Source organism: Anguilla anguilla, chromosome 2 (assembly GCF_013347855.1).
Source record: "Anguilla anguilla isolate fAngAng1 chromosome 2, fAngAng1.pri, whole genome shotgun sequence".
In the NCBI taxonomy this organism is placed as follows: domain Eukaryota; kingdom Metazoa; phylum Chordata; class Actinopteri; order Anguilliformes; family Anguillidae; genus Anguilla; species Anguilla anguilla.
Genome location: NC_049202.1, coordinates 66415389 through 66559567, shown reverse-complemented (window position 1 = coordinate 66559567; position 144179 = coordinate 66415389). Strand labels below are relative to the sequence as shown.

The 144179-nt window shown below is 42.5% G+C and overlaps 7 protein-coding genes across 13 annotated transcripts in view; 3 read left to right on the top strand and 4 right to left on the bottom strand.

Moving 5' to 3' along the window:
* Nucleotides 1-7764, top strand: part of LOC118220968 (beta-galactosidase-like) — a 19882-nt gene extending 12118 nt beyond the window's left edge. Inside the window, exons 7-14 of the mRNA XM_035405475.1 lie at nt 67-205; nt 410-512; nt 752-849; nt 1430-1504; nt 1850-1951; nt 3658-3750; nt 4598-4681; nt 6017-7764. Of these exons, the coding sequence (XP_035261366.1) occupies nt 140-205; nt 410-512; nt 752-849; nt 1430-1504; nt 1850-1951; nt 3658-3750; nt 4598-4681; nt 6017-6094 (699 nt within the window). The 5' untranslated portion in view covers nt 67-139 and the 3' untranslated portion in view covers nt 6095-7764. The remainder of the gene's footprint in view (nt 1-66; nt 206-409; nt 513-751; nt 850-1429; nt 1505-1849; nt 1952-3657; nt 3751-4597; nt 4682-6016) is intronic.
* A 6305-nt stretch (nt 7765-14069) lies between these two features.
* Nucleotides 14070-16252, bottom strand: LOC118220401. Its single transcript, XM_035404261.1, has 8 exons — nt 16234-16252; nt 15817-15906; nt 15540-15698; nt 15303-15421; nt 14973-15189; nt 14730-14842; nt 14353-14493; nt 14070-14108 (listed from the first exon to the last, which is right to left on the bottom strand). Exons 1-8 carry the CDS (start codon nt 16250-16252, stop codon nt 14070-14072), a joined length of 897 nt encoding a protein of 298 aa, XP_035260152.1.
* A 5478-nt stretch (nt 16253-21730) lies between these two features.
* emp1 (epithelial membrane protein 1) lies at nt 21731-29286 on the top strand. The gene is made up of 5 exons (XM_035405863.1): nt 21731-22221; nt 25579-25661; nt 26832-26934; nt 27304-27444; nt 27742-29286. Exons 2-5 carry the CDS (start codon nt 25584-25586, stop codon nt 27900-27902), a joined length of 483 nt encoding a protein of 160 aa, XP_035261754.1. The 5' UTR covers nt 21731-22221; nt 25579-25583; the 3' UTR covers nt 27903-29286.
* A 1456-nt stretch (nt 29287-30742) lies between these two features.
* zgc:101679 (uncharacterized protein LOC450058 homolog) lies at nt 30743-36607 on the bottom strand. The gene is made up of 12 exons (XM_035405862.1): nt 35741-36607; nt 35066-35112; nt 34780-34852; nt 34277-34436; nt 34058-34126; nt 33635-33755; nt 33300-33392; nt 32727-32791; nt 31802-31883; nt 31487-31533; nt 31059-31114; nt 30743-30906 (listed from the first exon to the last, which is right to left on the bottom strand). Exons 1-12 carry the CDS (start codon nt 35803-35805, stop codon nt 30825-30827), a joined length of 960 nt encoding a protein of 319 aa, XP_035261753.1. The 5' UTR covers nt 35806-36607; the 3' UTR covers nt 30743-30824.
* Nucleotides 36608-37465: 858 nt separating this feature from the next.
* LOC118220295 lies at nt 37466-63171 on the bottom strand. Of its 3 annotated transcripts, none has more exons than XR_004763936.1 (11): nt 62549-63171; nt 45338-54064; nt 44879-44972; nt 44692-44741; nt 44393-44489; nt 42159-43943; nt 41142-41411; nt 38994-39115; nt 38601-38726; nt 38043-38147; nt 37611-37816 (listed from the first exon to the last, which is right to left on the bottom strand). XR_004763936.1 is itself a non-coding variant. In XM_035404100.1 (6 exons), the coding sequence occupies exons 1-6, from the start codon at nt 42214-42216 to the stop codon at nt 37760-37762; spliced, it is 732 nt and encodes a 243-aa protein (XP_035259991.1). In that variant the 5' UTR covers nt 42217-43943; the 3' UTR covers nt 37466-37759. The 3 variants fall into 3 exon arrangements, 1 of the variants encoding a protein (XP_035259991.1); XR_004763937.1 differs by having other exon boundaries at nt 38601-38720; XM_035404100.1 differs by lacking the exons at nt 44393-44489; nt 44692-44741; nt 44879-44972; nt 45338-54064; nt 62549-63171 and having other exon boundaries at nt 37466-37816; nt 38601-38720.
* On the top strand, nt 61892-71041 carry si:ch211-243a20.3 (uncharacterized protein LOC100151507 homolog). Of its 3 annotated transcripts, none has more exons than XM_035404103.1 (4): nt 61892-62030; nt 68224-68356; nt 68592-68721; nt 70361-71041. In XM_035404103.1, exons 2-4 carry the CDS (start codon nt 68245-68247, stop codon nt 70677-70679), a joined length of 561 nt encoding a protein of 186 aa, XP_035259994.1. In that variant the 5' UTR covers nt 61892-62030; nt 68224-68244; the 3' UTR covers nt 70680-71041. The 3 variants fall into 3 exon arrangements, with proteins under 3 accessions (XP_035259994.1, XP_035259993.1, XP_035259992.1); XM_035404102.1 differs by lacking the exon at nt 61892-62030 and adding an exon at nt 66774-67052; XM_035404101.1 differs by lacking the exon at nt 61892-62030 and adding an exon at nt 66776-67023.
* Nucleotides 71042-75831: 4790 nt separating this feature from the next.
* On the bottom strand, nt 75832-138933 carry grin2bb (glutamate receptor, ionotropic, N-methyl D-aspartate 2B, genome duplicate b). Of its 3 annotated transcripts, none has more exons than XM_035406358.1 (16): nt 138106-138933; nt 132801-134134; nt 121784-122425; nt 102999-103142; nt 101763-102033; nt 100653-100845; nt 95062-95176; nt 94441-94649; nt 92060-92231; nt 91169-91322; nt 90749-90874; nt 89474-89703; nt 89101-89261; nt 88472-88659; nt 85152-85390; nt 75832-83499 (listed from the first exon to the last, which is right to left on the bottom strand). In XM_035406358.1, the coding sequence occupies exons 2-16, from the start codon at nt 132825-132827 to the stop codon at nt 80941-80943; spliced, it is 5430 nt and encodes a 1809-aa protein (XP_035262249.1). In that variant the 5' UTR covers nt 132828-134134; nt 138106-138933; the 3' UTR covers nt 75832-80940. The 3 variants fall into 3 exon arrangements, with proteins under 3 accessions (XP_035262249.1, XP_035262246.1, XP_035262247.1); XM_035406355.1 differs by having other exon boundaries at nt 80941-83499; nt 138547-138933; XM_035406356.1 differs by lacking the exon at nt 138106-138933 and adding an exon at nt 136483-138024 and having other exon boundaries at nt 80941-83499.
* Between the last annotated feature and the right edge of the window lie 5246 nt (nt 138934-144179).

The following is a 144179-nucleotide window of genomic DNA, read 5'->3' as shown; positions in this document are numbered from 1 at the left end:
CCTCCGTTCTTTGCTCCACTCGCACATTTTCCTTCCTCACTGATAAGACTTTGCTACTGATTTCAGAAAAAACAGAAGCTGCCTGAGGAGGAAGAAAAAAAAGTTAAACTGTTACAGCATCAGTTCCGTGAAGCTCACCATGGCTGTTAGCGAATGTGGTCTACTGTGCAAATATGTCCTCATAATTTTCAACATCCTCTTTGGGGTAATTATTTTATTTTATTTTATTATTATTTTATTATTACTACTGCTGCTACTAATGCCCCTATGATCTGGTATATCTGCTATATAGCCGATTCTTGTTATATATTTATTTAACAATTGAATTGGTTAATTGTAACAACATTGTGTGTGTACTTTGACATAGGCCTGTATTTCATTATTCTCTGTCTCTCTCTCTCTTTGTCAGCTGCTGGGCATAGCAATGTTTGGACTGGGCTTGTGGCTGAGATTCAGCTCCAGCACTGGAGGACTTTTCAATATTGATTTCAACACTAGGCAATTTGTCATCGGTACGTATACGCAGGGTGTGATCTTCCCAGAATTTCAATCTCTCTCTCATGTCAAAACAATTAACACTAAACAGTTAATATCATCACAGTGCAGTAGAGTAGAAATAATTGCTATTATTATTACCATTAAGAGAATCCTGATGGAATCATCTCTTGTTCTCACATTAATCTGATAATGTGCTAAGGGAGGCACACTGCAGAGTCACTCTCATTTTTATAATCCTGCTGTCCTTACTTAGGGGTGACGGTGTTGATTTCGATTGGAGCAGTGATGGTGATCATTTCTGCCGTTGGGGATTATGGCGCCTGCAGTGAGAACAAGACTGCTCTGAGAGTGGTGAGGACAAATATAATTATCTGCAGTTTTCCTGATATCGACGGATAATTGTGCCTGAAAAATGCAATGCCGTGGATGGATCTGGACTTTCAGTAACCTCTGCCCCGATTTGTTTCCAATTAATTGCCTTGCCAGGTTTCTCAGTCTGACTCATTCTGTTTTGACTAAAGCAGGTATCTCATGGATGCTAAAGCATGTTTTTTTTGCTTTCCTGTCAGTAAACAGCCAGGCCTTCAAAACCAAGTCTGTGCACTCTTTAGTCAATCACTTATGCAAATTAAGTACAAATTAAGTAAATGCCCTGGAAACAAAACAAGAATCTACTGTGGCCTCCCAGAACAGGAGTTTGATTACCTTGGACTGAATGAATTTCTCCCTGCCATGTATTCTGGCCAGCCCAGATCCCCATCCCATATTACTGTGCCTAGTTGTCCAGTATTTCTATTTGCATTTTCTTGGAAGTGCTCATATGTGAAATACGGCTGCCTTGTGTGACTTACAGCTGTGTGCCCTCAAGGGATCCTGGCTGATGTTTGGTACTGAAAGCTGAGTTGACTGGGTTCTCCTCTTTCATCCACAGTTTTACTTCACGGTGGGTCTCCTGGCTATTGCGGTGATTCTAGCCGGAATCCTGGCCTATTTCTACAGCGATAAGGTTTGTGAGAGTAGAGGAGCATTTAGGCAGCTTAGATGTTGTTGATTTGCCTTCCTGTGCCCAAACATGACTGTTCTGCTTGTCTAAGCAGAGAGGAAAGGATGTGGAACATCCATCTCATGTTCCTGCGCATGCTTGACGAGGAAGTTGAATGAGCCTTTGCCCTAGTTTGCCATTTCACTCACTTTCTATAATTAGGACTAAAGATTTTTTACATGTACAGCCATGTAATGTTCTGTATTTTGCAGAGACCAGAAATTTGACACTTACATATAGCATACTCGCAAGGTTAGCCTGTAAATATGGCTGTCTGCTGTTGGGTACATGTCGTGCCTTTTTGTGCAGGTTGGAGACGAGATGTCTGCCTTTTACATGACTGTCTACGCAAAGTACGTCATCAAAGAGAACCCCGGCCTGTCCGTCACATTGAAAATCTTCCACAATGCGGTAACTATCCAGCTTACACAACTGCACAACACCCTACATTCTATTACATTAGTAATGGCTCCTATCCAGAGTGACCTGCCATGTAGGAAAACATGAATGCATTAATTTTATTTGTACAAGTGCTAGACCTGGCGAACAGCATTCTCAAAGCAGCAAGTCTAACCCTACTTTCGGTCCGCTCACAGTCTGCAGGTCCTGCACATGTCTAATGCTGTCTAAAAGTTTACAATGCATGGCAACATCTCCACAAACTATGTGTGGTATGCTCAGCATCACCACACTGTTACACACATGGCAGCTTTGTTCAACCGGCTGAACCGGACCGTTGGAGTGGCTTAAGTGCACTAAAACGTTGATGGTCAGCTGTAGGTAGTGGATTTGGTTTATGAACTGTGTGTAGGGTGCCTGATGCAGTTCAGTGCAGTGGCACACGATTATCTTAAGAAAGGAGGAAATCATGTTAATGTCAATCATGTAAATGGCCTGCGTTTGTATAGCGCTTTTATCCAAAGCGCTTTACAATCGATGCCTCTCATTCGCCAGAGCAGTTAGGGGTTAGGTGTTTTGCTCAAGGACACTTCGACACTCCCAGGGCGGGGTTTGAACCGGCAACCCTCCGACTGCCAGACAATCGGTCTTACCTCCTGAGCTATGTCGCTCATGTATTAGGATAGTAAGAATATAATTGTTTCTGTTCGTTCTGTACACATTTTATGTTTCTGCTTTCATGTAAATCTTCCACCGAGACATTAAGTAGGGATTAGGTGATCTAGAAGTAAATGTTGGTTAAAAGCTTCTGTTGTTTGTAGAGATACTAGGTACAGTTACCGCAGCTGGTTTAAATAAAAGATTGTGCCCTTGCCCCAGTATAACCCCGTTCCTTATCTTCTGCTGCTTTCTTTGTGTTTGTGGCTGATGGGCTCATGTCCTGTTCCCTCATCTGTGTTATTTCAAAGCTCTTTCTCTTCTTTTGCTGGGGATCTGTAGGAGGTACAGATAGTATTGCATGTGACTTTCACCACGAATTAGGAACGTGCAAACCTGTTAAAACTGTATTAGATGACTGCTTACACCTAATTTTACCAAGCTGCAGCATGCCCAGAGCAAACTCTTAAAGGCAAATAGAATCATAATTTCATGCAATAGGTGTAAGAGAACAACCCTTGACTTTGTCGAGTACACACACAGTCAAGAGTTAAGTTGTCTTTCAAGAAAACTCAAATTAGAAGTTACATTCTAGTATTGATACCACTGTCTGTGAAGCGTAAAATGGGTTAAAATTAAGAACACCTATTGCACAAGGAGATGAACATGTAAAATATAGACCAACCGATGCACAGGCAAATACAGATTCACAAATTTAGAGTCGCACCATTACCTCAAAACTTTGGTTCCACACGCTTTTTTTCCCCCCAAGTTGTTATGTACTCTAAAATTTCTGGACACTTAATTCTAATTGTAGGCATGCACCATTGCTGCGGCTGCTGCTGTAGCTCCCGCCCACAATGCATCAGGGGTTACACTCATATTTGAATTTTATAAACCCCAGCCCTTTGTACCCCACAATCCCACTGCGTAAGCTGTTTAGACTCTGCCCTGGAGACTGACAGGTCCCCTACTCAAACAGAGGAGGCGCTGTTGTGCGTGGGTTTTTTACCCTGCTGACTGAAGCTGGAACGCCACCGCTGTCTCCCTCTTTTCGACAGCTGCATTGCTGCGGCATTGGAGGATCTTTGGAGCCCTTTGTGCGAGATACGTGTCCCAGTACCGAAGGCTTCCTTCATGCCCTGCTCATACCCGTGAGTCTGGTTTCCTTATCTGCCTTTCTGCTCTTTGTTCTTCTGATGACGCCATTTTGATAACCTTGTTTGAGATCATCATGGTAAGGTAAAAAAAAATAAAGAGCACGTATGTCTGTCCCATGTCACGGGGCTGTGGGTAATGTTCTGACCATTTCTATATTTGATTTGCTTTTAGAGTTACTCTTTGAACACAGACTCAAGAATATTATATTACATTTTTTAATGGATGCTCTGTGCAGGGCATTGAAAGATAACATCAATCAGATTAAATTAATCCATGAAGTGGTAAACAAAAAAGGAATGGTCTATGGCTATTTGAAAGCAGAAATCCATCCATAGCAGATCCCTTGCTGATTTAAAAAAACTGTGTATTTAACTCAGGTCTGTAGCAGCCAGGCTGATTGATTCTGTCTTTGCTGTGTCTTGTGTACCATTGCCTTGTGCTGTTGATAGTCCTAGTGATTAATCAAATCTTAGACAATATACATTAAAGGTGTAGAAGATATCTTCAATGTATGAAAATATGTTCAATGTATCTTCAATCAAAATTTTTTCCACATGTAGTCATGTATATGCGTGAAAAGCCTGTACAGTTTTTAAAAAGTGCAGTTTTTAATCAGTTGTGAAAGAAAAATATTTGAGTGGACACACATCTTGAAGCCACTTACATTATGGGCCTTCTCCTCAAACCTGGAAAACCAAACTGCTTTGGAGCTAATGCGATGACCAAACCATATTATGTGTAGATGATTTTAGTTTTTAAGTAATCAGGATTGGATGAGGTGGGTGTATGGTAAATGTTTTGCTTGGCTATGTAATTCATATAATTCATCATTCCTCCCAGGCATGTCCAATGGTGATCGAACACTTGTTCAAGACCAGAGCTCCAGTGGTTTTAGGGCTGTTTATTGGAACAGGAGTTCTGATGGTAAGGCTAACTTTGGACTTGGCTTCGCTCTGACTCTGTTTAGCAACCTGATCATTTTTTTAGAGTTACAGAAATATGAGAATGTTAAACTAGATGGATCTGAGTGATGATCATTTGTGTGGAGATGTGATGGGCAAAGAGAGAAAAGAAAAGTAAGTGGCAACATGAGCAAGGCGAGTGGCATACCTGGGTCAAATACATATTTGTGTTGGATTCAAATACATTTCTAAATTTTAGATCATGTCTAGTGTATTGGAACCAATGAAACACTCTCAAAAAGTGCAAAACCCGCCTTCTGATCATATTGGCAGGCTCAATTACAACAGGCAAGATTAACAGAGCACAGAATAGTATTTGAATCAAAAACAAATATTTATTTGACCCAGGTCTGGTGAGTGGGTCCATTCTTGGGCTGGGTAATATAATATACAAATAATGGAGAAAGAAGGTTTGAGGGTCAAAAATAAGAATCACACTGTTCAATGTCATAGTATTACATTCCATAGTCTATGGAGTACAATGGAAAAGTATATGACCAAAATAGAAACGGATTATACATCCCAAATGGTAATAATTTCCACCTTTAGATACATAATTGAGGATATGTACTGCCTTCAAATTACATTTTATTTGTATCACACTATTTACAGTGACATTATCACAAAGATAAATTACTGGAAAATAGGAAAACAGGAAAATTAGGAAAGACCAGGTCTGAACCTCCATAAACCCAGCTAGAAATGAAAAAAAAAAAAATTATAAAAAACTCCCCTGTGGGAAGAAAAGAACTCAAACAATGGATATAAAATTGCCAGTCAAATAATGAAAGTGGTTGCTCAGATTATAGCTCAGGGTATTAGACTAGCTGGGGGAAAAATATGAAGTTACAGTACATAATAAGATGTAGGTTACCTCATTTGACAAAGAGTAGTTGTAGCCTGCAAGAGGACTTGTGAGAATACCTCTGCTCAATTCCTTTCTGTTTCTCAGCCCCTGAGCCCCATTCTTTTTCTCATTTTTCTCTCACTTTTTTGTTGTTCTTTCTCTCTTGTACCATTCACTGGGCCACTTCTTGTTTTAGTTTTAAATACCTCCACTTCCTCCATTCCTAAAGGAACCCAAGTACAACTTGGCAAACTAAGAATTATAAGCAAGTGGTATTTGTACATTATAAACATTCACGTAGCTGTATAATTGTCTTAGAAAAATCACCTTTTTGACCTTATACTATCTCAAATGGAGTATGTTTGATATTTGGGGGAATCTTTTATTCTTCAAGGAAGTAAACATTTGGCAAGTCAGATATCTTGTTGACTTAGTCCTTTCTTTCTCCAGTTCATTACCATGGCGTGCTCAAGAGTTCTGATGAAACAGATTAGAACGTACGAAACAGCTCGTATTTACTTCAACTAACCACCGGTCCGTCATGCTCCGGGCAAGAACACCATCTTCAGGATCTTCTTTCGCCTCATTCAGCAAGTTGCCCTCAGGTTTACCAGACACATCTATGCCATGTTCTCCTTTAGATTTTACCAACAAAGTCTAGATGCCTTAATTGTAAGCTTTTTTTAACTGTTACGCTATTTTACATTAGTGAGTAAATTATAACCTGTGGACCAAGAAAACCATAATGTCGCTGCACATGCACAAGCATACTTTCCCTTGAATTTTCAACGCCCTCTCAAATATCCCACAGGATATTGAAATTGCAGTTTTAGTCTTAAATCTCAGTCAGGGTTAATAAGACAAGTTTTAAGACAGTGACACATTTATTAACTGTTGCCAGACCACAGTACATTAAACAGTTTAAATGGCTGGTGTACTTGCGGTTTGGAATCAATGCGTGGATGTGTCACAGTCTGTCCTATTTGAATCATCTACCTGAGGTGCGTTCAAATTCAGCGAACAAGGCGAACGTTTGCAGACTATTTGTAACTTTTTTCCGTTAGCTTTGTGTTCGCTGCGAACATTTGCAAACATAAGCAAACGGTCTGAAAAGGTAGTTTGCGGCGAGCAAAAATGGACGCTGGACTGAGGGAAATGTTTCCAGATGAGTTTTTCAATTGAAGATGCCGTTAAGTGTGATCCGTTTTTTAATAATGTTATTGCTAACGCTAGCCAATGTTATTGTTGTTCGCTAGCTAGCTGTTGTTTTTTTATATATCATCGATGATCACAGAAGCGGCTGTGAGTACAAACGCTCATATCTGTTTGTTTAATGCAAACCGTTTCGAACGTTCTTAAAAAGCCGTTCAAATTGAACTGTTCAAAGAAAATGTTCGCCACGAACATTCGCCTCTGTTCGCTGAATTTGAACGCACCTCTGGTCTGCCACCCAGAACCCAGTGAAATACAAACCAAAGTGGCGTGATCCATTCAGTTGGTCTACTCATGATACACCTCACCAAGAGTTAGCCAGCACGGCACTCAGGAAACTTACGGTGAGAGAGAACCCCCCCAAGTTTGAATTGCTTGTTTCTTGGTGGGGGGTGATGTTGCAGCAGCTTCTTTCTTCTGTATTCTGTATTTTAAATAGGATGTGAGGCAGTAGATGATGTAAACATTTTTCTTTATATGACAACAACTTTTTTTTGTAAACTTTTTTGTATTGCTATGTTTTATTTCTGTTTGGGTACCAATGACTCAGGTTTGGACTTTTAAAATGTGTATTTAGGGTAAGTAAAGCATAAAACTTGCTCATTGTTTTAGTGAAGTTTTCTTTTAATGGTGAGAAGTAAAGTCCATTTCCAAGGCAGAATGGGCTTATTGAGTACACTAATTACTATCTGTACCCTTGATAAAGATAAGCACTACTACAATAGTTAGCTTGCGGTTACCTGCATATGTTAATGCTCTAAAAATAATGGGGAAATATTAGGCTGACATTTATGGTAAACATTCAGATGCTATCTTTATGAACTTGTGAAAACCACAACCGCATGCATTTTGTGTGACGCAGAGATACTGATGAGGAGAGATAAGGAGACCTTTTTGATCAATCTTACCATATTAACTGGTTTGTAAGCCCAGGTCTCACAATATTTGTCAAGGTTTTCATTGGACAATAAGTATTACTCCAACAACAGAAAACAGTTTGGACTGTTGCAACAGGCTAATGGGCTTTGTGCAAATCTTAAACATAGATCTGAACAAAAGAAAGCACCACTAGCTTTTATTTCTGAGGAATTTTATTGTTGTCTTGTTTTGAGCCTGGGGAAGAAAGGAGGAGAAAGTGTGAACACTGAAGTACACCCTCTTGAAATTTAGACAACAGCAGGTTGCAGTCAGTGTTGAGCAATGCTTACCATCTGGATCTCCAGCAACAATGGTCCTCTTCTCACTTCCCAGATGTGGGAACTGGAAGGAAATGCACAAGCTTACAATCCTTTTTATGGACACCACGTAACCTCTAAAATTTGCTTATTGACCCATTACATTACATATATGCTGATTTACTCCACAAGCCAGTGCCAATTGTGTGCTTGATAAATGTGCTTCTATAGCAGACACAGAACCTGTCGTCATCACCCCCTGGAGCCTGAATAAGGATGTGATTGTTTTCCATAGTTGGGGACCTTAGACTTTCTGCCACAGCAAGTTAACTGGATCTCATCTGCATATGCAGACATTGAAGGGCAAAGGTGGGAAACCCACGGCAGGTTGAACTTTTTTTTTTTTGCACTTGCTGCCATTTCTATGGGCCTTACAGTGAATGCAGCCTTCGACGCAGGGGCCTTCGGATTGAGAGCAGACCTCTGTTGAACACATGAAGTAAATCTGTGGGGAGCAGTGGGGGAAAGCGTTAGCGGCTTTCAGACTAAAGTCCCTGAATCCACATTAAGCTGCAATGCACAGGTCTCACCTCCTCGTCCGTGTAGGACAAGTCAGAGGAGAGAAACTGGAATGTTCTTATGGTGAATCTTCTGGTCGGGCTCAGTGGGGATGGGGCTGAGGTGGGCAGGAGCCCAGTGGTGTCCAGCTGGTTTGGGCAACTAAACGGAGGTTAAAAAAAAGAGGTTAAAAAAAACACACGGTATCAACACTCAACCACTAGGGACAACAGTGAGCACTCATCACTGGGGTGAGGTCTCATGGACTCAAAGAAAAGGGTCGCATTCATTTACGAGGGCGGAACAAAGCCCAGCTCACCCATCGTAGTTGAGCACCCACGCCGCCCGTGCTGAGCGGGGGTAGGCCAAGCAGTAGTGCACCAGCAGCACCATGCTGGGATCCGGGGGGTTGAGCAGACGCACCTCCAGGTGCAGCGGCTGCTTCAGGAGACGGCTGAGGGGGAGGTGGTACTGAGGGTAATAGTCCGTGTAATTCTCGTCTGGAGGGTAGACGGCAGAACTCTGTAAGGCACGTTGTTTTCCCGAACCCGTTTTCCGAGAAAGCGACACGAACGAGCACCCCTTCCGGGAATAAATGTACCTTTGGCGATCCTCAGCTGCACACCAAACACCCCCTGGGCCTCAATGGAGGGCCCCAGGGAGGGCGTCTTCACCAGGTAGGCCACGCTCACATGGGCGCGAGGACTGTACCTACACTCGACTGTCAGCCTGACACAGGGAAGCAAAGGACAATACTCACGAATGAAAAAGCTTTGTTCACAGCCATCCAGCAACAACCATGATTTATGGTTTTAGACAGAAGGTAGATGTGTGGCAGATGCACCGCTGCTCAGAGAACTCGCATAATGGTTGATGCGCTTGTGTTCTCCATGGTTCAAGTCTGCTAAATAATGTATGCCAAAGACTGAGGTAACAGCAAATGGTTTAACTGAAAGGTGAGAATTTGCTTTCATATTATACCCAAAAAGGTCAAAGCCAAAGTTCATTTGTCAGGCGAGGGGGCGGGAATGGACCCAAGCGCAGAGTAAAATGCCAAAAGTCAAAAATGGGAAAACCAAAAGAATTTAATAAAAATAAGGGGAACAAAGGGAACAGAACCTCGCAGGGCAGAACTAACAAACAAAGGGAGAAACTCAAAAATGCAGGAAAAACACAATTTCCAAAACACGTAGGGAACAGAGCAGGCAGGGAACAGGCGACTAACAAGCAGGCAGGCAGGTAGCAAACAGGTACAAACCAAAAACATGTACAGAAACAAAGGGATCCAGTGCCTGAGTGAGGGAAGAGGGAGACTTAAATAGGAGCGACGCAGATGAGACACAGGAGGGCACAATGAGCAATCAGGCCACAGAGAGGGAAGGGAACACGAGACAATGGGAAACTAATAATGGGGTAATGGGAAACAATCAAACAATTAACAGGACACAAAGCAGGGGTGCCGCCATCTGGCGGCCAAACCAGGAATGACAAGGGGGGAAGACACAGAACCCTGATATCATTTTCCTTCTTCGGTTTCACGTGAGCCCCAACATGATACCATTGTCATATACCACAGTAACCAATCAATGCTATATGTCAAAAAATGTGCAAGACTTCAAATATCATTTTATACATTTTTATACATTACTAAATTGTATATAAATACAGTTTAGTAATGTATAAAAATATAAAAAATTATAAATAAACCGCCTTCATATATTACAAATTAAATCTAGTTAGAAAATTTTCTTCCTGAAACTGATGAAAACAAATGCAAATTATACAAACTGTGTTAAAAATAGGACAATAAAATTGGGGAGACAAGAGGAGACATTCGATCTGTAGGACTATGTTCTTCAAGCAGCCAGGGCAGTTTCATCAATGGATTTACTGGAGCATCACAAATGTAACTCACTCACTGTGAGGAGTGCAGTCTATAGCACTCAATGGCTTTGTAACAGAATTTGTTCATAAATGCACCTCTGTGGAACATGGAAAGGAAAGGATTGCATTCCTCCAGGTCCTTTGGGTTTCATGTTGTTCCCCCGGTATCAACTTCAGAGCACACAGACATTTAAGGCTCGAGGATACACATAAAAGCCTTCTTTACCTGACTGGAGAGTCTCTGGTGATGGTGCCATAGTTCAGGCTGATGGCGTAGAGGATATTGAGGATCTCCACCATGTAGATTTTAGTGTGGCCGACCTCCTGTTCACACAGCGACAGGTCATCAGTGCCGGCAGCTACAAGTCAGTGCTCGGGGAATGGGGCTCAAGTAAGAGAGACTCACATATTTGTGCACCCCACAACCATCCAGTGGGATCTTGAACAGGGCAAAGCTGGGAGTGACCTTTAGGGGGAAGCAGGTATTGTTGCCAGGCGTGAACAGCGAGGAGGTAGACAGAGGAGGCTTCGTAAGAGAGGCAGGCACAGTGAAGATCATGTGACGGTCAGGTGTGCACTCTGGGGGAGAGGACAGAGGTATAATTCATTAAGCAGCCATGCGATAACCACGTTTTGACACACTTTAATGCTATTTCACCTCTAATCTGATCCATGCACTATGGCTAATATATGTACATGTGTATTCAAATTATTTCTGTCTGTTAGCACTGTCACACATATACTGAAATATAAAGGAATAAGCTCAGGTAACTAGCTGGAACAAAGCCCTACATATGCAATGCCACCCACACCCAGCCTCTGGGAACCCAGAGATGACTGATAACACGTACTGACAACAACCATGCTGGAGTATTCCAGAGGTGCTCACCATCCAGAGGGTAGTAGCAGGCATGTGTGCGAGTACAGTAACAGCAGCCCAGAGACTGACATTCAGCAGGCGAAACCAGGCCGGGCCCACACGGGAGGCGGAAGTCATCACCGATCTCACAACCTTGGAAGTTACAACACATCCATGCGGCTTAGAGAGGAGGCCACAAACCTGGGAAAAGGCTGAACCACTGACTGATGAGGCAAGGGTTTGATAAATGCCTGGAAATGGGCTGACTTGTGCGCTCGCTGTCTGTGGAGGCAGGGATTTGTGCGATTGCTTGGCTTTGGGAGAACTGATAGGTGTAGAACTGAGCCATAGTAGTGTCCCCATTCTCCCTGGATAGTCCATCATGCAACCACTAAAGCCACAGGTCTCTCAAACATGAATACTGAGCTTCTGGGAGCAGTACACCTATATCACTCACACTCCATCCGCCATTTTCTTCTTTTCCCTGTTAAACGTGTGCTACAGAGTTGGGTAATCGTGCCAAATAACTGAACAGATCAACCCACAATACAAGCTGGAGGACAGTTGTGTCAACTATTGCTGCCGTTTCAACAGTTTAGAGCAGAGCACAAACCTTTCTTTTTGGTTGGTGGAGTAATTAGGCATGATAAAGGCACCTCTCCTTCGTTCCCGCTCAGTGTCCGAAATTTTACAAAAATTTTCCGATGGTTACCCTGTTGGGGAAAAAAAGAGTATATCCAACTACTGCTTTGTTATTGCTAAAAGTATTGACCACTCACCTGTCCACTAGCACTCACCTGCACAGACACGTGACAAGAACTGAAGGGGACAACCAGCACGTTTCTACCATTCTCTCCCTTAGTCATGGAATACCCACAAGGCCTGTGGGTACCACTCTGTCCGGTTTCTGTCCCTTCAATGTCAGGGCGGCAGGTGGGGATTGGGGGTAGTCGACATGATCAAAATAAAGAACCAAATCATCCTTGAAACATATCACCCTTGAGCCCATGAAACTTAAGTATACCATTCTACTAAGGCCCTCAGATTTCCAAAAACGGCTTGAATGTTATTCTCTACAGGTTTGCATTGTACCCAGTGCACGTCGTAAACCACATTACACACAGCCCTGGAGCAGAAGCTACTGCAAGTTCCATTTGAACCCACTTACCTTGAACCAGCAGGGCATATTCGGGACCTGGGGTAAGCACCACACTCATAGAATGCTCGGAGCAGATAACCTGAAGTTGAGGAGTCTGGCCTGGTTGTGTGGTGGGTGAGGTGGAGGTTGACGAGTAATAGGGGCATTGCAACTCCAAAATCCGATGCCGCCCCAAGTCAGCATCGATGAATTTAATGGGTAAGGTTATCACTGACGGACTCTGTGGAGGGGAGTTAAGGGGTAAATTCATTGTATATAGCTGGGGTGGGGGTTATGGAGTCATTTTTATCTTCATTTTTAAAGCAAATTAGTACAAGCACTTATGTATTTTATGTCTATGTGTGATGTGTTTTTATCTGCTGCTGTAACACCCACATTTCCCCACCTGGGGATTAATAAAGTCTATCTGATCTTATCTTATCTAATCTGTTACAGATGCTGACTCACCAGGGCGTATGCATGACAGGGGCGAAGAGGGGAGGACACCATCACTCCATTAACACCCATTGCTTCTAAGTAGAAAGAACAGCCAGGAACACGGGTAACTGGCCACCATTCATTATTCGGACCTGAAATGGCACAGGAGGGGGAAATGTTCGAAGCATAAAAATGTATTCAAAAACATTAACTTTTCAAGCTTCTTACTTTCTGATGGGAATAAAGCAGTATTATCTAGTACCTGTCATTTATGTTTGCAATGACATTTACATGTGCATATACGCATGTTGATGACAAGATATATTGCCCAGTGGCTTAAGACAGATCCAATAAACTGAAAGGACAGAAGAGAGAGAGCCAGTGGGGTCTCTGTTCACACAATAATGCATGATTTTAACATATCTCCAAAACGCATACCTTTGACTTCAATGCTACCCGGGACAGCAGAAGACAGGATGACCTTCATTTGTCTTGTGGTGCAGCGTAGGAAGGGCGATGACAGAGTGGGGGAGGTAGGGAAAGTTGCAGTAACATGGGGATGACGGGGAAGAGGGAAAGGAGCAAGTGGGTCATGTGGGTGATGAGGAAGAGGAGAAGAGTGTGGATCACGGGGCTGATGGGGAGGAGGAGAAAAGAGTGGATCATATGGTTGATGAGGAGGGGAGAGTGGATCATATGGTTGAGAAGGAGAGTGTGGATCATATGGTTGATAAGGAGGAGAAAAGAGTGGATCATATGGTTGATGAGGAGGGGAGAGTGGATCATATGGTTGAGAAGGAGAGTGTGGATCATATGGTTGATAAGGAGAAGAGGAGAGTGGATCATATGGTTGATAAGGAGGAGAGAGTGGATCATATGGTTGATGAGGAGGAGAGAGTGGATCATATGGTTGATAAGGAGGAGGAGAGAGTGGATCATATGGTTGATAAGGAGGAGGAGAGAGTGGATCATATGGTTGATAAGGAGGAGGAGAGAGTGGATCATATGGTTGATAAGGAGGAGGAGAGAGTGGATCATATGGTTGATAAGGAGGAGGAGAGAGTGGATCATATGGTTGATGAGGAGGAGAGAGTGAGCCATAAGGCTGATGTTGAAGAGGAAGAGAGGGTGGATCATGAGGCTGAACAGGAGGAGAGACTGGATCATGATAGTGATGAGGAGGAGAGAGAGGGCCATTAGGTTGAAGGAAAGGGAAAGGAGAGATGCACGGCATGGGACCTAAAGGTGTGCAACCTGGAAAAGCCATTTGATGCATGCCTGAGTTAGAATCGAAAAAAGGGACAAAGAGAGGAAGAGAAGAGCCACCAGGAGAGGGGTGTATGTGATTGTTGGACTTCACATAGCTGTACGAATGGTCGACAGGAGGGAGATGAGTGTGCTTGGTGGGAGCAGGCCTTGGGAGTTTAATTGGAAGGAGCGCCTGTGGATAAGTATATGAGCTGTGGTCATAGTTGTAGGAGTCAAATACAGGTGGGTAGAAAGGGGCTTCAAGAGGAGGAACCTGAGGACCAGCAGAAGGGCTGGAATGGCCGTAAATTGGTACAACAGAATGTGAGAATAGAGGAGAGGAGATGAGGGATAGAGGACAAGCAAAGATCTTCCCTGTCTTTCCAGAATAAAGGGAGAGGACATGCATTCCATCCTGTGAAAGAAAAAAGAAAGTATTTTTTTAAACTATAGTTTCACTGCTGCTGTGGGGGGAAAAAAGTTTAAGAAACCATTCTCATATCGAACAGGTTCCCTTCATATACATATATATATACAGGCTACCAGTCCCCCTTTTTCTGAAGTACAAGTATATTACGGTTACATTACATGGAAAAACATTGAGTGTACAGAGAGAGAAATTGCTTTTGTCTGGCAGCCATTAATGCTCACCTTCATTTTCATCCCACACGCACTATATGGAACATGTATGATCGGTTGTCCAGGGTTACCAATTACATGGTAGCCACATTGTGAGGATAAAAAGGGCACCTTCTTGCCCCCCACTGTGGGGGGTGGAAAGATGGGAGAAAAAGCACAAAAATCAGACACTCGGTGAGAGGCATCGGTTTCAGAAAGCACACTCAGTCAAAATGCTTTACACACAGCAGAGCACAGAACAAAAAGGCAACTTACACTCGACCTCAAACCTCTCGGCTGCATTCAGCCCTCCTTCAAGGTTCAGATTCATACCAAAAGGGGCGCAGATGACAGGGGGATGAAAGAGATAAGGAGGGGGGAAAGGCAGAGGAGGAGGAGGAGGAGGAGGAAAGGGAGTCGGGGTTACTGTGACAGGGCAGGATATGTTCACAGGGCTCTCCCACCAGAGCAATGGCATGATGTACTTATCACCCTGAGAAAGAAAGAAATGAATGACACCATTACCTCGCTAGAGAGCTTCAAGTACTGACAGGATGTGTATGAGTGGATGGGGAAACGTATATCATTACATACAGAAGTCAGTACCTTTTTTGCAATAAAGCATCCATCATAGGGCGTCTTTAAGACAAGATTATTTGGCGTCATTTTAAAAGTGTGTCCACAGGAAGAGGGCAACTCAGACAGGTAAAGGGGGGCATCACTCACTGAGGAGAGGGAGGGAGAATGCAGTGTTGTTTTCCCGGGAAGTAGGCTACTGCTTATAAGGACCAAAAGCCACTAAAACAAAAACAAACAAAAAAACACTCTCCAAGTCACACTTACCGCCATCTACCTTCAAATTGTTGTATTCCCTTGTATTTGCCACCAGTGTCATGGACTCAATCCCACATAGTACGAGAGGCTTTGATTCAGCTGCTTGAAGGGTGTATGTGGTGGATAGTCTTCTGCCATCAGCTGAAACTGGCAAATTTCCCATCAGCCCTGCAAAAATTAATATACAGCCTGGAGACTGGTACTTACCACAACTCTTCTCAAGATATCTCCCCACAAGAACAGAAGATTCAACTAATATGTTAACTTGTCCACGTAAATGCTTCACCTGCTTGTTCTGACGTGTCAGACTGGTATCCACTGTCGTTGTTCAGAGATTCCATTTGAGACTTAACGGCACCAGTGTCGTTGTTCCACTCTGAATTTCGTGAGAGATTGAGCAAATTCTCAGCATCCCTATCAAGACTCCGTGTGTCAGATTTGGGATGAGAGTCTCCTCCGCTGACGCTATCATTTTTTCGAGAGTGATGGCTCTCGTTTACGAGGCCGGATGGTTCCGTGCGTTCGTTGATTTGACTGGAATTGCTCGGGGCTTTCAGCATCTCAGAACTGGTCATATTCAGTAAAGATGTCTGCGGAGCAAAGCTGTTTCCTCGCAGTCCATCTACTTTAATGGCACCATAACTTCTGTACTTTGTTCGAAAATTGCGTCCAAGCGCAGGCCATCCGAAGCGAATATGCTTGCCCGAGTCCACTCCTTCCATTGCCGATTTGTTGAAGCTCCCACTTTGCCGATACGTTTTAAAACCATCCGAAACAGTCCGTTTTGTTACTCTTGTAGAACCAGAAGTCCGTAGAATACCGAGAGTACAGGTTACAGTGCATAAAAATAAAACTGCTTTTCTCTTACCTTCACGAGACATCGCACGCTATGGATTTAGTTTTGCCCCTTGAAATCACTGAGGCAAAATTCTAAGTGAACGAACAATCATCTTTTATCTGCATGAATGTTACCCAGATATTATTACGCATCCCACTATATGCAGATTTGTTCGCCTCAGGTCTAACTGAATTGATTAAAGAACTTGCGCACAACTTTTGTTAAGTCGGTTAAATTATTTTTTATCAAAATATAAATTTGAGTCATAATCATTTGTTTCCAAACTGTCTTTTGGCTCAACGGGGTTTGATCTCGGCAACCAGGTGTCCACAATTTCAGCACTCATAGCCTCGGCGTGATTTCACCTGCCAAATTAATCAATGCTACTTGGCACCACCATTGGCAGACGCCCTGCATCACAGGACGCTACGAATTCTTACTAGTTAGCAGGGAAAACGGAAGTCCGTCTCGCAAGACAATAATCTTGAGTTTAGTAGGAATTAATGCACCTAAATAACAACCAGTTTTTCGGTCTGACAAAAAGGTCTTCATTCCTTATTCGCAATTCAAGTGTAAACTGAAGAGAGATTAAAGTATTTGCCTCTATGTATGCATTTATCTGTATATTTAATTTTCTCTCTCGAATTGTGCTGTAAACATGTATCTTTCCTGTTTTTGCACATGTTCATGTTTCAATAAAAAAAATATATAGGTATCATAAGGATATCACTCAAAAAATACTGTCACAACACCTGCATTTTTTAAAATCTATAGAAACCTAAGTATGTATATAATTATGTATGTTTTAATAAGATCTAAATATATGTTGTCAATATAGTAAAATCTAATACTCTTTATGACACACTTTCACACTTTCTGCTGAATAGTATTAACTTTGACCCTTATATGTTGAAACTACAACCTGAGTTCATACCGACACAATGAATTTACAGAAGTCTCCATGCGGAAATGATACGACGCTGAATGTATAAAAAATATACTGAATGTAGTTTAAATATCATACACACTCTTTCCCAGTTCAAAGCAGATTTTCTTTGTTGTAATTTGCCATTTATAATACTGTGAACAGTTAGAAATTGCAAGCAGTGTTTCCTGAATGAATTATGGTCCTTTTTAAAACTGCATTTTAATGGACATGAGGAAAAGATTGAGAGTTTATTTTTATTTATTTTTACTATTTTTCTTGCTTTTTGCGCTATCGCCCAGTTTGCTATACTAATATTTGTTGGCCTGGCACATCACTGCAAATTGTTTTGTGAAACTCAGAGTACGCAGATCGCATGTTTTCACTGTGCTGTCCTCCAGCTGTGCTGTGCATTTTATTGGGGAAGTACGCTAATGCAGACAGACTGCAGGCATCTGTTCAACCTGAAGAAAGGCTCCTGCACCATGAGATGAAAAAAAAAAAAACCTGCCGTGCAAAACCCTCCCTCCCATGGTAAGCTTACACTCTGCGCCACCCTGTGGGGCTGCAGGCCATACACACACGTGCGCACATGCATGCACGCACACACACACGTATATGCGCAAGCATGCACATACGCATGTGTGCGCACACACACGCATACGCGTAAGCACAAAAACACACACGCATGCGCACACACACGCACACATACGCGCAAGCACGCGCACGCACGTGCACACACGCACACACAGACACACACAGCAGCTGCTAGCAGTGACACCATAAGGGGAGTAAGGACAAAATGAACCAGTGCTTTTACAAACCCCTATAGCAACAACAACAGTTATGACAAAAACAACGCTCTCCTCGGCTTTATAGTGGCAAGCAAGAGTATCAGTTAAATAAACTGGATAATTATGAGTCTACATCTGTTCCTGTAAGGGGGTATGGGGAGGGGGGGTTCGTTGGTTGCATGTTGCACCCAAATATGGCATATATTTGGGTGCATTGTGAAGGGTGAGTTCAGTCCATTATTTGAGCTAAAAATATTGCAGGTTTCAGTGGCCGTTGTGCGCCACGAGATGGTGGTGTGAAGGTTGCTTTTTAAATTCTCCATCAACGCAGGACACATCTGGTGTGGGAGTCATGCAAAATTAAAACAGCATGTGCACTGCTGGGCTGAACTGCCAACTGTGAGTGCAGGATCAGGAAGGCTGCACTGAACGACTCGGCACAGATAAGGGGGGGCTGTGGGTGTGCCGACTCAAATTCTCTAGGTTGCCTAGTTACAGGAAGGAGTTGTTTTTCCTTCAGCTGTTTTGAAGAAAAATATGTCTGGATTTCATTGAGAGAGAGAGAGAGAGCGCGAAAGAGAAGGAGAGAGAAAAAGACAGGAGTGGAGAACAAAGAGGGAGGGAGGGGGCATATAAGAGAGCTGGACAAACAGGCTTTAATGCAGATGGGAGTATAAAAACAAGCAAAGGGAGAGATGGAGAGAGAGAGAGAGAGAGATCAGTCGCTGGGAACTGTGACAAAATGTAAACCACTGCCATGATGGAATCCCGAGTCAGTAAGCCAGCAACTACTGATGAAAAAAGTAACAGAAATAATCAGAGTAACTGTGCAATACCTGTATTTGCCTCAATAATGATCATACAGGCTTTAGACTGACAACGGTCGGATTGAGGTGAATATGTATAGCCTTAGTGCCTCAGTGTTCAGTGCCTAAGGGCATTGAAAATAATCATCTGAGCATACTTCTTGTGCAAAACCTGAAAAGCCTGTCACCAATAAAAGCAGAAACCTAATGCTCCCCCCCACCTCCAAATATAAAAAAAAAAAAAAAAAAACTATAACTAATTTAATAAAATAATATTACCAGGCCAATTTTGGCAGATTAGATCAATATAAAAAATGAGCCCACATTCCATTTTTTTAATGAGTCAAAGAGCACAATCTGTGCTGTTCTTTTGAAATCCTGTTTATGGGGGAGAGAAAAAATTGCACAAGGAGTGCTACACAAAGAAGGGATTTCGTGTGAGCAAGTCAATCAGTGAGTTTGGCAATTGATTTTATGGTCCACTCCTAGGAGAGCAGATGCAGACTACTGTACTGTTAACCCCATGCGTGTCACTGTCTGAGTTTGAATTCAGAAGAGTCAGATAGAAAATATTATGAAGGGAGAGAATCACAGCCTTTTCTCTCTGACCTCTGTCCCTCTCCGTCCTATGAACCCAAGTCTGGAAGGTGTAGCTCTGTGGATGTGTCTGCAGTTAGCAGGTGTAGCTCTGTAGATGTGTCTGCAGTCAGCAGGATTGGCTCTGCGGATGTGTCTGCAGTTAGCGGGTGTAGCTCTGTGGATGTGTCTGCAGTCAGCAGGATTGGCTCTGCGGATGTGTCTACAGTTAGCAGGTGTAGCTCTGTGGATGTGTCTGCAGTTAGCAGGTGTGGCTCTGTGGATGTGTCTGCAGTTAGCAGAATTGGCTCTGTGGATGGGTCTGCTGTTGGCAGGTGTAGCTCTGTCGATAAGTCTGCTGTTGGCAGGTGTAGCTCTGTTGATGTGTCTGCTGTTGGCAGGTGTAGCTTTGTCGATGTGTCTGCTGTTGGCAGGTGTAGCTCTGTGGATGTGTCTGCAGTTGGCAGGTGTAGCTCTGTTGATGTGTCTGCTGTTGGCAGGTGTAGCTCTGTCGATGTGTCTGCTGTTGGCAGGTGTAGCTCTGTCGATAAGTCTGCTGTTGGCAGGTGTAGCTCTGTTGATGTGTCTGCTGTTGGCAGGTGTAGCTCTGTCGATATGTCTGCTGTTGGCAGGTGTAGCTCTGTTGATGTGTCTGCTGTTGGCAGGTGTAGCTCTGTCGATATGTCTGCTGTTGGCAGGTGTAGCTCTGTCGATATGTCTGCTGTTGGCAGGTGTAGCTTTGTCGACGTGTCTGCTGTTGGCAGGTGTAGCTGTGTCGATATGTCTGCTGTTGGCAGGTGTAGCTCTGTCGATATGTCTGCTGTTGGCAGGTGTAGCTCTGTCGATGTGTCTGCTGTTGGCAGGTGTAGCTTTGTCGATGTGTCTGCTGTTGGCAGGTGTAGCTCTGTCGATGTGTCTGCTGTTGGCAGGTGTAGCTCTGTCGATATGTCTGCTGTTGGCAGGTGTAGCTCTGTGGATGTGTCTGCTGTTGGCAGGTGTAGCTCTGTCGATATGTCTGCTGTTGGCAGGTGTAGCTTTGTCGATGTGTCTGCTGTTGGCAGGTGTAGCTCTGTGGATGTGCCTGCTGTTAGCAGGTGGAACGACGGTGACGCCTCCTTCCTGGAGCTGCATCTCTCCGCCTTATGCAGCTGTGTCGTTTCAGACTCCAGTACTCAGCAGTGAGAAGGGGAGTCCACTGCAGACGGAGTATTTGGGGTTAGGGACAATGCTGGAGCAATGGGTCATATTGGTTCTGCGGGAGCAAATACAAACGACAGTATGAGCGAGATTCCTTTTAAGCAGGGCACTGTTAATTCCTGCCAAGCCGACGGGTCAGTGTGGAAGGAAGGCAGCATCCTGTGAGTTTGATTGCGTCCACCAGGGACAGGACACAAAGCCAACACCTAGTTATGTTAGCCATTCTTTTGTGCCAGTCTCTTTGGTGAACAAACACATCCGGAACCCGTGACCTCGGTCCGGTGCAGCGATGGAAAATGGCCGAACGTGTCTCCTGGAAAGGGGACGTGCCTGGCAACCCGTGGCCACCTCTGCCACCGCAGCCCGCTCCTTATATCACCCAGCAACCTGCTGGCTCTAGCAGGCAGGCCAAGACCACAATAAGGCCAATGCCGTCAGGCTGCTAGTGGATACCGGGTCCGTGTCTCTGGAGAAGTCTGGCACCGGCCAGCTGCCCTATCTCTGTTGACAGACAGTCGGGCAACACAAAGATACTGTACAATGAAACAAAGTGAACAGTGAATCCCTGTAAATGTACTTTATCTCCCAGGGTGCAATGTGTACTCATTCTTTGCCCTTTTCCTACTAACTGCATTTTTTTTGCACCGACTGTCCTTCCTGACCGAGAGAGAGAGAAAGAGAGAGAGAGAGATTCAGGGGTTTGGTAGGAAGGGAAGGAAAAGGATGTATTAAACTTTGCACTATACAATATGTAATAATATTAATAATAATAATGATAATATAATAACAACATGATGATAATAATAACAACAACAACAACAACAATAATAATAATAATACTAATTATTATTATTATTATTATTATTATTATATACCCCTTAAACAACCAAAAGAAGAAGAATAGCCTACATGAAACTTAAAATGTTATCAGAAACGTGAATGAAATGACAGCGAGTGAAAAAACGGACAAGAAGCTTTCTTTTTTTTTTCCTCAGGAAAAAGAGAGGGACGGGTGTGGGGTTCCACAGCTGAGATAGGGCTGTAGGTGGTGGGAGGGGGCTTATTTGTGTGAGAAAGCGCTGAAATGGGCGGGTGAAGTCTTCGTGGATTTCCAAACTTTGGAAACGAAGAAGAGGGCGTCAAAAAAACAAGCTGTCCAAAAATAGTTTTTCTCTTCGGTAGCAAGTGAACGTTATCCCAAGGAAAAGTAAAAATAACCTTCTGTTCTATTTCGTTTCTCTTTACTTAAATAACTTACGCTATAACCTAACGGTGGCCTATATTGTATAATAGAATAGTCTAAAACCATTGTTGTGCTAACTTCGGACAGGATTTTTTTCCCTCAAGCATAGGTTGATATATCTTTAGGCAGCAATAAGATACACGAAATATTAGCAATTCCACCAACCGAACATTTAAGCGTTTTCAAGGGCATCAATTCTTTTTACCAAGGAAGTAAACATATCAGTGAACTAACTGCACTATATATTTCAGTGACAATATTGTGCGAGAAATTAAAAATTTTCCCCTTGTGGACACGCCTTAAAGAGAACAGGTAAGTAGTGGTTTGCTGCGATTTTTCAGTCGTGTGAACTGTACATTATTACAATTTCTCTTTATGTCAGTAGGCTATATATTCATTTATAGGACAGTGTAATCAAGTATTCTTCTCGTAAACTCCGGTACATTCGCATTGTCGCTTCTAATATTTTTTAAACAGAACTCATGTAACCTACTACATGGCGTTCGACCCTTCTGCATGCAGTTTCGTCAAGCATGTTATGACGAAAGGTTGTGAACACAACTGCCTCGGGCATTTATCAATTTGCCGTGTAAAGTCTCTAAAAGACAAAGCCTGTCGTTGCACATGTTTATACATTTGTATTTTGTAATCATGAGTGTATTTATTTGACTACTATAATAATACACATGCATACACAGTATTGGTACAAACTGTCCTCCCTGACTGACATTATTTAAATGTACTTTAAATGTAAAGTGAGTGACAGTTATCTTCTTAATATTATTGGAAAAACTTGGTTAATTAACGATTTTAAACTTTGAATGTATATCCAAAAACTTTCATGATATTTGGGCATATTACACAAATGGATGGAGAACCATGGTGGCATTGGTGGGGACATCACTACTTTTAAAGAGAGAACCAAGAGATGAAACAACAAATAAGAATCTGCAATATGAATGTAACCTCCTCTTCATTGAATGATGTAACGAAGAGTGGGAAAACGATAAATGCAGCCAGCTATAACGACTAGTGGAGGAAAGTTCAGTGTCGTCCAGGATTGAGCTCTGTGGCTGGCAATGGTCCTAAAAGCTGGATATTGAATTCATGAGATAGTTAGCCTTGCTTGTGGTGTGGGCGGTTTAAGTTTAACACTGCTAATATCAACATATCAATCTTATTGCACAGCAGCACAGAGGTCAGCCTCCTTATAAATGTTCATCCTTTCCTCCCACTCTGGCTCTGTCTTCCGTAGTCCTTAGAACCAAAGTTATGTTTTTGCTGGTACGACAGAGAAAATGGCCTTCATGACTATCTAAAGTCAGGTTGTCTCGTTCCCTTATTGAGCAGCAGCAGCAGCAGTGAGTGGTCAGGATGTTCCTCTGGCCATATTTTGGCTATTTTCCAGAGGTTTTCCTTGTCATTACGTCATGCTACTGCTACATAAACAAGCTTTAACAGCATTGTTCCAGTTGAGTGCCTTTGGCATGCAAAGAAATTTCAGAGGGGCATTGTGGGATGGAATGGAAAAAAAAACAATAGGCATCAATCTCAATTGTTGACCTGCTGACAAATATATGGCAAAATGCAGAGAGGCCTTTCTCTCTGTTTGGCATATGGTGCTTTTAAAGAGAATATAATATATTCCATCGATCATTATGGTCAAATTCATTCACCGTTGTGGTCACAGTTACTGAGTCTGGGTTGAGAAGCTTATTTTTGTTTGGAAAGCCAATATTAAGTGAGGTGAACATAAATGCAATGCAAGTGGCCAGGGGTTATGAAGGTACCTTTTTCGATTATTTGATTTTTCTGTAATGTTTAGATATTTCAGATGGCATTTTCATTCAGAGTATCATTTATTTTTCCGGTCTTGCAAGGGTGAAGCTGTACTCACTCACAGTGTGAGCCCTCTATTCTCCTTCTGTGTCCAGTTTATGTGTGTAAACTTTAATTATAGCCTAAAATATGTCAGAAACAAAAGATGCCTTGGGGTAATCTTCTACTCAAAAATGAATTATATAAAACTGTAAAATATCATGGAGTCACAGAGGAGTCTGAGATGGAAAATATAAAGTATGTTAGCCAATTTGATGATTTAAATAGCAATATCAACCAACCACCTTCCATTTTATCAGTTTAACTAGTTTAAGCTGATCGATTTTAGCTATTTATCAACTGGCTAGTGGCTAGTGCGTGGAAAAGTAAGTGATCGACTAAAACTGTGTTTGTATGTGGTATTTAGAGCACAACTGAGAAGTATTTTTTTAAAAACGTTATCGATGAGTGGTACCAAGTATTCTGTTTTATACCCCCAATTTCTGCTTATCTGCTGTTGCATGTGTAGGTGCGTGTGTGTGCGTGTGTGTGTGTAAGTGTATGTGTGTGTAAGTGTATATGTGTGTGTGTGTGTGTGTGTGTGTGTAGGTGTGTGCAGGTGTGTGCATGTGTGTGTGTGAGTGTGCGTGCGTGTGTGTGTGTAGATGTATGTGTCGGTGTGTGCATGTGTGTGTGTGTGTAGGTGTGTGCATGTGTGTGTGTGAGTGTGCGTGCGTGTGTGTGTGTAGGTATGTGCATGTGTGGATGTGCGTGCGTGCGTGTGTGTGTACGTGTGTGTGCGTGTGTGTGTGTAGGTGTGTGTGTGTATGTGTGTGAGTGTGCGTGCGTGTGTGTGTGCGTGTGTGCGTGTGTGTGTGTGTGCGGGCACGTCAAGGTGTCAGTTTATCCTCACAGGAGGAAATTGGGTGAGGGGCGGATGAGTGGCCAGGTATTTGGCGTAGTTATTTTAAGTGGCGTTTGTGAAACGTCAGAGACGAGTCACAACTCATCCCTGCACCACAGAGGTTATTACCTCTTCCCCTCCTCTGAGAGGCTTTACTGTCCTTCTGGTTCAGTGTAACAGTGGGTCTGGAACCTGCCTGAGAGTACATGGTTTTAACCCTGATTTAACCTTAGCGAGCTGTAAACTTCTCTGTAGAGTTCTGCCGTCACTCTTAGTAAACTCGGTACATATGCAAATTGTGATAAACAACCAGCTTCCAGTGAAAAACAGAACCCCCCCCCCCCCCCCCCACACACACACCCCTCACCACTCACGGATTTTTATTTAAATCAGTCATAAACAAAGCTGCAAATAGCATAATAAAAATATTTGGTATATCTAAGTGTCAAGGTTAGTGCTTTAGCTCGGCTAGGTTTGATTCCATTTATTAAAAAATCTCCATCTTTAATTGCATTCATTTTTATTTTCATATTCTGTCATATATATGTATGTAATATCATATTTTACAACCAAGTGCATTTCATTAGTGAATTGATATACCTTATAGTTGTTTTTATTATTTTTACATCAGATGCCTATTTGTTGTATTTGTTTATAAGCATGTCTATTATTGACAAATGTTTCAGAAATTGGGCCTCCATTTGGGCCTCACCTCCATTACAGTGGCATTGCATTGCTGAACCAGTCTGTGATGCATGGGTTGGGGTCTTATGACTGCCATGGTATTCAGCTTATAGCTTCCCATGAAATCACAGGGTTTTCCTGATCCTGAGTGTTTGTAGGTGTTGTTAGGTGGAATGTGTTGGCCAATAGAGATAGCGTTTAAAATGTCCAATCCAGTCTGAGGATTTAGTAACTGTCAATTCCTGCCTCTCTCTATCTCTCAGACACCATGTTAGTACTCCTGGCTGGAATCTTCATCTTCCACATTATCACCATCATCCTTCTCCTCATCGCCACAATTGACAATGTGAGTATCCGTCCTCTCTCCTCTTCCTTACTTTCTGTCTTTCTCTGCTTGTCTCATAGTTAGTATACCCTATTGTCAGTTGCTTCTTGCTTGTGTTAGTAATATTGACCATATCATTTGCCAGAATCTTCTTAAGAGTGTTCCTATCTGTTATACAGACAATGTAGACTGTGTCTCATGAAGATGCATTTCTGTCTGCTTGACCTTCCGTTTATTGGACATCGGTTTGCTGTCGGCACGTACATGCCACTGACCACTGTATCTGTGGCAGGAGAATGATTAGCTCACTCAGTCTCTCTGACCTTTCGGTACACCATCGCGAATGGTTCTGAAAAGTGTAAAGGCACTCAATTAACAATAGTCCTTTGAGTTTTACTTGCACGTCATCATCATCATTTTATCAGTTCAATAAACCACACCCTGCTGGAACTTACAGTAATTTAACTCTGAGACATACAGGCATCACCTAAGTACTAAGTATTACAAATGCACAAATGGTAACATTTTTATATTTAATTTGCCTTACACTACCTAGCCTATGACTACAATTATATATTGTTTTCCCAGAAATACCTTAGTGTGTATGAATCTAGAAGCCTGGAGCTTGAAAGCTACTTCTCTATTTAGCCTTCTTCAAATTAATGTTCACGGCCCCAACGCAAGAAGCCAGTGATGTCTAAACGATGCTGGAATCTGATCATTCCTGTGTTAAGGGGCTATGCTATGCCAGCTAGCACATGCAGCTATGCTTACCTGTTAATAATCTGACCTGAATTGGCCCAAACTGCTGTGCTTTGGGAGTACTATTTCAATCACTACAAATGACAGATATGTGAATGGAAAAACGATTGGTTACATTGAATCACATGACTCTGCTTTTTTTTAATTCCATTTGGTTCATGACATTTCTCTTGCATGCTTTCTTTGAAAAACATTTTGTGTTTTGTAACGTAAAGTAATTTTCAAAATCAGCTGTACTTTTTATGAACTTCAGGTTTGTCTGAGAGATAGAGAATGCAAGGCAATGCTTTGGTACATGCAGTAAGCCACAAGGTTGACCATTTAAACAAATGCGAACTGTGCACATTGTCCTGGATGAGTAGTAGTGTTACCTAGTATTCCAGCACAACGGGAGGGGAAAGTGTGTGTGAAATGCCCTGTCTCTCCCAGGCCTGGTGGGTCACGAAAGAACTTTCCACAGACGTGTGGGGTCAGTGGATGATGGTCAATGGAGCCTGGAAATACACTGACATTCCTGTCAGTGACCTTCAAGGTAAAGCCGCCGCTGCGTCATCCTATCGGCTACGCGCACCGAGGTCCCTTCTGCTCGAACGCCAGTAAACCAGACAGCCTGTCGGCACGTGAATCGTCTGTCTTGTTTTCCTCTATGGAAAACAAGTTAATTATAGTAAGCCACAGTGCAGGTAGAGGGAATGCAAGGGTGGACCGTGCAAATAATACTGTCACGTTTGTGTGCCCGTGGAGTTTAGTGTGCCAGCGGAGTTTAGAGACACAATTGAACTACAAATCCACCCTCCCTCCCTGCATATCTGTCACTGTCTATGCAGTATTAACATGGTGCAACTAGGAGTGCAGTGCGTCTGCAGCGTATCTTGTTCCTTTTCTGTGGCGCCCCCTGCAGATTACCTCCATGCGGTGCAGGCCAGTGCAGTGCTGGCCTGTGTGTTCTCCATCCTGGGCCTGTTTGTGTTTGTGGCTCAGCTCTTCACCCTGGGCAAAGGGCAGCGCTTTACCTTCTCCGGAGTCTTCCAGCTCATCGCCTGTGAGTACCGCATACCGTTGCACAAGGGGGGGGGGGGCTATCCTGTGGTCTATGGCCAAAGTGCCGCCCGGCCTTTCTTCTGTTCTGCATTCTCCTCCTCCTCGTGCTACATTCCTGGATCCCATCCCCCTTTACCTTCCTCCTGCCCATGTCTTCCTCCTGTTCGCTCTCCGGCACTTCTCAGGTTTCCGCTCTCCTGCTCGTCCTTCCGCACGCCCTCCCCTCTCACCTCCGCCCCGTTTCTTTCGCGGTTGTCCCCGTCTCACTCTCTCACTCTCGTTTTGGTTTTCTCTCCAGGCCTGTGCATAATGATCGCTGCCTCCATCTACGCTGACGTCTTCCACAAAGAGGAGAAGAGCGCCTCGTACGGACACTGCTTCACCATTGCCTGGATCTGCTTCGTCTTCACCTTCATCTCCAGCGTCATCTACTTTGTCCTACGAAAGAAGAGCGAGTGAGACTGGCCTGTGAGGTCCAGCCAGTCCAAACAGAGTGCTGGTGATGGGGGGGGGGGGGTTAAAAACAGGCCAAATTCATTTTTAGCTGGAGATTATTGGAAGGGAGGGTGGACCGGGGAAGGGATTTCACGTTTGTAATTGTTTTGTTGGTTTACTTTTTATTTTTTATTTGCTTGTGCGTCATTTCTTTCTGTTTGAAATACATTTTCAGCCCATTTAAAACAGTTTGTGGTGGTAAAGACCCAAACAAAAAGAAATAGGAGGATTTAATGGAATGACACTGAGAAAAAAAGGGCAGACGAGATACAAGATGAGGACACGCTTCCTTGAGAATGGCAACTGCTTTGGTTTCAATTCTTCTGACAACCTTTGAAAAAGGATTCAGAAATCCTCTATAAAACGATATGGTTTGCTAGCAAAGACAGGATATAATTCTCGATTAAACTGGCAGAAGGAATACAGATAAGGAGATTTGGGTAAATGCTGGACGGATGCCACTCTTTCATGCATTTTCTCACAAATTGTTTTGACATATCCTTTTATCTGTGAGCAGTGTACAGCGATGTGTTTTTTCAGGATGTTCCACGCTATCTTGAAAACATCACTAGAACTGATCCGAAGAGGCACTACACACAAAACAGGCCTTGGGTCAGTAGACGTCATTTCATTCATTTCTTTTATTCCTTTTTAGTAAGTGGAAAACTGGAATGTCGGAAACATTAAGCTATTCAGAGAACCTTTATGACATTTAATCACAAGCACGGATACCCAAGGTTTGTGGAATTTATCCTAATGTATGACGTGTAGAGCCCAGTTCAGATGGAAACATTCCCAATGTGACAAAATGGTTTTAGCATGTTGCAGAGAGGAGTTGCAGCGGTGTGAACCACCTGTCTCGGAATGTCTAATGGTGTTGCAGGCAAGTCAACTTGTCTAATTGCAGGTGGCAAGTTTTAAAACGTTGCAAAGAGTCACCAGCTGCAGCTCGTCATGTCACAAATCTTTGGTCTGAACTGGGCTTCAGATCCACTTTCCTTGTGTATAACTGGAAAGAACATCAATTGTCAGTTTTCATTTTATAATAACACTTGAAGTATCACTAAGATGACTATTGTATTGCTTTTCTATACAGTCTGTTTATTTAGGGTTGCTAGAATAAATTAAAGATGTGCATATTCCATGATTTATGAATATTTCACAAACAAATTGTCATAAAAATTTGAATGGAATATTACAAAAAAGTTTCTAACTGGACAATACTATTTAGATATCAGAATACAGGTAATTACCTGTTCTATATTTATGCTCTATATTCGTCCACCATGTTAAATTTTTTTTACACCACTGTGGTGTAAACTACATATTGTGTTCTTATTCATTTTCACCAGTGTACAAAAAGAGGTTGAAATATAGTTGAATTGAAGGTAACTGTTTTACGTACTGTATAAGCATACTGCTATTCACTAACAAACAAACATACTGTATTTTTTCCAATATCATTTCAAGGATTATCGTTTATATCCTTTTCCCTTATTTTTCTGATACATTTTACAATGTATTTTTTAATAACATTTCTTAAATATTTGGATGATATTATTCTCTGTAAAAGCTCATATTTGTGACCTTTTGTATGGATGTTGGTTGGGCGGTGGCGGGGGGGGTTGGAATTAAGGAATCCTGTCTGGTTCTGTTTAATTAGACTTTTGAAGAGTAGTTAGTTTTTTTGTTGTGTCTGAACGTTCTTTCCACATTCTTAGTGTTGCAGAATTCCTTTCAATTACCTGTGATTGTTACTTCAGCATTAGAAAGTGCAGTTAAGAACATTCTAACCAAATATTTGTGGTCATACACCTGAAAGGGTTAACTGATGATGAGACAGAACATTGGAAGAAAAAAAGGAATCGCTGTGATACAAAAAAAATGTATATATACATTTATCCCACTGTGCTGAAGATCAAATATACTATAACGCAACATCCCATTTGTGTGGTGTAAAAATGCTGTAAGCGCCCGGTCATTCGGGCTGTGTGATTTGGAATACCCTTTCTTTGTCACTGCTAATGCAGTCAGGAATCAGGAATGTATGCTGAACATTTATTCTTCATCTCCTCCACACTTTTCTGTGTGTTTTAAGCCCCATTGCCCTTCTATACCTTTCATTCTCTCTCCCCCTTTTCAAACATGCTTCCCTGCTAATAATAACTGCACATAGTGAATGGCAATTGTGTACCATTCCGCGCAAATTTTTACCAGTACTGTCAATTTCCTTCCTAAGAATCTAAACAAAGCTCATTCAACATAAACAGAAATGAAAGATGACAGAAGTTCCTTACAACAGATTATTTATAATTAAATAATATATGAACAAACGTCATGTTCGACATCACAAATTACATTATTGCATAACATATCATTGGCAGGTAAAATAAAACACTACACTGAGCAAAATTTAAACAAGGGTCCGCTTGTCTGGCTTAGTCTTCAAAAGCCGCACCAGTCACACTCTCGAGCTGTTACCTCTAAATAGGGCAAGCCAAACCATCTTCGGTGAGTACTGCCTGGGTGTACTTTTGAAACAAGATCTATGTTGACTTTGCTTTCTCTCTCATAGTCTCTCCTACATAGAGACTATGTGACAGAACGTAATGTTCCACGGTGTGTGAAAGAAGAGTTGATGAGCCTGGGACTGAGCATGTAGTGTGTGTGTGTGCGTGTGCATGCCGTGTGTGTTTGCCTGTGCGTGTGTGTGTGTGTGTGTGTATGTGTGGGTGTGTGTGTGTGTGCGTGCCGTGTGTGTTTGCGTGTGCATGCCGTGTGTGTTTGCCTGTGCGTGTGTGTGTGTGTGTGCGTGTGCATTTGTGTGTGCATGTGCGTGTGTGCGAGCCGTGTGTGTGTGTGTGCGTGGGGGGGTGGGTCCACACACTAAATGCCCTGGCCTGAAGGGGTGATGCGCTCCTGGAGCACCAGGTGAAGCAGGTGGTTCTGTTCTGCGGAGAGCAGGGGCCTGGAACACAGAGCACAAAGGGGAAACGCTGCCGTGAGCAACGGGCCACAGACGGAGCTGATGGATATTTCACAGGTGCTCGTGTCTCAAAAAGCGCCTCAAATGAAAAACCGCGAGCGCCCACACGCATGGCAGCATGGGAGCACACCCACCACAGTTCAGTCTGTAGAGATTTCAGAGATTCTGTGTCTTTCTCCTGGCAGGCCATCTGTGAAATCATCAAAAAAAAAAAGAATTAATTTAAACATTATAAAACTCAACAGTTAAATTTTAAAAAAAGTCTTACTGTCCCACATCCTAACAGTCATGAACAATGAACTAGTACACATCTCAACCGCTTTAAGAGAAACAGTTTCTCTCACGTCACCTCAACAGGTTTAACCAAAACCATCTCAGCGGTCACACGCCCACTTTTAACTGCATTCGTCAAATTGCCGACGCAGCAGAATATTACACCACCTCTTCTGTCCTCCGTAATTATAATCCAAAACACAGGCCGGCAACTCCGTTAGCGCTACACAGTGTGTAGAGGGTTATAATTCTGCGCAATAGAACTTCAGTCCGCTTTCCCTGTACTTACCACCACCGACTGCAGAAGCAAGAAGACGTTCTCCGGCAGGAATGTCACTGCGGGAAAGGAGAGGGCAGTGAGCTTCGCCAAGAAAACTGGAAAACTCACACATGCCAGCGCGTATCACTTTTAAAAACACGCCGTGCCTTCACAGAATACCACCTTCGGGAATATCATCAGTCAGGAGAGGGGTGGGGAGGGGGGGGGGGGTTTGCTCTCACGGTGCGTGATCTCAGGGATGAGTTCCAGAGCTCATGCACCTGTAGAGGCACCTCCTTGGGTGCGCAGAGAACACATCCCTGACCAGACAGGACGGGCAGTTACCCTGGCTGTGAGAATCGAAGGACTCCCAGGCGTATCTCTCCAGGGTCTGAGCGTGCTCCGGCAGCAGCTTCTGCGGTGGAGGCTGAGGGACGGGTGGGAAAGCAGAGTCACGTAAAAAATAAAACTACACCGTATCCCAGCATGCCATTAACATGAAAAACTGTTACCAAAATGCCACCGAATCCCCGTTCTCCTTTATTCTACGTTAAAATTCACACATTAAACAGCAACTGCATAACCCTCAAATACAGCGCGTGACAAGAAGAAGAAAAATACATAAAGCACGCAACTTATTCCAGCTCACAGCCCGCTTGTAGCAGTATGTCACAGTGGAACTCAAGGAAACCTGGCCAGTTCAAATAAGGCAACAAACTGCTGTATGAGCAATGTTAATTACATGCTTTTGATCATTTATATTTCATATTTAAACGTAATGTGTATGATAGGACACTGTCAGCAGGTCATATTCACGTTTGTAGGTCAACTAGGACCGGAACAACTGGACAAACAATGCATTGATTTACAGTAAGCAACTGCAACACCCCCCTAAGCAGTCCCAGGAGCAGTGGTAAACATCATAGCGCAATATGCACAGGTTTTATTGCTTATATTTCTAACCGCTTTACTGGTTTCCTTTTTCCAGCACTGTCATTTATTTAAATGAGCAATGAACTGAAACCAGTTATTTCACTGACAATATTAATTAAAAAGTGCAAGTTAATAGTTGCATTAAAAATCAACTGATCACATAATAATGCATTTGTCTGCCATGAAGTAACAATTTTGATTATTCAGGGTGTCTTCAACATTTCAAACACGATTAACCAATTCAATTCTAAATGATTATTTGCATTCATAATTAGAATGTCTTAACAACAGATATTGAAAGAAGTAACATGCAAGTAATAGAGAATTTAGTTCCCACCTCTAACAGCATGAGCAGAAGCACTCTAGAGATCTCACATCTGGCCACAATATCCAAAAATGCCCCTGAAAGGTGGAGATTGCGATTGAGTGATCGAAAAATGAAAACAACAACAAAATATGGTGCTGAAAAACGGTACAAGAGACTGTCAAACATTAAGCAGTCAAACATGTTCACCAGATAAAACCAGCCCGTTCCTTTTTCCTTACCTTGAGTGTAGTTAAACAGGTAAGATATGGCCAGGTAGTTCAAAACAAAACACCACTCTATCATCTACCACTTAACTGACTGGAATGTGATCCCCATCCAGTGCTATAGTGTATGGTTAACAAATTACCCGTCTAGAAAGCACGTGTAAATATTGAGCTTGCCTTGTGTGTTTGTCCTTCTATCACTTGGCCAACTGTCATCTATCTACACGGTGCAGTGCGATAGCATGTAATTTGCCGTGTCATATTTTCAGTATTAGCATCATTTCAGCAGGTATGGAATTACTACTGGCTGGCTGTTTTAACAGGAAGTGATGTCACAATGCAACAGCACTTGCAATGTGATTGGCTCTTGTTGCCTCACCCACAGGTGTGTTGGTACCAGGCAGCTGCAACCCCCTCTCCTGACACATGTACTGCATCTCAGTCAGCACAGCTAGCGCGCCGTCGTAGTCACCTGCAGACACACAGACAGAGTCAGCACAACGTAAACCGTCCTGCCTCGGTCATGGGTGGCAGGAAAACAAACTCAAGCCAATGTTTTAAATGCAACCAACACAGAGAGGACATACACTTAATTTCCGTCGTCATACATTTCACCTCCCTGTTTGGTGTACTGGCAAATTTGGAAGCGACACAATTTGCCATTAAATGCCATTTTTGAAAAACCAAGGCGCACGCAGGCCCCGATTCACTCACGCGTCAGAATTTTGCAGGAGGCCATTTCCCCAAGAGAAAGCAGAGACTCGATAGGGGTCTGTGCTTGCAGCTCCGCGGCCCTCTGATAGTGAACTATGGCCTCTCCGTGTCTGTTCATCTCCTAGAGAAAGAGCGTACATGCAGTAAGAACGGTCCAACAGTGCAGACACAGTCCCTGGAGTGAATGTAAAGACAACAGACACAAGGTAAGACTGCATCCTGCAGTGTGTTCCATTTCCGCTGAGGGAATGTGCACACACACGCATACACACACACAGAGGCTAACCACAGTAACTTAACAGCGCTGTATAATGGTAAAGGCTTCACGTGAGTTAAGCCACTTTTAATAACCAGTATTAATACGGAGACCATGATATGAAAAGGAGGAGTGTTGTGTGGGCTATATGCTAAGCAGTCAGTTACCTTCAGAGCATTTCCCAGCTCTAGGGAGAGACTAGCAGCCATCACTGGCTGGTTCATTTCTATGTACACCTGAAATACAAGCAAAGGATTTGTCACAACAAAACCCATTCCACCTGTAACGCAAACAAACGCACACGTGTGTAACACGACAGCGCAGACAACACAACGTTCACGCACACAACAGCCGATAAAATGCACCGCAGCACGGCGCTGTACAACCTTGACTGCGAAGCTGTAGCAATTGAGTGCGGCCTGAAGGTGCTCGTCAAAGCCTGGGGCTCGCAGTGAGCGGTTCTCCCGCTCGGAGAGCAGGAACAGCCGGGCCGCCTCTGTGAGCGCAAGGGCCTCCCCTGGGGCATTGAACAACGTCTGCTCACACCTAATTGAAAAATTAATAAGGTTTAATATGACCAGCTGGACAGAGGTGAACAAATGACTTATTAAATTGCACTGAGAACAAAACAAAAAACAAAAAAAATTCCCCACTCCAGTCCTTTCGTTCCAATTATTTATTTTAACAAAGCAATTAAAGTTATTTCACAGTGTAAGTATTGAATTTCAGGTAAGCACCCAAAATGAGTAAATACAAGCTCCCTGCCGCATATAAGCACACACTGACAACAATCATATTTCTTTCACAGGGTTCTCTGGGTGAGGTGCCTGAAGGACAATTCATAAAAACAGTTTTATGACAAGTACACAATAGTGAAATGTCCACATGCCTTGCCATGGCCAGGTTACAGAATGCAGCGTACTGCAGACAGTCCTGCTGTTTGAGCTCTTTGGCCAACTGACCTGGATTAAGACATGTAAAGATGGGAGAATTATTGCATACCTATATAGGAAATGAAGAAAAACAACGTACCATGACAGTGAACCTGATTTTGTTTTCTACTGTAAGGCCGACAAGAGCAACATTCACTGAATATCAAAGTGAATGAAAACACAAGGCTGCGACTGCTATTAAACCTTATGTTGTTGCTTATACCAATTTAATTGTTAACTCACCAAACTGTTCGCTGGCCTCGGCAACATTTGGCTTTCGAAGAAATCGTCTGTAAATGAACAAGTCAGTTACTTTTCTACATCTAAATTAATACAGCGCACTAAACATATTTGATACAGGATGTTCTGTACGTTTGGTCCCGCTGGGGGTCTTGTTGTAAGTCAATGGGGGGCATCATTTATGTTGCTCAGTAGCCAGAAGCCCCTCACTCTGAGAAACATATGTAAATACTTTTTTTTCATACGGTCCAGTATTATAGCTATGTTTTTATTTTATCGCTTTATTATTTGTGGCGATGCAGAAATAATACCTCATGAGGACTGACGTCTTACCTTTAAGTCAGCAAGCTGAGGTGATACAGTTGGGCTAGCTATTGTAATTTATCATAGCTAATATCATTCGCCAGCTATCTATCTGATATCTGAATTCTAAAACTAACTAGCTACGTAGAAGACACCCAACATTAACAGGCGGCAGACACTCGGATAAACATTGTTCGAACATTCCTATTTCGCTAGGTAGACAACAAATGCTAATTTTACTAGCAAACGTTGTTCAGATAGTTAGCATTGGAGGAAAGCGACGCTTGAAAAACGAAACGTACATGCACGACCAGTAAATGTATGGAAACAAACTTTTAAATAATAACAGAAAGGAGAATTTATTTTAGTTCTTACTTTTTTAATTTATTGGATACTGCTCGATAACGCATCAGGAAATCACCTTCCGCAGCCATGTTCATAGAGTCACTGCGGCGGTTGTGATTAAAATCGAGAGGCGGTGTCGAGAGCAGCAACCTGCTTTATTTTCTGTTTCACGAAACAAAGGAGTAACAAAATTCAGAGTAGCGTCAAAGCCCATAGCCACAGATTATCTAGTAGTATTCTGTTCGGTATCGGAGTAGACTGTTTTTCCCCCTCCACATTGTCACAAGTGAGTTATACCGCCGGATTTAATAATTAATTTGTCACATTTTCCTGCATTGTGGTCAAAAAGACTGACTAGCTCGCAAGGTCGTTGTTTTGCTTAATGTTCACTAGCCGCTTGAATATTCTTGTGGCTCTGTCATTTTCAGTAAATTCCCCAAACGGACTACGATCTGACTGCTTGGAGGGCAACGTTTTCCATTTCATTTACTTGCATTATAAGAAGTATATCTTTGTATGTTCTCCACCATCTTTTTTGAAAATGGAGTGTGTCACCAGCTACTCGCGATGCAATTGGTCCTCGCGGATATCTGAATTGTCTTATTGGCTCCTAGTTTAATCAGGGCGGGGTTAAGTCTAAATCAAGCAAAGGCTGTGGAAAATGTTAAACAACATCGAATGAAAATGTTCTTCACTTTCTTAATGTTTATAGTAGACCCCGCTATTATTTGTAGAGCCGTTTACAAGTGTTTTGCATTGCCATTCAATGGATTGTATTTTGAACCTGGTCACACTTACTAAACAACATATATGTTTGTGCATGAACTGAAAGCTCTTGAGTTAAACAGAAATTAATATTTTGATAACCAAGAAAAATGTGTATGTGTCTGTTATTTAAAATGTGTTGATTGTCTATTTTTTTTCATTGAGTTCAACAGGAAAATTAATCAGGAGAGACAATGCTTGTAGTATCTACTGTATATCTGGCAGCACCACGTTGGTTTGAGGCTCATTTGATACCTTGGACCCTTGATGACTTAAAGCCATTTAGCCAACAAATGTGGTCCATTACATTACAGGCGTTTAGCAGACGCTCTTATCCAGAGCGACTTACACAACTTTTTTTTACATAGTATTTTACATTGTATCCATTTATACAGCTGGATATATACTGAAGCAATTTCGGTTAAGTACCTTGCTCAAGGGTACAACGGCAGTGTCCTACCCGGGAATCGAACCTGTGACCTTTCGGTTACAGGCCCAGTTCCTTACCCACCGTGCTGCACTCCGTCCTGGTCCATACTGTATCAGCATAATTTACAGCTGAATCTAGTCCCACTCCCCAATTCCCATAGAGATCCATTCAAATGCAAAGAGTTTTTGTATCGCATGTAGGACCACCTGAAAATAAGATATCCAGACTCTGATGATGTTGACAGGTCACAGACATCAGGAAGTCATGGCATGCAAATGATATGCAACCAAATACAAAACATAACTCTTATTTGACATTATGTTAATTTGTATACTTTATAAGTGAATTTCCCTGTTTCTAGCTTTCCCCCAAACAGTTCACTGCAGCTAAAGTAAACGAGCAAATGGTGGCACAGGAGGTCTCAGGAGTGCATTTGTTTAATCCTTGCTAATTTTCTGACCAACAATTTGTTGTTAAGACCATTAAAAGCTTAATATTATGATATATATAGTAAAAACATAAGAAAAACCTTCTCAAATAGTACATTTCAGTTTGAAATATAAGTGATTGCTTCATGCTTTAATATTGTTGGTCTACATGGAATTGTTAGATTGTCTCTCTTTAGGAAGTCTTAATGAAACACATTCTCTGGGGAGGCCAGATAGAAGATATCTGCTGAGCAATGAAGCACTCTTGCCACCAAAGTAGAGATTTGTAAACATGTATTTTTTTTTTTTTTGAAGTAGGGACATATTGCAGCAATGAAAGCGAAGATGAACAGGAGAGAGAGCAAGAAAAGAAGAAACTAGAAAGAAAGAAAGTGAGTGAAAAGAAAGAGTCAAAGAAAGAGTGCATCAAAAATTTTCATAGACAGATTCAAATATTCCGTCTTCCTTCTGTGAGTTCTGAGTCTAAAAAAGCAAAAAAAAAAAGGAAGTGAGTTGGTCTTTCATAACTGAAACAATATCGAAAACCAAATAGAATGTCATATTTAATAGAACAGTTTGCTCATGGATTGCTTTGTGTTCTTCAGTTTAACAGAGAGCAGAATGGAGAAACTCATGAAAATGTGTGTGTTTGCAGAGCAGGTGTCACTATTATCTCTGACAACTTAAAGTATATAAAAAATGAACTAACCACGCATGGTTTATTCGTCTCTTGCTGCTGCACACGTTTTTGGCTGCTGTCTTTTGCTGATGGGTCTAGCACATTGTAAATTGAGGAAGTCCCATGTTCAAGAGCCTGAGAGAGAGAGAGAGAGAGAGAGAGAGAGAGAGAGAGATCAGTCGCTGAGAACTGTGACAAAATCTAAACCACTGCCATGATGGAATCCTGAGTCAGTAAGCCAGCAACTACTGATGGAAAAAGTAACAGAAATAGAGAGGGAGAGATGGAGGTGTGTGTAGTGGTGATGGTGGTGGTGGGATGGGGGCCAGAGAATATTTTGTGATTTTCTTTCACAAATAATACTTTTTAAAGATTATTTTTGAAGTTATCCTTTTTTAAATAACATTTTGATTTATTGTGGCCGTTGTAGATATAATTAAAAAATTAGAATTCAAGAATAGGTTTTAGTGCTCACACTGCTGTCCACTGGCAAGCTACACATTATGCTAATGAAATTAGGCCAGATACAAAGACAAGTACAGCATGTAGAACAGCTGGAAACCAAAAAGGAAAGAGAGAGGGGCTCACTGTGTATACAGAGTTTGTGGCATCTTCATCTCCCTCTTCAGTCACTCCTTCCCCTTCCCCTTCCCCTTCCCCTTCCCCTCCTCCTCCCCCTTCTTCTGTTCTCTCATCCCCCAGTTTGAGCTGTTTCTAAAAGAAAACATTATGTTAATGACAGTAAGATTACCTGAAATTTGTAATAAGAAAACAACTGAAAGACTTCATGCTTTATCAAAACAATTGACTAATTTGTGTAAAATTGCTACTCAAATCACAATGTAGAGTATAATATTATAATTATTATTATTATAATTATTATTATAATAATTATTAAAAACTTTTTCATTATTTATTTCTTTATTTATTTTTGCAGAAAAGTCACCCCTGGATTATATAACCCCATTTCTCCATACTCACCCTGTAGTCCTTAAGAAGGATTATGGACCCAGTGAAACTGAAGAGGAAAAGTCCCACACTCAGAACCACATTCAGGAGGAGAAGTGCATCAGTTCTTGAGTCTGACTCCCTATATCCCACCTCTAGGAAAGAGATTGAAAGAGTATGTGTTTTTTATCTATACTGCACAGCAGAGAAAACATATTCTGATGTAAGACCTGTGAGCAAATTTTATTAGGTGCTTTAGGGAAGTCGCATTTAACACACCAGTGCAGAAATACATGCATTACATTATCATTCTCCCACTGCATTTTCCTGTTGCTCAATTGCGTCACAAGACTGAGCAATCTTAACCACTTTCTTCCATTTGTCTTCTCTACTTCAGTTTTGAATCAGAGCAGGACCTTAGAGAGATTGGTCCAGGTCTACAGTGCCTTCAGAATATTTTCACCCCATTTTAATTATTTCTCATTTTGTTGTGTTGCAAAGTCAAAATTAAAATTAAATTTAAATGACATTTTTGCCACATATGTAGCTCTCTGTAATGTCTAAATGAAAGCATTTGAGGTCTTTGGAATTATATTAAAAATAAAAACCTGAAAAGAACTTTTGTAATACGTTATGACAAGGTCTCCCAACATTGATTATTTAAGCTGTCATGAAGACCAAGGAACTGCCTGTGGAAATTTCAGATGAAGTTGTAAGGAGGTAAAAAGCTAGAGAAGATCATAAGTCTGACAAATCTTTGAACCTTCCTAGGACCACCGTTATTATTAAATTATTAAATGTGGCACAACCCAGATGTTACCAAGACTAGACCATCCTACCAATCTGAACAACTGGACAAGATGGATAATTGTGATAAGTAAACAAAAGTCCAGCTGAACGTTTCAGTGCTCATTGGCTGAAACTGAAGAAACAGTCCGGAGGTCAACAATCTTTTCTGCACTACACAGATTTGGCCTCTTTGGAAGAGTGGCTAAAAAGAAGCCAGTTCTGAGAAAGGCCAACATTAAGTCAGACACGGAGCTTGCCAGGAGCTGTGTGACAGCTGAGATGTACTGGAAGATCTTGCTGTCTGATGAGACTAAAGGTGACCTCTTTGGCCTGAAAGCAAAATACTATATTTAGCAGAAAGCAAGCACAGCCTGCCACCCAGGTAACACCATCGCTATTGTCAAGCATGGTGGTAGCAGCATTTTTCTACGGGGTTGCTCTTCAGCAGGAGGGACTGGGAAGCTTGTAGTCATCAGGGGCAAGATGGACAGAGCCAAATGCAGGCAAATGGGAACTTGTTTTAGTTGGCAAAAGATATTCGCTTTAGGATAAAGATGCATGTTCCAACAGGTCAACAATGACCCAAAGCACATGTTTAAAAATGAGAAGGTCAATATTCTGGAATGGCACAGCCAAAGCCCAGACTTGGATCCCATTAAATCTGTGATATGAAATGAAAATTGTTGTCCATTTTTTTTTTGGGGGGGGGGGTAATTTGAATGGGCAAATCCCATGCACACATACCCAAGGCCTATGTGCAAAGTATTGACTCTGGGGTTGAATATTTTTGTGAAATGTCTTTCATAAATGTGTTTCATTTATTGTGTTGGCGAAGGAGGGGAAATTTCAATGCATTAAAATCTTAAGTTGTAACAGGATGAAATACAAAGGGCATTAATACCTTCTGAAGGTACTGTATGTGCTTACAGTTTAATGTTTAGTTTAGTGATAAACAGGAGGCACTCTTTAGACAAAATATGCATATATTTCATATTAAATGATTGTAATGCTATTATATAGTGATCAATACATGCATGTAACAGAAAGGTTAAAAGACTGATTTCAAGATGATGTATTGTTGTTTTAAACCTGTACTTGATGTGCCTCATTTCTCAATTTATGAACATTAGTTATCTTGCATAAGGGCACGTTATAGCATTTTTGTATACATAATGCATAATCTTTTATGTGCTTCCTGGCAATGCCTTCAGATTTCTTACGGATTCCTTCATTGAAAGGGAACAGCTCTGTAGTCTAAAATACATTTTTAAAGTATGTGTATTGTTAGGGAATAAACATACTGTTGAGAAGTACAAAGGAAATGATTCAAACCAGCTTACTGGAAGTTAATTTCACTACCCCATCCCTTCATTACAGTTTCCAGGTCCTCACCTCTCACTAGGACAATCCAGTAGGCTCTTATCTTCTTGTACTCACAGCTGTATTCTCCCGAATCTGCTCTATTGGAAACAGTCAGGTTCCACGAAATCGTTTTTGTTTCTGAGATGGAAGAAGTGTATAACACTTTATTGTCGATATCACGACAGCAGACAAATTTGTCTGAGCTTTGGTTCTTCGGCACTGTCACAGAAAACGTAAGTGGAAGTGTTTCTCCAGCCAGAGCCACTCTGATTGGATGCTGGACGGTGACTGAGAGTTCGGCTGCGAATAATAAGGAAGATTTAAAATAAACGAAAAGGCATTACATACAGACAGACGTAATTATGTAACAGTTGCTGCTGGTGAGTTAATATTAGGGACTCTGAGCACATGGACGTATTCGATAATCATCTTCAATTGGCTTTTGTTTGTTTAGTATGATTAACAAATATATCAACTTAAAGATGGATAGCTGATTAGCAGAAGATACTTCCCCGCTTAATTTAACAACAAACAGGTTGATACACTTCACATTAAAGTATTTTAGTTCCAACAACAAAAAATAATGATCTGGTAGTTTAAATTTACACAATTCAAAGTAATCTGTTCATTGCGTTTAAAAGACTTTGTGTGAGGTCCACAGAAGTAAGGCTATAACAGACTTAATCAGTTACGAATGGGTGATAATCTTGAAAATCAATAAAACAAGTCAAGGACAACTTCAGGTGTAACTATGCATCATGTCTATTTGTAGCTAACAGGCTAATGTTGTTTTTAAACTGACCTTGAAGGTGAGAAAAGATGATAGTTTCATGCATACCATGCTATGCTAACATATTCTAAGGAAGATGGGGGATACCATATGCACAGCATATAACAAAGGAAACACTGCATTATTTTTCTTAATATTACAGCTTATATGAGAAGAAATAATGATTACTTTAAGACTGACATATTAGCAAACTCGCAATAAAGTGACGGAAATGGTGTGTATCTGGATTCATAATGCGGGTAGTTTAATAATCTTACCTTCAATCAGAAATCCAAAACACATTAGGCCACACACTGCAGCCAGCAGCCATCCCATATTGCTAATAAGTAATGTGTATAAAAGAAAAAGTAGATGTTTCTGGTTCCATACAAAAACCCCTTGTCACTGTGCATCGGGGATTTTAACTTGTTTAACTTGAGTGAATTCGGAAGTGGTGCGCACCGCTCTATAACGTTTTCTTCTCTCAAGTACACCCTCACACTGTTCCTCTTTTTTCTTTTATTTTTTTCCCCAGAAACAACTAACTTCCTCAAAGTGAATGTGTTGTGAAAAGTAAAAAGAAAAGAAAAGAAAAAAAACTGGTAGCCTCAATGACGACACACAGAAAATGTCAGACACTGAGGCATGGATATACACTAAATAGAATAAACAAATTAATATAATATATTCATATTGTAACTAAACACAGCTTAAAGACAAAAGTGGTCCATAGTAAAGACATTGATCACATGCATTTTCCCCCATTTTGGTCATTTTTATAATCCATGTACATATTTACAAGGCAGTTCCAATACAACATTTTGATATTGTCACTTTTTTTAACCAGAATAAAAAAACAATAGAAATAATGACTATAATAATACAGATCAACGTACACTTGAGTTTATACTGATGTTTCTGTAAGATGGTTGAATGCTTTTCTCACACTCACAGGTTGTTGTCTCTTTGTCTATTGAACCACGTTACTGCAAAAAAAAGACTTTTCGTTTGACTTGATCTTTAGCCCATTTACTCTTGTCAGTTGAGATACCCATTAGGGTCAATACAGTATGTGGGTACAGTTACATTATTCCCTCTATCCTCTTTCTCAAAAATTACATCACTCATCTGATCTGAGAGCAATTCTCCGTAAAAATGTTCTGTTCTGTCTGCTTTGTAAAAACTCCAGAATGAAAACAGGAGAACCTTTGAAAGGATCATGGACATCCAGGTAGAGTCTCGCACACGCACATGCACGCGCACGCACACACACGCACACACACACACGCACACACAATTCAAATAGGCAACAAGCCAGCATCTTCCAAGGCAATATTAATCTCAGAGGCCACTAAGACAACTGAATTGTGGTGCATTATTTTGTAACAAGTAACATTAGGGGAAAAAGTAGTCAATCAATCTCAGTTTACTAATTCATTTAAAACTGAGAAGCACCCAGTCAGAATTAAGTAGACCATGATGATAATCTTGAAAATGGAAACGATACCAATGGAAATTAAATGATGAGAATCAAAGTAATAATATACTGCTCCTCTTCTGTTTTACTGCTCAACTACTTTCCCTTCTTCATGCTCTGGCAGTCCTTATCCACACTCATTCCCAACTCCCTCTGCTCCACTTATATGTGTAGTGTTTGGGTTTGAAAGATAAATGAAATGGTAGTCATGATGAAAAGGTGGAACAGTCCAACAGTTTTTTTTTTCTACAGATTTCACAAAAATTGTTTTCTGTTTTGTTTTGAAAGGGAGTTGAAACTTGAACGTTTCTCTTTTTCCGAGTGTTTGCTTTCTGCCCCAATCTCATTCAGTCTTCTCAGTTCCTTAGATCTTTATCCATTTTTCATCATTTGTTCTTACATTGATGATGACATTATTCTGGAATTTCTTTTGCATTAGCACTCCCCCCCCCCCCATTCTTCAGAAAATGGTCTTTTATTAAAAAATATTCCCCTTATCTTGTTCCAGGCTGTCATAATTTCTCGCTCATAGAAGTTTGTTGTCTTGATTCCCCTCATTGGTTTTAATGTCCCTCCGATGTGCAGTCTTCCGATCAACCAGCAAAGGGACAGAACAGAAGCAGAATAAACACATGAAAGTCAAACTTCCGGCCACAGCATTCACATTTTAAAAGCAAACCAAAATTTACAGTCAAACCACACATTTTCACACATAATGTCAATTATTCTGAAAGAGCAAAAGGCGCCATTACAGTGGAATGCATGGTTGAACTAGTCCCCCACTCCTCTCACCTAACGGTGTATTGTACATAACTAACATTGTACCCTAACTTGCCTCCAACATACCCCAATAAAGCTAAGTAATGTCAACATGTATTTGGTCAGCATAGCACATCAGTTTCTTGCTGTTTCATTTTACACTATAGTCGGCACCTCATCAAACCTGAGTGTGCATTCCTTACTTTCTTTACACCATCGCAGTGGTTACCATTCTTCTGTGACAAAAGCACTCCCCCTTCTGATCACTGCACTCACCAGTCCAGTCTCTTCAGTGTTGAATTATTTCTCTTCCTCAGCCTCTCTCTGATTGCTCTGGATACACAGGCTTCACTGGCCGATGGTTCTGAGGGAACTAGGTGATATTCCAAAGAGGAAGACAGACAACTTAGCAAAAAAAAAAAAAAAAAAAAACCTGAATAATGAGCAATGGCAAAAGTGTGTTTAATTTTAAAACTTCAATCATTTCTTCAGGGGTAGTGTCTGAATAAGCAGAGTAGACAAAGACAAAAGATAGTTCGCCAGAAGATTCATTCGAGATGCATCTCTGTCCTTACCTTGTGCTTTGGACACCGCAGTGAAAAGTTGTCTTCATTCAGAGCACAGCCTGGGAGAGAGACAGTATAATTTAAATAGATAATCATATAAATTTATATAAATAAAGTAAAAGACTCATACATATTTATGCTTGACATACAAACATGGTTACAAGTAGCTGGAACAAATGTATATAAAAATACCGACCTGCCTCCGTAGCACACAAATAATGGTAGCTTAGTGTGCAGCCTTTACTGTAGCAGCCGAGGGTTGAACCCATTGCCATACAATGGGAGCAGCTCTAGTGAAGACAGTGGTGACAGTTAAAATACAACCTGACAAACTGGATGCAACAAGGTTCAAACGGAAAAGTACAGCAGTTACTGGTAAAGTAAATGAAAAGAGGAGCTACAGAGGGACAATTGATATATACAATGTAATCTATAGTCAAAACAGATTGACTATAGATCAAAACAGAAAACATTTTGTTAACTTTTCAGGCTGACTAACTGCAAAAAGTACACAATTGTAGAACATGAAAGTACTGTAAACACAAATAGGTCAGATACTGGAAAAACTGAAAATGAAATTAAATACATTTCATTTATGAAGTACAACATAAGTACAACATAGAAAATAATTTTAAAAAAAGAAATATAAACTCACAGTATCTCTGGCACCATCTAGTGCCTCTTGCACACCATAGAGCCTTCCATTGACGAGATACACCCCACTGGCCCAGATTATACATCCCTCGTGTACCCACAATTCATCTGGGTCCAGGGGAACCTGAGGAAGCAGGGACAATGGTGCTGAAGGATCAGAGAAATCTTGGCTAGGAAGTGGTAGAGGTGGAGGAGGCTGAAAAGGCAGTAAGGCTTTGCTGTTGGTGGGTCCAGTTTTGGGTAAATCTTCACTGGATTTGTGTCGCCTTTTAAATCTTGGATGAGAAGTAAGTTTTCTGTGTTGTGGTCTTTTCTGTGTGTTCTCTATGTGCTGTTCGCTTTGTAGCATTTGTGAGACTTCATTTGGTTGCTCTTCCTGTTTCAACACCTCACCAGTGGATGTCAGTTTTTGTGTCAGATCCCAATCTTCATTTCCTTCGTTGGTGTTGCTACAGTGACTATGTCTATCCTCAGCACTCACAGCACCTTCTGTGTCCGTTGATGTCGCAGCCAGTGAGTCTGTGGCTTGATTTCCTGTGAAGCCGGGGTCTGTGATAGGCTCGTAGGTTTGGAATGCTACTGGTGTAATCTCCTGTTTTGCTGATTCAAATTCAGCTGCTCCTGCCAATGCTCCCACAGTGCCGACACTGGTTCCCCCAAGGCTCTGCCTGATTACAGAGGGAGTCCTAGGAAACCTTGTGGCATACTCAGGAGGATAGTAAGGTCCGTAGAGGTCACCAAGATCTTTGTAGTTAGCCCATTTTTTGCACAAGCAGCAGAGAAGATGACCATAGGTATCAATCTCAGACATCACCGATCCTGAAATAACATATTCTGAGGAAGGAAGTACCTTCTCTGTTGGACTAGAATGAATGTGGGAAGCATTTAACCTTTCTGCGCCTCTCTTCTCTTTTACCCTCACCCTTTCTACATCTTTCCTAGTCAACTGAGAGGTCAGTGTTGAAATTACAGGGGCAACAGACACTCCTCCCACTTCTTTTCCTGCCAACCTTCCTCCCCTCTCTTCTCCATTCTCTCCCTTCTTCTTTTCATCTTCAGCATTCACAATGGTGCATACATTTCCCACCTCCTCAAACTTTTTTTCTACATGAACGTATGGAGCAAAAACTGGCTTCCTGCAAGTAGGAAAAACACCACTAGGACTCATGTTTCCTCTTATTCCTGCCGATTTTACCTCTTCTTCAGACACATCTACAACCCTTCTCCTCTGTGTCGGCATGATCACCACTTCATCTGCTCCAGTCACATGTTCCTTCTTTCTTCCTCTTTGTTTGCGAGGCTTTGATTCCATTTCTGGCTCTCTCTCTTCACTCTCGATCTCCTCTTTTGCTGCCTGAGTTACAGTAAGGGAAGTAAGAGACGTGGTGGTTTTGTCTTCAGAGTTGGTTTCATTTATAGGAATTGTAGGGCTGATGCTTTGCACTACTGCCTGAGGTGTGGCAGCAGAAACATGTGTAGGCATTTGAGCAACAGGGGAGGCATTAAGGGACACATTTTGTGACTGTCCTTGAACACGCTTTTGCTTATTCACACTACCCACTGGTCGTCCCCTTTTCTTCCCAGATGGAAAATATCCTTTAGGCACCATATTCTCTGAGGGATTTATTTGGGTATACTGTGACTGGCCAGTCACTGAAGAAATGGTCCCAGCAGATATGTGCTGCTGATGAAGCTGGCTATGTGGGGGAATGGATAATGTGCAATTGCTTTGATTCTGGTTGTGGTGGGGTGACTTAGTCCCAAGGTAGTCCCTCCCAGAATAATCATCCAACCCCAAACACATCTCACTCTCTTCAAGTTTTTGCCTCAGAAGAGTAGCTGCTGAATGTTCTCTACGAGTCTCTAGTTGCTGATAAGTTGTAGTGAAGTGTTGGATATCTGACAAAGCAGAGGATGATGGAGGGGAAGACGCTTGTACAGGACGAGGTAATGGAGGGGGTGGGGGCAATGGTCCTAATAGGGTAAAATCAGGGGATAGTTCATCTTTCTCCCCATCTCCTGCTGAGTCTATTTCAGACTTTTTAACTCCTGGCACCCCAATCCCAAAGTCTAATACAGACTCCAAATCCCCAACAGCTGCCCTGGTTGGCTTTTCTGTCAAATCACATTTGAGAATCTGTATGTCCTGATGGGGGTCACACTGATATGCAGTGGGAGGCATAGGCCCCGTCTCCTCAACCCCCCTGTAAGACATCATTTCTTCCAATGAGATACCTTCATTTAAGTACGGTAAGCAACTCCCACTGCCAGTTTCCATTCTTGAGAAATTTCCCCCAACGCTGGCGTTGTGGTCCTTTAGGTCCGAGATGCATGTCATTTCTGTATGAGACAAGCTGGAAAGATTATCTGAAGTTGAATCAGTATTACTCTCACTGTCATCACTTGTTGGTTTAATGCTGGGTGTAATTTTTTGTACTATTGCCTCCAGCTTCAAGCCCCTTCCCTTTCTAGGTGGCAAAGCATCCATTTTTCCTAAAGAGGGTGAAGGAGACACTAAAGAAGCATTGGAACTGACCGTTTTGTGATTAGGCACATCTGGACTGAATGAGTCAGTATCTACACTGTGTCTTACGTCAGAGTTGGATAAAAGAGTTGGATTCATACTTGAAACACCTCTTTGCTGCTGTTGTTGGGATACATCCTGATGCTGCCTTTTTGCAGGAATTGGGGAGATAAAAGAACGTACCCTTCTTCTCATAATTAATGGGTTTGTGTCCACAGAACCCCCCATTTTAGCTTTCCCCTGAGGTCCCAAGTTACCACTATTTCCACTACCACTGTTAATGCTGCTACAATCAGATTGCTTGATAGGTGTAGACATTGGGTGAAATGATTTGACAACATCTTCTGTAACGATTCTTGATGGGCTTGATTCAAGATTTTTGGAGACCACTGGTTGCTTTGAGGGCAAGGCAACTGACCCAGGGGGACCAATAGAAGTACAAGGTTCATTTCTTCGGTAGACATCTCCCTCCATTATCCCTTTGTTCTCTCTTCCAGATACTGATGGCCCCCACATTTTGACGTCATAGTAACTGCCCTGATGAGGTGGTAGCTGTGGATTAGCTAGTACATCAGTTGTGGATCTAATTCCTGCATTGTGTTGATTTCGGCTTGAATTAGGGGACATCATTAAATCCTGAGAGGATGGCTGGTTATTATTTGAGCCCCAGTCAAGTCTGTCATTTAAGCTGTGTAAGTGCTGGAGAGAGAGAGAGTGGGGATACATTTGCAATTTATTAGTGGATTGGGAGATTTTTGGTTGAGATGAAGGCAAATTGAGATGTGACAGTTGGTAGTGGTGCCGAGGACTCATTTTGACAGTCCCCTCCCCTGAATCTCTCAATCCAAAACCATCTACACCAGCAGAGTGATGACCTGACTCATCTAAGCTTTGGAAGTATACTTGAAATCTTGATGATGGTGGTGAAGACAGAGGATTATGGGTGGGTATGAGTTGTTGTGGGGCTTGTTGGGATTGGACAGGCGTCATTTTACCAGTTTTAACACTCCCCTTCCCTCCACTAAAAGCCCTTGGAGGGTCAGGAATCGTGTCCAACTGGTGAGGGCCAGAATGTTGCTGCATTCTGTTTTGAGGCTGAATAGTAGTTTCCTTAGTGAAGGAATGACTATAATTACACGTTTTAGAATTTTGGTCCTCCTTAATAATCTTCAGTGCCTCCTCCCTCAACATTGCTTTATACACCTTTTCTTCTCTGAGGCTGTCCTCTTGATTTAACACTGAAGCAGAAAGTGATTGCTGAATAACAGAAGATCCGGAAGACCCAATTTGTGGTAGAATACTCACTTTATCTCTTTTATCTGAAGATCTGTCCCTTTCAGGTGTGGTCAGAGGAGATGGTGAAAGATCACATATGACTGAGCGTCGCTCCAAGGATGAGAGAGAGGGCAATGGTGATGATGATGGTGTATGAGGCTGAACTTGTCCCACAGATGATTCATTCCCTTCTTCTGGTGCAGCTTCTTTGAGCAGCAACTGCTGCACTGCAGAAGTGGAGTTCAATTCATTTGATGAGGGTTTCCTGGTAGGACGGGCATAGTCAGATGAGTTACTGTTCTTTGAATGGGGCCGTAGAGAAAGTTCTGAAGACTGCTGCATACTATTTCCTTGATGATTTGGGGAATCTATCATTTTACTCTTGTCAAAAGAACCCCATTGAATTTCCCTAGATCCAGCTCCCCCAGAACACCAGGAACGACCAGTATCCTGGTCCATGTTAATCACACCTTCACGCCTCTGATTTGAACAGGTCTTTCCTAGGGAGGAGGATTCATTAGGGATATGACAATTCATACTCATTCTACTCTGAGACAAAAAATGGTTTCTGACACTTTCAGTCATGGAGTTAGGATGCCTGGAATGGGCGTATTGATAAGGCATATTTTGAAATTGAGGAGTACTGCGGGTTTGCGACTGTTGAGCTAAGTTTTCAGGATACCTATAGCGTTTTTCTGTGTGGTAACCTTGCAAGACTTCTTGCAAAAGACTTGGAAATGTTTGTTGTTGAACAGGATTATCAGGTCCCCTTCCAGACTCTAAAGCTATGCTTCTCATACTCTGACCTTCAACTTCAGCTGTCTCTATCTTTTTTTGAAGTCCTGCAATATGTTGTGGAGGTTGTTGGTAAGCTTGGTCATTTAATTTTGCTACCATTCCATCTTCACTCAGCCCAACTCTGTCATTGTTCAAACTCCCATGGAGTGACTCAGAGAATCTGTAAGGGGACTTTTGACTAACAGGTTGGAGGTGGTGAGGGGATGTAGCGTGCCTACCAGGCAGCTTTGCTCCATGTGTTGCAGCTTTAGTAGGCACACTTATTTTACCTTCTCCATTGTGACTGCTGGAATCCCTGAATGAACTATAAGAGTGGTTCTCCCTGTTAGGGCAATAGTTTGGAATTCCTGGATTGTTAGTTAGATCTGGTCCATGTGGCGATGCAGATATACCTTGTGGTTGTTCAGACACGGTTTCAGACTGAATTACCTCTGAACGAGTAGAAACAATCACCCCAACCCCTCCTTCCATGTGGGTTTCCTCAGAACCCAGAAGCACTCCCTGTTTTTTCTCTACTCCTTTATCCTCTTGGTTGTTGAAGGAGAGCGGACACTGAATTTCACCTTCATTTTTCCTCCTAGTTTGCATTTCCATTATATCATGGCTCTCTTCTCTTTGAGACTTACCACTTTTCTCTTTTTTCTTTGTTTTATCACTATCTTCTCTCCATTCTCTCCCTCTGAGTTCATTTGTAGGAATCACAACAGGAACTTCAGGCTCTTCAAGACAGTTAAACTGAGATGAACAGGTGAGGATCGGTGATGGTGCAGGGGACTTCAGACTAGTAAAGGGTGCAGGAGAGGGACATGGAGGGACTTGGACTGTACTAGGGCCCTCAGATGGAATGTGAGAAGAAAGGGAAGAGGGGGATATTGAACCATATGTTTTATAATCAGTCCTTTTTAATTGAGAGAGACTCTGGGAAGACCGTGTTTTCTTCTGTTTTTTGGATACCTCCATATCCACATAAGATGGAGACCCCCGACGATCATGTTCAGCTAGGGAGTTAGCTTGATTCTGATGCATAGGGATGCCACCAGTTAGTCCATCCTCACTGTTAGTTTCACTCAATTGCCTCACCGTCTCATCTTCCCCTTCCAAAGGATGCTCGTCACATTCAACTTGGGCCTCTCTAGACAGTTCAGTCATGTGTTCCTCATCAGTTCCACCTTCAGAATTTATATCAAGACTATCTATTTTTCTACCACCTTCTCCTCTTCTAGTTGAACTATTACTTATAGTCCTTTGCTGACTTGTGGGCGAAGAATGCAGTGATGGCTGTATCTGGTGTCCATTATCTTTGCCCTTGTTGTTTGGCAATAGAGAGTCAGAGAGTAGCACATGCTGCACTGTATTAGGCAAATTGGCTACCTGTGAAGTCAAAGCATTTAGACTGTTGGTACCAGGGTCCAGGATTTGTTTTTCAAGTGGAGAAATTGCGTAGTGGGAAGATGATGTACACTGATCGCTTCCCCTCTGCCCCACTCCCCTTCTTGTTAAAACAGAATGATTACCACCTGGACTTGAATTCAGACTAGTAGTGTTTACATGCCCACTGCTCCCACAACTACTGTTGCTGCTGTTAGAATTTGGTGTGGGACTATGCTGGGGCATTACCTGTAACAGCCTATTATGACTGTGGTTGTTTCTGAGGTTTGAAAGAGAATATGATGGTTGGTGTGCAGGGGGTGCAGTGGAGTTTCCCTGGCCGTCTGAAATACCCATCAGTGGAGATGGAGAAGAGCTGCAGCTGGGTGACTGGACTAGGGAGGCAGCTGGAGATGGGTTAGAAATTGGACTGAAGTTTTGTTGGAAATGAGGCTGTTGGGTTTGAGTATGCATTGGGGATTTTGTTACTTCATGAGAAGAAAGCTGATGTATAGATGGAATAGTAGAAGAGGTGGAAGACTTGGAGGATGATGTTGAACATGGGAGATGTTTAGGGTAAGAAAGCCCTGGTTGGTTCAACAAAATGGAGGGGTGCATTTTGTGTGAAGTCTCATAGCTTGGTCCCAAATTCTGCGGGTGGTTGCGATGTGAATGGGAGAGGTTGGAATTATATGGATAATCTGAACTGGGATAACCCTGCCCCATCCCCTCAAATGCCCGTGTACTGGCTGGGTTGGTTGAATTTCTATTGGAACATGGACTTGAATTGGCACTGGCTGTGTTATTCATTTTACACTTTCCACCATTTCCCCCACTATAGTATCTCTGTGGGGAGGAATTATACTTCCCTGCTGACCCTGCTGTTGCATTTGGTGGAGGGCAGTTGGAGAACTGAGAAGGCAGTCTTTGTCCAGATAGGGGATAACCTCTCTGGTGCTGCTCTTGGTGTAGAGATTGATGGGAAGGGTAATTCTGGGCTTGTTGGTGGCGCACAGGTGGTCCTGTTACTGAAGGGCTCTGGGCCATACTATATTGGTGAGAGGGGGAAAACGTTCCAGTACTACTGCTTCTATTGACAGTTGATCCGGCAGCAACACTATAGTCCATCGGATATTGTGACACACCAGAAGCAGTACCTGAAGCAGGTCTGTTAGATCGGTACTGGTGAGGCACGTGTCCATCTAAATTTTGAAACCCCAATCCTACACCATATCCAAATCCATGACTTCCTCTTCTCTGTCCTTCTTTGCTACTCATCAAAAAATAATAATCCATTGTTTCCTTTCGGTATGGGTTGTTATCATTGCCGCCATGTTTACTGTTACCTTGTAAGATTCCTTCAGCCCCCCTTCCTCGGTTTCTAGCCTCATAACCCCGCATGAGGGCTGCCTGGCTTGTGTGGAGGGATGGGTGTTGGTTTTGTGTCTGAGGATTTTGCTGCTGCATACCAGCATATTCGTCTGGCATTCGTGAAGAGCTCAGAAGTTCTGACGGCTGGAGTGGATAAGAGGAATTCCTCCCCCGTGCACCAGTCACACTAGAAAACCCACGGTGGGGAGCTGGAGAAGCAGCGGTGTCAGGAAAATTCTGCATTTTAAAAATATACACGACTTTTCAAAACTCAAAAATATAAAACAATACGTATATATATCTTGGATTTTGCAGGACTGGGTAAGACCGCTTCCGTTGCTGCAGTTTAATTAGTCTGTTTTACACTGCATCCAAAACTGCAGGAACTGGTCGCTTGGAATGCCAGAGAAGAAAAGTCTATCACTGTTATAGGTAAATATGGAACATGTGTGACAGCTCAACTTCAGAAGTCTTTGCTGTAGAAGCAAAAGACTGGCAAGTAGATCAGAGCTTTAAAAAAGTGGAAGCGATGACTTGAATTAAAGTTAAAGGGGAAACACAATGAGACTGCTGTTACAGCCACTGGATAAATTCTTACAATCACTGACACAGAAGAGGCAGATGTTGAAATTATCAAAATATGGCTGTAGCAGTTTGGCACTATAGGAGCATTTAAAATCACGTTTACAACAGTAGCAACGGCACAGAAGCAACAGAGGAGAGTTGCAGCAGTGGCTGTAATAATTCTTGGATGAAAACAGAAGTTGTGACAAGGGTTCACATCATCGCAGGAGCGGATGCTGACCATATGGCAGTCACTGCAATTCTTGAGCCCGAATAATCTGGTATTGCATCCAATTTTTCAGATTTTTTCAAAGGGGAGAGGGGGAATCAAGCTTCATATGTCAGATATAGCATCAGTACACCCTACACTTTACAGTGCAATTAATACTTGATATTAATGTTAAGCTTGGTTTTAATCCAGGGCCATAGGTCCTCATGTTTAGGTAAATGACATTCTTGTTTGGTGAAAAAAAAAAAATCCATGAAGCCCATCCATTTCTAAAAAGAATGTTCAATACTGAATGTATGCATGTTGGTTTTAATAGTTTTTGCTGGATGTCCCATAATAGGATATAAATAAATAAGGAAGTCTTTGGTCCTTTTTCCTCTGACTATATACTTTATTACACTTAGATGGTTGCGATCAATTTTTCTGGCCTCCACTTTGATTCTTCTTAAGTGCCCTTCTTTTTATCCTTTGTGTTTCGCTCTGTTTTCTTTCCTAGTTTGGTCTCCATCAACAAACATTGTTCAGTCATGTCTTTTTTTCTTCGTCTTCATGAGTCAGTTCACCTTTTTATTTATAAGACTTTCGTCGCATTTGAAGATCTGAAATGTAAAACAGGCACACAAATGACCATTAGTAAATCATCTAGATTTCAAAACCTTGATTCTGCAAAATTTCCAGACTATTGCTAATTTCAAGAGCAACAGCCTAGCTTCTTGTAACCAGAGGATGACGATGTACTTACAGAACACATTATATACTTCCAACACATTATATAGCCTATAACTGTTCCAGAAACACAAAAATTATAACAAATAGAGTTAATTAATTGGAATTGCAACAAAGCCTACTATGTTCTACTATGTGAGATACATACAGGGTGGTTTCTAAATTTGGTTGAGTTCTTGTGCTGCTAGTCAGAACAGCCCATTTCTCCTCCCCCAGCAGTCATTTAACTTTGTAGCATTGGTAGTCCAGATCTGTCCCCTTCACAACAATACGGGATATTACTGCGTATTCATTTTTATAGTCATAAAGTTGCTTACTAAATTAAACAAAACAAGCTCATTCATTTTAACCCCAAAGTTTAACATTAAAGCCACATCTGATTGTCATCCAAGTACCAAATCTCAGGACATCATAACCAAGGAAGTGCATGTTTGCCTTTGGAATAAAGCCAAGAAAATCATGCTAATTTGAATAGCATTGTAATAATGTGAAATTTGCATATTATATTTCAATTTACAAGATTTTTCCATATTCGTTTCCTGCATTGTCAATTTGGATTTAATCTGCATTCATTTAAATGTGTGGTCTTCATTAAAAATGAATGTCAACAAATTCTATACAACCAACACAAACTGAAATTAAAAAATCTGAACACATATTCCTGAATGCATCAGCAAGCAATATATAAGTTTATGGATTTTTAAAATTTCAGTCATTTGAGGAAGAAACATTTCCAAGGCTGCAGGGAGGATAGTAACTTGTGGCTTGTGCTTTATTAGATAGTAAAGACCAGTTTGTGTACAATTAACAGTTGATTATAACTTTGCAAATACAATTGTCATGGTGGCAACATGCATAGAACAGAGCATCCCTCTCTGCTTTATGAAGCTCACTTATTTTTTAAAAGCAAAACATAAAATCATTGTCTGTGGTGAGCATTAGTTTTTGTCCATTGTAGAGTTTTTGCTTCACAAACACATTTAAGAAATACTAAGGATATTTATCTACCAAGCCGCTCTCACCTACTGGAGTGTGCCTCATTGTTCATATAAATGGCTTAAAATGTTTTAGATAACCAGTCCTTTTATACGTTATGTTGCAGGTTTTGAGGCAAACACCTTGACAGTGGCAAATGTACCCATCAATTATGATGCTCTCTTACCGTGCAAATAAAAACTAAAAGTCTCTGCTAAATGACCACATTGTGAACTGTTGTTCAGTCTCTGAAACATTTGTTTTCATGTAAATCTCAGACCTCTGCATATCATTGTCATGTACAAATTGTGCGCACACACACACACCCACACACATCATGGAGAGCTCGCAGAATGGTGCTTATGGTAAACCTGAATTGCTGTTCAGTCTCTGAAACATGTGTTTTCATGTAGATCTCAGGTGCAAGACTCCTGGTTGACAGCACATGTGCAATGTGATTTCCACCCTGGTTTTCTATTAAAAATGATATACACACAAAATATCAGATTAAAATGAGACCACCAAAAAATGAGCAGTAGCACTTTATTGGGATTACATTCTGACAGTAACAATTACCTTGCGAATGGATTTATATCAAAGATGGCACTTGGTTCTTTTGATGCAACAGTTAACCCCCACCACTCCATCAAATTGACTAGAGGACATGTCAATGACAGGTCAAAAACAGTGTAAGAAGTCCTGTGTTTAGCAACTTGCCTTGCCGTCATCATATTCTAATTCCGATTCTATTTGACGATGAACTGCAGTGTTTGGTTCACAATGTTGCTTATGTTGCATCCATGAACACTTTGTCAATCATAGTATGTCTTTCTTTTAGCTGTGGTTTCGTTTCAGTACCACAGTCTTGACACATTACTGTAGCTGGAGCTGAGGTAAAAATGGTGGTATCGTGACAACACTAACCACAACAAAGTTAGGTTATACCACACTAGGCGGAAAATTGTGGATCTTGTAAGGTGGACCTTGTAATCCATCTCACCTCAAATGTGATGTCATCTGGGAAACAGCTGAAGACAGGCAGGTGTTTTCAGGGGCTACTAAGTGGGGAGCCCAGGCGAAAGAACTGGCTCTTGCTTGCAATTTCACAATTGACTCCTGATCGTACTGTGCTGCCAGCTATGACCGGGAGTCCTGCGTGGCAACGCATAAATGGCCACAGTGGTGCCCAGGGAGGGATTTCATTGACAGGGTATTGCCCGTCTTCTCTTGCTCTACCTGCATGCCTGCACAACTCTGGACTGCGGAAGTGACTGGGTGCAGCAGCAAGTGGCACTTACTTCGACGGACACAATGGCTTGTCTGTGCTCTCCTGAACCAATGCTGGATGTCTAACAACTGCAATTGAGTTGTACATTGAGAAATACATTTTTTTAAAAGCATAAATTGTAATAAATTCCTTTTCAGACCAAAAAAAAAAAACTTTGTACAACATGGATCCTAATAACAGTAGTCCTCTGCATATCATTGTCATGTAACAATTGCGCGCGCACACACACCCACACACATCATGGAGAGCTCACAGAACCTGTGCTTATGGTAAACCTCACAGGACTCTATATCTGGGGCAGCAGTGTAGTTTAATGGGTAAAGGAGCTGGTCTTGTAACCTGAAGGACACAGGATCAAGTCCTGGGTAGGACCCTGTAACCTTGAGCAAGGTACTTAACCTGCATTGCTTCAGTATATAGCCTAACCACACTGTATAAGTGAAGGCAATGTAAAATGCTATGTATAAGAGCGTCTGCTAAATGCCTGTAATGTAATGTAATTTAGTATTTGCGAATACGCCTTGCCTAATGTTGTTTCCAATGTAAAACAGAGTTGCAAGCCAGGTACAATATTTACTCCTGTTTGACCATCTGGGCCTATGTCCTCTTTTTGTAAAGCCTGGGTGTAAATCCTGCACCTACTAGAGAGCAGGCACTAGGAGGTATTGTATGGACTGTTTTCCATGGTAACAGAACGTATGAAATACATGTAGACAGCCATACTGCCCTTGCGTGTGTGGCCAACGCAGACAAGCATTTTGCCCAGCACAGAGAAAGGCAGACTGTGGATGTCACAACATTTCATGAGGGATCGACAATATCTACTCCTAGAGCCAATTCAGATGTCTTGGGGCTATGAGCATGGCTATGTGTATAACCAACGATAAACATATAAGAATAACTTTACACATAATGGATTAATGTGCAGAGCATGCACAAAAAAAGTCTAAATTAGTTATATTAAGCACCGTTACATATCTTTGCTTGACCAACTTGAGAAGTTTTGGTAGCCATGCGCTAAATCGTTATATTGATCATCGTTGCTACTCAGCCGGTGTGATGATTGGATGGGCTTTTTTTCCCCCAAACTTCGGACCATATTCACTTCATATGGGATAATAGATGCCAGTCTTGCACATCACATGCACATGCAATTTGTATTGAGGGTTGTCACATTCAAATTTATTTAATTTTGGAGGATTTATGTTACTGTGATGCTCTAAATCTAGACGTGTGCAGCAGCATCAGGGTTTCCAGGAAAAACCCTGACAAGCCTATATAATTATATCCTAATAATAGCATATAATAAAATGTATTAATTTGTCTAACTAGGCTAGACTATCAATCAAAATTGTTAAACGAATTCATTCATGAAAAACCCATCCCACCCACCCCCCAAAAGGTATTGCAATGCAAATAGAACTGCATCATCTAGACAAGCCAGTCTAACTGAAACAGCTTCGGTGTAAGTGGCAAACTAGAAACTCATGCTGTAAACACAAAAAAAATCGAATTCAATAAAAGCCTACCACATGACATCATGAAAACAGTCACCTTAAGGATGCTCAGCAGAATCGTGACCTTGGGAAGCATTTTGGCAACGAGCACAAATGGCTTTCTCCAAATAAGCAGGGTCACGTTGATGAGTTGCTGTGCAAGCAAAAGCAGTGATCGACATTGGCTTCCCTTCATCCACCACTGACTTGAATGTTTCGCCTCCGCGCTTAAATTAAACGTGGTGGAAAATTGAGCTGGTAGTTTTGCGGTACATACAGGCTATACTCTTTCACTGCAAAATCTCTCTCACCACTACCATTACAGCTGCTGCATATTTCTGAAGATGTGATGGAACCAAACCACAAACAGTTCACTGAATGAATGTGTTGCTATGGTTTCACAACCCAGACATTTGCAGCTACTCAACCACCCACTAAGAATAGCTGTAGCCACCTTGTATATAAATAAAGGTAAAAACAATGGTTAATGTTTAAAATTCTAGCAATCATTAAGGTGTACTGTTGCCTATCACTGTAAAGCTTATTAACAGGTAACACTTTTTTAAAAGGGCAGTTAAATAAGCCCTATATCACGGTTTATATTATTTTGAGGAACTGAGTACCTTTTCTCATCCTGCATTGCAGCTTGTAATTTCAGCTTGCCTTTCATTCCTCGGTTCAACGGTTCATTATCATTAACTTATACTCACATTCTACTCCTGCAGTATATGCTGTCAAATCCCTTGTGGAGGGGGGGGGGGGGGGGGTTAAAGGAGAGTGGGCAGGCAGACAGAGGGAAAGCAGAGGGGGTTACAAATAAGAGACAGGATTACAGCACAGAAAGTGGGGAATCAAACCGCCAACCACGATGGGATTTGGTCAATGGCTTCAGTGTCTGCCACCCTATGGACCTCACCACATGGTAAATGGTAAATGGACTGCATTTATATAGCGCTTTTATCCAAAGCGCTTTACAATTGATGCTTCTCATTCACCCATTCACACACACACTCACACACCAACGGTGAAAGGCTGCCATGCAAGGTACCAATCAGCTCGTTTGGAGCAATTAGGGGTGAGGTGTCTTGCTCAGGGACACTTCGACACGCCCAGGGCGGGGGATCGAACCGGCAACCCTCCAAATGCCAGACAAATGCCTTACCTCCTGAGCCCCTGATTTGCCTTGGCACGCTACTTTTATCCTTCAATCAAATCATGCAAAGTGCTGATCTGGATAAGAATGTGTGCTAAATGAATCAATGCAAAGGTAGTCCTTCTCACTGTGTACAATAGTGTACAAAGCAGGCCCGTTCATCCTGTAATTACACAGAAATTGACAGCAGTTACAAAAAAAGGCACCATAATATTAAAACTGCGATAGACTACAACGCCATGGACTTGCAATGGATAACTACACACCACGATCAATAAAAAGAAACATGTGATGAGCCAATGACCAAATGATTTCTGATAAATAAAGAGAATGGAAAAATTAAGAAGAAAAGAATGAGAAGGGTTTGAAGAATTACATGGGTCACACACTTAGCTATGCCCCTACTTCATGAATTTCAAGCCCTTTCACGGTTCCATTCCTCCAAATTCAAGGACCCATAAAAGCCTTACAGTATGCTATATCACAAGCATTGCAGCTCATCAGTAAAGCAATATATGGCCTCACTAACCCTGGGAATTAATGCTGGATCAGCTCTTTGGACCCCAATGCCAACCCCAACCATTCTGAGTTGGGGGTTAATATCCAGGATCAGTTTCGAAAGGGCATAGCCTACACAACATAAAATGAAGTTTCCCCAAGACAATGGTCAAAAGCTCTCACCTAAAAAATAATAAATTAAAAATAACTTTAAGTTCACATTTTTGCTAATTATTTAAATTTTTTAACCTGAAGACTTTCAAGGATTTTCAATGTATGTGAGAACCCAGTGCATAAGCATAATTTGTAAAATAAATAAATAAATGCATGCAATCTATTGTAAAGAGGACAAACATTTCAATACGTTAGAATTTGAAGGTGTAAATGTGAAAAAGTTCAAGGGGATTAATATAGTATGAATATACTAATAAAACAAAAACAATCAGGAATGGCATGTTCAGAAGTGAATACAAGAATTGAGGAAATAACAGCAAAAAAACAAACAAATTAAGTGCAATAAGAATGGAAATGGCACACACAAAATGAAGCCAATTCAGAGTAAGTAGACATACAATAGAATTAGGCTACAAAGAGAAGAGTCAATGAATGAAAATTATGAATGAAGAAGAGGAGGAAAAAGAAGGCTCATTAGAATATAATTAGAAGTGATGGACAGATGTGAGTAAAAACTATTTTAAGCAAATAATTAGAATAAATAAACACAGATAACACAGAGGATGAAGAACAAAAAAATGAAGGAGAACAATCCATGTAATAACAAGGAAAAGCAATCAAAGTGCAGAAGCAGAAAAACGAGAAAAATAAAAAAGAAGAATCAGAGAACGGGAAAGAAGATTTAGAAATTGATTAATGTGATTTACAGAAAGAAAATGGCTAGAAGGAAGACAAACTGACTAACAGCATAGAAAATTCAGGCTATAAAATCTTACGTGCAGCACTATGACAAGACAGAAGGAAAGCAATAACATAATAATATCAGTATAATTACTACAAGTATCATTGCTGTGACTTGACTGGTCCAAACTGGCCATTTTGCTTCAAGTAAAGAAGCAGAACTACAACTTAAACTTCACTGAAACTTTGTACTCTCTATAGAGCCCTCAACCCCCCCCCCCCCCAAACAAAAGTAAAACAATAAGTCACATGCATGGTTTTCATATTACGGCATAGCTATAACTCCATTATACAAAGAAAACATTTTCTTCAAATAAAAAACACAACCCTTAACAGCCATTAGCCAATACATTTACAAAATGGGCAATGCGATTTCAATAGATTACAATGCAAAGTAGTTGCAAAAACAGACCACCCAAATAGTGAAAATTCTCATATCAACGGGTATGAATTAATTAACCCAACGCCATGTGACTTGGAATATACACACACAGGCATACATACACACTATGTGTATTCTATCCCGTCTTCATGAAAATGGGAAGACATGTAGGCTATTCATTTTCAAATGATGAATTTCAAAACAAAAACCAAATCCCTCAGTAGTTACAACAAAGAAAAATATGTGGCTACTGCCAACAAAAGAATGCCAGAGAAAGCATTATTGTTAATATGTGGTCTGACAAAAATCCAAAGATTTGTTATGGGCAATCCACTCTCGTAAAAACATACGGTCTGAATGACGGTATGATCTGAAACTGCTAATAACAAGTAGGCTTAATATCACTGCATCATGTTATCTCGGGTCATTATGGCCCTTCTGGTGTTCATCTAATTTCTAAAACACTACCATAATTCAGAGATATGCACTACCAGTTATTACAAAAAGTAGTCAACTAGAATTTGGACAATGTAGCTACACATTACGATTTAAGCATAATAAAGCAGTAAATCACCAGTAACGCACGGTCATTGACGATGTATATTACCAAATCCTAACATTCAAATACTAAACGAGAACATTTTCCAATTTTGCAGTGTTATTTTTTTCAGAGTATCTTCTTGAATTTGGTAATTTCATTCAGTGTCACGGTGGTGTAACGTAGTGTGCAACAATAGCAGTAACAATAACGTATAGTCCGTCTGCTAGATCTATTCTAAATTTAGCTAACATCATAAGCAACCACCGTGTAGAACAATGAAAAAGGAATAATAATCCCAGGACAGCTTTGTACTAGTTCGCTATAGAACTGTATATCTAAGGGACACAAAACCGACTCGGGTCATAACAGGTTGGACACTGTGGACTGAGCACCGTTTGTTTTGGTAAACATTACAGGTTGTGATTGTTTGCTAAATGCAGCAGTTCGTATGCCATTCTTAGCTAGTGTTACTAGCTCCTTAGCAAGCCAGCTCTGCACAATTATAAATCAATTAAAAAACCTAGGTAGCCATCTGAGTTAATTAGCTTGCTCACATGAGGAAAATGACAAGACAAGTTGCAAGTGCATAAGGTAAACAACATGAGTGCAGCTCTCCGACAAGACAGCACCAAGCGAACTATATGTTTTCTTCATTTGGTTTTGATTTCTGAACTACAGAAGCTAGCAACTAGGTAACCCAGGTAGCTACAATTCAACGAGCGGATAGCTAGCCAAGTTAGCTAACGTGAGTCGATAAAATGCAATAAATTTGCGATGTATGTCATTTGGGTTAGAGCTACAGATATGGGTTAGGCGGTTGTACCGTGGAAGCATTTTTTTTTTTTTTTTTCAAAAATTAATATGGCTTGTCGAAATCTATCAATTACTGGTTAGTTGGTTAGCCTGTTATCTACATTGCGATCGTTAGGTGGTTAGCAAGATAGCAATCGCTACCAAGCTAGCTACCTAGCTAGCAAATGTTCGCTAGTTAGCTACTACCTTCAACCAAGCTTCATTTGCTAGTTAGGTACCAGGCAACCTCAACCATAACAACCAGTAGCTTTCGTGGCTCGGCTACATGCCTCTAACAGAACAAATGCACAATTTACCTGACTCCGACGAATACTAGAGAACAATCACGGCTCAATGAGCACTAAAATGCTGGTTCGTGTTATTTCTGTCTTGAAGAAGGAATCCCCGGTCTTGAGTAGAATGTTCTGCCGCTTCTCCTTCAGTCGTCGAGATCACCCGACCATTAGCGACGGAGTCGGGGGCCCCGTCACAAACAGTCCGCAAGGCCCTTTCCTTCAATTTTTTTCTTTTGTTTTGTCCTCACCTCCAAAAAATAGGTGCAGAATCAAGGCTTCTTTGAGTCCCGTAACCGGTGAGGTCCATAAAACCCCCGCCCCCTCCTTCCCTTCTCTTTCCTTTGCTTTCACACCGTTTGTGAGCTAGCCAGCAAGGTAAATGTACCCAAAAGGAAATGCATCACTACCAAAACGACTACAACCATACAACTGCAAGCAAGCTACCTCTCTGGATTTCCCTCAGTACTAATGTTTACACACTTAAACAGGGATACGTGCATGTAGGCTATGTATATCCGCGCTCGTTCTTAAAAAATAAGCGAAAGCCCGCTTAGAAATGCATATACACATGTTCACACACCCCCTCCCACATTTCTCCATCACATCCCCTCCCTTCCCATTATTCGTTTTTTTTTCCTGTTAATTAATGTTTTGTTTTTTTCCCATAGACTTAATGTGCAGTTTTGACGATATTGTATAAAACAGCACTGGATACATGTATAGGCTACATCCCTAAAAATAAGCAGCTTAATCATTCCGTGAATGGTTCTGCAACTTAATTGCTTTGGTTATCTCCCTGAATCTTTAACTGTCCATATTTAATTTCACAACTCTCAATAAAGTTATATTTAGGCTACTATTAAATAAAGAAAATACATAAAGAAAGATGACAGTTTAGCCTACTGATGAAAGGTGTTTCAAAGGCAGGTAAAGAGACTTGTATTCAAACCTGCCAAATGATAAATTGATGGTGAATTCTGTTTATTGGGTACTACGTCAAATTCAGGTTGAAATTGCTTTATTGCGGCGACAAGTTTAAGCTTATGTTATCAAAACATTGTCTTAAATACAGACTGTTAACAGAGCAAAACCCCATGATATTTACATTAAAATAACAATGAAAAGTAAATATATATGCTGTAATTCTTTGCATAACTTCTGTTGTGAGTGTCAACACACTGGGCTGCCAACAATTTCACATTCAGTCCTTTTCCCCAAAAGAAATGATGCTCTGTCTTCAGCTTTTGAAAGGAGATCAGGATGTGCTTGCCATTAATTAATTGCTTACCATTGTCAGGTAGCCATGATATCTTTTAGGACAAACATGCCATCTTGAATTGTACTTTTATTTGTTTTCCAATAACTGATGCAATTTTGTTTGCTGTGTTTAATAAATTACTAGACTACAATCTGTTGAGGTGTTAATGTGTTGAAGCTGTTAGTTAATGGATGTCAGCTTCAGTACCAGCTGGCTGAGGGAACTATTTTCTGGTCTCTTCTTTTGCCATTTTCAAAGGTTGATAACTGTATGAGTAGGGGATTGCTATTTGTTAAATGGAGCCAGAATTTTACAGCCTTATCTGTCCTCTCTTCCCCATCCCCGCCCCCCCACCCCCCTCTCTTTCTCTCTCATATACACATATGCACATGGGGGACTATTTCCACCACAGTTGCTGTAGCAACTACATAATTTTTCATTTTTTGAAACCACTTAACTCTTGAGCACAGCATTCTTTCAATCTCTTATGGAAATATTGAGATGGAGGGTGGAGTTTGGTGATGGGAATAAGGAAATTAAGGAAAGGGTGAAGAAAACATAAAAGCTGCCATTGTGTGGAAATTTAAATGCTTTGTCAACACTGGAATCACCCTAACTTAATACCCCCCCCCCCCCCCCCCCCCAGCTAAGCTACTGCTCAGAGTATCAGTTCAAACATACTCACTAGGAAAATGAATCTCAGCTCAGGTAAAGTGTGATTCTCCTGGAAAATAGTCACACTCAGCACAAACACATTTGGCATCTTCTCAAGTTTTAGATTAAGCAGGAAAAGAATGCCAGCTCTGTCGGGCTGTAGTTTTCTCCTTGTAGAGTAGGGCATGTTGTAGTAGGAATCTAATGGAAATACCGTGCTATGAGAACATTCCACTAGAAATATTCTCATACTCAAAATCTGGTTCTTATCGACTATCTTTGAATTTTTTTCAGACAGCAGGACGTGTTTTATTTGTACTACCGCATTTGATCACATGATGGCAGTATAAAGCTAAAGAAAACACTGAAGAGAGCCACCCGAAATTGAGGTGAAAAAGTAGGATAGGAGATTTACAAAGGATTATGCGGGTGAAGCGAGATAATCCACCGGGCGCATATTGTTTTAGTAAATGAGGCTTCTGTTTCTGACCAAATCTGTAAATGCTATCAAATGTAGGCTATTATTAGGGCATGTATTTGGCTAATCGGTTTAACTCATATATAAACTCGTGAATGCTGTGGATCATCTTTTCGAATACCTATCGATATTCAAATAGAATACCAACGAACATGGTTTTATTGCTTTTAACGAAGAGACCAATGAACGAGCATGCAGACTAAATCACACTTCTGGTAGGCCTTTGTGGTATGAAAGATATGCTGAATCTTACTTTATTTGGAATTTTTTTCTCTTAGCAAAATGTTTAACTTGGAGAGAATTGTTGATTACCTTGTATTAAAAAAAAACAAGGATAAATTGTCATGTGGTGGACTATTGTAGGACCGACAAACAACAGCCATTAATATAGGCATAATGTAACTGAAATGAAATCAGCTATAGCATTCTTCACAAAAAGAATTGTCACAGAATGCTTGAAACAGGGAATCAGACAAAACTGGGCAATTCACACCCTCTTTTGGCTACAGTTGATGCAGATCTCATCTTGTCCATGGTATGATGGTCCAGATGGTGCTGTCTTGAATGTTAAACAGTGCTGAGCACTACAGTATCTCCTTTATTACTGGGTGACTGTGTTTTGGAAGTGGGTTGTATTTTTTCATTTTACAGATTGAAAAAAAAGAAAGATGGGTTTGTTTCATGATATTACATTACATTACAGGCATTTAGCAGACGCTCTTATCCAGAGCGACTTACACAACTTTTACATAGCATTTTTACGTTGTATCCATTTATACAGCTGGATATATACTGAAGCAATTTCGGTTAAGTACCTTGCTCAAGGGTACAACGGCAGTGTCCTACCCGGGAATCGAACATGCGACCTTTCGGTTACAAGCCCAGTTCCTTACCCACTGTGCTACACTCCGTCCTGTTTTTTATTTGTGCAGTTTACAAATTATGTTGGTAAATGGCTGATACATGATGTTTTTGTTTTTCATGTAGACACTTTAATGTAAATAAACTTCTTGTTTACAAAGCTTTGACAAAGATTTATTTATTTACCACAATAATATCTAAGACAGTGGACACAACCAAACTATCAATTTAGTTAATCAGTTTTACTTGAACATGTGTGAAAGAGAGCAAGTCTGAGGGTGAAAGAGAGGAATTTCACAGAAGTGGTAGACTGCGAGTGCTGTAATGAGAAACAGGTGGGCTATAGTAAGTATATCATGTGTGTGCTAAAATGTGCCTGTGTCCTGTCCATCAATGAGAAAAGCTAACCCCCATTTGCTCTCCTATTTATTCTCCGACTTTTTGCAACACATCAAGAGCCAGCGCTGACCTCACATATTTAGCGGCATTACAAAAACAGAAACAGAGGAAGAGATGGGGGGGGGGGTAACATCTGGTTGCCAGTGAGTATAAAATATTCCCCCTCCTCCCATCCTCCCCCGTTTCCCTCTTTCTCTTTGATCTGAAGTCATATTTCACATTCCTCTACAAGAAAAATATCTGCAGGTACAGAGAGGCATATACAAAATATATGTTTTCGTGTTTGACCTTTGAAATTCAAAAGCATTACACTATTCAATCAGCACTGCAGACATTATATATTTTGAAAGTGGAGAGAGCAAGATGTATTGATATTCCCACACCATAATCACATATTGAGGGGTACAGGATAGAACAGCCAGAAAACTAAAGATCTTAACCACCATCCACGTGTATGGTGTACTGGCCAGAAACCTGTTAGAGCGAGAGATAAGGATGAGACAGAGAACAGAAACAAAAACTGAGCAAATGTCCACATCTGGAAACAGCTGTAAATAGAAGTTGTGGGAGGGTTTTGGGGAGAGGGGTGGAGACATCATGGCACCGTGTCCTAAAATACGTACTTCAACCATGCATTTGTCAAGTCTCTCCACGCTGGATGACTGGATTACGTACTTCATTATATCATTGCTGTAGAGAGGGAGGGAAAAGGGAGCTGATAGGGAAAGTGAGAAAAAGAGATAAAAATCGGCAAGAGAAGAGAGTAGTAGCAGTGAGGCCATTTAAACGCATTTTCCCTAAAAGCAGAGACAGCATTATCATAAAATATACACAAAACAGACTCAGGTACGTGGACAAATTCACTTCTCTGAAGCGTGAGTAAAGTTCAATCTGTCTTTCAGAAATCAAAATGTACTCGTGTATGTTTTAAGTATATCATTTAAGCACAGCCTGAGATATTCTTTGCTTTGTTTGTTAATTTGTATTGTAGTTAACCATGTTGTATCTATCAGCCTCTCTCAATGTCAGTTTGATGGACAGTAATGTGCCATTCTACTTAACTACATATACTGATTTTCTATTCCATTTGCCATTTTTTCTCCATGTCTATAATCGTACAATATTAGCAGCTTCTGTGCACTTATCTTTCAAGCATTAAAGGTATCTATCTCTAACCCTATTGTGGCAGCCATTTGTTAAACATGATCTTTGAATCTTTCATGAGTTATCGCCTGCATCATCTGACTGTTATCAAAGAATTCAGAATACTTATTCACTGAGTCATGCAGTGAGTCTGATTCTGAATATAAGCTAATTTATTGTCTCTCTGTCAGTGCTTGATTTAGTCTTTTATGGGGTCAGTGTGTCTGTCCTAGACCCATTCTTTCTGTGACAATGAATGTATTTAATCAGTTTCTTAAATGTCTTTTATTGTCCTCTTTTTGTCTATTGATTTACCTGTCTGTCTGACTTGAGTTATGCACCCAGAACTTGTCCTTTCAGGGCTGTCCTGTCCACAGACACTGACCTTACCAAGCTCATACAAAAGCCATTTGCTTGAGGGCTTTATATAATCTAATCACGTTTGCTGTCAGTTAGCCTGGTCACAAGACTGACCATCCCTCTCTTCCTTTTCCTCTTTACCATTCAAATCCAGTATCCTAACCCAAATTATGCTGTGTAAAATTTGTCACTCACTGTTCACAGTAGTGCATCTTGGCAAATTGTTTTGGGTACTGAAAAACAAAAGGACAAGAAGTAAAAACACAGGCAGACAAACCCATGAAACAAGCACATGCACACACATGCACGCACACACGTTCAGAATTTCACAATCTGTTATTGATATATTTTTTGCTGTAGGGATTCTTTGGCCATTTTACATGGGGAAAAAATGGTGTCTACCTGCTGTCTTACTTCCTCTCCAACTCTGACTCAATAATGCTCTCCAAAGTGCTAAAGACTGACTTTCGAATGAAAGCTTGAGTCCTGTCCTGTGGCAGGATCTCTGTGTAATATTTACATTTTTCTCATACATATTTTCAGGTATAGGCGAGTTTCACCATTATGGGCCCTCCCTGCGTGACGCTGGTATTGGTAATCCTCGCGGCCCTTGCAACGCCATTGGCTGGGGAGGATAATGAGCTGGACCACGGGTACTGGAACTACAGAGAGGGAGGTGAGAGAGAGGGGGCAATAATTAATTTAAAATAAAGTCATGTACTAAATCAAAAAGATGGGTAGTTGTGAGAAGCACTTTTTGGCCTATATAATTTAAGCAGCCATCATCAAAAAACAAAGACAAACTGTCGTTGTCTCGTCATTGTGATCTTACCCACTTGTCCCGCTGCGGCGGTAATGTGGCGGTGATGCACCGCCATTGTTTCAGACGTCTCTCTTCTCTCTCGTTGCAGCGGATAATGTGAACGTCGCGTCCGTGCGCAGCGTCACGCGGGTTCTGGACGCGTGGGGAAAGCGGATCTTTAATGAAATTAAGCACCTGCTGCACTCGCAGCCGAGCGCACTGTTACCGGACTACTCCAGGTACGTCGCCATGGCCACAGTACGGAACACAGAGTACTGCATGGACCTCTGTCGCACAGAGTTTGTAACCGAGTGTTCTCATGTTTTTTAGAACAGAAAACTGTACAAAATCATTTGGGTTGCTAAAGTGTAACATTTTTATTCATGAAGAAATCTGGGATCTTGTCTGTGCTCTGAATATCTTTAGTGGGCCAACAATGAAATGTCAAAAAAATTAGGATCCTTGCAGGGGTTTGTCCTTAATTTTGAATCATAAATATATATATTTTTTCTTTTCTTTCTCATTAGCATGGTTTTGGCGCTTAGAGACGATGGCCTGGATTGAACCACAGTTTATTTACATATGTCATGCCAGATTTACTTTGATTTGCATAAAAATTGGTGGAACTGTGCTCTGAACTGTAGTTAGTACAGGAAACAACATATACCTTTGTGAGCCTTTGAAGTGAGGCCTTAAAATGAACAATCCTGGCACTTTATTCTTACCTTTGAGGATGGAATTAAAGTGTTTATCTTTCAACAAATTCAGTTTAAAAATGTGGGTTTTGTTTCTTAGAGATAAGGCCAACATACCATAGCAGACAGATTTACTACCCCCTTCTAATCTTGAATTTGTGTTAGTGTTGTATCTGGCTAATGTCTTAGGCATTCCTAATTATTGGGCTAATATAGCACAAACCAGCAAATTTAACAGCATGCCTGAGGGTTATATTTCATACCTGAGTAATCACCAATCCATTTACTGGAATTCAGTTATGTTTGAATATTACATGTCTAATATTTACCTTGTGATTAAATTATGTAGTAGAAGGAAAAGGAAAGTAAATAATTAAAAATCTAAAAGTGAAGTCAGAAAATCATTGCTCATCTAATTGCTCATTTCAAATTACTGCAAGACCAATGGTACTGACTGTCAAAGCTATAGATCAGGATCTGTTGCCAGTGATTTTATATGTCAGAATGGCTAATTTATTGTAGCATTTGAACCCATGAAAACTTCACGTAGCACTGTGGTTAGTGTTTAATAACGGGTAAGGTGCTGGTCTTTTAATTGGAGGGTTGCAGGGTCGTACACTGTTGTTATACCCTTGAGCAAGGTACTTAACCTGCATTGCTTCAGTATATATCTTGCAGTGTAAATGGATACTATGTAAATGCTATGTAAAACAGTTGCGTAAGGATAAGTAAGGAGAGTATCTGCTAAATGCCTATGATGTAAGTTTTAGGTCCGGTTATAATTACGGGCCCTTTGTAAAAACATGTGATGCTGGTGGTGTGTACGATGAATAATATAATGATTTTTCAGTTTTAGCAAGTACACAGATTATTTCTAATATTCTCTGAGAGAAATAGATTAATATTTAGTCGATTTTCATTACATTTTAGTTCCTGAAACAAACTCCAGCAGGACATTTTTAAAAGATTTACAACCAATAAGGCTCAATGAATGTAAAATACAGAGAAGTCGTTTGAAGTAAATTCACAGAAAGCAGGCATACACAGTCTCTGGGGACAGGGTTGGACAATAGTATCATGCTGTGCAAGAGTGCTACAGCGGAGGCTAGTTAATTTCACACACATTACAATAAAGAGCCATGTAAAATATGACACTAACTGCAAGGCCTTGTGTGTCCTGCAGGGTGCGCCCCCTCTCAGAATCCCTCAACGACCTCTTCAGAGAAGTCTCTCTCTTACAGCGGCGCATCTCAGAACTCTCCAATCGCCTAGCAACCCTGGAACCCTATCTCCGTCGCCACGGCTACCGTGCGGAAGGAGAGGAGGAAGGGGGTGGTAGGATATCAGCTCCTCAGAGTGCGAGGGGAGGAGGGGCAAGCTTGTCTAAATACCCCCCAAGGTACAGAGTCAAAGTGGTACGTCCAAAGCACACTATGATACGGAGGAGAAGGGTGAAAGTGTACAAGAATGGGGGAGTTAGGGTGGCTCAGCAAGAGAGATAGCGGGAGACAGTGAGAAGAGTGGAAAATAGAGAGAAAGAGAAAGAGGAGAATAATTCAGTGAAAGGAGCTGATGGGGGAGCAAGAAACTGAGTGGAGAGGAAGAGGGAAGGAAAATTATTCAAAGAAATTTTAATCCTCCTATTTATAATCCTCCAAATGGTATACAGTATCAAAATGATAAAATTATTGAATATACAATGTCAGAAGAGACATAAACATAATCACTTATAATCATTTATTGCTTCATTATTACTCATATAATGAAGAACACGTTTTCATATAATTTTGTCTTTTGTGCTTGTTCGGTGGGAAGGGTGCTGGAGTATGAAGTTAATAAATTCGTAACAGTACGGTTGTCCGTTTTCTGTGTGTCACTCAATGTGTGTGGTCATTACGTGAAACTCGTGGAGCAGTACGATTTGAGAGAAAAAAAATTGCTTGACGCAATACTCGTGGACGAAGTAGAAACATAAATTGCCCTCCTGCTGCAGAGTGTTTATAAAACCCGTGTAGCGGTTGCATTTCAGCCACATGGTGTCAGCGGTTCCCTGCGTTACGGTCCCACCCCTGTGTTGCACCGAACTGCCCTTGTAGTCTGCAGAACTGTGTTTTAAATTAGCTGCTGAAATCACAGCGGAAAAATGAATAGATTAAAGGGGCGTAAGTTCAGACACACACGCACACATGTGCGCACACACGCGCTCATTTGCCTTGGGTCCCTACGTGCCGTGCACATTCTGTTTTTAACTTCCTGCCCTCTTTTTTTAAACTTTAAGAATTGATAATGCTAGGCCCTGTTGCCACGGCAACCATTCTCGTTCTTTTCTTCCCTTTTCTCTCCGTCTCCGCGTGACACCTTCTATCTCCCAGCTCCCGATAAATGTTTTCTCTTTTCTCTTCTCCCTTCCATCGCTTTCCTCACCATCATTCCTCTGTCATACCCCCTCTCCCCTCCATCTACTATATTTATCTTTCTCCAATACTTATTTTTTCTCTTAAGCCAATCAGAGTGGGCGTCTTGCTCATGCGCATGTTTACATTTCTGTGCGGTGAATTTGCGTGTGTTGATTCACTGTCAACCAATCCAGTAAGACTGAGTGGATATACCGTTACAAGCCCATTTTTATCCCTCTGACTTCCATCTCCCTCTCTTTTTCTCTCTCTCTCACCCCCCCTCCCTCTCTCTCTCTCTCTCTCTCTCTCTCTCTCTCTTTAGCTCCCTCTAAAAAACTCGTTGCTAGGTAACAGTTAATTGACAAGAAGTAGTTACATGTGTTGCACAGCATTCAGGGATTGTGGGGGTGAGGAAGAAAAGGAGGAAGGGTTAAATACAACAGATTAAAAGCTTACGCAATTCACCCAGAGAGGTAGACCTGCCATAACTGCTGCTGTTCTCTCCCCACATCCCCTCGCCTCTCACTCAGTCCATTAACGTGGTGTACCGGTCTGGGTCCAAGCTGAGATGCTTGCAGGGTCAGAGATGATTCTGTTGCAGGAAACAGCTGGTTTACAGGCACATATTCCCAGAATAGGACAGCATGCAGGGCTGGTCCATCTTTCTTAAAGCTGAGCACCAAGCAGTAAGACAATGGATACCATTTTTAAAGCTTTTCTCAATAGGGCATCCCGGTGACGCCTCCAGTTAAAAGCGCTAACTCTCCATATGGTGACGTGCGCGACGGTGTGGGATCAAATCCTGACCATGCCAGTGCTGACCTGTTTCCCGAGAGTCACTCCAGGAGATGCATGGCGATGCACTCACCCTGAATTTATTCCGAAATGTATGTTGTCAGCTGACTGCTGCATTTCCGCTTTGTAATCTGAGAGCTAATGCAAATAATACTGGCAGATTGCCGGCTCTCGACTGGCCAGCTCATGCATGATGAATCCAGAGTTGAGCTGCCAACTGAATCCCTCAATCCCTGGATGATGTCATGGACAGTGGTGCACCAGGGTGCATTCAGGGCTTGCACAAGTGTAATAGCCTGATCCATGACTTGAGAGTAGTTTTAATCTAAATAAAATGCAAGATTAGTTGCTACTGAAAGACAATATACAGTATATATGCTGGTATGTGCTGTTCTGCTGTTCAAACCATTTAGCCTAACTGCATAACTCCAAAAGTGCTATTAAGACATTATTTTGTGTGTCATTAAAATCATCATGCAGCTGTTAATTATCAAAGGTCAGGAAGACTAAGATGACAACTGGGACAGAATCACGTTAGCTGACTGACAAACCCAAATATGGATAAATTCTGCCAAACAAGTGATCTCAGCATTGTCACTGAGTTTCCATGAGTTTAAGCTCAGGGTGTCTCAGAAAGGGGTCATAGAAGAAAAACACAGATGGAACAAGGATTTAGAGATAAGGGAGGGATGTTCCCTTCTATAATTAACTCAGAGCAGCCCTCACAAAAGTCTGTGAGAAAGGGGGAGGTGATGGTGACTTTGGAAGGGGGATTTGTAAACACCCCACACCCCACAAACCACCACAGACATCTTTTAGTTCTACCTTGCACATAGGTGGCAGTCATTTGCCAAATAATCTTTCAAGATGCAACGGACCTCAAGGACCTGGCTTGTAACTCACTCACTCACTCACTGTTTAGCAGGCTGAGGATTCTCCACAAGGGGAGCTATTAGCACTCACGGTGCTTCACATCAATGACACTGTGCGTCCTTGCTTCTACTTGTATCTCGTAAGAAATGAAAGTAGTCAAAGAGTACAAATCAATAAAGCCAAAAAAAAAAAAAAAAGGGTTATGCTGGAAATAAGAGCACTATTGCAGTGGAAAGCGTGCATTTGTGCTGATTACATTTTTCTCATTTCAATTTATTGATTTTCCAACTGTTAGTGCATTGCATAACAGGAATTTAATGCATATTTATTAGACAAATGATTCATGCCAATGTCACAAAATGTACTGGAATGGAACATATTAGGAAATAAATATACAATTTCTGTTGACACAACAACAGTAGCAGGACAAATACTGGGATGAAGTATTTGTGCCTTTGTCAGAAATCTGTTTTACGAGCCAGCTGATGTGTTCCAAGCCAGCTGATTTTTTAACAGCTCCATTGCCACTCAGTGTTTTTATGACAATGATTACAGGATGATATCATGCTATGTTACATGAAATCATCAATTTCAAATAGGCTGGAAGGACCAAAGACACCTCACAATCACTGGTCAATAAAGCTGAACTGGCAGTCATGGGAATGGACAGTTCTGAGGAGTGAGGGACAGTTCTGAGGACTGAGAGACCGAGGTATTCTTCTCCTACCGTAAAGTATTCACTAATCACCTGTGGCTTGTAGCTGTGTGAATTTCACAGAGAAAGGACTTGTGTGATGTGCATTTTATGTTTATTGTTGTCTCGTGTTTAGCAACTCAAATTATTAGGAATGTTCTGCTGCTCTGTTCTTGTCGGTCTAATGCTTCTGCTGCAATAGCTCATTTTTTGAAGAGAAATTATGCAGTGCAGATTGATCTTACTGTATATATTTTAGCTATATATAAATACTATGCTGTAATGCTTTCAGAAATCTCTAAATTATTTGTAGAAAAATATGAGGACACAGGACACCAGTTTAAATTACAAAATAAATGATCAATCCTGTCACTGTAGTTAAGGTTTTGGAGGAAGGCAAATATCTTCCTTTGGAAGACATTCTATATTACAAAGATTCCAAGTACCAAGGCATACATATGAATATATATATATTTGCAGGTTCTGGTTAATTATTTTGTGTCATTATTTGTGATATTATGCTTGTAGACACCAATAACTGTTCACTTTCAGGGTAAATGCTGACAAAACATTGAGCAAAAATGAATGTTTATCTTCACAAACATGGTCAGTTAAAATGCAGAAAGATTCCTTGGATCAATCAAAATTTCTTTGACGTGTTTCTATAATCCTGTAATTATTTAGCATAATTCACACTGGTTACTCACTGGCAGACAGCTCTGGGTAAACCATAGTTTATTTGCATATTGGTCATGAAATTAATATGAAAATGGGTGGAATGGGTTCTAAACAGCAGATATAAAAAAGCATGCACTAGGACCAGGCATCTCAGCAAAGACTGTGCAGAAGCAGTTGTGTGGGTTGATTCTTCCGAATGAACTACTGTGTCAGGTAAGATTTTTAAATATGGCTTATTGCAAAATATTTTTCAATAATTTTTAATCACCAAAAAATTGTTCATTGTCAGACAAATTGCAGTTTTAATATTATTATTATTATTATTATTATTACTATTATTATTATTATAAATAGAAGAAGAAAAAGAAGAAGATGTTTAATTACAGTTAACAGCAAAGTGACCCGGGACTGGAATAAATAACCATTTCTATTTAACTCACAACTAAATTCAAGTTTCCATTTGGCGGCCTCAGACGTCACCAACTTGAACTTGAATTTTTACTGTAAGTCAACTGTAAGGATAAATGTTGATTGATCAAGGCCATAAAGCCATGCCTGGGAGACTAACTCTTTCAATGCCCATAGGCATCTTCTCCTGTGAAAGCAGCGACCATAAGCAGACATGATGATATCCCTCTGCACAAAACATAGACAGAAAAAGATCGGGGATAGAGGCCAAGCAAAATGTGAGGGAGTGAGGAACACATACGTGCAGAAGAGTGAACACAACGGAGTACTATTGTGTAATTGTGGGCAATTTAAAAATAAAAATAAAAAAAGCACTAGGAAAATGTCAAGGCAAGAAAAAAAGAAAGTCAGAGTTTTCCCATGAAGGGCAGGTCACCATGGAAACACTATCTCAAAGTCAGAGAAGAGAAGAAGCAGCCTGAATGAGACTCAACTTTTTATTGATACTCAACACTTTTCAGTTGGTTTTGTACAAAGAAACAAAAGAATCATATTTTCAGCACTTATCCTCGTACATATCAGTATTATGATTATTTAAAGTACCATTGTGAATATGTTTTTGCATTTTTGTAATGACATATTTTTCTTTTGATGGTTTGAAATTGAATTTCCATAAAAAATGAAAGAGCACATGGAATTAATATTTTCCATATTTATATTTACACAATCTGTACAATTTATGGGTGTTTTGTTTATGTGTTTCTGATGTAGAAATCTGGTAACATTTCAAAATAAAGGACCACCAAAGCATAAAGTAATGACCTGTAATTAAAGAACAACATGAAGTTGAAAGAAGTATGTTTCTGTTTCCTATACTAATGATCAACATGTACTGTATGATCAAAGAGCAGATTCAAAAAATGGCAATTAATTGATCATACTTAAGGGGAATGTATATACAGTTTCACACCACAACCTGTTTACTATTTGTAAATGCAGAATATGCATAATGCATTGTAATTTTAAAAACATTCTTTGCAACAACCTTAACCCTAAAATGTTACCCAAATTTTTATTAAAGTTTTTTAAATTTTTTTTATTTGTTTGTATTAAAAGGGAACAAAATGGATTTAATTATTTACAGAATTCAGACAATGTTATAATACACATTTATCTGCCCTCCAAGTACTTTCTCTCTTACATACATACGCACATACAGATGCTCAAGCATGTTGATAAACCCACTCGTAAATACAAAAAATATCAGGGCTTGGCAGAAAACAATTTTTTTTTTAAATGAGATAAATTGTAATCTACTGTATAACAAAACATAATTCTCCATCCACTGTAAAATCACTGAAAATATGCTTAAAGCTGAAAGTTCCTCAAACTAGGCAAGAAGGACAAAAAACATGATGATTGTTCCTATGTAATTACTATCAGTATGAATTTGTTAACATTACATAATTATTATGATTGTTATACTATTATTCAAAAGTCTGCTCAAATATACCATTGTCTTGTTCCATTAATATATTCATAAAACCAAATACTAACAAAACACTAAAACATTACTGTTATTTATAGTAACTGTGTCATAATTTAGTGTCAAAATAAATTTAAAAAACATAATGTAAACACCACCTTGTACTGTCTATGACTCTACATTTATCTATTCATGAATTGTGTTTGTAGCTTTAATTTGTATCAGTAGTTTTAAATACAGTGTGTATATTTATGACCTTCAAGCAATTTTGCTTCCAAGAGACACCATTTACATTGTGTTCAGCTTCGCTGTGTCTTCTCATTTAACAATAAATTAGGATTTTAGAGCTCATAACACTGGCTTTTGGATCACTGGGCCTTACAGCTCGGGACAGTATGATCACTTTTATGAGACTTACTGAAAAGGCAATTAATCACCAAAAATGATCTGTCGTAGCCATTTTTGAAATATGGCCAAACCACAAACCCACTGAGATATCCAAAATCAATGAAAATACAGTCAAAGCTATCATTTAAAAAGGCGAGACAGTGATAATACATGTATTTCTGCTTCAAATGATGCAAGTACAAATCACAATACATACTTTTAAAACCATTATTTACAATCAAATTTACTTTAAAATAATACTTTAAAATAAGTAAATATGTTGCCTGAAAACACATTGTGAGGGGTAAAATCCACAAGTGTGTCTATTGGTACTCTGTTGTAGGGAGATACATTTTGTAGCTATTTAGTTATTTAAGTGGGATGTTGACACTAAGAATGCAAAAAGGTGCATTCTTTTGAGAGCAACTATCAATCACAATGATCAAGTTAAATGCACAGGATTAAAAAAAATCAGTGAAAACTTTGTAGGGGAAAGCACACAAATATTTTGATCATGCAATTTACTGAAAATGAGGTCAATTGATTTGAATATGTTCATACTCATACAGCTATACACAAGCACACAGATGCACACACACACACACACACACTTCTTAATATTAACTGTAAAAAACTTTGTATTGTCATGATGAAATTTTGCCAAAACTGTTCAAATGTACAATTTCAACTGTTTTTTTTTCCATATTCCTGCCCTTAAAATATTGAAATATATTCAAAAGAATAAAGCAAAAGCAAAAGAATAACAATGAACCATGTGACTCATCTTAAAACAGCAAACACACTCAGTCAAATATCCACATATCCACATGCATGCCTGTTCATGCATATATTCACCCCAGCACACATATTCACGCGTATACACTGAATAGATGTTGAAAAATGAATGTGTGGAGGGGTTAATTTTCCAAATTGTAATAAGCCTATAGATTTCAGTTTATTATTTATGATTATAAACAATTTCGGTCTGAAGGCCCGTGGCTCTGACACGGTTTGCTGGAAACAAACAGACCCAGTCTGTATAGAGATATGCAGACAGTAACTGCATACATGTGTACAGTACTGTGCAGCTGTCAGTAGATCAGTACACACATGCCGAGGAGAAATATAAATAAAAAATAATAATTTACAATGTTTCTTGAATATGATTGATGTAGAAATTGTTTTACCCGGTGATCTGTAAACTAACTTATAGTTACACGCTGAGAAAAATACCTCATGGCACAGAATACACAGCTTCCTGGATATGTTCTGTAAGTGGCACCACAGGATTTAAAAAAATAAAAAATAAAAACATTTCTGGATCTCAAGAGACATCTCCAGGGAAAAGCAGACATTTTTTCTCTCACCGAAGAACATTTTAAGACCGCACGTGCCAGATATTGTCAGCTTTAATCAAGTGTTATTGTTTTCAAAATGAGAAGGGTTGGACTTTAAATGCCAAATGTACGTTCTAATGTTAAACAGTGAGCACCGGTCTGATCAGTGGTGCCTTCATGCACATAGCAAGCAGTGCCCCTTAGTTATTCTTAACCAGCTCCCAGACATCACTGTAGGGTATAAGGCGAACAGTAGAAATGCCTTGCTGATTGAAAGTGTTCCTTAAAATCAAAGGGCTGCAATGCTTTGTTGGACTGTGTTGGAATGTGTATGTACAAAAGTTTGTCAAAAGGTGCACAGTTTTAACATGAGGGAAATTCGTATCAACCCTTAATCCTTCTTTGATTTCCTGATAAACCTATACACTTATGGTATTTGTTATCATCAGTCCTTGAAACGAATTAAAATTGTTCTTAGAAAACATTCTTAACATAATCGTCATTACTAATATGCTATGTGAAGTAACTAACATACTAAAAACCAACAGAAGTAATCATAGTACTATCATTGTAATGTGTTTTTGTCTTCTATATATTTTTGTTTTCATTTTTGTTCTTTCAATTTTTTTTTGTTCTTTATTTGATGTAAAACTATATTGAAAATTACATCCTGACTGTCTGTGTAATGTACAAAACGAAAAGAAATTCTGTGTTCATTTACAAGAAAAAAACATTAATACTGATGGTAACACTGACCAACAGACAGACTTTTACTTGTCTTTCTTTTGGTCCATTTGGATTTCAAAACCTTTTGTGCACAATAATGTGAAAAAGAGAGCAATAAAATGACCTTGATATTAAGTTAAGTTTCAAACAAAGGTTTTCCATTTAATGGAATGGAGCAGTGGAAAAATACTAGTCTATGCATTATTCCAAATATCTGCCTTCTGCTGATTTGAAATACTAAACAGACAATAATTTACATATAACTTATAAGCACTTCACACAAGCCCAGCTAAATATTGTATAGCTTTGCGCAACCTCACCACGCTGTTCAATTCTGTGCCTGAATTCATTTTCCATCATTTTCCCTTAAAAAATATTTAATCAGAAGCCAAATTTAGACAAACTTTCAATCACCCACAGGCTTAAAAGGTATCCTGTGTGATTCTTCCTGCATGTAAAATGAGTATTAAATCAAGAACTGCATCCAGTGTTGCTTTCCTCTCTCTCTCTCTCTCTTTTTAGGGGAAAATTTGTCTTGCCCTGTCCTGTAAAATATCACGAGGTCTCCAGGTAAAAAAAAAACTGTCAATATCTCACCCTTAAACATGTCAGCATCAGCAGGCATTTTTGCGACCACCTAAAACGTAAGACACCTCCTATGCAATGGTCCGGCCATGCCCATTGGGCCTGTGACTTTTGACCTCCCAAGGCAGATGCACTCTGGGTACTTGACAGCATTTAAACTGAAGTGTAATGCCCACCGATCTATCAACAGCAGAGCTCAGCTCTCCCTGGCCTTTCCCTGAAAAATACAACCTATAAGGCATGCTGTATTCCATACAAATATCTCAAATAAAAATTCAGCATTCGGAGATGTCTCTTTCACATAGCCATAGACAAATTCTGTCATGACGAATCGTGTCATCTCTCAATGTGATATATCTGGCTGAGTGAGACACAGCTTTTGGAATCCAGTAAGGCACATCCTACACAATATTTTCAAGCCCACTCTTATACTTTTTTTTTTTCCTTTTTCTTACCTATTGACAACTGTAAACCAGAACAGTTTTAGATACTGTACATGATTTTTAAATGCAATAAGACATTACACTGTATTTTCTGTACAGTTTGGCACTGTGCAAATCATGTCTTTTACCATTTACAACACTCCAAAACAGCAAATAAATGCATGGTCATGGATAGTTAGCACACAGATAATCAATCATAAAAAACAGTCAGGAAATCAAATTACCTTATGTTTCTCCCAGCAAATAAGTTTCATTAGATAATGAGCTTCCTTCTACATAGTTAGCTAACAAATAATTAACTACAAATATTCAACAGCATAAAATATTTAAAAAACAAAACCGAACTAAATATCATAAACATCATTATGATCAATACTATTATTAACAACATTATTATTGTTATTATTATTTTACCCTGTTACATAAGTTAGCATTTTATTTTCATTCATGATTGTATTTTCATAACAAACCAGGATCGAACAAGCACTTAATTTGGTGTAAGGGAACGGTGGAAGAGAGGAAAAGAGACGGAGAGAGTTACAGACAAATCTGCAGGCTTAACGTTTTTCTTAGTGCTCGTCTTTCTCATCCTGGCTTCCTCTTTCTTTTTCCGTTAACTTCCTTGGCCCCTGAACGCCGCATACATTCCATTTACCTTCTCTAGTGTTATGACTATCCCACAGTTTTTATCTTTTTTTTTCCTGCCGGTTTTCCTTCCTGCACTCAGGACACCCGCCATCCTCTTCGTTCAGAACGGATGCTGCTGCACCCAGCCTCTCCCATCGTCGGGGAACGTACTCTTCCTCCTCTCCCACCTTGCCCTTCCTGTTAAAACTGGAATGTGCAGTTGCATTCCCCCTTTTCTCTCTCGTAAATAAATTGCCACAACGTAGGAAGCGTCCTTCTGTGTCCTCTCACTCCGGTCCCTGCGTCCCAGTCTCCTCTGTCCCCTCTCTTACACGTCAGACTCTATGCTCGACAGTTTCTCGTACACGTGCCCGTTGCTGGAGCCGTTGAATGGTCTCTGCGTTTGGCCGGCCCCTAACCCGTCCCTTGTCGACAGCAGCTTGTTATTATTGGGGCCCCCGTGATGGTTCCCCATTGGTCCCGCCATCCCGCCCAGGCTCAGCTCCTTGGGGAACCTGGGGGCCATGTTGGCCATCACCCCTGCCGTGGCAGACGCCGGTAGAAAAGACGCCACGCCCATGGAATTTCTGAAGTCACTTCGGCTGTTTTTCAGGAGTGGCTGCTGCTGTTGCTGCTGCTGTTGCTGTTGCTGCTGCTGCTGCTGCTGCTTTTTGATGTAGTACGACTTGGCACCGTGCAACAGACACTGGTCGTCACCGAAGGTTGGGATGAAGGGGTTTTGGTTTACTTTATCTGGGTAGAGGGATTTAGACAGGGAATATGTTCCTCCTCCTCCGCCCCCCGCCATCCCTCTGTCTCTATCCCTCGTATCTCTCTCCCCCACCGACCGACGATGCAGCCCACTTTCACCTCCCCGGAACAGCCCGAAAGACGAGCCGCCCTTTCCCCGATCCCCTCCGAAAAAGAGCGGATCTCTGTCTCGGTCTCTCTCTCTCTCCGACGCGGCGTGCCTCTCGAATATGTGGGCGTACGGGCTCACTCCCTCCATAAACCGGTCTTTGTCTTTCAGGCTCACGCTCCTAGGTGGGGGAAGCATCCCTCCCATGCCACCTCCGCCGACTCCACCCCCGAATCCACCCATTCCTCCCCCTAACCCGCCCGCCTCCTCTTTCTGCAGGTCTACAAACGTGTCGTAGGAATGCTGCCGTCGTAATTGCTTGCCGCCCAAACCTGGCTTCCTCCGCAGAGCTTGAGTTTGCGACTGGACGCCTCCCATGCCCCCTATCAACCCACCCTTTCCCCCTTCCTGGGCATACTTACCCCCCAGTTGATCCAGAAGAGGGTTATTGTCTTCACTAATGTCGTACAAGTTACCCGTTTTCTTGCACGCGTCACAACGCACGCAGGTGGCCGAACTTGGACGGCCAGAAACCGAGCTATTACCCCCTCCTCCACCTCCAGCAGTTGTGCAACCACCCCCTATCCCCCCTCCAGGATACCCTCCACCACCTCCTCCTCCAGGACCACCCCCATGCAGAGACACCGGTTTGCCACCCGCACCTCCACTGCGGCAGTTTCGACATTCCCAATCACCCCCAGTCAGCCCGCCACCCCCGACCCCTGTCACGTTCTTTTCCCAGCATGTTTGTGTTTGAGGCCCTGATGCAGCCGGTCCGACACCCACTCCCCCTCCCCCTCCACTCTTACACTCATTCTTCTTGGGTTTACCCTTCAAGAAATCCTCCACTGCGACCAAACTAGTGCAATTGCCTCCACCTCCACCAACTCCACTGCTGTTAGCCCCGCCCCCACCAGTGACTCCTCCCACTCCGCCAACAGGTCCGTCTGTTAAATCCACGTGTTCCCACTGGGGTATGCCTTCCTTGGGGCGAAACTGGTCTAGGTAGAAATCCCTCAAGCCCTCTTTGTCACGGAACAGCCCTCCCCCACCCCCTCCCCCCCTTTGAGGCTTCCGGTCTGAAGCTAAGGGCAAGAGGGGTGGAGAGGTTGAGCGGCGGGAGTGGGCGCCGTGGTAATGGTGATGGGCTGAGTGGTGGGGTCGCCTCCGATACCCCAGCTCGATTTCGTCTAGCTCGCGTCGCGACTTGGCCGAGGCGGGTCTCTTTTTCAGGCTGTCCCTGTACTGCTTGCGCTTTTTGGCGTTCCCTTCCAGGTTGCCGTAGGTGACCGTGTGGGTGGAGATGTCGGACATGTTTCCATCGTCTATCCCTCCTCCCACTCCACCGCAGTACCTGTCGTGTCCAATGAAGCCCGAGCTGGACGCTCCGCCTTTGAAGGAGAACTTCCCATACAGGTCGGTCAGACCTTGTTTGAACCCTGGACCAGGGGCTGGGCTCTGACCCGCTATCAGGTCAAATTTATTGTTGTTCCTGTGAGTCAGAGAGGCACGGGGCTGTGTGGTGAATATTGGGGCCACCCCCCCTCCTAGACTGTCGCAATCATACATTCCTCCCTCCAAGGAACTGGCACTCCCCAAACTATGAGGTCTGTTGGTTGTGGGGCCGGACAAACTGAGACCCAGGGTGGGCCCTGAGCTCGGGTGATGGTGCAGGTAGTGGTCCTGGTACAGGTTGCTATCTTTCAGGTGCAAATTCCCGAAAGTCCTCTCCACCTCGCTGATGTAGTCGCTGAACATGTTGTCCTCGGGCAGGTACGGCGGCTTGCAGTCCGAGTGGCCGGCCAGGCTGCGGCGGTGCTCCGAGATGTCGTAGACGGACGACTCGCGGTGGATGAAGTCCAGGGCGCTGTGCGGCGAGCCGTTGACCCCCGAGAGGGAGGTCATGTTCTTGGCCGTGCGGAGGAGCCGCAGGATGTTGGAGTGGGTGTTGTTCATGGTGGCGGAGGGGGAGTTGAGCGGCGATTTAGCCTCTTCGATCTGGACCCCGTGGATGCAGCTGTAGATACCCTGTTACAGGAGTGGTGCGGTAAAGAGAAAAGGGGGGGGGAGACAGAGAGAGAGCGACAGAGAAAGTGAGATGGTGATAAAGAGAGAAAGTGAGAGAGTGAAAGAGAAAGTGACAGAGTGAGTGATAGAAAAAGTGAGAAAGTGACAGAGAGAAAAAGTGAGGGACAGAGAGAAAATTACAGAAAGAGTGAGACAGAGATTCAAAGGAGACAAAGACAGAATTTTACTATGTGCTTGGATGGGACTCTATCAGACAAGAATCCCTGCAATGAAAGAGTTAATTAATGTAATACACATTTTGCAGACATTGTGGTTTGAACATTGTAGTCCTATAACAGAGAGGACTGGGAGTGGGGGGGGGGGGGGGGGGCATTAAAAATGGCAGCGATGCATTAAGCCTATGGTTTTGACTGATCAATATCTTTAATAATTTTGATAAAGAAGTAGCTGACCAATACATATGGCTCATTGAAACAAGTAACATCAATTAAATGACCAGCAAAAACTCATTATTGTTATTTTCATTATTTGTTTATCAATGTTAAATTTACATGCACACAAACATCAATGCAAGCAATAGCAATTCCTGAACAAACTATTTAATCATTCAATTTCACCATTCAGGAATTGGTACTGTGCATTACGTGCACACTGACACGCACACAAGACACCGTAAACGTAATAATTCTCTGTTGCTTAGTAATGCCCTGAGAGCCGTCCACAAGGGGAGAAAATGAGAGGGATCTCGACAGGGTTTTGTATTTCTCCTTTCATGTCGCTGAAAAGCTTGAGCCGGAGTGCAGCGAGGCAGCCTCCTGCCTTTGAGGACGAAAGCCTAGCCCCGGGCTGATTGGACGTGGCGCGAGATGCCCAGCCATGCGTGTAAGTGCTTGGTGCTTGTCATAAAACATGTCACTTTTTTTTTTATTTTTGAGCAGAGTTCTCCCTGACCCTGAATGCGGAGCGTGAATCGGCTCCATCACTCACTCTGATGATGGAGTAGGTAAAAGGTGTTGGGGTTAATGCTGGGTGGCCCTATCACACTCACCCTGCTGATGGAGCAGGTAAAAGGTGTTGAGGTGTACACTGAGAGGTCCTATCACACTCACCCTGCTGATGGAGCAGGTAAAAGGTGTTGAGGTTTACACAGAGAGGTCCTATCACACTCACCCTGCTGATGGAGGTAAAAGGTGTTGAGGTGTACACTGAGAGGTCCTATCACACTCACCCTGCTGATGGAGCAGGTAAAAGGTGTTGAGGTGTACACTGAGAGGCCCTATCACACTCAGCCTGCTGATGGAGCAGGTAAAAGGTATTGAGGTATACACTGAGAAGTCCTATCACACTCACCCTGCTGATGGAGCAGGTAAAAGGTGTTGAGGTGTACACTGAGAGGCCCTATCACACTCACCTTGCTGATGGAGCAGGTAAAAGGTGTTGCGGTATACACTGAGAAGTCCTATCACACTCACCCTGCTGATGAAGTAGGTAAAAGGTGTTGAGGTGTACACTGAGAGGCCCTATCACACTCAAACTGCTGATGGAGCAGGTAAAAGGTGTTGAGGTTTACACAGAGAGGTCCTATCACACTCACCCTGCTGATGGAGGTAAAAGGTGTTGAGGTATACACTGAGAGGCCCTATCACACTCACCCTGCTGATGGAGTAGGTCATCCCCGGCTTGCCGGAGCACACGCCCATGAAGCAGAAGCGCAGCTGCCAGTAGAAGAGGTGCTCGCAGATGAAGGTGATGAGGGAGAGCGCCATGGCCGCGCCCAGCATGTAGAACACGCCCGCCATGTTGTCCACGTCCAGCTGGCTGCTCATCACCTCGTTCTTCTCGTTGTGGCAGATACCTGTCAGCCACAGGGCCTCCAGCTCCTCCATCTCACCTGAGCGGGGGAAAAGAGGGGGAACTGGTTAGACGCATGGGAGAGAGAAGCAAAGTATTTTTTGCATTAAAGAAATGTGTACTCAGTTCTGTCAGTGGTCTGTATCATGTGTCTATGTAGGTATATGAATGTATCTATGTGCGTGTGCTCGCTGTCATTGGTGCTGGTGGACAAGGGGAGTTTCCCCCCTTCATTCACTTCACTGTGAAGCACTTTTAAATCATAAAAAACACTACATATGTGCAATCCATTACAAACAAACACACATGCATGCATTAATATTTTATGTAGAATGGCTTTTGTGGCACTATACTGTAGGTAGCCATTGAGGACCACTCCTAAGGTATGAAATTATCAAAGCCGCCACTTGTATTTCTCACAGTCAAAGGTCCTCAAAATAACCAGCACTGGCGAAGGGGAGAGAGTGATACATTTGCATGAGAGGTCTGTGGGACTGCTGCCTGCCCGTAGCCCCGTTCTTAAACTCCCAGTGCAATTGTGTCAGTGTCTCGCGCGGCTCTCCAACTTGTGGACGGCTTTCAGGAACTAGGCCACACCAAGAACGTCCAGATCAGCATGTGACAAGATGACTTTGAGGTCTTCGAGGGGAGTCCACGCGATGCGGGGCTGACACTCCACGCTGACCCACATAGACGCATGCGTCCGAACGTCTCGAGACGTTCTAGAAGATGTGCCGCCACTTGTAACTAGGCCACTATTTCGGGCAGAAGATGGGAGTTGCACCGTCGTGCACCATCAACCATCTATACTTGCTTTATATTATGTCCTATGTAAGACATAAGCCATGACATACCGTGCATATAGCACAACAGGGTGGTGATCAGCCTGAGGCTGAAAGCCAAGGGCTATTATGCACCACTGAAGTACCAAATATTCTTGCATATGCACTGGCATGGAGTGGTTCATATCTCTTATACCATGGCTGCAACTAAAATGAATTATTCAAATAAAACGGTATTTTAAAAACTTCTAATTAATTACACATCTAAAACCCTTATGTGCACATCCGCCACTAGGCTAAATGAACAGTAGTTCCGCTGGTAATGGTAGATTTGTAGAGAACTGTGGAGTTTGGATTCTACAGAATTGTCTATCACTTTCAGCTATGAGAAACATAAGAAAACGGAAAAGACATTTATCAATGAAAAATTAAGTAGACATTAATTATGGCTATGATGCAGTTAGCTACCAGTATCGTGAGTAGATAGTCAGCGGTGTCATTTACTCTAATCCACATAACTACTCTATGTTAATACTTCCAGAGTTAATAAATACTGCACACCTAACCACAATTTCTTTTTGCTAGATGTAATGTGTTGCAAGACATTCTCTCGATAAAAACACTTTTTTCCCACATATTTAACCTTAGCTATGGTTTTATGAATCAATCGTTATAACCTGTTGCTATGGTTACGTTTCCTTTTATTTCAGGATTTCTAAGCCAACAATTTGAAAGGTTTCGCATTGTGATTTAGAACACTAATGAGGCAAAGTACTTGGATTTCCGTGCCTATACGCAAATAAAATACACAGCTGTCAACCAATCAGAAATGAGTATTAATCTAAGCTATATTTATCTAAATAACACAATACAGCCAAACCACAGATGCCAAGAAACACAAAGTTTATTTAAAAAAAATGAAACAAGCGCAGTTAAATTTCACCAGAGTTTACTATTTCTGATACAGTGGAAGACATTGCTTCTCATATGAGACACCCTAATTCACAACCCAATTTAACTCAACACTGACTCCTTCCATAGCATTGCATTGTAGACCTGGGCTTCATAATCGTTCTTGTCTAGTGACTAAAGACAGGGTGTAGCAGCCTCCACCCATTTTACAGAACCACTGCTCCATCCTCCCAGGCCTTCCTTGCCAGAACCATCCAGCCCTCCCACACACTCTGAGTCTGCTGCCTGACTGGCCATCTCTCCCTCTCCACCTACTGTACTTCCATGCCCTCCCCCTCCCCACCGTCTCCAGCTGAATCCGTTTCAAGCATCTGCTTCCAAAGTTTGGTGGCGGTGTAGCACACTGCAAGCACCAACAGTACTGCTCCAACAGACTTCCAAAACCTACATCCCTCTACACACTGTAATTTGGCAACTGATTGGCTTCAATTAGTCATTAGCAGCAGAATACATTTGTTAAAATGGTTTTTGTCTCTCACAAATATTGTATGTAACAATTTGCTTAGTTACATACTGTAAATTGTATTCTTATTAATAAATATTCCCACATTCCAAAACACTGAAAAGGGCAGTCAGACAAACCAATGAAGAGAATACATATGCAATTAATTTAAATCTTTCATTTTAGTTAGAGTGATTGGTGAATACTGACTGAAATATTCAGATCTGGCCATCTATGATTATGCTTCAGGTAAAAAGCCAAGATTTCAAGATTACACACGTTACATTCCTTCAAGCAGTGATAGCCAAAGCCGCAGAACAGAAAATTTCTAAATTACCCTCAATCGGTTGGTCTCCCTGTCAAGGATCATAGCAACGGACCAGGCAGCACAGAACGTAACAACATAAGAACACTCAGCCCGTCTAGGCTCGCCATTTGAAAAAACAGAGGCTATCCTGTAAGTCTAGACACAGGCACATACCCCTGGGGCGCCCATCGCAAACACAAACGCCAGGTCTGGTTAGACGTTTCGCGTGCTTTAAAGCGCATTTACAACCCGGAACGAGAATGGCACAGGCTGTCACCTGACTACGAGCGAGCGAGCAGGGCTGGACATCTGCGTGCGCGCGTAAGCGCCAGGTGTGTAACCGACAGTCCCCTCCTCCGCACGGATTCCCCCGCTTTTCGTAGTCAGCCCAAGGGCCGAGAAATAAATATTCCCCGGCTGTCTGAACCTGTACAAGCATGGAGGAATGCTGTAGCCCACCTGCCAGCACGGGTCACCTTGCCTCCTCCAATCACGGTCTTTTTTTTTTTTTCATTTTTTTTTTTTTTAAAGAATAACGCCAGCGAGGCAGACCGTAAAGAACCGCGCCGACAGCGCAAAAAAAAAGCCCCGGCGAGGGGCGGGCGGTTGGAGCTTTACCGTCGCCGAAGAGCTGGAGGATGGCCAGGTCGACCTGCCTCTTCCAGCCGGAGTCCTTCTGGATGGCGATGCCGTAGCCCGTGGAGGCGAAGACCTTCCCGCTGCCGATGGTCACCAGCTTGCAGCCCTCGTCCCTCCCGGCCATGTAGTTCAGCACGGCCGCGTCGTAGATGAAGGCGTCCAGTTTACTGGGCAGATTGGGGTAAAAAAAAAAAATTTTTAAATGAGAGGGGATGGGCAGAAGGGCCAGTGTTCACTACAGAAGTACGTGAAGGTCTGGTTCATGGATGCATTGTCACACTGGCAATCCACCTTATTTGTCCAGAGAAGTGTTTGTGTTCAAGGCGGTAGTGATTTTCTCGTGAAAGCCCAGTAAAAATGGTTTCGTTTTGCTGTTGGAGTAACCATGTGCAGTCAGATCACCAACAATCACTGGGTAAGGAGACCTAGCCACTGATCCCACACTATTCCAAAGTAACCATCAATTTTTAATTTTTCATATTCATATATTCATATATATATATTCATACTCTTACATGCCATAGGGGGCAGCGTTACAATCAGAAACACAAGCAAACTAATACACAAGCCTAACAAGCCCTCCCGCCCACCGTTCCCCACACACTCACCCAGTCTTCAGACTTTGCAGCGCTTCGTTGACATTCTTCTGGTGGAACTTCACCATGTAGCTGTGCATCTCCTTATAGTTGTTCCGGATGTTCCTCTCCGTGCTGCCGTTGGGCACCGTCCCAAATCGGAATGGCGGGGAGAAGTCATTCGGCCTCTGGAACTGAGAGGTGCAACAGACGACAAGAAACGAGAGGTTCGAGTTCCAGCAGATAAGAAGAGATGGCAAAAGAAGAAGAAGCCAATGACGTGTGTACATGTACACGTTTTCAGAGCAGGCTCATTCTCGGTCTTGCAAGGGCCATCGCATGAGGAACACGCTCACGAACACACACACACGCAGGTCAAGCTGCAGACCCGCCAGGCGCAGCCTACCTTTTTGTCGCTCAGCCCAGACACCTGGTCCACGTACTCCTCCTGGATCATGAAGGCGGCCAGGTTGGCAGTGTAGCTGGCCAGGAAGATGACGGCGAAGAAGGCCCAGACGGACACCATGATCTTGCTGGTGGTGCCTTTGGGGTTCTGGACGGGGACGGAGTTGTTGAAGACCAGGCCCCAGAGCAGCCAGATGGCCTTTCCGATGGTGAAGGAGGGACCGCCGGGCTCTGAGGGAGAGGAGCAGGGGGGGGGACGGGGGCGTTAAGAGTTGTTTAGTCCAGTAGCTGTGATTTGGAAAGTCTTGCATCTGATTCTTTGAAAAAAAAAGGACGAGTGGGAGTCGATTGGCACAGTGCTCTGTAATTATGCTGCTGCAGTTTAGCAGTGACGTAAAAACAGTGCAGTACAACAGCACCGGGGAAGGAACAGTGCATACAAATGCACATACAGTACACACTGTCTAAAATTCAGGGGAATGGAGACTATATTTGAGCGGGTTACGGCAGGGAACAGGGAACAACATAAAAATTACCCAGTCACATTTTAATTTTGTTCAGGGACTTAGCTGAATTGCGTATGTTAGTAAAAATCGCTAAATTAATAGAATGGTTTATCTTCATAACCAGCAGAAGCCCCGCATTCACACAGACAAAAGATCTTCGGAGTCTTCCTGTGGGAGTTCATCAGTGTGGAATCCAATTCTACGTCTTGTCTTTTGTTTATTGGTTGCAATTTGGATAATTGCACGCAAATTGTTTCACCATTAGTCTCTGTATTGATGTTTTTGTATACTGATGTTCGGCTACATTTGTATAAATTAATTTATGAATTACGGGCACTCTACTGGTGTCTAATAAATAGCATAAATAATAATAATAACAATAATAATAATAATAATAACATAATAACAATAACATAATAATAATAACATAATAATAATAATAATAATAATAATAATAATAACAATAATAACAACTTCAACAATAATATTTTCATTGCTCTTGCTACAATAATCAAATACTCATCATCATTATCATCATCATGGCAGAGGAAACGTGTATGTAGAGGGTTTTTTTGGGGAGAGAAACACTCCCGCCGTTGCCAGACAGCAGAAGGCAGCCCTTATGGACAGGTTGCTGTTTGACACATCAGCCCAGACCTCTTGCCCGAGTCGGACAGGCGCAGCATTGAGCGGGCGCGTGCTAGCGCGGCGCAAATTGTTGCCAAGAAACGCGTCCCCGGACACGTCGCGTCTTCCCGCCGTTTTCTCACCTCGCCCGTCCGCCAGACATCGATTGTACCCGACCGGGCTGAAGTACTCGAACACGAAGACGGCCACCGCCGACACTATCAGCAGCATCACGAACATCATCACCCACACGTCCGCGCTGAACGGCTCTGAGGGAGATCAGGGGGGGGGGGGGGGGGGGGGAGGGGGAGGGAGGGGGGGGGGGGCAGTGTTAATACAGCGAGTTCACGAGCACACGACTGAACATTGCAGAATATCAATGTCGAGCGTTCGGGCAGAAACGGTGAATAGGAAGCCGAACGAGGTGTGGTCGTGTGTGTATGCCTGCGCGAGACACGGTGGTGTGTGAGACAGCGTGTGTGTGTGTGTGTGTGTGTGTGAGAGAGATAAAGAGAGAGTGTGTGTGCGCACGTGTGCTCAGGTGCATGCCAGGGGACTCTCACCCAGAAAGGCAGAGGGAGAGACGGTGCCGTTGCTACGGGAGACCATGACGCTGATGCCCGTCTCGATGAAGGGCACGGAAAAGTCGATGACCTCCGACCTCTCCTCGTTGATCGTGAGGGAGCCCACCGCCATGTGGGCATTCTTCAGCACCACCTGAGAAACGGAGAGGGAGGTCAGTGGGAGGTCACTACATTTTGTGAGCAGGGATCAAAACGGGCTGACCTGGGGGGGAGTGAGGGAAAAAAGTGGGTTATTTCAGTGGGCCATGGCAGCTGGAAATAGCCATCCCTCCCCCAACACTCACTCTCCTTCCCCTCCCAGCCTCTGCATCTCTACAGGTATATTTAGCCACAAATACCTGAGCCCTACAGCACTGCTCCAAAAATGGGACAGACCTCACAGTGTTTGTGTGTGTGCGTGTGTGTGCGTCTGTGTGTATGGAGGTTTTGATACACTGTCTTTGTGCATGTGTACATCAGCGAGTGTTTGTTTGTGCGTAGGTATATGTGTGCCAATGTCTTTGGGCTGCATGTGCATGGCATGTACACTGTTTGTGAGTGCCTGATTTTGTACGTGCCAGTGAGCAGCTGTGCTCCAGTCTCTGCTGTTTAACTCCTTCTCTCTTAAATGTTTTACCAGTTGTCCCCAAGTTTTAGTTACATGCTGTATCAACCCTTTGTTTGTTCCTAACCATCACTTTTCGTACACTAATTCAACAACTGCATGGTTGTCCCCCTGAATACCTGAATAACTGAGCAAAATAGTCTAAGGGTCTCAACAGCTTTTTTGCTCCGATTTTACTTCCTGAGGTTTTTCCCCTGGTCACCTTCTTCCTTCCACATACACAGAACTGCTGCATCACAGGGTGAAAAACGTGGCGAGTTCCACACCTCTCCCACCATGCCATTCCAGGTCCCATTAATCTTCTTGCCGTGTTTGCCGTTGGTGACCAGGTAGAGGTCGTAGGTGAACTTGACGGACTTGGCGATCTTCTTCAGGATGTCGATGCAGAAGCCCTTGCAGCAGCGCTTGATGTAGATGCCACCATCTCCCGTCTGATTGCTGAGGGAGGGAGGGAGAGAGGGAAGGAGGGAGGAGAGAGCAGGTGGGAGAGGAATTGAAGGTTAGGGTCACAGAATTTTGGGAAAATAAACGGATGAAAGGAAGGGAAGCCAGAAAGAGATGGAAAATGGAAGAGGGGGCACATTGGAAAACCGAGAGGGGATCGCAAAAAAGAAGAAGAGGGAAGAGTGAGCGTAAGGGAAATAGGAACAGGAGATTAAAGAACAGTGAGGAATGAAAGCGTGAGGTATGAAATGAACAGGCAGGAAGTGACAGAATGAACAGTGAGAGAGAGATATGGGAAGATGGACAGATGAGTAAAAGAGATGAGAAGAAAAGATGAAAAGCCAGTTGTGGAGAGCCATACAAATATAAACGATTGCAGGAGAGACAGGCAGGGTAGACGTGGGGGGGGGGGTATTGAGGGGGGGACAGTAACCGAATAACACATACATGTGATAGCAGAGCCGAAAATTCAGGAGGAAAGCATGCAAAAAGAGGTGGGTGAGGGTGAAGACGTGAGCACAGTTGGAGTGAGTGAGACCAAGAGGCAGAACAGGAGGATTGAAATGGAAAGAGAGAAACAGGGCATACAAGTAATGTTTTAGACAGCAACAGTTAACAGACAGCAGATGTACAAAAAAAACGTTTAAAACACTTAACTCAATCCCACACGCTGAAATAACCATACGCCTACAACAAATCGACTGACATTTTATTGTCAGATAGAAATTTGCCGGCTTCACAAGACGTTACTTAGATACGAGGAAGTCTCAACTCTTGTTTTAAATCCCAAGGCACCAGAATTCTCGCTAACCAGGTGTGGCATTGCTACATTACTGGGCTAAATTACATAAAAGCAGAAATTCCACAGAAATATTTCTGCATTGGGCATCAAAAAGACAATAGCTGCTACACCGATAAAGGAACTCCACATGCACGGGTTTCAAACACAGCAGCAAATTCAAACCAATAAAAGCTCAATAAACACGCGCTACACAAAACAATCTCTGAACGTCGGTGGAGCAAATGCAGAACAACAGAGTGCAACAGTGGGAGTGCAGAGAAGTGAAAATGCTAGCAGCAAGGTAGAGTTGCAGGAAAATAGAGACGGTTGTACTGAATATTAGGGGGCTTAGACAGTAAGATCAGGTTGCAGACAGTGAAATGTGGGACTGTAGAAAGTAATGTGTGGTTTTCAGCTGACAGGAAAGGGCTGCGGAGAGTAAGAGATGGGTTGCACGCAGTAATACGGCACTGCCGACAGTAATGAGCAGGTGAATTCACACACAGCACAGTCCGTGATTCAAGGTTATACACCACTGCTTGAGTGGGGTTCAGTTTAGGGAGGCAAGGTTAAAGGGACAATCTGAGGCTTTCTAAAGTAATAAGAACAGTGTTGACTGATAATGGTATGGATCTGTCAACACAGTCACACGAGGCTCTAGGCAGTGATGTGGGACTATTGCAAGTAATACAACACTGGTCTACAATGTGGAGTTATGGTTGTTAATTTAAAACTACTGTTGGCAATAGGGCTATGGTCAGTAATGTGGAGGCATACTCAGTGATGCAGTAGCATTGTTCGTGATAAAAACTATGGTCAGTAATACAGAGTTGTGCTCAGTAATGTAGAGATATTGTCAGTGATTCAGGGCTTTTTTGGTGATATAAAGCAGTGGTCACTAATGTAGGGATACCGTCAGTGATTCTGGGCTATTGTTGGGGATATAAAGCTGTGGTCAATAGTACAGAGCAGTGGTCAGTAATGTGGGGATACAGTCAGTGATTCAGGGCTATTGTTGGGGATATAAATCTGTGGTCTGTAGTACAGAGCAGTGGTCAGTAATGTGGGGATACAGTCAGTGATTCTGGGCTATTGTTGGGGATATAAAGCTGTGGTCTGTAGTACAGAGCAGTGGTCAGTAATGTGGGGATACAATCAGTGATTCAGGGCTATTGTTGGGGATATAAAGCTGTGGTCAATAGTACAGAGCAGTGGTCAGTAATGTGGAGATACAGTCAGTGATTCAGGGCTATTGTTCGGGATATGAAGCAGTGGTCAGTAGTACAGAGCAGTGGTCAGTAATGTGGAGATACAGTCAGTGATTCGGGGCTATTGTTGGGGATATAAAGCTGTGGTCTGTAGTACAGAGCAGTGGTCAGTAGTAAAGAGTAGTGGCCAGTAATGCGGGGCTCATATTCTCACAGGTTCTTCAGTTGCTTCCGGCAGGGCACCGTGTTCCTCATGCAGGTGCCGCTCAGCGGGTCCACGTCCTCCACGATGACGAAGGGGGCCTCCTCCAGCGTGACGATGGACAGGTGGTCGTCCTCGCGGTTCTCCGTGTCCGAGTAGAGCTCGAAGCGAGGCCACACGTGGTACTTCATCGAGAGAGAGCCGTTCTCCCACTTCCCCACCTGAGACAGGTACGGACGGAGAGCGTGTGAGTGAGCGAGCGGCCAGCATGCAATGCTGGGATTCAAAATCATACATTTATTAGCACATGCACTGTAAAACATAGAGGGCATCAGAGTAAATTACCACTAAAATAACAGAGCCAATACGATACTGTGTAAACATGAACACAGGCATTTGCACACACTCATTCATATGTGTAAACATGACACACACACACACACACACACATACTCACTCAGATTTGACTCAACATAATAAAGCCCTTACGACTCATCTTGCAATCGTATCAGTGGACAGGAAACAGACAGATGAAAAGAGAGACTTATAGAGACAGATAGAAATAAATAAAAGGAAGAGCGGTAATTTATCTGTATTTAGTAAGAAACGAGGAGAGCAGAGAGAGGGACCTACCCTGTCCCACTGCCTTTCCTTGTCCAGCAGGATGATGACCAGTTTAGGGTGCATCTGATAGCCGTCCTCACTGAACGACAGGTTACGTCCCTCAAAGGTCACATTCATGAGATACCTGTACACACAGACAGTCTCGGAATGAAAACCAGCATTCACTCACACACTGCCCCTTTTGACTGGACTCGAGACACTAGCAAGACTAAAATAAATAACCAATTTTTAACAATCCACCTGGTGCACCATTCATTTTTTTTTTTAGTTAAGGTCCCCTGCTCATCCAGGAAGCTGGCACTTCCTTTGCAGCTCCATGGCTCCGCTGCCCCAGCGCTTTGTGTGCCAGTGAAGCGCCACCGTGCCACCGTGCCACCGTGCCACCGCGGTGCGACCCGGAGTATGACATCACCGACCGATCGCGCCCCCCCCCCGGCCACAATGCCACCCGTAGCGCCCGCAGCATCGCTCCTCTTCCACGAGTCCCCCCCCCACTGCCCGATGCCACCGAGATCCCACACCCACTTCTGCACCTACTTCGCACCTGATCTGCTCAGGGCTGCTCCGCCGCTGAGCCGCGAAGGCTACCAGTTCTGCCCGGGAACCTGTGGCCAGTGGCTCCTGTCACAGCCGGTAGGTGACGGCCAGTGACAGTGCTATCGTTTTTTGGTACAGTCCGTGTAGGCTTTAGGTTTCCTTTCAGGTGTGCTTAACTCTTAGGCTATCAAAACCACATACACGCACACACACGTGCGCACACACACGCACACGCACACGCTCTCACAAGCACACGCACACACACACACACACACACACGCACACATGCGTGCACACGCTCGCAAAAGCACAGGCACATGCGCACGCACACACACGTGCACGCACAAGCGCACGCGCACACACACATGCGCGGTCGCGCATGCACACACACAAGGCAGATATTCCGTTAAATGTATCAGCAGTTACATTGAGGGATTGAAGGACAAACTTTTTCCCAGCTTTTTTTTCTTCCCCACTAACATATGGGTAATTATTTTCATTCAGTTTTGTAAAATTAATTGTAGCACTTTCCTTAGAAAAACCAGCATTCCCTTACAGCACTTTCAGCTTGGCCCTTTCATTGAAAAATTGGGTGAAAAAAAGGCACTTGACAAACTTCAAAATGCATTGTGAACGTAAAATATACATAACGCAAAGGAACAATTCCTTTTCTCATTCTTGTGAAATAAAACATGGTGTTCTGAAACCGGCAGCCGCGTGACAGCAGGATTCCAGTTTTCAGCACGTTGGTATTAGCACAGCGTCACTGAACGCAGCAGCAAGCGTATCATGCATGTTATGTACGGGTGTGTTTCTCAGTTACCAGGTGTGTGTGTGTGTGTGTGTGTGTGTGTGCATGCCAGCATGTGCGTGTAACTGTCAGATAAAGTCAGATCATCTCTTCTCCATTCTGGCTCTCTCTCTCTCTCTCGCTCACTCTCTCTCTCTCTCTCTCTCTCTATCGCTCTCTCTCTGTGGGTTGGCATTTCCATGACAACACTCTGCCTCACAAACATGAATACAAGAAATAAATAACAGGTCTGAACAAACGAACCTGACCATGAACGTGTTCAGCAGTGTAACATTTATACACACATTTCTACTCCCTAAATTGAATAGTGTCCTCAAAAGCATAACCCCCACATGCTCATACACGTACACTTGGTCACATGATTGCATGTGTTTCTATGGTTACGTATTTACATGTATGCTATGTGTCCCGCTCCTAATTGCACAGAATTTTAAAGCTAAGCTGTAAAATTCTGAAATGGACCATGCATGCTGTTAACATGTATATGACTAAGCACACGCAATTTATATGCTGCATGTAATGCCTTGTTAACACACTCCACATCACTGTCCACAAAAAGGGTTTAATGGCATATTATTTGTTCTGTTTCTTCGTACAATGTTATATATTATATGTATATGGATAAATATACACTCCAACTGAGGCTGAGTACTGAGGGAGACTCACCAGCATATGTAATGTGTTGCCATGGCGCCCACAACCACGGCGATTTCCAAGCAATCTGCCGCGTTGCCATGGGAACAATAATCTCACCCGAGAGAGACTGAGAGAGAGGAAGATAGGGGCATCTTTTTACCCTGACTACTGCCCCCGCTCCCCTCCATCTCTCACTTTTTGCATATTTATGCAAAACTACATGTACAATATAGCTGGCTCTCTCACCTTCCAACGTATCGTCCTCCCCCATGTTTTTGCTTTCGCCGTGTGCTTAAAGGTAATTATTAATATTCACATATATTCTCCCGACACATACCTATATCCATACAGTATCCTCTTAGTCAATGTGCAAATCCTGGGAGAGTGCAGGTTAGCAGGGTTCAGATGAAGACCCCCACACACCAGGCACACGAACATGCATGCACATTTCACACTTATGTACAGTCACTTGTTGTACACAGACATGTGCATTTACACATACACTCTGGGAACAATGCAGGTGAATAATGAAATTAATAAAATAATGAAAAATAAAATTTTAATTGAGTTTCCTTTTAATTGGTACAAATAGTGCCGTAAATACATTCATAAGAATATAGTACACTATTAATGCAATACACCACCACCTCTTAGCAAGGGATCCCTTGCAAAACCGATTTTAATATCAATGGGACTCATATGCCTCTTTACAGAGTATACTTAATACTATACCATGATACGTGGAAGTACTGCGATATTTCAGAATCGTTTCTGAAACTGGAAACGTTACAGCATGTCCTGACAGCGTGCTAACAGCAGCCAGTGTAAGCACTGAGAAGAAAGGGTTCCAAAAGGCCCCTCTGCGCCTCCATAGAGGAACCCTGTCTGGTTCAGGGGTGCCTTGTCAGTGGAAATGGTTCAATCCGCAAGCTGTCACACTTTTCACACCCACCCCATGGAGAGTCCCATAAAGAACTAAAAATGGTTCCCCTTATGAAGGCAAGCCAAAGAATCCTATCAGAAGCCCTTATCTGAAGATCGCACACATAGGAATCCCTATCAAACGTATGATCTAATCGTATGTAAATTGTGTATTGTAGAGCGCCGTGTATGCGTATGTGTTCAACACGTCTGACAGGAGAGACAATGACTGAGAGGGATTAAAGACTTGTGAAGATGGTAATAAGCTGCTCTAATGGGTGGTCTGCAGGAGGGAGAGAAAGAAAAAGGAAGGGAGAGAGAGAGAGGTTAGAAGTTAACATTTTCATAGAGGCTAATTTCATGTGCCAAATGGAATACCGTAATGATATGTTGGACATTTCATATGAATGTTCAGAGAAAGATTTTTAAAAATTGGGATTGTATATATATATATATATATATATATATATATATATATATATATTTTTTTTTTTTTTTTTTTTTTTTGGACCCTGAGCAGAACATCACCGAAATAAGATGGAACAGCCCGAACCACCAGAAGCCGTGGCTCAGTGAATCACTAGGTCTGCCTGCATTCTGCCATTTTCTACAGAGCTACATCCAAAAATAGTCACGTATCGCTGTGTAAAGGAAGCATCTGGGACTCTCTATCCTCAGTGTGCACGCACTGTTATAAACTTTCAGTGCATTTCGCTTGCCGTGTTCATATTAGCACAAATAAAGCATTCTAATTAATAATTAAAACAACAACCGGCGAAGTAAACTGGATTTCACAGAATATTTTTCGCTCAAAGGAACAGTGTCATGACATAGGGTCTGATTATTCTAACGACAAGCTTCCTCTGTATTGCCTGATTGATTTTTAATATGTCTGATTTTAATAATCAATAATTAATAATTAACAAATCTATTTAATTTATGTCTGATTACCTGCCTAATCCACCGTCAAATTTGCATAATCTGTACAAATATCACACGCAGGCAAAAATGTTTATTTTATTTTTAAACATTGTAATAATTTCATATTTTTCAGAGATTAATGGTGTGGAACCAAAGGTCAGTTTAGAGCAATCATGTGGCACCATTTGAGCTTTATCTATAAAGATGGCTCCTTCCTTTAACTAACCACATTATTTCAGATGGCCCGGATGTGAATTTCAAAATACATTACCTAAAAGGTTTCTGTTACCCTGAAAGCACAACTTTTCTTCAAGGGCAAAAAAAATAAATAAATAAATACAGCTGTTGGCCCCACAGGGATAATCATTGCCTAAATGAGTACAAATAGGCTTACCAGCATATGAAGAGCTACCTTTCACAAGTAATTCACACATCCCTTTTTTTTTTTTTTTTGAATAACAGAGCCTACCGCAAGCATAACAGCTATTCTTCCATGCACTTCTAACATCAAAATAATGGAAATACAGCATGGATTAAGCCAGTGGCGATCTGTGGGCAAGAAACAGGCGATGCAGAGCATCTAACTTTAAACCTGAAGCTATTTCAGATCATTTTCCGCCTGCCTTATGTTAAGATTACACCTCTGCAAAGGTTTCATTTTTATTCCCTTCTGCCGAACGTTGCAGCCGTAGTGATTGTGGCACTTCGAGTGTTTTGCGGCAACCCATGTTTGCCTTGTATTCATTGTTATCCTCGCCAATTGTGTAAAATGTTCAGAAGTAGGATAAGGATGGTTGTGCAGTATAAGTACACCCCCCTGTTTCTCCTCTTTGCAGCTCACCAACCACCACTGGCCAAAAACAAGACCGTTGTACGCTGCAGTCCAATAAATATAAGCCAAGGGTATTGATCTCCTTTCATCTGGGACATACATTAATGCATCAACAGTAATGACAACAATTTACCCAGAGAATATTCACAGATTGCATTTAAAATTGAATGCGTTCTTCACTCTGTCTTGCACTGCACTCAAACTCAGAGGGACAAAGAAAAATTAAAGTGGAATGAGACACTGCTACACTCGTGCCTTCGTAATGTGCGCGTGCTGTGCTGCTCTCCTGTTTCGAAAATGTGAAAAGCAGCAGCTCAATCCCCGGCTAAAATATGAATAACCCAACAGCATACCATTGTGTATGATAGTGTGAAAGAGCTTTAAGAGCTTCCATTGAATGAAGTGAAACTGCTCAAAATCCTTTAAACATTGCCTAGAGACAGAAAAATCTACAAGAGGAGTGCTAATAACAGAGAAAATTATTATAAAAGAAGACACCCAAAAGCCTAAAGCCCGGAAGCATCCAAAGATTTATCACTACGAACAAACACGCACATTAAATAATATTAAAGCCGTAAAATGTATGACTGAAGAGTTTAACTGTACCCAACTAAAGGAAGAAACTCAGATATGATCACATGCTCTGTTTATACACTACAAACACGACGATGACGATGATGATGAGGATGAGGATGACAATGATGATGGTGATGATGATAGTGGAGATGATGATAATGGTGGTGGTGGTGATGATTATGATAATGATGATGGTGATGACGATGATGATGATGATGATGATGATGATGATGATGGTGAACGATAGCCATGGCCATTTTTGTAGCATTTATTTTTTTTGTCCAGGAACTTCAGAAAACTTTTCGAGTGAGTGGCGTCGCACACCTCGGCCCCCCAACACAGCGATCAGAACCAACGGCGCCTCACCTGAGCACTTCGTTTGGGTTCCCGGCGCTCGGGCCTTTCTTGTCGGGGGCCCCGTGGCACTCCGACTTCAGGAGGGTGTGCGGCCCGCGGTCCAGCATCATGGTGGAGGTCGCCATGGCGATGACGGCCACCGCGTCGCGGACCCGAGCCTCCAGGCCGTAGTCCCACTCGTCGTACGACACGGAGATGAGGCCTGAGCGTGAAAGAGCGAGGGAGCGATGGAGAGAGAGATGAGGGAGGGAAGGGCCGCACGGCGAGAAGCTGCTCGCTCTCCTCTAGCGGACAGATCGTGAGCAAAGTGTAGACCAGTGTTTCTCAACCCTGGTCCTGGGGACCCACTGACCTGCATGTTTTAGATGTCTCCCTGCTCCAACACACCTGATTCAAATGAACGGGTCGTTATCAGGCTTGATATCGACCCGTTCATTTGAATCAGGTGCGTTGTTGGGGCAGGGAGACATCTAAAACATGCAGGGCAGTGGGTCCCCAGGACCAGAGCTGAGAAACACTGGTGTAGACCACAGGCTTGACTTGCTTTGACCGCGCAGTACGCGGCTTTGGCTGGGCTCAGAACAACACCTGTCCAGACCACCTGCCCAGCGCACGGAGCCGGCTTAACACGGAACAACGCTTCCCAGTGTCACCGAGAGGACAGCACTGTCCTGACTGACGTGTTTTTTAATACGATTCGTTACAAAGCCGAAGGCTGAACGGTTTCCCGGCTATTTTGCGACTTGCATCCTTGAGGATTCCGCTGCCGGATTCCGTGTTGCAATATTTCCTCAAAAAACATAAAGCAATAATACACTATCTATGAGGTGCTAATACTTCTGCGAGTGTGAAGATACGCCAAAACCAGCGGATTAAATGCGAAATAAGTCGGGCCCCCGAAGTGCCTTCCCGAACCTTTTCTCGCGCGTTCATGTCTCTCCAAAGGGGCTCGTGAGTCATCGTCACGAAGTGATTCAGACTCACGCTTCCAGATTGCTGGCGTGCGAACGCTCCACCCTGCATCCGACAGAACCCAACAGCAGGACTCGGGGCGGCGGCGCCAGCGACTCGGTTGGGGTCTCTAGGGGGCCCCCCGCTGGCCCCCCAGGTTGTCCGTACCTGTGGGGAACTCCGCGGGCACGTTGTCGGCGTCCCCGGCCGCCAGCGAGGGGACGATCCAGGTGTAGCCGTAGCCGGTGAGCCCCACCGAGTGGGCCACCTGGAAGATGGTGGTGGCCTCTTCCTTGGTGCAGTACAGCATCATGACCGGGCTCTGCAGCTTCTTCAGCTGGTTCTGGATCTTGGAGTCGCCGTCGTCCACCGACATGTCCAGCAGCAGCACCTCCTCCAGCTCCCAGCCCACGAAGCTGTTCTCTATGGTGCTGCGGATCTGTGGCACACATACACACGCGCATACACACGTGCACATACACACACACACACGCACACGCACGCACACACACACACACAATGCACAAACACACACGTACATGCACACACACATGTACACGCAATGCACATACACACACACACGGATGCACACACACGCACATACACATGCAATGCGCACACACACATGCACACACACACATGCAATGCACACACACACACACACGTACACACACACACAGTGTAAATGTACCAAACCTCACAGAAACTGAAAGTGAATAGACCACGCTTTCCACAAACAATGAGCATTAATTGAGTCCAGTTTACACACATTTACAGTTCCACAAATCAATTCACTACTCCCTCATAAAACCCAGAAACGCAAAACATCTGAATGTCCCGAATGAATGATAGGAATGCCATTTACTCATCATGCAAGTACTCGCTGCCCTCGAGAAAAAAGATTCCGTTTTCAGCGTTTGAATATTCTGGGTGGCCTGTAGGACTCATTTGAAACTGCTTAGGTGTTGCCTGCATGGAAGCCCTGAGTTTTCGGTTGTTAGCCCAAGCATTAGCATCAAGGCCTTTCTCATCATTTGTGCATTTGTCCCCCCCCCCCATTTCATGACACTCGTTACATGTTCCCCCATCCCAGCACTTTTTGGTAATTTGTATTTGTCCTAATACTGTAGCTTGTTCTTTTGCCTAGTTGGCTTTGCAGAGGTTAGGTCAGAATAGTGTTCACTGTGTGAACTAAACTGTGTTCTTGGCTAGAAATAGCTGTACAAAATAAGCATTGTATCGAACTGAACCTGTGTACTGTAGTTGTCCATGACCATAAAATGCACAATACGTCACTTTGGATAATGCCAAATAAATGTAATGTAATGTAATGTAACGTGCTTTCACTGTGCCATGCAGTGTTTAGCAAACGCGTAAAAACGTTTTGCCTGCTGTTTCGGTTACCTTGTTGACAAAGTCCTGATAACCGGGATAGTAGGTGGTGACGATGGAAAATATGTACCAGTCATACTCCTCCATGATGTTCAACATGACCGAGGCTTGCTGCTCGATGGAGGGTCCAAACTGGAAGAACATGGAATGATCGTCCTGAAATAGAGAGCGGAAAAGCGGGTGATTAAAACGGTGGTTGAAGCTGGGAGGTCAAACTTCCATACACACACTGAGCATCTGAACTGGAAAACCAGCTTTTTACGCAATATTACTGGGCCAAAGTCTACTGCTTTTCACTGGCATAATTTATTGAGAGAACCCAATGCTGGCACATCTTTGGCACGTGGTCTGTGATTGTGTGTGTGTGTGTGTGTGTGTGTGTGTTCTTGCACACAAGGCATGCAATGCAGATGCTCTGTGTGTAAAATTGTGCGATAGTGTGTGAAATTGGTCATGCGTGCCATTCATGCAGCATGCTGAACTCTTCGGTGCAAGACTACATGCTCCACTCAACATCAAAGCCTCCCCTTTCCCCTTCCCATTGGGAGGGAGATGGGCTGATCCGTTACCTTCACTCTGTTTATAAGATTATACCACCGTCAAGGGAATGGGGGTGGGGTTCTAACATATGTGCAGCCAAGTACAACCACTCAATACAGAACACAGACACCTCCACATTTGACCAGCATATATTTCTCTCACACTCTCTCTTTCTCGCTCACTCTCTCTCTCTCACACACATGCAGTCACAGTAAGGACAGTGTTAAACCATACACATTGTAGCAGTTGGTTTCTCCCCCTACCCTAACCCCCCTGCCCATTTACGTACCCTTCTCTAACAGCACTCTTTCCTTCTGTTTCCTTATTCATTCCCACATTCCTAATTCATCTCCTTTCCAGCCCACCACTACTATGCTGCCTTGTCCTTTTCTGGTGCTTTCTCTCCCTCTCTTTCTCTCTTTTTTTTTTTTTTTAGCAATTCCCACCCCTCTGTCCCCTTCTTACCCCTCACATGACACTCTCCCTCCCTCCCTTCCTCCCTCCACCCTGTTCTCTCACTCTCACTCTATCCCATTTATTCTGCTAAATTTACTGCCCAGATATGGATATAATTGAATTCCCCCGATTCTGCCTCCCTCTCTGTAAGGGCAGTGTTAATGTACTGTGGAGTCCAGTCCGGTCGTTCAGTATAGTTACACTTTGCCGGAGATCCACAGAGTGGGTATTTAATTCTAAGCATAATATCAGTAGTAATGACTTTTTTTTTACAGCAAAAGTAATCACTGGCTGCCCATTTGCTTTATCATGTTTCAGGGCCCAACTTTTAATGATTTAGGGGTTCAGAAAGTCCCGGAGGACCAGCACAGGATTCAGCCGTTTGTCTTTTTATACCTTCGGAACTCTCAGAATGCAAAGAAGCTCGTGACTTAATACAGGCTCAATGATTGTGGCCTGGGCATAGAGTCGAGCCTACATAAGGGATTGCATTTATATAGCATGTTCAACGGATCTCAAGGGGCTTTGTGATGAGGGTCCGCTGGAGTGTGGGTCAAGACTAGCTACGATTACCGCCAATGGACACCGCCGCCTGTATCTGGGTCAGGCACAGCAGCCATATTGTTCTAGAACGCTCGCCCCTTCACACATCGTCTGTTGTGGGAAACAGGGTGGTTCATCTGGCCAGCGCAACCGGGGGTTGATTTTATGTCTAGACCGATATAGCCAGGACACTGAGGCATAAGTGCCGCGGGGCCTCTGGCAATTAACGGGAGACAGGGCGTTCGATTAATATGAAATGCAGCGATTTTTTCCCCGCTCGCCTTTCTTCTCCGTATTGAGGGAAGACACCGCCCCTCACCGCCCCTCCGACCTGCGATGACCCCCACACCCGGGTTTGGCCACAGGGTGCGTCAGCCGTGCGCTAACTAGACTTAGCTTAGCTTCGGCCGATTGGCCGAGTGGAGGCAGTAAAACTGCAGCTGCTGACCTTCCTGCCCAGAGAGGAGAAGAGGGGGGCGCTGTTCAAACAGATACAGATGCACTCCCACAGCAGCAGAATACACAGGCCTCAAACGCACAGTCCTGTGGCTAACATCTGACTCCCTTAAATACAACGGCAAGACATGGTTTCATCTACGCACAAAACACACACACGTGTACTCACGCACGCATGCTCACACGTGACAAATACGCAGAGATGGACAAACAAACTGTGCACGGTCATTCCAACCCACGCAAGCATCGACAGCACACATACATATATGCCATCCTAATAATAAATGCATTGATCAGACATGTGTGACAATAGGGGAAATCAAATAGTTTGCAATACAAAAAGTTATAGATGTTGCTTTTTATAAAAATCTTTTAAATTGGGATTGATTTTTATTTTTATTTTTTTAATAGATGGCCTGTTGTAGAGTGAGAGTAATATGTAAGTACATTAAGTAACCACCCTAAGTGGATTCATTCATTGAACATCGAACATTTATTCTAATGTCATTGAAGCTTGTCTAAAATGTGATGTGTTCAGAAGGTCTGTAGAGAAATAAATCTCTGAGTAAACCTTTAAATGTAGAGGCTTTTTGGAAATTGAAAGAAATGGAAAAAGAGAGAGAGAGAGAGAGAGAGAGAGAGAGGAGGGGGCTGGGGTGGATAGCAGGCAGGAGGGAACAGCTGTGCTATCGCTTGGAAAGACAGAGAAAACTAGTATCTCCCAGGAAGACACACACACACTAATGCACACGCACACATGCACACCACATTGAATCAACAATTAAGAATGTGAAAATAGCTACACTCGTTGCTAAGACAACATAAACATATTTCAAAATACACAGCAATTCACACAAACCAGGAGGAGAAGGAGATTTACAGAGCAGAGAGGCACATATTGAAAATGCTCAGACACAGCATTCTCCCCTCTCTCTCTGAACCTCTTTATCTGCCTCTCAGATTTGAACTTTTATATTTCTCAAGGAAATGATGCCTTATCGTGTGTGGTATCAAACACCGAATATTAGTTACCCTTTTTCAATCCTCACCTCATATATGCACTACCTAATTTTTCCTGTCTTTTCTAAGCGTAATATGAAAAATTCCTGTCTTGATTAAGTCTGTTTGCTAATCCCATTCCAGACATGTTTCAAATGAAGATGTAACCTTTTCCACTGACATGACACAGTCAGAGATAAAATACGCGCATGCAGATGGATAAAATAATGGAAGATGTAAAGGTACCTAACCCCTGAAAGTAATCTGTTCTTTTTAAAATCCAAAAGTACATATCTGGGCTCCAAATCCAAACATTTACATTCTGTATCTTCTGCCCCCTCCCATCTGCTCAGCATTCAGCATCATGTTTCACACCCTTTAAGCACACAGGGTTTTTTTGTTTGTTGTTTTCTCCAAAAAAAAAAATCTCCATCTTGATTAAGACTATTAGCTAATCCGATCCCAGACATGATCCGATTTAAGATGTGACCTTTTCCCACTTTGAGCTGTCTTTTCCTTTTTACGATCCCCACGTCCGGACCTCACCCTGAGCGGTGTGGCTGGGGGGTGTGATGCTCAGGGCGTGCTTCATGCTGGGTCACGTCACGTTAATCTGAAACCTGAGATCTTCCCTGAGATCTCTCTCTGAACCTCAGCAGGACCCCTCCCCCGCTAGCCCCCAGCACCCTGCCCTTCTCGCTCAGCCGCCGGCACGCCCCAACACGCACAGCCGCGCAGCCCGGGTGGAGGGCCATCAGAGGAGACCTCCGGCCCAAATCTAAATCTGGGATGTTGCGTTCCGCTCGTGTGACGCGTTGCATTGACGACTAGAATGACTTGTGACAGGTTTAGGCATGTTGTCTTTATTTTAAAATGTTTTTTTTTCCATCATTAATTTCCCTTATCAGTGTAACATCTTTCATCAAGTAGGATTGCCGCAGAATACCGTGTCCATCTGTTATACAGCTAGTGCCCAAACAGGCAGAGGACTCTGTATTGTTGGCTGGGCCGCAACAGCGGGGCCAGCCCTACAAACCCGAATGTCTGTGACTGAGTGACTGAGTGATGAAGTTACATCACTGGTTGGCCGAGTTATGAAGTTACACCATTGGTCAGCTCAGCCGGATGAAGTGTGTTAGGTCCAGCCATATGCTAGGTTTTGGCCTGGTCTTGTGAGATGAATTGGGGCGCATGCTATGGACCCAAGCCCTCCCTCTCTGGGTGACACAGTGACCAATCATGCTAACCTTCGGAGTACTCCTGGCAATGGTCAACACCACTGATTCTAGACTAGACTGAGAAACTAAGATTTCTAACTGGATACCCAACTTATTTTTCTCTTAATATGAAAAAGCGATTCGCTTCAACAAATTTCTCTCCAAAAAAACCGATCAGATAGACATAACACATTTTGTAAATAAATGCCAATTGTCATCCTGTTTTTCAAACATATTCTCTTTATCTATGGGGACAATTTAATAATCCTGAATCTTCATAGTTTAAGGAGGTGTCCCTTGAAAACTCCACTATTTCCTAAATATTAGATCGGCACAGCAGAGATCCAGTCAATCACCATTACATATCAAAACTCTGGATCTAGCTCTAGAGCTAAGGGCCATTCAGAGACACCCTCTCAGCTGTGGATTTAATTAACTGATACCAAATATTAAACATTAAGACATGGCTAATAAGATCTGTTTTCCATTAAACAGGTGGAGAAAGAAGGAATAGGGCTGACTCCAAATCCTTACAACGTTCCTCACAATTGAATGACACTATGTTACAAGGTGTGTTTTTGAGTAGCTGTGTGTGTGTGTGTGTGTGTGTTTGAGTGTGAATGTGTGTGTGCGTGCATGTGTTTGAGTGTGTGTGTGTGTGCATAGATAAGTGTGTCTTCCTCTCTTCTCTCCCTCCCCATGGACCATCATTCCCGTGTTCTCTTTATTCATCTCCCTTAATTCCACTCAATTCAAATCCAAATCTGCTTCATTGGCATGGTACAAGAACTACGAAAGCATAACACCATGCAACAGCTTCAAGACAATAGGCTAACACTCCCCCATCCCTTTTCTACATCAAACAGAAATTAATGGAACAGACATTACACCATTATGTATTTTTCCACACGCAGAAGCTCCTTCCGAGTTCTGTTAATGATTTTCAAATGGCGGAGTCAGAGCCAGTGCCGGAGTAGAGTGCTCTGAGAGACTTCTCGTAGGTGATTAATTGTTTTTTAATGCTCTAACAGTCCCATAAATACTGCTCTCGGTTTTCATTATAAAGTTCTATCAGGCTTGCCTCTTTGCACTTATGGAAGACCGCGGAATATATCTGAGCCCTCCCTGCGTCTCCCTTTATAACTTTTTCTATTTCTTTCGCACGACAGGAATTCTTCAGCGTTGGTTAAGCTTTGAAATGCAAAAAAATGTGCAAATATGAATTGCCCTGCTCCTTCACAAACCATCAGGAAGTATTCGGGAGTATTTGCACCAACTTGTGTGTCGGCGAGCTCACACACGCACACACACACACACACACACACGAACACACGCACACACAGACACGCAAACACATAAAAAGAAAGAGGTAAGTAACCGCTTGCTGTTCTTTTGTGCAACTTAAATATTCACAGGGCATAATGCACAATATCTGACATTGCATCTTACGTAAGCTGTTGAATATTGCTCAGCGGGATCCAAGGCAAACCTTTATTGATTGTGGAAGTAAAAGAGGGCTAATAGTTTAGGCTTATGCTTTGGGTTTATGCTTTGGAATAAGAGCAAGGCCCATCTAACATGCCATTTATGTGCCCCCCACCCCCCCCACCCCCACCCCTCCGCCCCACGTCCATCCAATAGCAAGAATAGTCATTCAGCTCATCTTCATCTTTTCGAATCAATCAATCAGAAAACGGCTGGAGTTTTGCGAGCGGCTCGCGTGGTCCCTCACTGGCCCATTTGCAGGAGCTCTGTGAACACAGATACCTCTCCCAGTGCTGTTCCATCTGGATCTGCCCGTGATCAATCAAACGCACAATAGGCGTGCGAGACGTCAATAAAATCAGTCAGGGTGAGAATGGTTCTATTTCCCCGTTGCGTGCGATGATGAAAATGCAGCTGGTGTCCAGCACTGCCAGGGCCTATTTTCTTCCACTCGATGGACTGTCCTCCCCTAGTCAATGTTGTCCTGCACATTTCTAAAGTGTGTCAACCACTCCAACCTTTCTTACTGGAGGAAAGTTTTGGGAGGAAAATTTGAATTGATTTTTTTTTTTTCAACTGTTGCTTCTTGTTGAATTTCTCCAGTACTCAGATTAAAATAACAATCACATGCCCATAAAAGTATCCATAAGCAATCATCCTTATACAACCTCAATGCCAGTAATTATGTCTTTCAAGCTCACTACAAGTGCCATTTGCTCAAAAGTTAGCTTTGTGCAAACAGTGGTTGGTCCAGGTATAGTACCCTCAAGGACAAATTCTGGAGAGTGTTTTGTACCAAGGCTGATCATTTGTAATACTTAGCTCGTTGTAATTAACCAAATTCTTCAACCTTGCAGTAATTTTTAACATTTGTATTCAGCGAGGCAACACAATGAAAAAAGATCTTATAGGTCTCCCTCTCATCTCCATCCCATCTTGTTTCCAGCTCTGTTTCATGCCTTCTGCTCTCTGTCTGCTCTCTCCTTATATGCTATCTTTACGATGTACTGCACTAAAGTTTGGATTAAAGTAAATCAATGTCCCTGCATTTCTAAAAATACCAGTTACACACTGCTCTCGCACTCACTCATGCACACACCCAAGCACACACACATACCAACTTGTACATTCTTTTCTGTTCAGCTGCAACATGGAGAGGTTTGACCATACATAAATGAATCCCTACAAATGTACCAACCCCTGAACAGACAGCTCCACAGAACTTGGCATACACACGATGACATCCACAAATGCAGAGTGAAAGAAACACAGACATACACACATACACACACACACACATTGTGTAACACACCACTACAAAGACACTCTAATGATGTATCCCCTTTTAAAATATTTTATTTTTAATTCAGTACATCCTGAGCATAATCAATGACATACAATATGAACAATTAAAGCACAGATATTTATATGATGCAAAACAGAGGAATCCCAGAGAGGAAAAACAAAAAGACAACTACACATTTATACTATGGTCTGACATACAGGTACACCATAATAAATACACATATGATGGCAGAACCGTGACACACTGGAATAAATGAACTGATGCTAACAGTATATTACAGCAAGGAAGCCTAGGTTACAAGATACTGTGTGCAGTATGCTGTATACTGAGTGGCTCTTATCTCTGTGTATTTATATTCAACACACACACATGCACACACACACACACACACTCTCTCACACAGCATATGTACAGTATACACACGTTACATCACACACCGGTAACACACGTGAACCTTATGCGGCCAACCGCCACTGACTGCCTGTTAGTTCTGGACCTGGCACAGTTCTAGCTGGGCAGCATTTAAACGCTGGAACAATGTGAAGTTCTGCACTATGAACCTGACAATTCAGAGCCTTTAGTGAAATCAAAAGCAGCTTCTGTCATAGATCTAACCTAAGATTACCCCGATGTGTCTATCAGCTCTGAATTTTAACATAGCTCTTAACAGGCTGGTTGGAAAGACATGCGCAACATCCACATCTGAGCTGCACAGTAAGACTAGGAGCGGAGCAAGGAACGATTCAACGGGCGGGAAAAAAAAATAAAGATCCTATTCCAAACGGCTACAGCGCCAGCGCCAGCGCGAGCATATTAATTTCGTTAATGAATCTGGAACAGCGGACTCCGTGGAGCGCTCCCCTAGGACAGGAGATCCAAGCCTCGACACAGGCTGCTCTGCGTGTGCCTGTGTCGCACCCCGAGGGGCAGGCGCGAGAAACGGAGGGAGGAGGAGGAGGAGGAGGCGCGGGCTCCTCTCAAATAAGCCACCGCGGAGCGAAACAGGGACACTGGCTTTAATTACGCCGCCGCCGCCGCCGCATGTCTGCTTGGCGGTCAGCCTTGTCCAGCGCCATTCACCACAGAGAGAATACACTCCCTGTTACATGCTCTCTCTTTGAGCATTAGATCATTTTAAAGCCTGGAGTCAATGCTTCCCTTTTTTTTTTTAATGTATTTATTATTATTTATTTTATTTTTTTTGGACACCTTATTCCAGATAACACTTTTTAAATGGTTTAAAGACTAAAATGTGGAATGTCCTTGCGAGCTAAACTGTTGCAGAGGTTGTGTACAGCGCGTCCAGGCTGAGACAATGTGAAACCGGAGACAGAGAAAGTAAAGGATAGCATAGCAGTCACAGCCAGTGCATATGCCGTGGATTGGCACAGGACAGGGCATTGGCCAGAATGAAGGCTATAGCATCACTGCAATACTACCCATATAGGTACAAACAAACTGTCTGCTGTCAACGCTCTGAATTCCTTGGAAAGCCGCTGTCACATCATATGCTCAATCAATTCCTTCCATAGCAACGGTTTCCGGTGTCCCATGAGGGTTGTGGAACTGCCCTGACCATGCCAATGCTACCGCTCATTCAAAGCCCTAAATCAAGAAGCTCTAACCACACAGAGTGCCCCATTTCACTTCACCAGTGCTCCAAAGGGGCATCGCAGACCGGAACAATGGATTGAATTTTAACAACTGATTTGTACTCGCCAGTTAATTCCGTGCAGTTAAATCCTGGCAAAAGGCCAGTTAGCACACAACGTATTACACGTGTCTTTCAAGCATTACATGTTAGAAATAATATTTTCCACTCCGCCAGATTTCAGCATCTAGCAAATGCTCTTATCCAGAGCAATCTGTCCAGAGCAACACAGATTAAATCTTTACATGGAATCCATTTATGTAGTCGGATATTTTATTGAGGTAATAAAGGTTAAGTACCTTGCTCAAGGGTGCAACTGCAGCGCCCTGCTAAGAGTCAAACCAATAACCTCTGAGTTACAAGCCAGTTCCCTTACCGTTATACTACACCACCAACCATTCCAATGCAATAACTAATCACACCATCTTAATTCCACCCTGGCAGCGATGTGCGCACATCCAGGCACTGTCTGCGTGATCCAGTCACATCTTCCCTGTATTCTCATCCTGGTGCCGTCAATGGAAATCGTCACGCGTTGCCTCAAGGGTAGCAGAGTACAGGCACTCTGTGACTCTGGTGATGGAGTGGGATTTTTGAAAAAAAAAAAACGAAAAAAAAAAAGTGCCACTTCAAATGGCAGATTTAAACCGTGGTGTAAGGAGGGCTGCACCCAGACAGCAGAATTATTACAGGAGCATTCGAGGTAACAGGGACCTCGCGCAAGGACAAGACAGACGTGTTCTGCCCGTTGTAGGATTTGAACCCGCAGCCCTCGGGTTCAGAACCAATTACAGCCTCGCAATTACGACCAATGATACTGGGCTTTGGCTCGGGGGGGTGGGGCGAGAGTGGTGGTGGGGGGGGGGGGGTGTTATTGTCTTGCGTTCGACAGTAACATGGAGCGCTCAGTCACATTAATGCCATCAGTCACATTAACAATGCCAATCAAGCCATTAGCACGGGTCTGAAATGAAGTGCCAGGGGAGAACAGAGAAAAACACAGCCCGTGTAAATGAGATGGAGATGGGCTGACCAAGGCCAGAAAAGCTGCCAGACAAAACAGGGTTTTTTTTTTTTTCGGCAAACTGAATTCATTTTTTATTCATTTATTTATTTTTTTGTAATTAGCTTTGTAAATTTACATGATAAATGATGATGGGCAAAAATTGAGGTAAAATCTGATCTTTTGACTTTCCATCTGAAAATCATTAGCATGACGGTTTTAATAAACTGTGTTCCCACCGTACACGTTATTTAGTCTGGCCGCTAGCCTGTGCGTTGCCTCTGCCCAGGCAGAGGAAGTGCACACTCCTCCTCTCTCCGTCAGGAAGAGGGAGAGAAAGGGAGGGAGAGGGGAGAGCAGGGCGCCGTCGCATAGATCAAACTGTGAGGGAGGCAAAGTTTAATACCCTGCCGGTAAAACTGAAGCACAGTCATCTCTCCTTATTGCCTTCGCTCTCCCCGCATCACACTACTCTTTGATTTTGCCCCCTTTTTATCTCCATTTTCATCTCTCTCTCTCTCTCCTTCCCCTTTTCGGTGTCACCTGCTCCTTTCTCTTGTCCGTACTAACAAACCTCCGTTATTCCAAAACTAGGAATAGGTTCTCTGACTTCTCTGATTGCGAAAAATAAAGCATACAGATACAGCCGCCCCCCCCCCCCCCCCCCCCACCCCCCCCATCGAATGCATTAATTAATCCCTAAATTCCTTTATTCCTTTCCTTGCACATATCTCTCAGTGATATCTCTACATTTCTTGATTGACATCAGTTGCGCTGTCAGGTTAGGAGAGTGTGAAATAGAAAGAGAGGGGGAGAGACAGAGAGAGAAATATCTAATTCAAAGAGACAGTCTGTGTTTCCGTGGCAACGTGGTTTCCATTGAAACAATCCTGCTAAAAGATGCCATTAGTGTGAACAATTTTTAAAAATACAAAATACTTACACACACAGTGATGGACACCAACACACACATACATACACAGGCACACATACATGCACACGTATTCGCGTGTGTGCCCACACACACATACATACACACACACACACACACACAAGCAGACACACATATGCACATAGACAAGCATTATAGACCTGAGGCCAATTACAAGCATGTAATTACAGGCCATTCATGTCTGTTTCATTTATCACAATTGGATGAGCAGAATCCAATGAGCAACAATTTTGTTGAATGGCTATCAAAATACTCATCCGCATGTTCCTTTTGTTCATTGTGTTTTGAACTGAACTGGAATCGTTTTCACATGTTGGAGCTGAGCAAGATATCACAGTGCTTTTTTTTCTTCCTCTTCTGGGGACCATGAAAACCTCCTGAGATTGCACTTTCTAGTTATGAGTGACATTGCGGGGACATTGGTGCTGTAGGCACAGTATTGGATAAGCTGCATGCGCACTCTAGCATGGACCAGAATGCACTGTAGCGCCTTTCATACTGTAGAGGGGCTGGCTATTGTGTAATGCCTGTGAAGAAGGGATGATTCAAAGGAAGGAGAGGAGGGCTTGTCAAAACAACAGATGAGACAAAGTTATGTCATCTGTGTGTGTGTGTGTGTGTATGCATGCACATGTGTGTGTGTGTGTTGTGTGTGTTTTCTCCAATACAATGCATTTAATTTCTATTCAGTATCATGACAGAGTGGCCTTGCTTACTCTAGAGAGGGTTATATTCTTCACTATGTATTCAAAAGGTTAAAAATGTATTAAAAATGTATGTCATTCTCAGCTTTTGATCTACCATAAAGCGCAGTCAGGCAGTTTAACTGTATGCTGCAACATAATTTATATGATTACATTTCATACTATAGCAATGTATGATTAATAAGATGTTAGCCTTCAAATGACATTCATATGCAGATAGACTGTGGTTGTTTTTAGGATAGTCTAAATTAGTACAGGACTGTGGAGCACTGTGAAGTAGTCACTCTGCTAGTTACCCATAATTGATACGCATCCTCACCACATGTAGACACACACACACACACACACAGACTCGTTTACAGACATGTACACTCTCTCAGAGAGGTGGAAAGTCCTGGGGTCAGAAGGTAAAATTCCTGCCATGTGTTTCCGCCACAAATGAACTCAAGTAGCTGATTTCACTAATTGGTTCTACCTCCTGGCTGACGAATTGTGCTAATTGGCAAATTCAGGTAATTGGAACAAAATGCTGGGGATGACTTTTGCTTTCTGAACCTGGATTGTCCACCTCTGCTCTTTCAATGTATATGACACAGTATGTGTCTCTGTACACCATGTTCCTGTGGACATCCCTAGCCTGAAGACCAGTAAAGCCAGTACAGGAGACAGGTATATGTGTCCTCACCGCGGATGCACGCCCGGGCTATCTATAAGACTGAACAGATACATTTTCAGCACAAAACTTCTACATGTAGTTAAAAAAAGGCTCGCAGTTATTAACACAAGGAGGGAGGAGAAAGGTTCTGTTTCTGCTAATTCTGGAGAGCAGGGGAGGGGCGTTTGTTTATAATAATCAGAAAAGCTATCAAAGGTGAATAGGCAGGAGGCAGAGGAAACATGGGGAAAGATGGCTTCCTGACGCGTAAGGTGCAGGTGAGCTTCCGCTGTCTGTCAGGACTGCTTCCATCAATAAGAACCCACTGCCACACAAGGCCCTTGTCCTGGTCTGAACGCATCACAGTGCACAAATTTATATGTGTTTGTAGTACGCCAGCATCCATGCACGTGTGTGTGTGTGTGTGTGTATGTGTGTGTTCTTGCAGAAGAGAGTAAGAGAGAGAGAGAGACTTGAAATACATTCCCAATACTTAGCGTGTCTCAGGCTATCTGTATAGGGTGTATAAGCTGAGACTGGCACAGTACTCATGGGAGGGCACAGGAAGGTATCAGGGATAGGGGAGTCCCCTCAGGGCAGGGAGACAGAACATAAAAAGAGACGGTTGAGCCCATCTAGGTTCTTTATCGCGTCTATGGTGCAGAGAAGCCTGAACAGAGCCCTGTGGGACTGAGGGTGGAGGGCGGTTTTTAAATGATATCCTTAAATAAGAAAATGCCACACAGGGTGCAGGGTAGGGAAGCCATCGTGACACAGTGCCTTCTCCAATGTGCACTGCTGACAGGGTCTTCTGCAAACGAAATGCAACAGAAAGAAAAGCCTAAATGCATGATCTTAAGCGATTGTATCTACCAGTAAATTAGCGCACCATTAATTGACTGGACACTACTTGTGCTCTAAATTGACTCCTGATTCCTTGGGGGGGGGCAGAGAAAGGGGGGAGGGACAGGGAGAGCTAAAGTTGGGGGGAAGACATGAGCATGGGCAGGAGAGAAGGGTGGGATGGAGAGAAAGGGAACAAAGCGAAAGACAAAAAAAACATTACATTAACCACCTGGGATAAATGGAAGAACAATAAAGGGCAGAAGAGGTGATGAAGATGAAAAAGAAGAAGATCAAGGAGGAGGGGGTCGGTTGAGAAAAGAGTTTAATAATAAAAAAAAGCTCTGCGGGGGGGGGTGGTTTGGGCAGGGACAGGTTGAGGCAAAGGAAGTGATGCGCTGGTTAAGTAGCCTTGTGGTTGAAGTGTAATCCCTGACACTGGCAGGTTGTTGGGTCAATTCCCAAAAGAGTCATGCCAAAGATGGTGCTGATAGCCTCTTTACTTGAGCCAGGACATGATGGATTAAGGCAATGGCCCAGTGACAAGTGGCTCTGATAAGGGGGGTGGGGGGGGTGCAGCACATCTGTGAGTGTGACTGCTTCATCCGCACGGTGTTTGGACAAGTGCTGACCCGTGTACTCTCTCCACACCACCAATACTGTAGAAGGGGGGAAAGGTTGGGGGGGGTGGGGGTGGGGGAGGGGGGGGGTGCGTTTTTAAAACAGTAAAGAGGAGTTATCAGAAAAGAGGTAGAGGGGAAACTTAGAGTGAAGAATGAAGAGGAAAGGCTAATACTGGATGTATTTCAGACGAAGAGACTTGTTTTTATGGTCTATTGGGGAGCATTAGGTGAAATGGGCAGCGAGCGACTGATTGGGGGAAAATAGGGCATACAGATATAGGTCTCTCTCTCTCTCTCTCTCTCTCTCTCACCATCTCTCAAAAGGGGGACACGCGGACTGAATGGTGCCTTTTCTAAATCAGGACAACAAGGAGAGAAGTGGACTGAAAGGTATGAAGGGAAAGAGGAAAGGCTAAAAGGTTAGTGACACTATTAGCTCAGAGAGAGAAAGAAAGAGAGAGAGAGAGGGAGGGAGGGAGAAAGAGAGACAGAGTGAAAGGGAGGTGATACCAGTCGGAACTGACCTTTTAGTGACTTTACTCTAACTATCATATCATTTAGCGCAGACCTATAACGCATTAGAGAAAGCACCGACGCTAATGCTGAATGGCAGAGCACTATTAAATGTGGCACTCTGTGTCATATAAGTGAGTTTAATACGAGTACATTTGGAGCCAGGCTATCCAAAAAAAAAAAAGAAAAGAGAAAACCACATTCAACAAACCAAGCAACTGCTGGGCCTGATAGAACATCGCCCCCGAGAAAGTGAGAGAGAGAGAGGAGTGGGGGGAGGGAGGGAGAAAAAGAGAAAAAGAGAAAGCAACAGACAGAGTCACAGAGACGGGGGGAGAAAAAGAGAAAGCAACAGACAGAGACACAGAGACGGGGGGGCGGGGGTTTGGGGGGGGGGGGGGGGGTTTGGATTTCATCCCTGAAAAACACAACAGTGTGTCCATCTGAAATGACACCGATGAAAAGCTGCCAGCCTCCGGACACAGGAGAGCTGTGACTGATTGGCTGGGCACTGGGCTCCTCCCGCGTTTGTCTCAACGGCAGCTAGTCTCAGACGCGAGTCCACCACGCCGTTCACCCTCCTCGCCGTTCACCCTCGGCGCCGGGGCCGGCCCGTGGCATAAACGCTCTATGCAGTTGCTTAGGGCCACAACCGCTGGGGGGGGGGCCACACGACCACGAGGGGGGAGGGGCCACACGATCCAATGTTTATCTAAGGTAAATAACGTCATTTCCGTAATTACGTTATTCATCCCCTAACACGGGACTGGCAGTAAAAATTTTAAAGGGAAAGGCAACAAATCCATCCCCCCCACCCCCTTCCCCCCCGCTAGACAGAATCCAACAGCCACCCCCCCCCCCCCCACACACTTTCTTAAGGGCCACCAAAATCCTAGGGCCGGCCCCCTGCTCTTAGTCCCAGATTACTCCATCCCACATCCATTTTCTGACGCCGCAAGCCGCTCCCAGCGACAGATCGGTCACTTTTGTCTCAAGGCGATGGAGCAGAACTGTTTTTGTGACCAGGATGCATTGCGGCATACAGACATGTCCACTGCAGGTCACAGCACAGCACAGAAGCGCTTCGCTGCAGCGCGTCTGTCGTTAGCGTGGCGTTAGCGTCACTTCGGGTCGAGCCTTTCGGTGGGACGGCGGGCTTGTTTCGCTCCTTCTCGAACAATTCGGACGAAACGGCGGGCGGCAGGCCGCGCCTAGCTGTTCCTCTACGTGCGGTAGCGGAGGTGAGAGGTAAAACAGGTCACCTCGCGCCTACGTACACGCACGCAAGCGCCCACATACACACGCGCGCACGCACACACACACGGACAGGCACACACGTGAAGGCGCATATATGGGTGTACACGCGTACAAAGACACAACCGAGTACCGACTGACTACTGCGAGTCTATTTTTCACAGGACATACAATTTTATCACAGATCAAAACGTTCTCTCAAAAAAAAAGGTACACGCAATGTTTCCCTCCTCTCATCTCTCGGAATGTACAGAAAATCTTTCTCTCTCTCTCTTCTTTCATCCTCCATCTCTTCCTCGCTTTCCCTCCATCTCACTTGCTCCGACTTCTATCATTTTCTACATTACAGCCATGAACTCCACGCTCTCTTTCGGTTGTCATCCATACCTCTCGTGCCAATTAACGCTGACAAGCTCTCTCCCCCTGTCCTACCTCCATCCCACTGTTTTCCCTTTCATCTCCTACTCTGGTTAAAAGCGATACGACAACCACCCTCCATCTCCCTGCATGTCCATTTCCCTTCATCTGGTCCTTTCTCCTGTTCCCTCCATCTCTTTATCAACCTCGTTCTTTCCGGTCCTCTCAGTCCTCTCTCTCTCTCTCTCTCTCTCTCTCTCTCTCCAGCCGCACGATTTTCCCACAGAAGTACATATTTCCCTCTCCCTCCGCCTTACTTTATATAGATAGAGATATGTATGTGCAAGAGGTTGCCATGCCAACTGCCTCAGCAGCACTGAGTCTTGTGTGTGTCCGTACGTGTGTGTATGTGAGAGAGAAAAGAGAGAGAGAGAGAGAGAAATAGAGGGGGGGGGTGAGAGCACAGGAGGATGAGAGAGGTAATCATTAAATGAAAGATAGGGGGAAACATTCTTTCTCGCTAGCCCTTGTTTCATCACTTCCTCTTTCTTCCTTCTCTCATACATTCCAATTCACACGTGCCCCCATTTACCTTTAGGCCTCCTGCTATCCTGTCTTTCATTCCACTTCCCCTTTTTATCACAAGCCTTTTTTTTACAACCCGCTTTTTAAATTTTATTTGTTTCACATTCAATCATTTTCCTTATATCTGTCTTCATTTCCCATTTCCAAAATGTCGCTCTGTGATTTTAACAAGGAAAAAAAAAAGAAGTTAAAAACATGCATTGAGGAAGCGCCTGTTCCTCTTTCACACCCACACACTTTTCTTTATGAGCCTCTGTGTTCCTGTGTTCCAGCTCCATACGTCTGCTCCATCTTGTCTTTGCAACGCTCCCATAATCAAGCTACAGCATTCATCCTGCTTACCCTCCCTTTCCAAGGCCTTTTCTTTTCTACTAGACTGGCCTTTTTACATGCAAAGTGTGGAAAACCACGTTTCCTTGCCCAAAAAAATTCTGAACCCAAAAGAATTTGTTCGAAGAAAACCCGTAAGAGGAGATTTCCGTGAAAAGATCATTTGGCTCACAGCTTTCAAAGGGCATTCCTTTGCAAAGAGCAAATGGCAGCTTTTTATGGCACAATTGAAGTGCATGCATTATGCATGAGCAAGTCACGTTCTTTTAGTGTTTTTATTAAGTATAAAATTAAGGGGAAATTTCCTGCTTGATACTTGTCCTAATTTTCCAGCTTGATGGACACTAAAAGTCAAGTTGTATGGGGCACCAAATGCGACATCAGATTTTGTGCACTAAAGGCATGTAGTGCCATGAAATGTTTTTTGTAACGTAAAACGAAAAAAAACGACTTGTTGCATTTTGTGCAAGAAAAGCTTTGCATTTTGTGGGGAAAAATGTTGAATACGTTTTACATTTTGTGCACAAAATGTGAAATGTGCTTTGCATTTCATCTATGAAATGCAAAACACATTTGACAATTTGTGCAGGAAAGACAAAATGATTTTCAAATGATTGTAATAAAATCATATTAATTATACACTACAAGCATTTGTAGCACAAAGTGCATGTGCTTTTATGACACTTGGCAGATACGAATGCATTTTGTGGCCACAGAATGCACTGTTTTGACACTTTGTGAGTATTTTGTGACATAGGAGTAAGTCTTACCACAGTTCCTCAGACATTTCTTAATTGAACAACTGAACAACTTGAAAACAAACCGTCTATATCACATGACTACACCAGCCAATCATAACAAATAGCTTCTTTTTTTTCCCTTTGCGGCCACAAAACTCCATTTTGTGTACAGAATGCTTGCCAAGTAGCAAAGAAGTGCATTTCATGGCTGTCTAATGCATTTTGTGCCACAAAATATATCATGTGCCGCAAAATATTAGCCAAGTCTCACAAAATTTTTGTAATTACATTTTGTGACCAGTAAAAGTACTTTTGTACCGCATTCAAACCACCGGCGGCGCCCAGGGAGGCGGTCCGTGGCGAAGGAGAACAAAGCGGCGCGCCTAATCCCATTTTGTTCCATTTCCCACGTTCCCCGGCCCGTTCCCGTCCCATCGTTAGCGGCGCGCATTTCTGCCCGCTAAGAGGTGGACAGTTTGTTCAAAAAAAGGGAGGTCCAGAACATCTGAAAGCATTTCTGAAATGAGGAAGAATAGGATACGCAACGCCGACGGAGGCCTAATCGGATCTCCCAATACTCGAGTATGCTCTCTGGTGGATTTCTTTTTCCGCGTCGCATTTTTAAGTGTTTCGCGGTCATTAAAGGTGACGGGAGCTGCCGGCGTGTTGCAGATGCAGGCCAAAACGAACGGGGCGGGTCACCGAGGGCTTCGGTGGATTTCATTGGGCGGGACAATGCGTCCATCACTGGCCTGTCCTTCACCGCTGACTGTCTCTTCGATGCTCAAAAGTAGAAGCTGACAAAGACATCAATGCTGTGGATTTCTTTTTTTTTAAACTATATATATGTATATATATATATATATATATATATATATATATATATATATATAAAGCCTATAATCGTGTACTTTCAAATCTGCTTGTAAAATGTCTGGACTAGACTCTTACTACTGGGGAGGGCATGGCGAACGGTAGGTTGCTTGGATGCTAGCTTTTGTCAGCATTAAGCTACAGCGAAGCAGGATGAAATATTATCGACTTGTAGTCCCTCGTTTTAGTTATACCAGGTCATCTTCATTCAGATTCTCTGACATTCCCACTCTGTTCTCTATTTCCGCTCTCCCAATTCATCTCATTCCCTTTATCGCCCTATTCCTTGGAGTCTTTCACTGATAACATCTCCAGCTGTCACTCTCCCACTACCAGCGCCAGCGCTGTCTCCAACTTCTCTTTCACGTTTTATCTTTCTTACATTCCAAACCTGAATATCTGCCACCTCTTCCTCTCTCTCTCTCTCTCTCTCTCTTGTAAAAAGGGGCAAGGTGGGAAAAAGTATCAGAGGTCATTCTGTCGGCCTCCCCTCAAAGCCCAGGATAAAATTTGGCACAAAACGCAGCCCAAAAACATCCATAACACACACCATCTGAATGAAACAGATATGCCCATGCTTCAAAAATGTCCTCTCCTTCCAAAAAAACTAGAAATACATATATTCATACCTATATCTGGTGCATTGTCATATAAGGCACAAGTGAAGCATCAGCACCCTGAAGCACTGGCACTTTACAGATTCCCGCTCTACCTTGGCGGCCATGATCATGGAGGACCCTCCTCGGATGCCCAGGATGGGGATGTGGGTTTGGGCCGAGATGAAGTCCAGGATCTGGGCGATGGCCTCCTGGTCGGTGTCGTCCCCAAACACCACGCCCTGCAGCCAGTGCTTGGTCATGAGGTCGCAGATGCGGGTGATGATGCTCTTGGGGTCGGTCTCGTTCATGGTGACCAGCTCCACGTTGGGCGGGAGCGGCATGTACAGGAAGTCCTCCTTCTCCCGGCCCTCCACCAGGGACACCTCGCTAGAGTTCCCCACCAGGATGACGGCGATGCTCAGGCCTTGGGAGAGCTTCGGGGGCGGGGGCGGGGGCGCGGCCACCGGCGGGTAGTGGGGCGGAATGATGGCCACCCTGCCCCTTTCTCCTCCTCCGGGCCCACCTCCCCCGCCACCGCCCCCGCCGCCGCCCCTCCGGGACTCGCACACGGGCACGAGCAGCAGGGACAGGCAGAGGAGCGACAGAGAGAGGGAGAGAGAGAAGGAGGGAGGAGTCCTGTGGCGGGAGGAGCCGTTTCCGGGAGGGGAGAGCAGGGGAGAGAGGCGCCGGTCCAGAGGGGCAGACGGGGGGAGGCGGTGGCAGACAGGCATGGTGGAGGAGTGTAAATGCAATCCCTGAATGAAAAGAGAGAGAGAGAGAGAGGGGGAGATAGAGAGAGAACCAACAGAGGATACTTAATACAGCATTTACGCGCTGACTGAATCCAACAGGGTCAGTTTGAGGGAACAGTGCAGCACAGGGGTTAGAGAGGGGGACAGAGAGGAAAGTTTATGCAGCATGTTCCCTTACTAACACACAGAGACAGGGGCTGTTTATTATGTGTTCAAATAGGGTATAGACTGAAGCAGAATACATTTGTACACAGACTAATATTTGATGACACTTATGCCAAAGTGGGACAATGGTTTTTAATTATTTATGATATAAACCTTCCCCAGGGATGAGAGTGAGTGAATGAGAGAAAGAGAGAGAGAGAGAGAGAGAGAGAGAGAGGAACAACGAGGGGAAGTAGAATGATATATTTTCACTGACTGACTGATACACTGACAGACTGATTCAGACACCAAGAGGCTTACTGAGTGACATACAGACTGGCTGATCAACGGACGGGCTGATACCCTCTTCATGTCACTTATCCCAGTTACGACCCTTGCCCCCAGCACACCTCCCTCTCCCTCTCAGCCCCCTCTGAATGACTGCAGATTGCCTGCTATTATTTATAGCTCTTTTCATTAACGGTGATGCAGGGAGGGAAGGAGAAGAGAGGGAAGAGAGGGAGTGAAGCAGCTCCCATAGTTAGTCATAGCCTGCTAGATCAAATGTGAGGTGCGCGACCGCATCTGTGTGTGTGTGGGTGTGTGTGTTCCTGTGTGCATGCGTGTGTGTGTGTGTAGGTGCATGCGTGAGTGTGTGTGTGTGTGTGTGTGCGTGTGTTTGTGTTCCTGTGTGCATGCGTGTGTGTGTGTAGGTGCATGCGTGAGTGTGTGTGTGTGTTTGTGTTCCTGTGTGCATGCGTGTGTGTGTGTGTGTAGGTGCATGCGTGAGTGTGTGTGTGTGCGTGTGCGTGCGTGTGTGTTCCTGTGTGCATGCGTGTGTGTGTGTGTAGGTCCATGCGTGAGGGTGTGTGTGTGCGTGTGCGTGCGTGTGTATGTGCGTGTGTGTGTGTGTATGTGTGTGTGGAAAACACACAGAAACTAGTTTTAGATAAAATATTCCTGCGAGCGATTAAAACATATAGCAGAATGGGGCAATGAAAAAAGGCGAAAGATAAAACAGAGCATAAGGATAAGGGGGGAAAGTGCAATGCTGCAATAAACACGCAGAGAAATAAGGGGAGACACTGGCAAGATGAAAGGGAGGTATGGAGACTATGACAAAAAAGCTTCTTTGAGAGAACTAATTAATGGAACCTTGTCAGCACTAATTACAGGTCCACATGTTAATTGTCAATTGCTCACTTTTCTAAAGGAAAGCTCGAGAGAGTGGGGGTGAGGGAGGGAGTAGGAGAGATAGAACAATGGAGGGAGGGAGGGAGGGAGAGAGGAAGGGAACGCAGAGATCGAGGAACATGTACATACAAATATATGCAGAAGGTCGGTGGGAGCAGAGATGGAGGTGGAGGGACAGAAAAGCAAAACCATGGAGTAAGAGAGAGAGGGAAAGGGAGAGAGAGAGGGTGAGAGAAGGAGAGAGAGGACCAAGAGAGTGAGAGAAGGAGAGCGAGAGTGAGAGAAAGAGAGAAGCAGAGAGAGAGGGAGAGAGAGCAAGAGAGTGTGAGAGAGAAGAAGAGAGAGAGTGAGAGAGAGCGAGAAAAAGAGAGAGGGGGCATTGTGGGGGGTGGCGCGAAGGGAACATGGAAAAAGTCGAACTTAGCATATGAACAAGAGGAGGAGAAACAAAGAGAGGAGTAGATGAAGGACACGAGACAAGAAAAAGAGGAGCAACAGAGAGAGAAATGGAAAAGGTGATGGAGGAGAGAACATAGGCACAGAGAGAGATTCTCCATTTGAGTTTGCTCTTCACTTTAACCATGCTCAGTTTCCATGGTAACAGTTGAAATAAGCCTCCACATAAAGTGTTGATGGACAAGGAGATACACACAGATACGTTTTACACACTGATACACACTGACACATCATAAACGCGGATATACACTGACAAATCATCCACACTCGTGCACACTGACATATCATGCACACTTTTATATCCTGACACTTCGTACGCAGAGATGTTCACTGGCACTTCCAACATAATGATACTGTACACACACAATAGAGCTAACACACAGGAGCTACTTTACACAGTAATCCATTTTACACAGGAGTCATGGATATATTTGGTGCATTTCATGCAATAATTATAACACGAATACTCCTTTCACTTTGATAGCTACAGAAAACCTGCTAGACCAAGGGTGAGCTTTTCGTATATAACAGAACTATTCACCTAAAACAGTATGACTACGCGTGTATGTGTGCGTGTATGTGTGTGTCTGTGTGCGTGCGTGCGTGCGTGCATGCGTGTCTGTGTGTGTGTGCGTGCAGGCGTGCATATGCGTGAGTGTGTGTGTTTAGTGTTCTCTAAATTTATTCACACTCTTGATGAAAATGAGAAAATAAGGCTGTATAAACAATGCAGTTAATGAGCCATATTGCATGCTCATAAATGGGAAAATTATATTATTTTATACATAAAAGTTTTCCATTTTTAACAAGTAATTTTTTTGTTGTTGAAAATACAGGTCAGTGTTTTCAGTACTTTGTGCACCCTCCCATCGCACAGATAAGTCATTCTTCAAGACAGCATCTTTCAAGATCCTTCAGACCCCTTAGTCTGCGCTGATGGACTGCTTTCTTCAATTCAAAAGACACATTTTCCATCCGGAGTCAGAGGTGGCCATTGCAAAAGAGTAATTTTGTGGTCAGTTAAGCATTTCTTGGTTAATTCAGAGGTACGCCTGGGATCACTGTCTTGTGAAAGACCCGTTTGCTGCCAAATTTGAGTTTCCTGGCAAGGTCATACCAGGTTTTACGTCAAAATGTCTTAGTACTTGCTGGAATTAATGATTACATTCACTTTAATAAGGACCAGCGGATGTATAATAAACCCAAAGCATCAAAGATCTGACCGTCATATTACACTGTAGGTATGACATCCTTTTCAACATGAACATCCTTTTTTTCCACGTCAAACCTACCACTGATGTGCACGGCGAAAAGGCTCGATTTTAGTCTCGTTTGACAATAACAACCTGTTCCAATCAAGGCCGGGCATCGCAGCCGGGCGTTACGATCAGATGCCACACCACTGTGTGCTACTGTTGATTTCACTGGATCTTTGTGTGCAGTAATTTTAATGAAAACCAATGGAACACTGAGCTGATGACTGGATTATGAAGTACCTGCTTCTTCTCTTAAGAGACATTCCGGCTGATCAATAATTGCAGCTATTGAGCTATTAGGTTAACAAAATGACTTATTCGTGTATAGGTATTTATTATTACAATTCAGATGTTAACGAAAAATTTTAAAACGAAATTTAGCATATTTAAATAACCATTCCACCCGTTTTAAAAATGCTTCTGTTGTTATTCCAAACATTTACATAAAACATAAAGTTCTATTTGGTAGGCTAGCATTCCATCGTATTTATTTTTAGTGAGAGAGTCACGGTGTTGATTAAGCTCCGCTTAATATGTGGATGTAACTTGTCTTCGTGGAGCACAACCCTTGTGGTTGAATTGGTTCCTGTTAGCTCAGATTATGGTAAATGAGGTACTGTACTCCATAGAAGACTATGACGAACAACTGGCTAATGTTTACGCGTCGCAGGCTTCTCATCTTCGGCGGAACTATAACTGTGAGACTAGCAAAGGTCTTAAGAAAAAAACCAACCGCCCGTCACAGTTAAGTAGACTGATGGGCAACGGGGCTCCTCGTAAACCAGCCAAAACCTATTCAGCTGATCGACTACTGGCTTTAATTACTGTGAATAATGAATTCGTACACATCCGCATATCTGCTTATCTGTTTCCTGTCAAATTAACGTAAGGGGCACTCCACTGAATAATTCTGATTTGGCATGCTGTCCTTTAAAGCAGCTGGCTGATAATCTTGGAATCGCAGCACATCCTGGAAGCACCGCGCGCATCCCCTCGTGATTGGGAATTTGGAAGTTTGTAGCGTTTTCGGAGATTACGTCAGACTCAAAGCTTTGTGGGACTCTGAGGACTGAAAAGCCTGCTTGGCTCTGAAAAGCAACCGATTCCAGATGGAGGCGTGTAGTTTGCCCATGATATAATTCTTTATTTATTTCTCTCTTATTTCTTTTTTTTTCTTTTTAGCACTGGTACCAGTCAGACTGGATTAAAACTGCACATAGCGCTTGTAGCGGAAAACTATTCAACGTTAACCTGAATATACAGTAACAGAGCTGTCCGTTGTCAGTAGTGAAGTCGGTTGTCAATCCTCTAATCAAGAGTGGCTGAGCTCTCAGAATCATTGCCTTGAAGATGGAAACACAGCCAAGCAGTCTGCTTGCATAGTGCCTATGACTCATCTGGGACATTCTGGATGGTGTGCTGCTCAGATGGTAGAGGAAACCGCACAAAATCTTAGCTGCTTAAATCTTAGCTAGCTAAAATTAGCTGCTCGTGATACAAAGCTAATCAATGTGATGGCCTCTGAAAATTTTTTATTTTCTAAATTTTAAGATTCTCTGACCTTTTAAGATTCTAAATATTACAGTATTAAACATATAAATGTCACCATAATGTTAACGTCTCCCACTGTAAGCACAGAGATCCTCAAATCACTGAAAACCACCGAATCCAATTGATAAAAAAATCTCTGAAACCCTAAAAATCCCTTGACACTGACCAATATCATGAAAATTGACTGCAGAGGGTCATGGCAGAAAAGAGAGTCACAGGGGGGAGAAAAGATGATGGAAAGAATGTGAAAGCAGAGATAAATGAGTCGCAATGATAGGATTAAATATGGGAAAAGGTATGGAGAGAAAGGAAAATTGAAATGGGCATTTCTCTCTGTCTCCTTCTCTGTTCAAGCACTGCTGTCTTGTTGTTTGCTTATGTCTGTCACCTCTCTCCCTCCCTCCTCTCCCTTTCTCTACATCTCCCTCTCTCTATCACTCAACCTGATGTATTCTTGGGGATTTGCCATAAACTAACATAGACATGCCAAAGACACACGTCATACACAGACACAAATTCATATGCACACACAGAGACACACACGCGAGCACGCACACACACACACACACACACACACACACATACACACATGCACGCACGCACGCACACACACACATACATGCACACAAACACACACATATGCACGCGGTGCAGCAAGTTGTCTGGGTCTGTCAGAAGGAATGAGGTGTAATTATTACATTTTTCTGGGTGGCTTGATATCCCTTCCCATTGGGAGATGGTAGTGGGGTTATGAAGGACTGCTTCTTCCCGAAAACCTTACTTCAGCATCCCCATCCCTAAAACCCCTTCCCCAACCCTCCTTCTCTCTGCTCATGGTTAATTAAATAGCAAGCTGTTGTCTGTTAGTGCCAACTGTAACATGGACAAGCACTCTAACTTAGTCACAAATATACAGGTTCTTCACAACAAAGTTGAATAAGCAACTGATTTTATGTTATAACTAAATAATAATTCCGACTGACATAACAACCAGAGCATCAACATTAATAGCAGTGATTACTAGTAGCACAACTGCAATGATTTATACTACTTATATCAATATCACAGTAATAAAATAGTATAAAACAATAAATATCACAATAATAAAATATTCAAAGTAGTGGCAGCAATGAAATAACAATAAAATTATTATTGCTGTTATCATCATCATCACCATCATCATGGTCTTCATCACCATCATGAGCTAATCTTATCTGTAGTGCCTTACTATGCAGAAGCCATAAACCCAAATGTCTCATTAAATAAAATCTTAAGATTAAATCTGACATTGCATGTCCATCGGTTACGATGGAACAGTCGCTGATGTGAAAGCTATTTTCCACTGGATCAGGTTTAAAGACAAAAAAAAAGGAACAACATTTTTACGGCAGGAACATTGTATGAGCTATGAAAACGTTTCAAGAGGCGGCACTAATGTATTACAGAAGAATAGCGGGAGAAAATTAGGAAATAGAGAGAGACTGGAGAAAAAAATCAGACTGGTAATGGAAAAACATAATTTACGGAGATGTAAGCGTTGTCGTCAGCAGATATAAAATTTTGCTTAATGCTGACATTGGAGGGCAGATCTCTCCACTTGTGAGGAAGCTGGAGGTAGATATGGAAGAGGAGGACTGAGGCCCGTAGATGAGTATCTCAGTAGACAAGAGGAGCCACAGCGAGAAGTGGCGTGTGGACATATCGCTCTTGGAGGGGAAAATGGAAAAGAAAGGTCTGCCGATTACAAGTTAACGAAAAACGAGGAATTACAATAAGGCTTGGATGGTGCAAAAGATACGCTGCCTGCTTCTTAAAAATCTGGTCCTGAAAACAAGACATTGGGGCTGAGGCTGGGGGGGGGGGGGGGGGGGGGGTGTGAAGAAATAGATTTATGAAATCTCAATTATGTTTGTTCATTTAAATTCAGCAGTACGCGTATTTTAGCACACATCAGCTGCTTGTCCTCTTTTTGAAAGTCATGTTCGTTGCAAGCAATTGGACCAGCTGGTCAGTTATACTGCTGTGCTTCAACTTTGATCAGAATGAGGCTGATAACTGCTGCGGGGGATGACAAACTGCCAGTTTTAACGTTTTTTTTTTTTTTTTTTTTTTTTTTTGAGAAACCCTCTCAGGGATCGCTACAGTGAGGATATCTATACATCTTATGTTCCCGCATTTGTGAATTCACATGAAAGTGATATCAAATCTTTGTCATTTTTTGTCAGAACTCTGGAAATCTGTGCAAAATCCTCACCGGGCACATCTACCAGGAAATACAGACGTAGCACTTCAGCAGAAAAGGCTATTATTATATTCATAAATACACAAAAGTGATCCATGCACAGAAAAAAAAATGTTTTGTTGGATAAACTTAAAATTTTAGGTTCATTCAAATGTGTGATTCAAATGTGATTTACTGGCAAACGTGACATGCATGGAGACTTCATTTCACTGAAAATGAGTCTTGATTGATTGATTTTGACCAAGACAAAAAGCAAGGTTTCCAGGTTCACCATCATTAGAATGAAAGCATTTAAACTGAAAAGAATATTCTCTCTCAGTTTTCTCTCTTTCTCTTTTTACTGACTTTCATGAGCATGTGTGAAAATGACTACTTCCTCTGTTCTTTGTCTCTTCCCCCTTTCTTTTTTTTGAAGAATCTTCTCTCTGTTATATTACAACCTTTCCTACTCACACTCATCAAATACCCCTTTGTCCTCACCTCATAACAAAGATTCAGATCTCTCTCACTTTCAGGACACTGTTCACCCAGTTTGAAACCCAGTTGTACTTATTTCCTGTTCCCCGCCATTCCCTAAAGCTCCATGACCCCCTCATCCTACTTTAAGTCTGTCAAATTCAAAATCAAACATGCACTGTTGGTATGACAACAGTGGAAGCACAACCAGGAGAACGTATGCACCGCACAGAGCTTTGCGTCTTAAATGGCTGTCTCTGCGCTAAACATAAATTAAATGCGACTGATTAGAAATTGAATGCAAATATCCACATATGGTTGTGGGGGAGGGACGACGACGAGTGAATCAGAGAATAATTAACTAGTTAATGCCCAGATCGTTACCAGAGATTTCTTTTTAAAGCTTCAATAGTCATCCAAAAAAAAAATATTCACAGATGGAAAAAAAAAGTGGTAGAGATTTCGGCAACTTTAGTTGGCCCGCGAGCTAAAAACTGGTTAAAGCCCTCCAGGACAGGGAAACCGAAGCTTGGTTTATGGCAGCGCTACCCTGAGTCACTTCCTCCTCGGTCGCAGCGTGGCGGTTACGAGTGGAACGTGCCCCGGTGACCAGCAGCCACTCAAGTCCGTGCTCCTGCTGTCCACTTAACAGAGAGATCTGTTCGCCCGGCGGGTGAAGCTGCGCAGGCCTGGCTGCTCTGCGCACAGCTGCGCAAGGACGCGCGCAGTTAGTTAGTCAGCGGGAGGCGGCAGGGGAAACTGTCACACCTGGCGCCACGCGCAGGTACGGTACGATACATGGGGTGGACGCTCGTATCAGACATGTTATTCCTGAAGGGCCATGTCGACATAAAAGCACAGATATGTTGTACAGTGCCAGCATCGCAACCTTGAATAGTTAGCCAGAAGATGCTGTGTCTGTTTTGTATGCAGTTATCATTTGCAGTCTTTTGATTCATTTTTTGTATGCAACGACACCCACCCCTCCCCCACCCCCCCCACCCTTCCACTAGCACCAGCACCACCATCGCCAACACCATTAGGGTAATTTGTTACATTCGTTCTAAAAATTATTTAAAACTTATAAACATGTTAACATGTTCTCAACTATTAAATACAAGTATAATGAGAGTAGTAAAACTGACGACACTAAGATTACTTAACAATAAAGTATTAATACTTTCACGCACTGCAATGTTCTAACATCATTTTTTATTCAACTTTGTTGTGGTTAAGAAGAAGCAGTAGAAATAGCAGCAGCACTTATGGTTGTTATCGTCATCATCTTACATCCCCTTACGTAAAAATGCCCTCTTTCTCAGTCTATGTCTCTTTGCCTTGTTCATAACTGACTGATTTCCTTTTCTTTCCACAGTAAAAAAAAAGAGCCTGATGTGGCGTGTATGTTCAAAGTCAAACGGATACGGGAGGTGTAGAGAGGGAGAAAGAGAGGGAAAGAGAGAGAGAGGGAGAGAGAGGGAAAGAGAGGGAGTGAGGGAGTGAGAGAGAGAGAGAGAGAGAGAGAGAGGGAGAGAGAGGGAGTGAGGGATCGAGAGAGAGAGAGAGAGAGAGAGAGGGAGAGAGAGGGAGTGAGGGATCGAGAGAGAAAGAGAGAGAGGGAGTGAGGGATCGAGAGAGAGAGAGAGAGATGTTGGTCAGATGTGGAAGTGTCTGTGTTCTATATTGAGGAAAGTGAAGTATAAATAGGTAAGGAGTAGTGGAAGAATAAAGCAGATAAGGCTGGAAATGGGAAAGAGGAGAGAGAGGGTGAAGGAAAAAGGGGAGATGAGAAGATACAGTTTCCCCAAGATGAAGCAGGGAAAGACAAGCAAAGTGATAAAGGATCTCCCTAGCAAGGCCCTGTCCAGGAGGAGGACAAAATCAGAGGAAGTCAATGGAAGGAATAGAATCTTATTTTTAAATTCAACTATATTAACTGTGTTTTTAATTTCTTATTTTGAGGAAAAGTGTCATCATTGTTATACTTCATTACAAACTGACAATCAATTCATTTAAATTTCTATTGAACACCGAAGACTGGGTCTCAAAATATCAGATTGTATTAGTACTCTCAGAACATCCAAATGACATCATATTTTTGACTATTCCTAACTTTGCTTAAAATGATTAGACCATGAAATGGTCTTATATATCATTCATAACATGTTAATAACATCTGTTATGCATTATAACTGGCATCATAAGCGTACATATTACAAAAACACATAACAAGGAATATAACATTACTACACATAAACAAGTGGTCTTCACAGAACATGTGACAAACTACGCAGTCACTAGTGGCATAATTATATGATCATTACATGCTTCATAACTTTATGTCGCTTGGTAAAAGCGGCTCATAATGTTTACGAAAGCTTATGACACAGATCATGGTCATTATTCAGAGGTAATGAGGGAATAAAGTAATAAAGTTTAAATAAAATAAAGTGCTTCCGTAAACATTTATAGTACAAATAGGCCAGAAACAAAAGAATGCAGGCAGAAAAATTTTGCTAAACACACACGCGCACATTAATTGCTTGCTCACAAAGCCATGTGCACAAATCCGATACTCAACAACGCCTGTTAAGAGTCCTCATTCAACATTCTCACATTGACACAGTCAGACTGCAGTTTAACATCCTGAACACCCAAGAAAAATACAGATTTATGATTGCACACAGGGAAATTCACTCTCTCCCTGATTCTCCATATCTCATATTCTAATTCAAGGATGAGAAAAGAATATTATAAACAAAACAAAAAAAAATGAATCTCTTATTATGCCTCTATGGACAAGTCAACGATGAATAAATTTGAAAAATGACAAATATAAAACACCTAAATGTTATCAACGCATGAAATATTATCCATGACCACAGAATACCCACAAGAAGGATTATCTAACTGGAATGAAATCCAAATATCACACACTCACACCCACACGCGCAGATAAACACAGATTTAGATTTTTTTTTTGAAAGAATGCTTGGCAGACGAACTGCACACGCAAACTGACACACGATCAGGTCAGGTGAAATCAAAGGAGAGTGAGAGACACTGGAAGGGGCCTTACCTTGAACATTGCCAGCCCAAATCTCATCCCTGCTTCTCAGAACTGGCATGGTGGCGTCGCCTGGGTTTCCTCACTCCCTCTCATAGCCTCAGATAGAGGGAGGATGAACTGATGAAGCCGCACAAATAAAAGGAGGATAGGATGGACAGAAAGAAACGAAAACCGTGGCGGATGTATGTGTGACGGTCAAAAGGCTGGCTGTCCGTCCTTCCTCAACTGAATGATAAATAAATTCATGGATGTTTGAAATACTTTTAAAAAATATATATTTTGTGTAAATTCACATGGCAACGTGATTAGAGTTGAATGAACGTTTATCTTGCTGCTTTGATAATGCGATGGAAATCAAGATATCATAAGATATATCTGAGTTAAATGATCCCTGTATGAATACACAGGGAACCAGCTGTTTTGATTGAAATCTTTTTTTTTTTCCTAATTGTATTTGAGAAATGTTATAAATGTTTAACGATGCTTTCCTCTAGGTAAGTTGATTGTACAGCTTGTAAATGTGTAAAAAAATTACAAATAAGTTACTGATCACTACTGTGCTGGATAATAAGATAATAAAACAAACACAATGTTTTTAGAATTGATCCAAGCAATATTTCAAACAGAATCAACATCTGAAAAAAATCTGTTTTTTTTAAATCAAATTGCTTGGTTGTTCAAAATTTTAATTACAGACAATAATTTAAAATTGGAACAATTATGCACAAATCTATCTATGTGTAAATAAAAGCAGTTACCATAAGAATAGCAAAATAACGTCATAGAGAAAAGGAGATCACAAAAGAAATCTGAAATACAGTAAAATCACTACTAAAATTATGCAAGGTTATCATGGCACAGATGTTTATATATGGCAGTTGTATTTCCTTAATAACAAACAGGGTAAAGTGTGAACAGTATTTCCTATCTCAACTTGTTTTTTAGTTTCACGCTTACCGATCAAACACCTATGTGGATATGTTTATGTGTGTATGTCTGTAAAAAATCGCTGTTTTGTGCATGTCTGTAAATGAACAAAAAGGAGGAAGAATGAAATGGAGAGAGAGGTGAAGTGGTGGGGAGCTCTTTTCATTCCTCTCTTGTCCAGCTCATAATCCTTTTGTTTCTCGATGAAGAAGGGCGGCGTTCTCCGTCTTTTTCCGTCTCCAGAGTTCTGCCTCCTCCGTATCGAGCAGGTCTTGGTGTGAAAAGGCTTGTGTGAGGGACACAGGTGTGAGGGAGGGAAGGTTTCCTTTCCTCTTCAGCCTATCTCCTCCAGACCTCCTTATTCAGACACTGCCATGTCTGTCATTTTGTCTGATCCATTCTTTTTCAAGATAGGACTGTAGGGGAGACAAGCAATGGAGGACAAGGTGAGATTTAAAGATGCAACATTGGGGGAGCAAGCCAACGTTTCAAAAAAGTTCTAATGAAAATGTTTGCAAAACCCAGTGACACTTCAACTTAGAGTAAGTTTAAAACCTGAGGCCTAATGGCATTTGGTTCAGGTCAAAGTGACATTTTGACATATACAGGCTGAATTTTTTGAATAAACCAAAATAACTGTCCAGTTATATTGTTGTCTGGCAAAAATCCACATCCCTTGTCTACTTGATCCAGCAGATTACACAAAAGCATTCTCACTCGGACAGCCATGGAACACTACCTTTACTTGTACATTGCTGTTGGTATTGAATCACATGTGTCAAACAATACTTTTCCACAAAGATATCCACAAAATAGTGTTCGTGTATGCAAATTGACTATGTAATATCTCTCTCTCTCTCTCTCTCTCTCCCATCTTTCTCAACATGCATAGTAAGGGAATCTGCACAAATCTTAATTCATTCAGGCAAAGTGATTATTTATGTATTCGACCAAATGCGTGATCAAAACCCCCTCTTCCTTATTCACTCTTTAAAGCCTTAATGAACTAAAACTGGATTGGTAGTAGTGTAAATAATTAAAGCAGTGGAATTTACATTACTACGCATTACTGTTATGTCAAAGTCATATTTCTGTGTGTAAGAATGTGCACAAAATATTTCATAGCCTAAATTATAACCACAAAATCCCAACATTCCTTTATCTAATCAAAATGATGGAATATGGGGAAAAAATTTTTTTAGCATCTTCAGAGAAATACATTCTATATTCTGTATTTTATGAATTCATAAATATGTACACATACACATATACTGTACACACACAAATATGGTAAGCAAAAATGATTAAACCACCAATATTAGTATATAAGACAAATGCACCTAATTCACAACTTCAGAAGAATTTTGTTCCCGGTACCAGTAAATAATTGCCGATAATCACTGACACTCTTCACACTTAGTAACAATTCAAAGCCTAAAAACTTTGTTATCAAGACAAGAGAATATATATTTTGGGGTTGGGTGTGTGCTGGGAAGCCAAACTGGTTTTGAGTTAACCTTCTCAGCCTCATTCTATACCTGAATTCAGACACAAGTAGTGGCCATTTTGGAGCTGAAGTTGAATGATGGTTCGGAGTTACCTTCAACTGCTTGTAATGAAATCAGTGGAAAACAAATGTGGACAACCATGCTTATCCTATTTTTGGAAATATCTGGTCAACCATCACCTGGGGTCATCAAATACTTAAGGTGCAGGGCTAATTTTGGCACCATTTACAGGTAAGACGGACAGGTCAGTTTTTTTTTAGTCCACACAGAAATGCTAGTGGGTAAAGGTTATGCTTACAGGCCCTAAGTGGTTCCATTGCTGCTAGGCACCATGACGCCCAAATTGAAACATGCTCCATTTGAAAACATAATCCACGTAACAGGGGCAATAATAAGTATAAAATGGCCGGATAGGCATAAACGCAGAGCCAGTTGTATAGGGATTAGCCCACTGAGGTTTCATAACAGAAAGAAAGATTTTAAGCTATCAATGTTGCAAAATTTAGGCGTTGGTGTTTTATGTAAGACTGCAATGAGCAGCAGGTAATTATCGAAAATAGGTTTGAAGACTGCGATAACGTCGATGACACATGGGCTGTTTGATGTATGCTCTAACATACAAGACATACAGATGCACTTCATAGGATGCAACTGACATGCAGTGACACATTCACTGGTACAAAAAAAGGAACTGCTATTAAAAGAAGAATCTAGAAATGCATTGAATGACACAGAAGCTGGGGGAGGGCTAAATTCATACATTTTCTTGAGGGGAACAGTGAACTGTACACATATGACACACAGAGATACAGGTTATATAAGCCTACATACAGAATAAAATATAGGACAAGATCATTGATAATGATAATGGCCTATCACATGTGTGTTTCGTCTCAGTGATGAAAGATAGGTTCAGGGCACAGATTGATTGAGAAGCATATGTATTTCACATATTTCATGTATGACATTAAAAAAATTCCAGACCTACTACAAGTTCATTGCCTCTCTCACGCTGTGATATTCTGACACATGTAAACACATGATACACTAATATAGTACAGTAATATACCGATATGCCTACAGATCAAAAATACTCACGCCCTGACAAATTCTTATACCACATACATTCTTACAACCAAATTGGGAAGGCATACATAAACACACATACACACACACACACACACACACACACAATGTCAGCTGCATGGATAAAATTAAAGAGATAGGTTTGGATATCGCAATAGTACTGTACTCACCTAATTAACCCTTTCCTTAAATTCAAATAGTCAAATTAGATGTTGTGTTTGTTTAGAGGAGGAAAGTATGACAGCAGTAAGCATATTAATCAATATTAACATTTTTTTTAAAAAAACATGTGGTCCATCCTTAATCCTTGATAGTGAAATTCCATTCAAAATAAATGTATTTAAAATGGGCTTTAGTCCACAAGAAAAAATACCCAAAAAGTCTTTAATGTTAAGTCTATCAATTTCAACAATTATAAATAAATGAACTGTTTCACAGTGAATTCAATCACTGTGATATTCAGAAAACCCTGAAAAAAAAACTGAATCCAAAATGAATTTATTATGGTGAAGTGGACTCAAAAAACAGTTGTCGAAATCTTATTGGACATCAGTGGAAGAGAAGCATTAAGATCTCAGGAAGGAATCAAGGGGGAAAACAGTGAGATGGTGAGGTGAAATGAAGGAAGTCATTTTTCTCTCTGCATATCTGTCTGTCACTTCCCTTGATACACACACATACACAGCCAAAGTCTGAAATCAAGTTTTTCCGCCATTTCGCAACATGCTCAGTTTCAACAAGGCCTTCACCGTCCCCTTCTAATGAAATGCAAATTTTTGAATACTGCAGAAAACCCAGGATTTCTTAGCGAAATGGAAACACAGAATGCATGTGAAGGCATTAGAAGATCTTTTTTTTTTTTTTTTTTTCTAATTTCAAGTGAAAAACAGAATGACAGAAAAAATGCACTGATGAAATCAATCGCAAGCACTAAAGGGGAAAAAAACACTAGACACAATAATAAGAGACGAGAGATGAGGTGATGAGGTGAGTTGGGGGGGTCAAGTCATTTAGTAGCTAAATAATTTGGCAAGGGGTGTAATCTGTTCCCTTTAATTGCTCCTTTGAGTGTGTGTGTGTGTGTGTATCAGAGGGAAGAGAGAGAGATAGAGAGAGAGAGATTGGTTACCGACCAGAATAATAGGGTGGCGGAGAGAATTTAGGAGGTATAATTTTAAAAGATACGTTTCAAAATAATAGTTTCATTATTCAACAGATGCGACAAAGGTCGAGGACAAGTGCTGAACAACCCCAAGCGCTAAAAGGCAGTACTTTTGGGCAACTTGTTCTCAGTTTATACAAAATAATATCATTGTCTAAATTGGCATTGCTATTGCAAGGCTTTGACTACAACCCAAAAGCAATGGTCAAGCATGGAAGTGAACTTTGGAATTCACTGTCATACTCAGAATTTTGGCATCTTAGAGCAAAATGACTGAAATGTGAAAAATGGGAATTTTGAATGGAAAAATGGGAAAATGGAGACAGGGTGGATGGGCTGACATATTTCTTTCTGAGGGATGATTCTTTGAAGCACATGAAAGGCAACTGCAAGATGGATAGCTGCTTGTCAGACAGCTGACAAAGAAAAATGGATGAAGTTTGGAAAGATAAAAGAATGGGGATTGCACGATGGCAAGAAATATATATATCAGCTGAATAAATAGCATCTTTTTTTAGCCATAGTTTAGTGCATGTGTATGTGTGTGCTAATGTGTGTTTTATGTATACGTAACGCACACACAAATACACACACAGACAGACAGACAGACACTAAACAATAATAAACCTACCTATGAATAGATTAAAGAATCCCCAAAATAGTGATGCAGAGGATGGAGGGAGGAGAGAGAGAGAGGGGGAGAAAGAGAAGGAGAGAGAGAAGAGGAGAAAAAAGGGGGAAAATTCTGATGAGGAGACGTTTTTGAAAAAATTTGAGAGTTAATTTGAAAAAAAGGATTTAAGAGTTAAGAATGGAGGGAGTGAAGAGGGGAGGATGGATATAAGGGGGATAGAAAAGATGGAAAGGAGGGAATGAAAGAGAATGATGATGAAAGAAAGAGGAACAGATCAAAAAGGAAAATAAAAGGCAAAAACAAAAAAAGTCTCCCTCCCCTCTCTCTCTTTCCCTCCTTCTGTCACTCATAAATAGCAGAAATTGTAGACCAGGTAGACAGAGAAATAGATGAGGAGGCAGAGAGAGGACAGTGCGAATAAATGAAAAGATGAAGCACCTCCCAGCACCACGATGAGGAAGAAGAAGAACAAAAAGCGAAAGAAAAAAACAAATACTCCAGAGCCTTCCGTTTTCCCTTCTTTCTTTTTTTAAGGAGGGGGGGGTGTTAGTTGTTCCCCCACCCCCTCTCTCTATCTTCTTTCTTCCTTCCTCTCACAAAGAGAAATTTTACCCGGTAAAATAAAAATATCCCTTCTCTGTGGTGACTACGCTGCCGACAGGTAGAGCATGTTACAGCCTGGCATCAGCGCTGCTGACTGTAGGAGAGACTGGGAGGTTTAGCTGGGACCAGCGCGAGAGTCCGCTGTCTGAGAGAGAGAGAGAGTGCTCAACTGACACTGCTGTCTCTCTCTCTCTCTCTCCCTCTCTCTCTCTCTCTCTCTCCCTCTCCCTCTCTCTCTCTCTCTGTCTCTCTCTCTTCTCTCCCTCCCTTCCAGGAGAAAAAAGAGAGGGAGGCAAGGAGGTGGACCCTTTTCCCAGCATTTGCATGCATTTTAGAGAGAGAGAGAGAGAGAGAGAGAGGGGAGGGGGAGAGGAGGGGTAGAGAAATAGGGGTATTCGCAACAAATGTCAAGGAAAACGTTTTGTGTGTGTTTTTGTGGGTGTAAAATTAAAAGAGAACAGCTCCCTCTAGAGGTAGGAATGAGACTTCTTTGCATCAGTCTGAGACATTTGAGAGTGCTTAGTTCAGAACTCCTAAACCTATGGATGAATAAAGGCTTGGAGTCTATTCATATAACCTGCCTGTGTGTAGATGTAATTGTTTACAGTTTATTATACACACACACAAACACACGCACACGCACACGCGCACACACACAACAGAAGCAAAGGCAGAGCAAGTGACAGATAGAAAGAAATAGAGAGAGGGATGGGGTGTCAAAGTAGGTTGTCAGATGAGAGAGAAGGTAAACACTGCTTTACCATCCCATTCTCTCCCTCTCTCCCTCTCTCCCTCTCTCTCTCTCTCTGACACACACACACACACGCACACACTCACACACACACACACGCGCGCACACACACACACACACGCGCGCGCACACTCACACACCCACACACGCGCACACACTCACACACACACACACACACACACAATGACCCTTCTGTTTGTGCCCCCTCTCTCTATTTTTATCTCCTGCTCTTAGCTTTTGACTCATATTTGTCCTGATGCCTTTAATTTCTTTAGGGTCTTCTCTTTCTCTTTTTTCACTCACTTCCAGATGTCAGTGGCAGTTTCTCCTCTCCTCTGAATCACTCCACCTTCACCTCCTCCCTTCCATGGGCCTCATTCCCCCTTTCCCTCTCCACACTGATGTAAAGAGCTACATTTTCTTTCCCCCTTTCCTGGCCTCCCTCTACCTCTCCCTCCTCCTGCTCCAATCCTGGAGACTCCCCCTTCTTTCTCTCAGACCCTACCTCTCAGTCTCTTGCCCTTCTCCCTCTCCCCCACATATCTCTCTCTCTCTCTCTCTCTCTGCAGCTGCTGCTGCTGCTTGCTGCTGCCAGGCCTGTTGTTCCAATCTCTTCTCTGGTGAGACAATTTCTTGAGAATATTCAGGTGGCTTGGGTCGGGTTAATCCAGTACACAATGTCGACACCAGCCAGCCCCAAGCAGTGAACCCATTCAAACAGCTTCATATCGATAAATCTATTGATTTTACTTGTTGCTATTGCATAACAGTGGAATTTCCTTCATGCACTGTGTTGTTTTGACACAGAACTTTTTTTTTTTTTTTTTTTAATTATTATTGTGCAGCGACACCTGGTGTTGAAAGCTGCCAACTGCAACAGAACTGCAACGTAGCCGTTTGGGTTTTTGCGAACCGCCGTGGTTCCGTGCTGCCCACGCGTGGCTCGCTGTAAATCCTGCACAGAATTCCGATGGAGACCGAAGGCCAGAGTCAAGCGGAGATTAACGCGACGCAAGCCGTGGGAGGGAGCAAAGAGAGGCTGAGAACACCGCATGGAATTCAGTCGTGAAAATATGAATAGAAACATGATTCCAGCGGCGTAGTGGAAAGACACATAACGCGTAGCTGCATTTTCTCCTGCTCGTGATGTGCGCTTTATATGATTTCCGGCAACTTCCGGGCCAGTTCATTTTGTCAAGACAGTCTTCCTACACAGGAGTAACATTACTATTAAATGCCAAGGAGAAGTGTGTGTGTGTGTGTGTGTGTGTGTGTACAGTATAGGCCAAATGTATGAGGCTTGTATCAGTCTTAGTATTACTATTAGTATAAGATTTTTTTTTCAGTTAATATATGCACATTTATTGAATAACAAACTGTTTCTACCTAAAATAACACAAAAAGTTTTACTTAAAAATAATCTTACACATGACTTTCCTTGAAATAGCCCCCTGGCTTTAATTACAACAGAACAAAGTACTAGAAGTCAATCCAATTATTTTGCAAAGTGGGGGGTTTAGACCAGCAGATCACGGTTGTCATTTCATTGTAGACAGTAGAACTGGTTTCTCTTAAGCTGCATTGAGTTCTACTTGTAGCTGTGGTGCAATTTTACAATGGCTCCTTTCGCTGGACACCACAAGGTATTTGTTCGCTGTCATTTGATTTTCCTGGTCTTCTTCTGTTAACATTGCTGCCCATTAGTGGGATCCTGCTGAGTGTGCACAGAACACTGCACATATAAGAAATATTCTTCAGTGCAATTTCTCATTGGGAATAACCTTCTTGCCACAATATTGACTTGGCCCTGAACATCTAGACCTAACACCTTCTGCTTTGCCTCATGTAGTTATGAGGAGAAATATTAGAATCCCCAATGAGTATTTTTTTCATGACATCTATCATTCTGTAGACATTCCAGATGCTGATCTGGCCTTGGGTTTCTTTGCAAATACCTTTAACTTATTTGTGAATAAACATGCTCCAGTAAAAATAAAAATAAAAACTTAGAGGATAGAGCCAGCCCTTGGTTCACCTCAGAGCCATCAAATTAATTTCACTTGAGAAATAAAGCATGGGCCCTAGATAGACACTTAGGAGGCTCTGGTATCTGGCTTACTTTTAGACAATTAAGGAACAAATGCACATCATCAGTGATTGCCATGTCAGGATAAAATGTGGCACAGGTTAATGCCACACTAAGATCATTTCTTTGGAGCCACTCTTTAGTTACCCCCCATCAGTCTGGGTTCAGGGCAAAGCAAAGCACCATCACTGCCACATTCTTTGTCATAAAGTGTGTCTGGTTAAGACAGGATGCTTCATTGTGTTGTACTTTTTGTTGACCGTTCTAAGGTCTTCAGTACAGACGACCATTCCACGTAATTACACAGACTGTCACTAATCAGATTAAACGCTGCTCCACTAAATCGGTTCCATAATTACCTCTCAGACAGATCTCGGACAGTGTGTGAAAGTGGGGGATGTACAGTCTGAGTTTTCCAGTTGTCAAAGGTGTTCCCCAAGTGTCCATACTGGGTCCGGTGCTGTTCATCATTCACATCAATGACGTTGTTCAATTTTTAAATGGCTGTCATTTTCATTTTTATGTGGATAATACAGTTCTCTATTGTTTTTTCCTCTCTGTCCACTAGCCTGTAAAACATCTGCAGCTTGCTTTTGTTGCTTTTCAAACAGCTCTAATAAATCTTAAGCTTGTTGTAAATAGTGATAAAACTAAATGCATGCTGTTTTTCCGTACCAAAATAAAATCCCAAGATATGCACTCTAGATGGCGTTCCTATTGAGTCCCCCATTATAATTACTTAGGCATCTGGATTGAGGATAAATTCAATTTTAAGTTGGCAAAAAAAAAGAGTCGTGAGTGAAAATTGCCTTCTTAAATAGGAACAGAACTTGCGTCCCTATGTTTACCAGAAATTAATTAATTGAAACCACTTTTCTTTCTGTCCTTGATTATGGCTATGTAATTTATAGACATGCAGCTTGTGCCGCTCTGCAACCCCTAGATGCTGTTTATCATTCCGTGCTTAGATTTATTACTGGGGACAATTATGGCACTAATCACTGTGTGCTATTTAAAAAAGTCAGGTGGCCCTCTCTCACTGCAAGAAGAGATCACCATTAGTGTATCTATTTATAAAGCCAAGCTTCACAAATTACCTTTTTACCTCACTTCACTTTTACTCTTGAAAGATATGCCTGATCACACATGTTCCCATGATTGTCTAGTTCTTCAGGTTCCTCAAATCTGTTTCTGACCTGGGTAAAATAGCTTTTAAATTTTATTCACTTCAAACCTTGAATGTATTACATAAGGAATTGAAAATTGACACTCTTCTATTCTTTTTAAATTTTAAATTTTAATTAATTTCCTCAATATTCTGAGAATTAAAAAATTTAAAAGAATTTAAAAAAAGCTTATTGATTGTCTGATGCATGTAAACAGGAAACTGTAGTTGCCGTCACACTGAGGCTACAGGGATTCTTTCCATGTCACACAGTTTTGAAAGGTTTTTCCACACTCCCTGATTGCAGTACACTGCATGACGGACAAGTAGACAGAACAGTGGGAGAGTCAGGGCTGGTCTATGCGCGGGTCACGGATTCTGGGTTTGAGCTCCGCACATGATACGACTGACTTGCTCTCGCCAGGCTAGGTCGAAGGATCTCCACATGCCCACGAGATGGCTATTAATCGCTGTCTGAGATAGAAAAGGCTAATTCAATTCCCCGTAAAAATAAATAAAAATAAAAAAAGTGCCATTTGTATAGTTGTGGCAGACAGGCTTTGGGTTTTGCCACCCACTCGCTCACAGCTGGAGAGCGATCGGGGGAAAGTGAGGGAGGTCATCGGTATGCTCAACTGGATGCACGCTCCCTAGCGGGCCAGCGTCCTGGCTGTTCATGCGCAAAGCAAACAAGAGGGCGGACAGCACCCCTCGCTGTGAAACCCCTGCTGGATCCCGACTGCGGCTCTGAAGTGCAATGCCCCCGCTTTTCGGTGAGATCTCAACCCAGAATGCACATGAGGGACGGCCAGCTGCAGAGAACAAGGCACAAGAGACATGCAAGTGCCCTTACCGAAACTGAGTACACATAAAGTACTTATGCTGACTTTCTACATGTATTTAAATACATTCAATATAATTCACAGCACTGTATTAAAAAAAGTATATATATATATATATGTGTGTGTGTGTGTGAAACTGTCAATAATTTGTATATCTGCCCATATATTGCAATGTGTTATATATATTTTTTCAATATTTCTATGTATTCCAGCCCTGCTAAATAAATTGTGCTTCCACAAAGGCATGCACGGTAACTGTCCCATAGAATTTTCAGCAATGCTGAGCTTGCACAGTTTCATAATCATACTAGAATAGCCTCTTGCTATTATGTATGTTGCTTCTAGGTATAATTTTTTAAACTATAAGCCGCGTCATTCCCCTTTTCATCTCCCTCCACTGGCTACCTGTACCGGCGCACATCACATTCACAGCCTCGGCGCTAACCTGTCGGACAGTTAAAGGGACGCCTCCATTTGCATCTTCAAAAGATCATCAGACCCTACACACCAATCAGACCCGTCTGTTCCGCCACCTCTGGGCATCTGGCACTTCCTCCCGCGTGCTTGCACTTCCAGGTCACGTCTCCTGTCTGTTCAGGCCCTCTGGTGGTAGAACGAGCTTCC

Coding starts and splice junctions, on each gene's coding strand:
- LOC118220401 (XM_035404261.1), bottom strand. Junction 15,422..15,539: donor CAATTTGAAGGTAGATGGCG/GTAAGTGTGACT, acceptor CCCTCTCCTCAG/TGAGTGATGCCCCCCTTTAC. Junction 14,843..14,972: donor CGAGAGGTTTGAGGTCGAGT/GTAAGTTGCCTT, acceptor CACCCCCCACAG/TGGGGGGCAAGAAGGTGCCC.
- emp1 (XM_035405863.1), top strand. CDS start 25,584: ATGTTAGTACTCCTGGCTGGAATCTTCATCTTCCACATTATCACCATC. Junction 26,935..27,303: donor TCCTGTCAGTGACCTTCAAG/GTAAAGCCGCCG, acceptor CGCCCCCTGCAG/ATTACCTCCATGCGGTGCAG. Junction 27,445..27,741: donor AGTCTTCCAGCTCATCGCCT/GTGAGTACCGCA, acceptor TTTTCTCTCCAG/GCCTGTGCATAATGATCGCT.
- si:ch211-243a20.3 (XM_035404103.1), top strand. CDS start 68,245: ATGGGCCCTCCCTGCGTGACGCTGGTATTGGTAATCCTCGCGGCCCTT. Junction 68,357..68,591: donor CTGGAACTACAGAGAGGGAG/GTGAGAGAGAGG, acceptor CTCTCGTTGCAG/CGGATAATGTGAACGTCGCG. Junction 68,722..70,360: donor CTGTTACCGGACTACTCCAG/GTACGTCGCCAT, acceptor TGTGTCCTGCAG/GGTGCGCCCCCTCTCAGAAT.
- LOC118220295 (XM_035404100.1), bottom strand. CDS start 42,216: ATGGGATGGCTGCTGGCTGCAGTGTGTGGCCTAATGTGTTTTGGATTT. Junction 38,721..38,993: donor TCCTTCTTAAGGACTACAGG/GTGAGTATGGAG, acceptor TTTTAGAAACAG/CTCAAACTGGGGGATGAGAG. Junction 37,817..38,042: donor AGACGAATAAACCATGCGTG/GTTAGTTCATTT, acceptor TTGCTTTTTTAG/ACTCAGAACTCACAGAAGGA.
- zgc:101679 (XM_035405862.1), bottom strand. CDS start 35,805: ATGAACATGGCTGCGGAAGGTGATTTCCTGATGCGTTATCGAGCAGTA. Junction 31,884..32,726: donor TTCTGCTCATGCTGTTAGAG/GTGGGAACTAAA, acceptor CCCGTCCCTCAG/CCTCCACCGCAGAAGCTGCT. Junction 31,115..31,486: donor TGCTTCTGCAGTCGGTGGTG/GTAAGTACAGGG, acceptor ATGATTTCACAG/ATGGCCTGCCAGGAGAAAGA.
- grin2bb (XM_035406358.1), bottom strand. CDS start 132,827: ATGAGATTTGGGCTGGCAATGTTCAAG. Junction 122,426..132,800: donor TTGGGCTGGCAATGTTCAAG/GTAAGGCCCCTT, acceptor CTTTTCATTCAG/GGATTGCATTTACACTCCTC. Junction 83,500..85,151: donor TGACCTACTCCATCAGCAGG/GTGAGTGTGATA, acceptor CTCCTGTAACAG/GGTATCTACAGCTGCATCCA.